At 49.2% G+C, this 120,110-nt stretch overlaps 1 long non-coding RNA gene across 3 annotated transcripts; it reads right to left on the bottom strand.

Annotated features, from left to right (window-relative positions):
* Positions 1–37,280: 37,280 nt before the first annotated feature.
* Positions 37,281–100,166, bottom strand: LOC140428151 (uncharacterized). 3 transcript variants are annotated; one of them, XR_011948718.1, is made up of 5 exons: positions 98,867–100,166; positions 91,803–94,453; positions 91,490–91,620; positions 59,976–60,160; positions 37,281–38,799 (listed from the first exon to the last, which is right to left on the bottom strand). It is a non-coding gene; the product is annotated as an uncharacterized lncRNA (long non-coding RNA). The 3 variants fall into 3 exon arrangements; XR_011948719.1 differs by having other exon boundaries at positions 99,225–100,166; XR_011948720.1 differs by lacking the exons at positions 37,281–38,799; positions 59,976–60,160 and adding an exon at positions 77,416–77,991.
* Positions 100,167–120,110: the final 19,944 nt, after the last annotated feature.

Here is a 120,110-nt window from a genome sequence, read left to right as displayed (position 1 = left end):
GATTGGGAGACACAAACACAAACAGCAATCTTGGGAGGACTGTCATCTTCACAGTGTGTACATTCCCCGCCAATGACAGCGGGAGCACGTCCCACCTACAGACGTCCCCTTTCATTTGCTCAATCACCCTGCCCAAATTTAGCTTATGAAGCTGACCCCAGTCCCTTGCCACTTGAATCCCCAGGTACATAAAACTCCTTCCCACCACTTTGAACGGCATCTCCCTCAGTCGCCTCTCCTGCCCCCTTGCCTGGATCACAAAAACATCACTCTTGCCCATATTCAGTTTGTAACCTGAGAACCGGCCAAATTACTCCTGTTTTTATTTTTAACCGCTCACCATTGCATATCGCCCTCCATTGTCCGCTACAATAGTCTTGGCCTCAAATGACACCCGCTTTCCCACCAATATTGCCACCCCTCTATTCTTCGCGTCTAGTCCCGAGTGGAATACCTGTCCTACCCATCCCTTTCTTCGCCTGACCTGGTCCGCCACCTTCAGGTGTGTCTCTTGGAGCATGGCCACATCCGCCTTCAGTCCCTTTAAGTGCGCGAACACTCGAGCCCTCTTCACCGGCCCATTCAGGCCCCTCACATTCCACGTTATCAGCCGGATTGGAGGGGCTCTCGCCTCCCCACGCCCCGCCGACTAGCCATCTCCTTTTCTGGGCCAGTCCCGTGTTCACGCCTCCCTCGCCCTCCATTCCCCCAGAGGGGGGACCCCCGTCCCGACCACCTCTTCTGTGTCACATTCCCTTTCGGCCAGTGCAGCAGCAAACCCCCCCCCCCCCCCCCCCCCCCCCCCAAGACCCCTGTCTAGCTTTTTTGCTCCCCCCCCCCATGTCACTCCCGTAAGTCAGCTGATGCCTGCTGACCCCGGCTTCCCCCGCCGTCCCATTGACCTCCCGTGTGGGAGTCTCCCAATCCATATGCATTCCTTCGTTCCCCTTCCCGCCTTTCCAAAGCCCGCTCCGCCCCCTCTGGCGCAGCTCCTGTCGCGGCCTTGTCTCTCTCCCCCAGCCCATGTAACATTTCCTGCGCGTGATTGACCCCCTATATACAACAACCATCACACATCAAACCCCAAAACATCCCCCCCACCCTCACAAACCCTCAGTTAGAGTCCAACTTTTCAGCTTGTACAAAGGTCGACGCCTCTTCAGGCGTTTCGAAGTAATAGTGTTGGCCCTTGTATGTGACCCCACAGTCGCGCTGGCTGCAGCATTCCGAATTTCACTTCTTTCCGGTACAACGCCGCTTTGGCCCGGTTGAAACCCGTTCTCAGCTTTGCAACCTCCGTGCTCCAGTCCGGGTATATTCGGATCTCTGCATTGTCCCACTTACTGCTCCGCTCCTTCTTGGCCCACCACAGGACACACTCTCTGTCCGTGAACCGGTGGAACCTCACCACCATCGCCCTTGGCGGCTCATTTGCCTGGGGCTTCTTGCCAGCATCCGATGTGCCCCGTCCAACTCCAGCGGCCTCGAAGGGGCCTTCGTGCCCATCATCGCCTCGAGCATCGTGCTCGCGTATGCCCCGGCATCAGCCCTCCACTCGCTCAGGGAGACCCAGGATTCGCAGATTCTTTCTCCTCGACCTGTTCTCCAGGTCTTCGAGTCTTCCCGCCCACCTCTTGTGTAGCGCCTCGTTCTGCTCCACTCTCACCGCCAGGCCCACGAGCTCGTCCTCGTTCTGACTGACTCTTTTCTGTACCTCCTGGATCTTAGCTTCGTGGGCCTTCTGCGTGATCCAGAGTCCTTCAATTGCCGAAAGCATAGGCGCCAACATCTCTTTGCGCATCTCCTCGCGCTGCTCCTCGAAGCAGCGCTTGATGAACTCCTGCAGCTCCCCTTTGTCCCTGGCCGCTGCCATTTTGATTTCTTTCCCTCGCTTCTCCCGTTGCTCCAGTGCCGCTCCTTTGGCTGTTACACTTCTGGTCCGTTTCATAGAAGTTGGAGGGGGATCTCTCTCTTCCCTTCCCCACGGGTTGCGTCAAAAAAAAAAAAAAAAAAAAGTTCCGTTGGGGCTCCTCTAACGAGCCCGAAAGTCCGTGGTAGCGGGAGCTGCCGAATCGTGCGGCTTAGCTCCGCATAGCTGCAACCGGAAGTCGAGAGGGAATCCTTTTGGCAGTGTTCGTTTCACCAGTCTGCCCCAAAAAGTCTATGGAAACTCCTGAAAAAGGTCTGAGAGTCCGTTCCAGACGGGAGCTGCCGAATGCGCGACCTACTCCTCCATGGCCGCCACCGGAAGCCTCGTCCCTGCTTCTTCAATGGCCTTGGTAGATCTTTTCACAGTTGTTCCCTCTGCTGCTGGAATTCACCTTTGATAGAGTCAAGTCAGATTGCAGCTTTAAGCTTGCCCTTCCCCCGCCTGCATGCTGGAAGAGGCCTTTGTCTATTGCTGCAGCTCAAGCCAAATCTTTTACTGTTTCTGCCGGGTCTGGTAGCCAAAAGACACAACATTCCTGGGGGACACTGTCAGGGGAATGCTGCAGTCTTCTTCCCACACCGGGAAATGTCAAACAAATGCCGTGGGGGCCCTGTAAAAGAGCCCAAAAGTCCGTTCCAAGCGGGAGCTACCGAATATGCGACCTAGCTCTGCATAGCCGCACCCGGAAGTCCCAAATTACTCCTGTAATCCCATAATTCCTGCGATTAAAAAAATTTTTATTTTTATTTTTAAATTTTTTATTCCCCCCCCCCAAACGGGTCTGTTATATAAAGGAGTAAATCATCCGTGTAAAGTGAGACCCTATGTTCCACCCCTCTCTCACTATCACCCGCCAAATGTTCGATGTCCTTAGTACCATTGCCAAAGGCTCTCTCGCCAGGGCCGACAGTAGTAGCACTCCCAGCTCCTTGGACTCATTAAAAGCCTTTACCAGAAGCGGCCCCAACAGCCCGGAAAACTTTTTATAAAACTGAACCGGGTATCCGTCAGGTCCCGGGGCCTTACCCAATTGCATCGCCCTGAATCCGTCTAATAACCTCCCCCAGCCCAATTGGGGCTCCGAAATCTTCCACCAACTCATCTATCCTTGGAAATTCCAGCTCTCTTCCCCCCCCCCCCCAAAGAAATCGCTTCATACCCTCTTCCCTTGCTGGGGGTTCTGATTTATACAATCCACTATAAAATTCCCTAAACACATCATTCACGCCCCCCCCCCCAGGTATCTCTTATTTTCCCAATCTCCCCCATACTCTTAGACCACCCTTTTACCTTCCTAAATTGTCCCTCCATCTCTAGGAGCCCAAATTCCAGCTGCAGTCTATGACGCTCCTTCAAAAGCCCGTCATCCGGAGACTCCGCATACCTCCTGTCCACCTGAAGATTTCACCCACCAGCCTGTCTAACTCCACCCACTCAGCCTTCTCCTTATGGGCCCGAAATGTGAGGAGAGTCTCCCCCCCCCCGTCCCCGTTCCCCCCCCCAACAACTGCCTTCAGTGCCTCCCACACCACCCCAGCCGAAACCTCACCTGATCATTATACATCCACGAATGGCCTCCCTCACTCGTTTGCGCACCTCCTCCGCTAACAGCCCCACATCTAACCTCCACTGCGGGTGCTGGCCCTGTCCCTGGTTAACTTGCAGGTCTATCCAGTGTGGGGTGTGGTCTGACCCCACAATTGCTGAATATTCAGCATCTACTACCTCCGGCAGCAGCGTTTTGTCCAACACAAAGAAGTCTATCTGGGAATACCTTGTGCACATGGGAGTAGAATGAAAACTCCTTACTCCTAGGCCTCCCAAATCTCCACAGATCAACCCCACCCCGCCCCCATGCGCTCCATAAGCTTCTTTGCCATAGCTGATACCTTCACAGACCTGGAACTCGACCGATCCAGGACTGTATTGAAATTTCCCCTCAATCAATCGATGCGAGCCCAGGTCCGGGATCTTCCCCAGCACCCGTCTAACAAATTCAATGTCATCCCAGTTTGGGGCATATATATTTACCAGTACCAAGGCCATTCCCTCCAATCTCCCACTGACCATAATATATCTACTCCCCGGGTCTGCCTCTATGTTCCCCCACCTCTAATGCCATCCGCTTATTGACCATGATTGCCACTCCCCTCGTTTTAAAGTCGAATCCCGAATGGAACACTTGCCTGACCCATCCCTTCCTTAACCTAATCTGATCCCCCACCTTCAGATGTATCTCCTGCAACTTAGCCACGTCCACCTTTAGTTGCCTCAAGTGCGCGAACACACTGGCCCTTTTCACTGGCCCATTCAGTCCCCAAACGTTTCACGTGACCAGCCTGGTTGGGGGACACCCCACCCCGCTCTCCTGCCGATCAACCATAACCTCTCCTGCGACCCATGCCCCGCATCTCCCCTGGCCCGCCCTCGGGCAACTACCGTCATCAACCTCCTCCACCTTGAAAGTCCCCTCCCCGTCGGTAGTGTAATCCCCCTGCTCCCACTCCCATCCCCTCCCTCAATCGGTCTTCAGCTCACTCACCACTTTGCTTCTGTGAACTAGCCGCCCAGCTAGCCTACAGACCCCGCCCATGGCGCCTAGCATCTTATCCCCCACTGGTTCCCCTCCCCACTTAGTGCAAACATTTGAAACAATCAAGACAAATGCAAGAAGCAAAAACAAACAAACCATCCCTCCCAAGGTCCAAACCAAAAGACCCACCCGCCCTCCCTTAACAAAGAACTACATATCAGCCTAACCCCAAACAGGACCGAAAAAAATATAAAGAAACAAGCAAAACCCCCAAAATAAATACGAACAACGCAAACCCAAAGTATTTACAGAACATAGTTCAGATCTCCTTAGTCGAAGTTCAAGGTCCTCCTTCTCCTGCCAGTCTATTCTTCACAAAGTCCGCTGTCGAGCCAAAATACCAATCCCGGACTCCATAGGTCACCCATAGGTGAGCTGGGTACAGTAGACCAATATTTATGCCCTTCTTGTACAGGGCCGACTTGACCTTATTAAAGCTCACCTTCCTCTTCGCAAGCTCTGCTCCCAGGTCCTGATACACCCGGATCTCAACAGCTTCCCAAGTGCATCGCCCCGTCTGCTTGGCCCACCTCGTCATGCGTTCCTTGTCTAGGAACCGATGTAATCGTAGCACCATCGTCCTTGGGGCTTACGCATCAGTGCCCTGTGGGCCCGATCCACTTCCAACGGTCGATCAAACGCACTTTCTCCAATATCTTCCCCACATACGCAACAGCATCCAATCCTTCGAGTCTATCTGCCAGATCCACGATCCGGATGTCCTGCCTCCGAGAACGATTTTCCAGGTCCTCCACTTTCTCTAGCCGTCTCTTATGCTGATCACGCAGCATCCCAATCTCTGCTGCCACCGAGGTGGACTGTTCCTCCTCCCCCGCCAGCTCCTCCAACCTCTGGATCACCTGTCCCTGGGCTGCCAGTCTCGTGTCCATGCGGTCAACCACCACCTTGATCGAGTCCACTGCCAGGGACAGGTCTTCCGCACTCTCCTTCCGCTGTTGGGTGAACTTCTCATTTAAGAAGCTCACCAAATGGTCTATCGACCACTGAGATGACGGGGTCCGATCCTGTTCGTCCGCCATCTCCACGCGCGTTGTCCGCTCCTCACTCACCACCGCCACCTAGTTCTTTTTTTTCCGATTGCTTCTTGGCTTCAGCTCCATAAACTAGGGGTCTCTTTCTTCTGTTCTCGCTTCTACACCTTTCCTCTACAAAATTCCTGCAACAATCCGGCGTAAAGGCCACAAAAAGACCACTGAGCGGGAGCTGCCAAATGTGCGACCGCTCACTCCATGGTCGCCACCAGAAGTCCTTGTCATGTAATCACTTTGAGTGCCTTTGTTGTTTTTCTGGTTTTTGCTTGCTGCTTGTCTCCCCCCCCCCCCCTTAGTTAAAAATATATTACATCACACGGTTGGCACAGTGGTTAGCACTGCTGCCTACTGCGCTGAGGACCCTGGTTCGATCCCGGCCCCGAGTCAGTCTGTGGAGTTTGAACATTCTCCCCCTGTCTGTGTGGGTTTCACCCCACAGCCCAAAGGTGTGCAGGTTAGGTGGATTGGCCATGCTAAATTGCCCCTTAATTGGAAAAAAATAATTGGTTACTCCAAATTAATAAACAAAAAAAGAATATATTGCATCACTAAAATTTCCCAGTTCCAATAAAATCATCAACTTTAAACATTGTTTCCTTCCTCAAATGCTGCATGACCTGAGCATTTTGTTTATTTCAAACATGTGCAGTATTTTTCTTTTATTCTGGTTGAGATCGTACCTGCACAATAATTTTGCAAAATCATCATGCTAATGCAATCCACTATTTAAAAAGGGAGTAGAAAAAAGACCAGGAAGCCTGACACAGTGGGGAAAATTCTAGAATCCATTATCAAAGATTTTATAGCTGAGCACTTGGAAAATAGCACAGGATAGAACGTAGAACATAGAATAGTACAGCACAGAACAGGCCCTTCGGCCCTCGATGTTGTGCCGTGCTTTGTCCGAAACCAAGATCAAGCTATCCCCTCCCTGTCATTCTGGTGTGCTCCATGTGCCTATCCAATAACCGCTTGAAAGTTCCTAAAGTGTCCGACTCCACTATCACAGCAGGCAGTCCATTCCACACCCTAACCACTCCCTGAGTAAAGAACTTACCTCGGACATCCCTCCTATATCTCCCACCCTGAATCTTATAGTTATGCCCCCTTGTAACAGCTACATCCACACGAGGAAATAGTCTCTGAACGTCCACTCTATCCCCCTCATTATCTTATAAACCTCTATTAAGTCGCCTCTCATCCTCCTCCGCTCCAAAGAGAAAAGCCCTAGCTCCCTCAACCTTTCCTCATAAGACCTATCCTGCAAACCAGTCATGTATAGTTGCAGCATAACCCCACGGCTCTTAAACTCAAGCCCCCTGTTAATAACCGCTAACACACTATAGGCCTTCTTCACGACTCTATCCACTTGAGTGGCAACCTACAGAGATCTGTGGACATGAACCCCAAGATCTCTCTGTTCCTCCACATTCCTCAGAACCCTGTGGTTGACCCTGTAATTCGCATTCAAATTTTTTCGACCAAAATGAATCACCTCGTACTTATCAGGGTTAAACTCCATCTGCCATTTTTCGGCCCAGCTCTGCATCCTATCAATGTCTCTTTGCAGCCTACAACAGCCCTCCACCTCATCTACTACTCCACCAATCTTGGTGTCATCAGCAAATTTACTGACACACCCTTCAGCCCCCTCCAAGTCATTCATAAAAATCACATAGCAGAGGACCCAGCACTGATCCCTGTGGTACACCGCTGGTAACTGGTCTCCAGTCTGAAAATTTTCCATCCACCACCACCCTCTGTGTTCTATGTGATAGCCAGTTACTTAACCAATTGGCCAAATTTCCTTCTATCTCACACATCCTTACTTTCTTCATAAGCCGACCATGGGGAACCTTATCAAACGCCTTACTAAAATCCATGTATCCGACATCAACTGCTCTACCTTCATCTACACACTTAGTTACCTCCTCAAAGAATTCAATCAAATTTGTGAGGCAAGACTTACCCTTCACGATGTATCCTACATCGACTAGTTACTTTTGTCTACCCTACTGGTTACAGCCTTTAAAAAAAAATTTAATAAATGTGTGAAACACAATTTCCCATTCATAAAACCATAGGGATCACAGCCTAAGAATAAGGGGGAAGCCATTCAGGACTGAGATGAAGAAGGACTACTCTCAGAAAGTTGTGAACTTGTGGAATTCTCTACCACAGAAAGCTGTTGGGGTCGGTTTGTTGGATATATTCAAGAAGGAGCTGGACGTGGCCCTTGCGGCTAAAGGGATCAAGGGGTATGGAGAGAAAGCAGGATACTGAATTTGCATGATCAGCCATGATCATACTGAATGGTGGTGCAGGCTGGAAGGGCCAAATGGCCTCCTGCACCTATTTTCTATGTTTCTATATTGATCCTGTCTGACCATATGATGATTTTCTAAGTGCATTTTTAAGACTTCAACTTTTCTGACGACCGATATCAGACTAACTGGCCTGCCTTTCCAGTGTTCTCTCTCCCTCCTTTTTTTGTATAATGACATTACATTTGCCAAGTGCCAATCCACTGGCACCATTCTAGATTCTGGGAAATTTTGCAAAGTTATAGCTGTCTCATCCAACATCTCTGCAGCCACCTCTTTTGGAGCTTGGTCACAAATCAGCCATGATCTCACCAAATGGCTGCACACGTGTAAGCAGCCAGTTGGCCTAATCCCATTCCCATGCACCTTCATTTGCGTCTACCTTGAACTAATTTCCCCTTTTGTTCATCTATCCTAGAGGCTTCCTAGCCTTTGTGTTCCTTTTCCCGGCTTTGTTTTTAGGCAAAATAAGAAAACAAAAAGAGATAAACAACACATGGGGACAACAGGTGAGGAAGGTGGGTATGTAGCAGGGGAGAAGAGAAAATAACAGTTAAGTATGGTAAAGAATAAGATCAAAGTGTTCTTCAATTTCCTATTCAGCTTGTAGTCACACACATTCCCTGCTTCAAGAAAGCTGGCTGTGTACAATTATATACAATTTGAACTTTCAGTTCCAGCCTGCAGTATTACAGTAATTGAGTTTGCTTTGCACATTTATTACTATAATGCAGCATGCAGATGATTGGTATCTAACACTCTGATCACGCTTCCACTTCTCATTACAAGGTATTTGAATTAAGTGCGCTTTCAGCCATGACATGACACATTTCAAGCCTACCTTCCTTCCTTGTGTGCAAAATGTTTTTGCATGGCCTTAAGAAAGTAATTTACTGAAAGGATATCAGCAACAGTGCATCAGCAATCTATTTAATTCACATTGTCATGGTTAATGCTTTGTCTTAAGTAGGTCAGAGTCAGCATGGATTTGTGAAGGGAAGTCATGTTTGACAAATCTACTTTAATTCTTCGAGGATGTAACAGTAGAGTTGATGAAGCCAGTGGATGTGTATTTGGACTTTCAGTATGCTTTTGACAAAGTCCCACATAAGAGATTGGTGTGTACAATTACAGCGTATGGGATCAGGGATAGTGAGATGGATAGAAAACTGGTTGGCAGACAGGAAACAGTCAGAATTAACAGGTCTTTTTATAAATGTCAGGCAGTGACTAGTGGGGTACCGCAGGGGTCCGTTGTCAGACCCCAGTTATTCACTATAAGTAATTTATGAGGGAACAAAATGTAATATCTCCAAGTTTACAGATGACACCCAAGTTGGGTGGGAGGGTGAGCTGTGAGGAGGATGCAGAGATCCTTCCGTGTGATTTGGACAAGTTGAGTCAGTGGGCAAATGAATAACAGATGCAGTATAATTTGAATAAATGCGAGGTTATCCATTTTGGTAGCAAAAATGAGAAGGCAGACCATTATCTGAAAGGTCATAAATTAGGGCAGGAGAATGTGCATTGAGACCTCAGAGTCCTCGTAAACAAGTCACTGAAGGTAAGCATGCAGGTACAGCAGGTGGTAAAGAAGGCAAATGGTATGCTAACCTTCATAGCGAGACGATTTGAGTACAGGAGCAGGGATGTCGTCCTGCAATTATACAGGGCCACACCTGTAATGTGTGCAGTTTTGGTCTCATCTGAGGAACGATGTTCTTGCTCTCGAGGGAGTGCAGCAAAGGTTTACCAGACTGATGTATGTGGTGGGGTTGAATCGGTTAGGATTGTATTCGCTGGAGTTCAGCAGAATGAAGGAGGATCTCATAGAAACCTATAAAATTCTAACAGCATTAGACAGGGTAGATGCAGGAAGGATGTTCCTGATGGTGGGTTTGTCCAAAACCAGGGGTCACAGTCTGAGAATATGGGGTAGACTGTTTAGGACAGATGATAAAATTTCTTCACCCGGATAGTGGTGAGCCAGTGGAATCCGTTACCCAAGAAGTAGTTGAGGCCAAAATATTGTATGTTTTTTAAGAAGCAGTTAAGACTCAGCACTTGGGACGAAGGGGATCAATGAATTTGGGGGGAAAGCGGGATTAGGCTATTGAGTTGGATGATCAGTGAATGGCGGAGCAGAATCAAGGATCAATGGCCACCTCTTATTTTCTATATTATCTAATATTTTATTTCAAATGTTAGTGCTCTAGATTTATCCAATATATGCCATGAATCTGTCTGTCTCCAACCTATCCTGCCTATACATCTTACTTCCTTGCAAATGATTTACAATTCAGTTGCATGAACATATGAATAAAAGGAGGAAATAATCTATGAAGTCTGAGTCATGATTCAGCATGTTGATTCCCAAAAGCAACTAGGTTTCATGACCTTGCTCTGATACCTGATACTAATAATTGCAGCCATTCCATGACTTGGCTCCATAATTAGATGTCTACAGGAACTCGTCCATCAACTCCAGCAACAAATCCATATTTGAGGCATATTTTGGCAGTCTGCTCCTGAGGTTGATGACTGTGAAAATAAATACTTCCTAGTATCCAAAAGAGTTTGTAATTTGTATATTCTCTATAGTTCTTATATCCGTATCTAGCTCAAATAACTATCCAAATAAACAGCATTTTGAACCACTGTTGGTCCAGAAAGCATATTACCACTTTTTATAACTGCAACTCACCTTCGGTAGGTTTCTTCGGTTTTACAGAATGATGTGTTGCTGTAAACAACATAACTTGACCTTGCAGGATGGAATGATTTCTGAAAATGCAAAGGAGATTGCATTGATTGAATTGCTTCCCATCTGCTGCTGAATTGAGTAGGTGGTAGTTGGACTTTTTCCACACACAAGTTCAGGGGTGCATTGTATCCAGAATGGAATTTTGTATCAAAGGACAAATAAATAAGGTTCACTTAAAACATACCAATCCTTTTTCAAACTAGTTGCAACCGTTATTATTTAATGCTTCCTATTTTGGTATGTGCAAACATTAGAAATATTAGTTACAAGACTGCAAGTAAATGCAACCTGCTCATGGAAAGCATAATTATCAGGATTCTAAAGCATGCTTTTACAATAGCAATTGTTCCAAGTGTCAGGAAAACTAAGGTAGTTTTAAGGGATTTATATTTGTTTCGATAAACATTAGAAATAAGTTTAGGTGAGATTAATGTTTCTATGCTTGGAAGGGACCTATAGGGGCTGGTTAGCACACTGGGCTAAATCGCTGGCTTTTAAAGCAGGCCAGCAGCACGGTTCGATTCCCGTATCAGCCTCCTCGAACAGGTGCCGGAATGTGGCGACTAGGGGCTTTTCACAGTAACTTCATTGAAGCCTACTTGTGACAATAAGCGATTTTCATTTCATTTCATGCTGGACAAAGCTGTGTGTGTGTGTGTCGCGCGGTGGGGGGGGGGGGGTAAATTGCAGCTGTGATTGAGGGGTGCTATGGTGTGAAGAGTAAATATAGTTTCTTGGTGACTAGAGGCCCTCCTAAGGTTTAAAAAAAACTTCATTCAGGGTGACACAGTGGTTAGCATTGCTGCCTCACGGTGCCGAGGTGTTCGATCCCGGTTCTGGGTCACTGTTCGTGTGGAGTTCGCACATTCTCCCCGTTTTTGCATGGATTTCACTCCCACAACCCAAAAATGTGCAGGGTAGGTGGATTGGCCACGCTAAATTGCTCCTTAATTGGAAAAAAATGAATTGGGTACTCTAAATTTATATTAAAAAAAAGCTTCATTTGTTCTTTAGTTTTAGCTGGAAGCGAACACTGTTGGTGACAGGCACTTAGAGAGGGAACAACTCAGCTTTGCTAGAAGAAAAGCAGTACATTGGAGTATCGGTTAAGAAAGCCTATTCCATGTTTTGGGTTTCTTTTTCTCTGTGTTTTGGGTTTCTGTTTCTGTTTCTTTTTCTCTGTGTTTTTCTCTTTCGGGTTGGGGAGGGTGGATGGGGCGGGTTGGGCACTGTTTTGGTTGGTGGCGGGGCCTGGTAGGTGGAGAGCGCGGGCTTTTTTCCCGCGCCGAAGACTGGGGGCATGGCCGGGGCGGGGAAGCGAGGATTGTTTCCCGCGCTTAGAACGGAGGGGGGAGTAAACCAGCTAGGATGGGTGGATAGGTCAGGTGTTTCACTCGGGGCTAGATGCCAAAAATCGAGGAGTGGGAAAGAAGGTGTCATTCGAGGCGTCGAGCATTGTGGCAGATAATGGCGGTAGGTACATAATGGTAAGTGGTAAGTTGCAGGGAGAGAGGGTGGTACTAGTCAATGTGTATGCTCCGAACTGGGACAATGCGGGTTTTATGCGGCGTATGTTGGGTCGGATAATGGGGGGGAGACTGTAACATGGTGTTGGATCCGGCACTGGATCGCTCCAGGTCTAGGACGGGTAGGAAGCTGGCGGCGGCTAGAGTGTTGAGGGGATTTATGGACAAAATGGGAGGGGTGGACCCTTGGAGATTTGCAAGGCCGGGGGCTAGGGAATTTTCATTCTTCTCACATGTCCATAAGGCTTATTCTCAAATCGACTTTTTCATTTTAAGTAGGGTGCTGATAGCGAGAGTGGAGGATACTGAGTATTCGGCAATAGCCATTTCGGACCATGCCCCGCATTGGGTGGACTTGGAGATGGGGGAGGAGAGGGACCAGCGCCCGCTGTGGCGCTTGGAGGTGGGGCTGTTGGCGGACGAGGAGATGAGCGAGCGGGTCCGAGGAAGTATAGAGAGGTACTTGGAGACCAACGACAACGGGGAGGTCCGAGTGGGGATGGTATGGGAGGCTCTGCAGGCGGTGGTGAGGGGAGAGCTGATCTCCATTAGGGCCCACGAGCGGGGGGGGAGAGGGAGAGGCTTGTGGGGGAGATGGTGAGGGTAGACAGGAGGTATGCGGAAGAGCCTGAGGAAGGATTGTTGAGGAAGAGGCGCAGCCTCCAGGCGGAATTCAACCTGGTGACCACAAGGAAGGCGGAGGTGCAGTGGAGGAAGGCCCAGGGGGCGGTTTACGAGTATAAGGAAAAGGCAAGCCGGATGCTGGCGCATCAGCTTCGGAAGTGGGACGCAGCTAGGGAGATCGGGGGAGTTAAGGACAGGGGAGGGAGCGTGGTGCGGAGTGGGGTTGGCATCAATGGGGTCTTCAGGGACTTCTACGAGGAATTGTACCGATCCGAGCCCCCACGGGAGGAGGGAGGGATGGGCCGTTTCCTGGACCAATTGAGGTTTCCAAAGGTGGAAGGGGGACTAGTGGCGGGACTGGGAGCCCCGATTGGGCTAGAGGAGCTGATCAAAGGGATAGGAAGCATGCAGGTGGGGACGGCACCAGGGCCGGATGGTTTCCCGGTCGAGTTCTATAAAAAATATATGGACCTGTTGGGCCTGCTGTTAGGACCTTAAATAAGGCAAGGGAGGGGAGCTTTACCCCCGACGATGTCCCGGGCACTGATCTCCTTGGTGCTGAAGCGGGAGAAGGATCCCCTGCAATGTGGGTCTTGCAGACCGATTTCCTTGCTAAATGTAGATGCCAAGGTGCTGGCGAAGGTCTTAGCCACGAGGATTGAGGATTGTGTGCCGCAGATCATCCATGAAGACCAGACGGGGTTTGTGAAGGGGAGACAGTTGAACGCGAATGTGCGGAGGCTTTTGAACGTTATCATGATGCCGGCGAGGGAGGGGGAGGCGGAGATAGTGGTGGCGATGGACGCTGAGAAAGCCTTCGATAGGGTAGAGTGGGGGTACCTGTGGGAGGTGCTGAAGAGGTTGGGGTTTGTCAGGTGGGTTAGGCTGTTGTATGAGGTCCCGATGGCGGGTGTGGCCACAAATAGGAGGAGGTCCGAGTACTTTCGGTTGCACCGAGGGACTAGACAGGGGTGTCCCCTGTCCCCCCTGCTTTTCGCACTGGCGATTGAACTCCTGGCTATGGCACTGAGAGAGTCGAGGAACTGGAGGGGGTTGGTGCAGGGTGGGGAGGAGCATAGGGTGTCGCTTTATGCGGACGACCTGCTGCTGTATGTGGCGGACCCGGTGGGAGGAATGCCAGAGGTAATGAGGATCCTTAGGGAATTCTGGGACTTTTCGGGGTACAAGCTCAATATGGGGAAGAGCGAGCTGTTCGTAGTTCAGCTAGGGGACCACGAGAGGGGGATTGGCGAGCTCCCACTAAAAAGGGCGGAGAGGAGCTTCAGATATTTGGGGGTCCAGGTGGCCAGGAGCTGGGGGGCCCTGCATAGGCTTAATTTTACAAGGCTGGTGGAGCAAATGGAGGAGGCGTTCAAGAGGTGGGACGCATTGCCGCTGTCCCTGGCGGGTAGGGTGCAGTCAATCAAAATGACGGTGCTCTCAAGGTTTTTGTTCCTGTTCCAGTGCCTCCCCGTGTTTATCCCGAAGGCTTTTTTCAGGCGGGTTAACAGGAGTATAATGGGGTTTGTGTGGGCGCGAGGGACTCCGAGGGTGAGAAGGGTGTTCCTGGAGCGGAGTAGAGATGGGGGGGACTGGCGCTGCCCAACTTCTGTGGGTACTACTGGGTCGCCAATGCGACGATGGTGCGCAAGTGGGTGATGGAGGGGGAGGGGGCTGCATGGAAGAGGCTGGAGACAGCGTCATGTGTGGGTACGAGTCTGGGGGCGCTGGCAACGGCGCCGCTGCTGCTCCCTCCAAGGAGGTATACCACGACCCCGGTGGTGGTGGCGGCCCTCAAAATCTGGGGGCAGTGGAGGCGGCATAGGGGGGAAGCTGGGGCCTCAGCGTGGACCCCATTACGGGGGAACCACCGGTTCGCCCCAGGAAGAACAGGTGGAGGGTTTTCGGGGTCGCACAGGGCAGGGATACGAAAGTTGGGGGACCCGTTTGTGGACGGGAAGTTCGTGAGCTGGAGGAGAAGTACGGGCTCCCCCCCGGGGAACACCTTCAGGTACTTGCAGGTAAGGGCGTTTGCTAGACGGCAGGTGGTGGAATTCCCGCGGCTACTGCCACACACAGTACAGGACAGGGTGCTCTCGGGGTGGGTGGGGGGGGGGGGGGGGGGAGAGAAGATCTCGGAAACTTACCAGGTGATGCAGGAGGAGGAGGCGGCCTCGGTGGTGGAGTTGAAAGGTAAGTGGGAGGAGGAGGAGATCGAGGAGGGGACGTGGATAGATTCCCTCAGGAGGGTGAACTCGTCCTCTTCGTGCGCGAGGCTCAGCCTCATACAGTTTAAGGTGCTGCACAGGGCACACATGACCGGGACAAGAATGAGCCGGTTCTTTGGGGGTGAGGACAGGTGTGTTTGGTGCTCAGGGAGCCCAGCAAATCACACTCATATGTTCTGGGCATGCCCAACGCTGGAGGAATTTTGGAAGGCCGTAGCGAGGACGGTGTCGGGGGTGGTAGGATCCAGGGTCAAACCGGGCTGGGGGCTCGCAATATTTGGGGTTGCAGGGGAGCCGGGAGTGCAGGAGGCGAAAGAAGCCGGAATTCTGGCCTTTGCGTTCCTGGTAGCCCGGCGTGGGATTCTCCTTCAGTGGAAAGATGTGAGGCCCCCAAGCGTGGAATCCTGGATCAGCGATACGGCGGGGTTCATTAAATTGGAGAGGGGGAAATTCGCCTTGAGAGGGTCGGTACAAGGGTTCTTTAGGCGGTGGCAACCGTTCTTAGACTTTCTGGCAGAACAATAGACATTGGTCAATGGCAGCAGCAGCTTGGGGGGGGGGGGGGGGTTACTTTATTTTTGTTTATGTTATTTACACTGGAAGGGTCTGAGGGGGTGTATACACCTGTTGTGTTAAGTCGGGGTGTTAATGTTAATTTATTATTTATGTACAGGGGGGAGGGGTTTGGGGGGTTGCTTTTTTTTAGATTGTGTTTTGTACTTAACCCTGTTGGGTTCTTTTTTCTTTCTCATTTTGTTATTGATATTTTATGAAAACCTTTAATAAAAATTATTTAAAAAAGAAAGCCTATTCCAGAAATCTGAAGGACCGGTACTTGAGGAAATGAGAGGAATTAAGAGTTTCCAGGGAGCATGAAGTTAAAGGAACAAAGAGGAACTGAGAGCAGAACAGGATTCTGTTCATTTCAAGTCACAGAACTGTAAAGGAGCTGGCTTGTGAGAAGTCAAAGATATCTTAAGTGGTCCTAAGGTTTGTGACATCTTACTACATTTTGTGAGATGTTAATTAAATCGGTGGCTGGATATTGCAATTTGTGTATGTCAAAACAATTCAGGCATATATCTTAAGGAGGCTTGTGTAAAGCTTGGAATAGTTCGATTCCCGGCTTGGGTCACTGTCTGTGTGGAGTCTGCACGTTCTCCACATGTCTGTGTGGGTTTCCTCCGGGTGCTCCGGTTTCCTCCCACAAGTCACGAAAGATGTGCTGTTTGTTAATTTGGACATTCTGAATTCTCCCTCAGTGTACCTGAACAGCCGCTGGAGGGTGACGACTAGGGGTCGCAGTAACCTCTTTGCAGTTTTAATGTAAGCCTACTTGTGACAATAATAAAGATTATTATTGTCACAGTATGGATGGAAAGTTGTTTAGCAATAGGAAACTGGTTGTAGCTTGGATTGGACAGGAGTTAAATGGGAGGTAACCCATAGAATTAATACTACACCCACATTTAATATAATATATAGTGTACTATATATACAAAATTTGCACTTGGGCATAACTAGTATTTTCACCCCACATGAGCCAAACAATTACTCGAATAGGGCAAGGCTTAGTCAAATTAGAAGTGATACATCTTTGAGTTTTATACTTTTCAGAGTCAGAGTCGTACTGTAAATAAGCCTGATCACAGAAGGAAGCCATTCGGCACACCGAGTCTCTGGAAGATCACCCTATCCAGGTCCACTCACCATCTCTGTAACCCCACCTAACCTAAGGGACAGTAAGTGGCAATTTAGCATAGCCAATCACCTAACCTGCACATCTTTGGACTGGGGAGGAAACCCATGCAGACATGGGAAGAACGTGCAAACTCCACACAGTCACCAAAGGCTGGAATTAGACCCGGATCCCTGGTGCTGTGAGGCAGCAGTGCTTGCCACCATGTCGCCCTTGTATTGCCTTTGGATCCAGTATGTGCCTTTACCTGCCCAATATATAAATCGATGTAAACATGTGGGTCAGAACAGAGAATTCTCTACCGAATTCTGATTTTATTGGTCACAATGCATACCCTTGTATGCTTTCCTTATCTTAAATTGATATAGCAGTCAAAATCTTTTTGCAAAGGTATTGATAAACTGTGATAATGGTTACGGCAGGGTGGGGCCTCAGTGGTTAGTACTGCTGCCTCATGGCACTGAGAACCTGGGTTCGGCCCCGGGTCGCTGGCCGTGTGGAGTTTAACATTCTGCCCTGTCTGTGTGGGTCTCACCCCCACAACCCAAAAAGATGTGCAGGTTAGGTAGATTGGGCATGCTAAATTGCCCTAAATTGGGAACTTTTTTTTCAAATTTTAATGTTTTGTAAAATGTTTACTTACAGCCAGCCAAATTGTGTAACAAATAGGATCAAACCAAGCATTTGATCATCAGCCATATTAGATGTCAAAGTAAAATAAATTTAGAGTACCCAATTCATTTTTTCCAACTAAGGGGCAATTTAGCGTGTTGAATCCACCTACCCTGCACATCTTTGGGTTGTGGGGGCGAAACCCACGCAAACACGGGGACAATGTGCAAACTCCACATGGACAGTGACCCAGAGCCGGGATTGAACCTGGGACCTCGGCGCCGTGAGACTGCAGTGCTACCACTGCGCCAACGTGCTGCCCTTAGATGTCAAAGTTCATCTGAATTTCTAACAAGTAGATTCTCTGGTATAAGCAGGTTAATTTGAAATCAGACAAATTATTCCATCTAGGGGCTGGTTTAGCACACTGGGCTAAATCGCTGGCTTTGAAAGCAGACCAAGGCAGGCCAGCAGCACGGTTCAATTCCCGTACCAGCCTCCCCGAACAGGCGCTGGAAGGAATGTGGCGACTAGGGGCTTTTCAGAGTAACTTCATTTGAAGCCGACTTGTGACAATAAGCGATTTTTATTTTTCATTTCATCTGACATAGATTCTTGGCCTTTTGGCTAAGATGAGTGTGAGGTCAGGTATAATGCCTGGATCTGGTCTGTCTCTCTTGTGGGGGACCATGAATTGGATTCAATTTGAATTGATTTTTGGAGCAGGCAAGGAGCTGGATTAGGGGTCCACACTCTGAGCTCTGGCTTTGTAACTCTGATAAAGGAATGTAAAAGAATTATTCCATGTGACAAAATCGAATTGCTGACACCTGGAATGTGATGTGTAGCTGAGGAATGATGGACATTGAAAATGTGTCGACATGGACTTCCGGCTGTGGTGATGCCTTGCTAGCCGCACGTTTCGGCGGCTCCAGCTCCGACGGACCTTCGGGCTCTTTTAAGAGCCCCAACGGGAAGTTTTTGGGCGACGCAACCCGGTGTGGGGTGAGTGAGAAGGGAGTCCCCCACCCCCCCAACGAAGGAGGAAAAAACCGGCGGCGGCGGCTGCAGCGCGAGGAATCGTCGACCAAAGAGACAGAAAGGGAGAAGCACAAGATGGCGGCGGAGAAAGCGCAGGCGACATGGGGGCCTGAGCAGGATGAATTTTTGAGACGGTGCGTGGAGCTGCTGAAGAGGGAGAAGCTGACCCCGATGCTACAGGCAATTGAGGGGCTCAAGGAGACACTAAAGACCCAGGAGACAGAGCTCCGCGTGGTGGAGCAGAAGGTGACGGATAATGAGGACGAGATCCTGGGCCTGGCGGTTAAGACACAGACGCACAAGGCACTTCATAAAAAGTGTACTGAAAGGATCGAGGCCCTAGAAAACGGAGCGCGAAGGAAGAACCTTCGGATACTGAGTCTCCCTGAGGGTGTGGAAGGAGTGGACTGTGGAGCTTATGCAAGTACATTGCTGAGCTCACTGATGGGTGCTGAGGCCCCTACGGGCCCCTTGGAGGTGGAGTGGGCACATCGGATCCCGGCGAGAAGACCAAAAGCGGGAGAACCACCCAGGGCGATAATCGTGCGATTTCACCGCCTTAAGGATAGAGAAGAGGTCCTGGGGTGGGCTAAAAAGGTGCGGAGTAGCAGATGGGAGAATGCAGTGGTACGGGTGTACCAGGATTGGAGTGCGGAGGTGGCGAGAAGGAGGGCGAGCTTTAACCGAGCCAAGGAGGTGTTGCATAAAAAGGTGACGTTCGGGATGCTGCAGCCGGCAAGACTATGGGTCACGTATCAGGAGAGACACCATTATTTCGAGACAGCGGAGGAAACATGGACCTTTATCAAAGAGGAGAAATTGGATCGGAACTGAGGGACTGATGCTGCAGGAAATGTTATTGTCAATGTTATGGTTGAAGTTAATTGAGAAGTAAATTGGGAAGGGGGGAGACATTGGGAAATGTGGGTGCCGGTGAGGGGGGAAAGACGGGACATAGATGGAGAATGAGGATGGGGAGGGGGAGGGGAAAGGGAGCTGCGCCGCAAGAGGCGGGTCAGGTAAAGGGATGTTCCCGCGCCAGAAAGAATAAGGTGGGAAGACAGGCGCAAGGCGGATGGGAGTTCCCCACACGGGGGGGTCGAGGATTGAGCAGGAGTAGCCGGGGTCAGTTGAAGTCAGCTGACTTACGGAAGTAATATGGGGGGAGCAATCACGCTAGAAAGAGATCTAGCGGGGGGGGAGGGGGGGGCGACAACTGGGTTGCTGCTGCGGAAATCCAAAAGGAAATGGCTAAAGAGTGGGTGGACAGGGATGGTGTGCGACGCTGGGGGAGCGAGTGGGAGCGCGGAGGCGGGATATGAGACTGGCCGAGAGAAGGTAATGGCTAGTCGACACGGGAGGGGGGCAGGTAGCCCCCTAGTGAGGCTGATCACGTGGAACGTGAGAGGCCTGAACGGACCGATAAAAAGGGCCCGAGAGCTCGCGCATTTGAAAGGACTAGGGGCAGACGTGGTTATGCTCCAAGAGACGCACCTAAAGGTGGCGGACCAAGTTAGGTTAAGGAAAGGATGGGTGGGACAGGTGTTCCACTCAGGACTGGACGCAAAGAACAGAGTGGTGGCCATTTTGGTGGGGAAACGGGTAGCATTTGAAGCAAAGAACATCGTAGCAGATAGCGGAGGTAGATATGTAATGGTGAGTGGCAGGCTGGAGGGAATGGAGGTCGTGTTGGTTAATGTATATGCCCCGAACTGGGACGATGCGGGATTTATGAGACGGATGCTGGGGCGTATACCGGACCTGGAGGTAGGAAACTTGATTTTAGGAGGGGACTTTAATACTGTGCTGGACCCGGGGCCAGATAGATCCAGCTCAAGGACCGGAAGAAGGCCGGCAGCGGCCAAGGTGCTTAAGGGGTTTATGGACCAAATGGGGGGAGTGGATCCATGGCGATTTCTTAGACCTAGGGCTAGGGAGTTCTCCTTCTTCTCCCATGTCCATAAAGTGTACTCCCGGATAGATTTTTTTGTTTTGGGAAGGTCGTTGATCTCTAGGGTGGAAGAAGCTGAGTATTCAGCCATAGCGGTTTCGGACCATGCCCCACATTGGGTGGACCTGGAATTAAGAGAGGAAAGGGAGCAGAGAGCACTCTGGCGATTAGATGTGGGATTGATGGCGGATGAGGGAGTGTGTGCAAGAGTGCAGGGGTGTATTGAGAGATACCTGGAGGTCAATGACGACGGCGAGGTCCCTGTGGGAGTGGTATGGGAAGCACTAAAAGCGGTGGTCAGAGGAGAGCTGATCTCCATTGGGGCCCACAAAAGGAAAACAGAGGCCAAGGAAAGGGAAAGATTACTGGGGGAGATTTTAAGGGTGGATAGGGAATTTGCAGAGACCCCGGAGGAGGGACTGTACAGGGAGAGGAGACGACTCCAGACGGAGTTTGACCTTCTGACCACCAGAAAGGCGGAGGTGCTGTGGAGGAAGGCACAGGGGAGGAGGTATGAATATGGGGAAAAGGCTAGTCGCCTGCTGGCTCATCAATTGCGAAAGAGGACAGCAGCAAGGGAGATAGGAGGAATTAGAGACGAAAAGGGAGACACGGTGCGAAGAGCAGGAAAGATAAATGAGGTGTTCAAGACCTTTTATGAGGGACTGTATAGGTCTCAACCCCCAGAGGGAGAGGAGGGGATGCGGCAGTTCCTGGATCAATTGAGGTTCCCAAAAGTGGAGGAGCAGGAGGTGCCCTTTTTATCGGCCCATTCAGGCCTCTCACGTTCCACGTGATCAGCCTCACTGGGGGGCTACCTGCCCCCCTCCCGTGTCGACTAGCCATTACCTCCCCTAGGCCAGTCCCATATCCCGCCTCCGTGCTCCCGCTCGATCCCCCAGCGTCGCATTCCGTCCCCGACCACCTTCTCTTTAGCCATTTCCTTTTGGATTTCCGCAGCAGCAACCCAGTTGTCCCCCACCTCCCCCCGCCCCGCTAGATCCCTATCTAGCTTGATTGCTCCCCCCATATCACTTCCGTAAGTCAGCTGACTTCAACTGACCCCGGCTACTCCTGGTCGCTCCTCGGCCCCCCCGGTGTGAGGGAACTCCCATCCGCCTTCCGCCTGTTTTCCCGCCTTATTCTTTCTGGCGCGGGAACATCCCTTTACCTGTCCCGCCTCTTATGGCGCAGCTCCCTTTTCCCTCCCCCTCTCCTTCCCCATTCTCTGACTATGTCCCGCCTCTCCCCCGTCACCGGCGCCCACATTTCCCCAGTGTCCCCGCCTTCCCTGTTTACTTCTCGCTTAACTTTCACCATCCCATTAACAAAAACAATAATAACAACAATAACAGTTCCCTGCAGCATCAGTCCCTCAGTTCCGGTCCAGTTTCTCTTCATTGATGAAGGACCATGCTTCCTCCGCCGTCTCGAAATAATAATGTCTCTCCTGATGCGTGACCCATAGTCTTGCCGGCTGCAGCATCCCAAACTTCACCTTCCTTTTGTGCAAAACCTCTTTGGCTCGGTTGAAGCTCGCCCTCCTTCTCGCCACCTCCGCACTCCAATCCTGGTAGATCCTTACCACCGCATTCTCCCATCTGCTGCTCCGCACCTTTTTGGCCCATCTCAGGACCTCTTCTCTGTCCTTACGACCGGAGAGCTGAAACGTGTTGGGGAAGGGGCAATTTAGCGATCGAGTCAATTCTTTTGTGCTCGATCTCGTGTTTGCCATGTGTGATAATAGTACCCAAATATACCACTTTCTCTTCCAATATCTGGGCCTTTTTGGGGTTGACTTTACAGCCAATGGAATATAGTAATTCCAGGAGTTCGGACAGAAGCTCAATGTGCTCTTCCTTCGTGTCTGTCTGGAGTAGTAGATCGTCTACATACTGTACCAGACATTCGGGGCGAGAAAATTTCGCTAGTCCATTTGCCAGCTGTCGGTGGAAAACGGAGGGGGTGTTGTCGAAGCCTTGTGGCAGCATCCCAAACTTCACCTTCCTTTTGTGCAAAACCTCTTTGGCTCGGTTGAAGCTCGCCCTCCTTCTCGCCACCTCCGCACTCCAATCCTGGTCGATCCTTACCACCGCATTCTCCCATCTGCTACTCCGCACCTTTTTAGCCCATCTCAGGACCTCTTCTCTGTCCTGAAGGCGGTAGAATCGCACGATTATCGCCCTCGGTGGTTCTCCCGCTTTTGGTCTTCTCGCCGGGATCCGATTTGCCCACTCCACCTCCATGGGGCCCGCAGGGGCCTCAGCACCCATCAGTGAGCTCAGCATCTTACTTGCGTAGCTCCACAGTCCACTCCTTCCACACCCTCCGGGAGACCTAATATCCTAAGGTTCTTCCTTCGCGCTCCATTTTCAAGGGCCTCAATCCTGTCAGCACACTTTTTATGAAGTGCCTCGTGCGTCTGAGTCTTGACCGCCAGGCCCAGGACCTCGTCCTCAATACCTGACACCTTCTGCTCCACCACGCGAAGTTCAGTCTCCTGGGTCTTTAAAGTCTCCTTAAGCCCCTCAATTGCCTGTAACAATGGGGTCATTACCTCCTTCTTCAGCAGGTCCACGCACCGTCTCACCACCTCGTCCTGCTCAGGCCCCCATGTCACCTGTGGTTTCTCCGCCGCCATTTTGTTTCACTCCCTCTCTCTCTCTCTCTGATCTTCTGGCTGCAGATTCTTCAGGCTGCAGCCGCCAGCGCCGGTTTTTCCCTCCGTCTTTCGGGGGGGACTCCCTTCCCTCGCGCCTCGCACCGGGTTTTACGGCCGTCCAAGTCCCCGTTGGGGCTCTTAAAAGAGCCCGAAGTTCCGTCGGAGCTGGAGCCGCCGAAACGTGCGGCTAGCTCATCCCTGCCGCAACCGGAAGTCGTGGACGAGGTTATTAAGGGACTGGGAAGTAGGCAAGGCTCCGGGACCAGACGGGTTCCCGGTGGAATTTTACAGAAAATATGTGGACTTGTTGGCCCCGTTGATGGCGAGGACGTTCAATGAGGCCAGGGAAGGAGGGAATTTACCCCCGACAATGTCGGAGGCGACGATATCGCTAATTTTGAAGAGGGATAAAGATCCGTTGCAGTGCGGGTCCTATAGACCTATTTCATTATTGAACGTGGATGCCAAATTGCTGGCAAAGGTACTGGCATTGAGGATAGAGGACTGTGTCCCGGGGGTGGTGCACGAAGACCAGACAGGGTTCGTAAAAGGGAGACAACTGAATGTGAACGTGCGACGACTATTAGGGGTGATAATGATGCCCCCAGTGGAGGGGGAGGCAGAGATAGTGGCGGCAATGGATGCAGAGAAGGCATTTGATAGGGTGGAGTGGGAGTATTTATGGGAAGTGTTAAGGAGGTTTGGGTTCGGGAACGGGTTTATTAGCTGGGTCAAACTTCTTTATGGGGCTCCAACGGCAAGTGTAGTCACGGGTCGGCAAAGATCGGAGTATTTCCGACTATATAGGGGAACAAGACAGGGATGCCCGCTGTCTCCATTGTTGTTCGCGTTGGCAATTGAACCTCTGGCCATGGCGTTGAGAGACTCCAGGAAATGGAGAGGGGTGACTAGAGGGGGAGAAGAACACTGAGTCTCGCTATACGCAGATGACCTATTGTTCTACGTGTCGGACCCAGCGGGGGGGATGATAGAGGTTATGCGAATGTTGAGGGAGTTCGGGGATTTCTCGGGGTATAGGCTAAACATGGGGAAGAGTGAATTATTTGTGATACATTCAGGGGACCAGAGTAGAGAGATAGAAGGCCTGCCTCTAAGGAAAGTGGAAAGAAACTTCCGATACCTGGGGATTCAGATCGCTAGGAGCTGGGGAACCTTGCACAGACATAATCTGACACGGCTGGTAGAACAAATGGAGGAGGACTTCAAGAGGTGGGACATGCAGCCTCTGTCGCTGGCGGGCAGGGTGCAGGCAATTAAGATGATGGTCCTCCCGAGGTCTTATTTGTATTTCAATGTCTCCCTATACTAATCACTAAGACCTTTTTCAATAAAATAGACAGGAGCATCACGAGCTTCGTGTGGGCAGGGAAAGTTCCGAGAGTAAGGAGGGGGTTCCTTCAGCGTAGCAGGGACAGAGGAGGATTGGCACTACCGAACTTGGGCGATTACTATTGGGCCGCCAATGTGGCAATGATACGTAAATGGATGATGGAGGGTGAGGGAGCGGCGTGGAAGAGGCTGAAGAGAAAATCCTGTAAAGGGACGAGTTTAGAGGCTCTGGTGACGGCGCTGCTACCGTTCTCGCCAAAAAAGTTTACCACGAACCCGGTGGTGGCGGCAACATTGAATATCTGGGGACAGTGGAGGCGACAGAGAGGGGTGCGGGGTGCCCTGGTGGGGTCCCCAATTAGGAACAACCATAGGTTCGCCCCAGGAAGAATGGATGGAGGATTTCAGAGCTGGCACCAGTTGGGAATTAGGAGGGTGGGAGATTTATTTATAGATGGGACTTTTGCGAGCTTGGGAGCATTGGAGGAAAAGTATAAATTGCCCCGGGGAAACTTCCTGAGATATATGCAGGTGAGGGCGTTTACTAGACAACAGGTGAGGGAATTTCCGCTGCTCCCGGCACAGGGGACTCAGGACAGAGTGCTTTCAGGGGTGTGGGTCGGAGAGGGCAAGGTGTCAGAGATATACCGAGAGATGAGGGAAGAGGGGGAGGAGTTGGTGGGCGAACTAAAAGGAAAGTGGGAAGAAGAATTAGGGGAGGAGATAGAGGAGGGTATGTGGGCTGATGCCCTAAGCAGGGTAAATTCCTCTTCCTCATGCGCCAGGCTTAGCCTGATTCAATTTAAGGTGCTACATAGAGCACACATAACGGGAGCAAGATTGAGCAGGTTCTTTGGAGTGGAGGACAAATGTAGGAGGTGCGGCGGGAGCCCGGCAAACCACGCACATATGTTTTGGGCGTGCCCGGCACTGGAGGGGTATTGGAAGGGAGTGACGGGAGTGATTTCGCAGGTGGTGAAGGCCCGGGTCAAACCAGGCTGGGGGCTAGCTCTATTTGGAGTTGCGGATGAGCCGGGAGTGCAGGAGGCGAAAGAGGCCGACGTTGTGGCCTTTGCGACCCTAGTAGCCCGGCGCAGGATCCTACTCATGTGGAAGGAGGCGAAACCCCCCGGACTGGAGGCCTGGGTAAACGATATGGCGGGGTTTATTAAACTGGAGCAGATAAAGTTTGCCCTGAGAGGATCGGCTCAAGGGTTCACCAGGCGGTGGCAGCCATTTCTCGACTACCTAAGGGAACGTTAGAGGGAAGACGGATGACCAGCAGCAGCAACCCGGGGGGGAGGGGGGGTTTAGTTTAGGTTATGTCAAAAGATTATGGGGTTTAGTTATTTGTGCATTGTTAAAAATTTCTTTACTGTTACGTTTGCTTTGTAAGAGGGAAAAAATTGTTGTCTGGAAAAGATTTTCAATAAAATATATTTTTTTTAAAAATAAAAAAAATGTGTCGACATATAAAAATGTTATAAGCAGATCTGTGTGGTGTTGCTCAGTGAATTCGACTGCGGGTATTCCGATTGATAAGAGGTGTTATGGCACAACGTATTATAGCTACTGATTTATGGTGACTGAATAAATAACACTTCATTGTATAGTATTGAGATTTTTACTGGTGTATTGAAGATTCTATAGTCAATTCTACAGTGCAAAAACTGAAACCTTTTTGGAATTTGATCTGTTTTTCTCCAGTAGAAAAATATGCAACAAAATAGGCACTATTAATTACGAATTAAATATGCTTGATGCCGAACAGCATTAGAAAGGTGTATTATTTGATGTTTAATAGGATGAGAGTAGGTGCATTTGCATTTACTACCATGATAGTAGTGGTCCTGCAGTGTGGGAGAACTGAAGGAGTAATTTAGGGCAGCACGGTAGCATTGTGGATAGCACAATTGCTTCACAGCTCCATGGTCCCAGGTTCGATTCCGGCTTGGGTCATTGTCTGTGCGGAGTCTGCACATCCTCCCCGTGTGTGGGTTTCCTCCGGGTGCTCCGGTTTCCTCCCACAGTCCAAAGTTGTGCAGGTTAGGTGGATTAGCCATGATAAATTGCCCTTAGTGTCCAAAATTGCCCTTAGTGTTGGGTGGGGTTACTGGGTTATGGGGATAGGATGGAGGTGTTGACCTTGGGTAGAGTGCTCTTTCCAAGAGCTGGTGCAGACTTGATGGGCCGAATGGCCTCCTTCTGCACTGTAAATTCTATGATAATTTGGGGTTTTGCCAAAGTGGGAGCGGTAATAAAATTGCTATAGAGCTGAGGAGATGGTAATGGCGCCAAACATTACTGAGTGAGAACGAAGCCACTGGGGAAAGTTGGGCTTTAGAATTTGGCGGGGGGCGGGGGGGGGATGTTGCAGAACTGGGAAGTGAAATAAGGAATGTTTCTTCCTGGGGAATTCTTGGTATTACTAAGTATTCCAGCAACAAAATCTCAAAGAAATGAGCATTGTTTGTTCCTCTTATGTCTGTGTCCCTGTGAAATTTAAACTTTACCTGCAGAATCTTTTATAATGTATCTTGTAACCCCTTTTCAAAATGTGGGGGGAAACAAAAATTGAGAAGTCATATGACAATCAATATTTTTATTCTTTGGAAGATAAATTTTGGAATTTTGTTTCTCCAAATGTTAATGCTCTTTATACAAATTGCTTTGTTTGTAATTAAATAGAGCACATTACTCATCATGCACCTCACTCTCACTCATTAAACTACAAAGAACAATACAGCACAGGAACAGGCCCTTTGGCCCTCCAAGCCTGCACCTGCCTAAACTAAACCGTATGCACTTATGGAGTCCGTATCCTTCCATTCCCACCTTATTCATAAATTTGTCGCGATGCCCCTTAAATGCCGCTATCGAGGGCAGCATGGTGGTTAGCATTGCTGCCTCACGGCGCCGAGGTCCCAGGTTCGATCCTGGCTCTGGGTTACTGTTCGTGTGGAGTTTGCACATTCTCCCAGTGTTTGCGTGGGTTTTGCAGGCTAGGTGGATTGGCCACGCTAAATTGCCCCTGAGTTGGAAAAAATGAATTGGGTACTCTAAATTTATAATAAAAAATGAAATGCCGCTATCGTACCTGCTCCCACCACCTTCCCAGCCAACGTGTTCCATATATTTACCACCCTCTGCGTAAAAAAAAACTTGCCTCGCATATCTGTTCTCAACTTTTCCCCATGCACTTTAAACCTATGTCCTCTAGTACTTGACTCTCCTACCCTAGGAAAGAGCACCTGACTATCCACTCTGTCCATGCCACTCATAATCTTGTAGACAGACCTCTCTCGCCTCTCAACCTCTGTCGTTCCAGTGAGAATAGACTAAGTTAATCTAACCTCTCCTCCTAGCTAATGCCCTCCATACCAGACAACATCCTAGTAAACCCTCTCCAAAGCATCCACATCCTTCTGGTAAACGGGACCCTCTCCTGTGCAAGGGTGAGTCTTATACAGTTTAAGGTGGTGCACAGGGCACATATGACTCAGGCGAGAATGAATGGGTTCTTCCAGGGGGTAGCAGATGCATGTGAGGGGTGTGGGCAGGGGTGTTCACGGTCCTAGCCAGGTTAGTGGGGGAGGAGATTGACCCGGACCATTTGGTTGCGATATTTGGGATTCAGAGAAGCCGGAGCTCCTGGAGAGGAGGAAGGCCGATGTCGTGGCCTTCGCCTCGCTGATTGGAGTGGCGGTCAGCATTGCATTGGCAGCGTAGTGGCTTGGTTGGGTGCCCTATACCACAGACCACATTTGGAGTATTGTGTGCAGTTCTGGTCACCTCACTATAGGAGGGATGTGGAAGCATTCGAAAGGGTGCAAAGGAGATTTACCAGGATGCTGCCTGGTTTGGAGGGTAGGTCTTATGAGGAAAGGTTGACGGAGCTAGGGCTTTTCTCTTTGGAGCAGAGGAGGATGAGAGGCGACTTAATAGAGGTTTATAAGATGATGAGGGGGATAGATAGAGTGGATGTTCAGAAACTATTTCCTCGGGTGGATGTAGCTGTTACAAGGGGGCATAACTATAAGGTTCAGATATTTGGGGTGGCAGAGGAGCCGGGAGTGCAGGAGGCGAAAGAGGCCGGAATTGTGGCCTTTGCGTCCCTGGTAGCCCGGCGAAGGATTCTCCTTCAGTGGAAAGATACGAGGCCCCCAAGCATGGAATCCTGGATCAGCGATATGGCAGGGTTCATTAAATTAGAGAGGGTGAAATTCGCCTTGAGAGGGTCGGTACAAGGGTTCTTTAGGCGGTGGCAACCGTTCTTAGACTTTCTGGCAGAACGATAGACATTGGTCAATGGCAGCAGCAGCTTGGGGGGTGGGGGATTACTTTATTTACACTGGAAGGGTCTGAGGGGGTGTATACACCTGTTGTCTTAAGTCGGGGTGTTAATGTTAATTTATTATTTAGGTACGGGGGGGAGGGGTTTGGAGGGTTGCTTTTTTAGATTGTGTTTTGTACTTAACCCTATTGGGTTCTTTTTTCTTTCTCATTTTGTTATTGATATTTTATGAAAACCTTTAATAAAATTTTTTTTTTTTTTTATAAACTATAAGGTTCGGGTGGGAGATATAGGAGGGATGTCCGAGGTAGGTTCTTTACTCAGGGAGTGGTTATGGTGTGGAATAGACTGCCTGCTGTGATAGTGGAGTCGGACACTTTGGGAACTTTCAAGCGGTTATTGGAGAGGCACATGGAGCACACCAGAATGACAGGGAGTGGGATAGATTGATCTTGGTTTCGGACAAAGCTCGGCACAACATAGAGGGCCGAAGGGCCTATTCTGTGCTGTACTGTTCTATGTTCCTGTGGTTGGAGAAGACAAAGTATGAGTTAAAGGACTGTAGAGGGGTTTGAGAAAAGGTGGGGGATGTTTGTGACTGGGTGTTGAGGAGCTGTTCGTCGCAAGGTGGTGGGGGAGGGGGGGGGGGGGGGGGGGGGAGTAAAAAAAGGGGGAAAGCATTTGTACAGACTGTATAGTTGATTGCTGAGAAGTATTGTAATAAGATACATTAAAAAACAAACAAATGTAAGCAAAAAAAACCCATTCAAGAGACAGAAAAATAAAAACCCAATCAAATAGAAAACCCTCCATAAGAAAAACGCCACCCCGGCCCCACCAACCAAGTCCACACTCTCAGCTCAGTCCCAGTCCTTCAGCCTTAATGAATGCGCACAGGGCTAAATCGCTGGCTTTGAAAGCAGACCGAGGCAGGCCAGCAGCACAGTTCAATTCCCGTACCAGCCTCCCCAAACAGGCGCCGGAATGTGGCGACTTGGGGCTTTTCACAGTAACTTCACTTGAAGCCTACTTGTGACAATAAGCGGTTTTCATTTCATTTCATCCGCCGCCTCAAAATAATAATCCCTCGCATTGTGTCTCACTCACAACTCCGCACGGTGGACCACTCCAAATCTCACTCCGCTGCTATACAATGCTGCCTTCACCCATCCAAAGGCCGCCTGCCTTCTCGCGAGCTACGCCATCAGGTCTTGGTATATTCGTATATCAATGCCTTTCCATTTCACATCTCGTCTCTGCTTCACTCAGTTCAAGACCTTCTCCTTCATGTGGAACCTGTGAAGGCAGACTATAACTGCCCTTAGTGACTCATTCACTTTAGGCTTCGGCCTGAGCAACCAATGTGCCCTGTCCAACCCATAGCGGGAGATTTCTCCCCTGTCCCCCATCAACTTGCAAAAATCTTTTCAAAGAACTCGGTTGGCCCCGGCACCCCCCCCCCCCCCCCCCCTCGGGCAGGTCCACGATTCTCAGATTTTGCCTCCTTGACCTGTTCTCCAGGTTCTCCACCTTTGCTCGGCCTTTGTTGGCCTCCAACACCCTCTGCATCGCCTCACCTATCGAGGTGAACTGGTCGCTCTGATGAGAAATGCCTCCTCCATCCCCTTCAACTTCTCTCCTTGCTCCTGCACCTCGACCGACATCGTCATCACTGCAGCCTTTACTGGGATAATCGCCTCCTCCATCCAGTCTTTCAGTGCAGTCATCAGCTCCCTCCATTTGCTTGGTAAACAGCCTCTCGAACTCCACCGACATTACCTCGGTCAGAGTTTCCACCGTGAGTGGAGCGACCCAACCTCCGCTATTTTTCTTCCTGCAGGACTCAAGCTCGCTCGGTGGCAGACTTTCACTCGCCCCCTTCTTTCCAGCACCCTTCTTCTGGGTCTTCGATAGTTTATGTCTCCCTTATAACTTCCCACGCCAACTCATTCACAAACTGCCCTTGAAATGGGCAGCACAGTAGCACACGTGGCTAGCACTGTGGCTTCACAGCACCAGGGTCCTAGGTTCGATTCCCCGCTGGGTCATTGTCTGTGCGGAGTCTGCATGTTCTCCCCGTGTTTTGCATGGGTTTCCTCCGGGTGCTCCGGTTTCCTCCCAGTCCAAAGAAGTGCAGGTTAGGTGGATTGGCCATGCTAAATTGCCTTTAGTGTCCAAAAAGGTTAGGAGGGGTTATTGGGTTGTGGGGATGGGGTGGAAGTGGGGCTTAAGTGGGTCGGTGCAGATTCGATGGGCCGAATGGCCTCTTTCTGCACTGTATGTTCTATGTATGTATCTATGAAACCAGGCATAAAATGGGCACCTAATGTGGGCTGCACATTTTCCTTGCAAAATCTCAAACCTGCAAGTGTTTAAACCCTTCCCCCTGTACCAACCCACACTTCTCTCCCAGCTCGCGAATCGTCCCCCAAGAAACAGATCCTTCATTTCCTTAATCCTCCTTTCGTTCCATCTCAGAAACCTCGCATCCATTCTCCCCGGCCCGAACCCGTGATTCCCCCTAATCGGCATCATCCTGGCGCAGCCCCCATCTTAAAATATTGCCTAAATTGCCTCCAGATCTTCAAAATGGCCACCACCACCAGACTCACCGGGTATTTAGCCAGTGCCATTGAGAAATGCTCTGTTGGCAGCGCCCACATCTCCCACCCCCTACACGAGCCCTCTTCCATCTTAACCCATCGGGTCCCACCCTCCTTAGTCCAGCCCGCACCTTCTCCACATTCGCCGCCCAATAATACTATTGTAAGTTTGGGAGGCCAGGCGCCCCCCCCCTCGCTGCACTCTCTGCAACACCACCCTACTAATCCTGGCCACCCCCCCCCCCCTCCCCCCCACAATAAACAAGATCATCAGTTTGTCCACCCCTTGAAGAAGGATTTCGGCAGAAAGACCAGCATGCACTGAAATAAAAACAAAAATCATGGTGACGCATTTATTTTAACAGCCTGCACCCACCCTGCCAATGACAAAGGGAGGTTGTCCCACCTTGCCAAATTGGTCTTCATCTTTCCCAACCAACTAGTAAAATTATACCTTCGGAGTCTACCCCAGTCGCTTGCTGCCTGCATCCCAAGTACCTAAAGTGGGTTGCCGCCAAACGAAATGTCAGAACCTTTGCCAATATCTTGGCATCTACATTCAATAGGGATATGAGCCTAATGACCCACACCCCACCAGGCCCTTATCCTTCTTTAACAGCAGGGAAATTGAAGCCTGCCCCAATGTCTGTGGCAAGACCCCCTTACCTATTGCATTCCTACCATCAGCGGTGCCAACTTAGCCTTAAATTTCTTATAGTATTCCACTGGGAACCCGTCCGGTCCCGCTGCCTTCCCTGGCTGCATCCTCCAAGCCTGCTCTATCCTCTTCACCCATCCTCTTTAACTCATGGGTATCCAAATCCAGAATGATACCCAGCACCCTCTTCACAAACCCTGCATCGTCCCGTTGGGCCATATATGCTCGCCAGAACCACGAACCTCCCCTCTAGCAGCCCCATCACAATCATGTACCTGCCTCCCTGGTCTGCCACCACCGTCTCCATCTGAAACCTCACCCTCTTGCCCACCAATACCGCTACTCCCTGAGCCCTGCTATTGAACCCCAAATGGAAAACCTGACTCACCCAACCCTTCCCAAGCCTACCTGATCTTTCACCCTCAGACTGGTCTCCTGCAGCATCACCAGATCAGCCTTCACATCCGTCCCTTCAGTCCAAAGCCAAACTCCAGTCCCATCTCTCATTTCAACCCCAGTCCTTTGGCTTTCACAAACGCCTCCACCACCTCCACTGTCTCGAAGTAGAAGTCCCTCGAATTATAGGTCACCCTCAACTTCGCCGGGTAGACCACACTGAGCCTCACACCGATGCTGAAGAGTGCCGCCTACACCCGACCAAAGGCTGCCCGCCTTCTCGCCAGCTCCACAGTTAAATCCTGGTATACATGAATACCAGGTCCTTTCCACTTCATCTCATGCCTTTGCTTTGCCCAACTTAAGACCTTCTCCTTGAAATGGAATTTGTGGAAACAAATTATGACCGTCCTTGGTGGCTCATTTGCCTTCCGCTTGGGCTTGAGTGACCGATGAGCCCTGTCCAGTTCATGCCTCCCCCAACAACTCCGTCAACATCTTTACAAAGTACTCAGTTGGCCTCGGGCTCTCCCTCAAGCAAGCCCACAATTTTCAAATTCTGCCACCTGACCTATTCTCCAGGTCCTCTACCGTGGCTCCGAGTCCTTTGTTGGCCTCCACCACCCTCTGCAGTACCTCACCCATCGAGGTGAACTGATCACTATGTTACGACAGAGCTTCCCCCATCTCCTTCAACTTCTCTTCTTGCTCCCGTACCTTGGCTGATGTCTTCAACACCGCCACCTTCACCGGGGCCATCGCTGCCTCCATCAGCTCCTTTATTGCAGCTGTCATCTCCTTACGCATCACCTCCATGTGTTTGGCAAACTGCCTCCCAAACTCTCCAGAGTCTCTACTGTGAAGGGCGTGGCCCCACCCAACGACTCAGCCTCCGCCATTTTTCCTGCTGCTGGGCTAACCCGTTCACTTAAAGGCGAATGTTAGCTCGCCCCGTTCTTCCCAGCTGCTTTTTTCTGTGTCTTTGACATTCCCCACCTTCCTTATGTCTTCTACACCAGCTTATTCAAAAACTGCCCTGAAACTGAGCATTAAACTCCAAAAACCAGAGCCTCGAGCAGGAGCCACTCAACGTCTGACTTCCACCTACATGCCGGCACCGGAAGACCTCTCTCGCCAATCATGTAGAGAGATTTGAGTCTCTCCTCAAAACTCGAGTTTTGCATTACTTTTTCCTCTTTTGTCAGCTCAAGTGTTCTCATTTCCTTTTTCAAGTTCAAGCTTCTGCTTTTCTCTTTCTTTCATTCTTAACTGAATTTCAGTCTATGGCTTTTTACTGCCTGTTCTAGATCGGGCTAATTGTGCAGATAAATGTAGTGCTCTAATGCTGTGCTAACATTTCTGGCTTTCAGAGAGTCCTACAAGGTTTGCTACTTGCCATAAAATAATCCTATTTTTTACGATGTCAAGTAATCTATACCAGAAAACATTACCACTTTTTTTCTGGCTGCGACTCACACCTTCTGGTTGAAACTCAAAGAAACCAGCCAGTAGTTTACAGTTCTGTAAAGCTGCAGACAACATGTTGCTGCAGACAACATAACTTGACCTTGAAAGATGAAATGACTTCCAGGAATACAAAAATTTTATTGAACAGAGTAGCTGCCTATCTGCGACTGAATTGAGTTGGTGGCAGTCACGACTTTTCCCCACCCACTGGCGACTGCAGGGGTGCATTGAATCCAGGATGAATGTTTTTTATCCAGGGACAAAGAAATAAGGTTGTGAAAATATTCTTTCACACCTGGTTTACGTAGAAAATAATTAGTTGCCAAAAGGAGTGGCAGGGAGGAAGATCAACAGTGTGCAAATGACAATGGGAGTAATTCTAAAATGGTTAGATGTAATAATAATCTTTATTAGTGTCACAAGTAGGCTTACATTACCATTGCAATGAAGTTACTGTAAAAAGTCCGGTCGTCGCCACAGTACGGCGCCTGTTTGGGTACATGGAGGGAGACTTCACGTCTTTTGGGACTTGTGGGGGGGAAACAGGAGAAAGCCCACATAGACGCGGGGAGAACGTGCATACTCCACACAGAAAGTGACCCAAGCCGGGAATCGAACCCGGGTCCCGGGCGCAGTGAAGCAACAATGCTACCGTGCCTCCCAACGTTTTTAAATGCACACAAAATCTAATCCAGAAAACGTGTTCAAGAAGTCTTGAGAGACAGGACTTAGCTTTGAAAACAAACGGAGGAATTGCTAAGAAATGGTAAGCAACTGGCACGAGTCAAGAAATGCTTGGAAACTATAGACCTCCAACTTTAGCATTGATATGAAGTTTTGAATGCGATCTTGTTGGGGGGCGGGGGGAAGAGGAGAGAAGGGAGATATTAATGCCCATTCCTAATTTACCAGAGCAGTAAGAGTCAACCACATGTAGTGTAGGGCTGGAGTCATGTGCAGACCAATCCAGATAGTGGAAGCAGGTTCCCTTTCCCGTGGTGGTTTACAGCAACCTGGCAGCTTTCATTCCAGCCCACAAATTATCCAGATTGAATTCAATTTCCACAATTTTCCATGGCGTAATTGTAACTCAACTTTGTGTTGCCAGTTCAGTGCAATAACCATTAAGGATATCTCTTACATAGTTGAAGCATGCAGAAAAGCTTTTGCTTTTGAACACTTTTCTCTCTACTTTTATTTTCTCTTCCAAGCAACTGTGCCACTACTGAGGGCATGGAAAAGGTATTAATGGTGCACATTGGCTCACCAGGACAAGCTTTCCCAATCCAAGGCTTCTTCCTGTCTTTGATTTTTAAATCTTCAAACTTGTTCAAGTCAACATGAATTTAGAAAATGGAGTCAAATATAATTAACCAGCTCCAATCCCAAAAAATGTTGAGATGGTGGATGCAGAAATTGCATGCATTGTACCCAAGAGCTCTTGACAATTCTTAAGTGATTTATGATGAAGGAGTCAGCAAATAAAGCACTGTACTCAAAAAAAATAATGAAAACAGAGGTGCAATTCTGCAGGGACCAACTGCAAAACTATGGAAGAGAAACAAACTCCATTAGTTTATAAGATATAGGAGCAGAATTAGGTCATTTGGCCCATTGAGTCTCTTCTGCCTTTTGATCATGGCTGATCTCATCCTGGCCTTAACTCCATTGTCCTGCCCATTCTCCATAACCTTTCAACCCATTACCAATTAAAAATCTGTCTAACTCCTCCTTAAACTTACTCACTGCATTCACCACACTCTGTGGGAGCGAATTCCAGATTCACCAATGCCTTCTATAGTTGCAACAGCACTTCCTTACCTTTATACTCTAATCCTTTAGCTATAAATGCCTACATTCCATTTGATTTCTTTATTATCTGCCATACCTGCAAGCTAGTTTTCTGTGACTCATGAACAAGTACCTCTCAGGTCCCTCTGTAACAGAGCACCCCAAAGTCTCTCCCCATTGGTCTTGCACGGACCAACTGACAAGTGGGTTCACGGACATCTTCAACCTCTCCCTACTCCATTCCAAGGTTCCCACCTGCTTCAAGAAGACCACCATCATACCGGTACCAAAGAAGAACCAGCCAACGTGCCTCAACGACTACCGCTTGGTGGCCTTGACATCTATCATTATGAAGTGCTTTGAGAGGTTGATCACGAGGCACATCAACTCCAAACTCCCAGAACGATTTGTCCACTGCAATTTGCATACCACCATAATTGGTCCACAGCAGACGCTGTCTCCCTGGCCCTACACTCAGCCCTGGAGCATCTTGACAACAAGGACTCCTACGTTAGACTCCTATTCATTGATTGCAGCTCCGCCCTCAACACCATAATCCCAGCCGAGCTCATATCAAAACCCAGGACTTGGCTCCTCCCTCTACAACTGGATCCTCAACTACCTGAACCATAGACCACAATCAGTAAGGATAAACAACACCACCTCCTCTACAATAGTCCTCAATACCAGGCATGCAAGGCTGCGTACTTAGCCACCTAATATACTCCCTTTACACACATGACTGTATGGCAAAATTTGGCTCCAACTCCTTCCAGAAGTTTGCTGATGACACGACCGTCGTGGGTCGGACCTCGAACAACGATGAATCAGAGTACAGGAGGGAGATAGAGAACCTAGTGCTGTGGTGTAATAACAACAATTTCTCCTTCAATATCAGCAAAACCAAGGAGCTGGTCATTGACTTCAGGAAGCAAAGTATACACCCCTGTCTGCATCAGTGATGCCGAGGTGTTGGTGTGTGGTTGTTTATTCTGTTAACATTTATAATACAAATGTCTCAATAAAAATTTTTTTTTTTTTTTAAATGATGCCAAGGTGGAGCTGGTTGATAGCTTCAAATTCCTAGGTGTGAACATCACCAACAATCTGTCCTGGTCCACCCACGCCGAAGCTACAACCAAGAAAGCACAACAATGCCTATACTTCCTCAGGAAACTCGGCATATCCACATTGACTCTTACCAACGTTTACAGGTGCACCATAGAAAGCATCCTATCAGGCTGCATCACAGCCTGGTATGGCAACTGCTCAGTCCAAGATCGCAAGAAACTTCAGAGAGTCGTGAACACCGCCCAGTCCATCACGCAAAACCGCCTCCCATCCATTGACTCTTGTTTACACCTCCCGCTGCCTTGGGAAAGCAGGCAGCATAATCAAAGACCCCTCCTACCCGGGTTATTTTCTCTTCCAACCTCTTCCATTGGGCAGGAGGCACAAAAGTCTGAGAACATGCATTACCAGATTGAAAAACAGCTTCTTCCCGCTGTTACCAGACTCCTCAATGACCCTCTTATGGACTGAACTGATCTTTCCGCACATCTTCTGTACTGAGTAGTACTACACTCTGTTGCTCTTTTTAGCCTTAGTTTATTACCTCTGATGATGTCACCTTTGCTCACGAGTCGGCAGGTATCTTTCTGATACCGTCACGTGGTTCAAGCTCGAGTTATGATTAATAAGTCAGCACACCGCTTAGTAAGATTGAAATCAACGGTCATTTATTATATACAACAATTAATGCTTACACAATAATCCTACTATCTATATCGAAACCTACCACTACTGGCCAATACTTAACTTTAGGAAGGGCCCACCAGGTCAGGGAAACAAATGGCTTATCGAATCGGATCTGGCCCGCGGGATTCAATAGGCTGATACGGGTCGATGGCTAGGAGTCTTAATCGGGTAGCGATCGCTGGAGTCAAACTTACAGTTTCTGGTCGATGTTCTTGCGAAGGTCACGAGCAGGAGAAGAAGGGAGAGAGAGCGAGATCTGAACTTGGCCCCTCACTTTATAGGGCCCAGCGGCTTCCTGCCTCTCGGGGCGGCCCTTGACCCTGAGTCCCAAGTGATTGGACTTGTTCCCAATCACTGGGCTCGATCGGGGGGTGGTTGATCACCTGTCTTTGTTTCGGCCACTGCAGGCGCCGACAGGTCTGGCCCGGCATTCAATTGCTAATGTGTTGCAATTGTTCCCGGGGATAGCCGATTAAACTGCAGATGTCTGGGTTGATGTGCTGCTAATAGTCTTGAGTATCGATCTGGGCCGACTTCCCCAGAGCCGAATACGCTATTCTGTCTGCAGCTGTCCGTTTGTGTCCTGTTGGCTGCTTATCCCATCAGCCTTTTCGGTTAGCCATTTTAAATTGGGTTTTGGCCAAATTAATAGGGAATCAGCCATCTTAGGTGGCTACAGTCCCTCCTTGTGATCCTAACGCGAAGCGTGAAGGATCACATAAATTTTGTCCTTTCTGTCCCCTGACCGGGGGGATACCTCCTATATGGCAACTATTCTGACCCTAGCTATGCACAAAAATTTACCTAAACAATTCTTGAGGGTGCTATGTCAGGCAGGGGCATGTATCTAAAAAATTGGAACCTCTAATTTTACCTAAATACACTCATTACGCATTGCATCATCCTATCTCTCTAAAACATACAACAACAATCATAACATTCCATATATTCCATCCTGGCTTGGCAGTCAAGCTCAGGATCATACATTTTTTCTTGTTGTAGGTAGTTTTGTACATCTTTTATTTACAGGAAAACGCAAGTGCTTGTTCTTTTTTTTTGTATTATAGGTCGCGGGGGTCTGGTCATACCCGAACATAGGGGATTGGATCTGATATACCGGGGTTCGAGCGCGGTACGCTCTCCTTCTCCATTTGCGGAGGCACATAGTCTGTACTGCCAGCAGAGTATTGCCAACGCTAATAATAGTGCTTCAATAACGTACGACAGGGAGTACCAAGTTATGAACTTGGCACACCAGGATAGTGCAGCGTGGCTGGTGACTGGGCCCTCGGTACTGCGAGGGTACTGTGAAACATTGACGCCAGGGGGGTTTGGGGTAATGGGGTCCGCGTTCCCGCGCAACCAAATGTTCAGTATAAAAATCTTGATCACGATGAAAGAAGTCCTCATGGCTGTCCTCTTTCTTTTTCTGTCTTTGTGTTCTCTGTTTTCTCCGGTTCTGGAGCTTCTGGAGTTCTGTAAAACAAGCATAGTATCTGTAACTACCTTGGTATAATATCCGGTATCTTAGTGTGTCTGTCCTTCGGGGCCAATTATTCCCTTATAATTGGTCACTCTATGTGACTCCCTCATTTTCTTTTTTTTTCTCAAAACAAATGTTAGGACACGGCACACTTCCCAATGGTGGACCAGTGCTAAGTTTATCATCCAAATGTTCTAGGATGTAAATAGCATTTGGCAGAAACCCAAAGGTTGCCTAAATAAATAAAACTGTTTTTGAAAGGAAAAGGTCGAATGAGGTGCGTATGGGCCGCGACGGGTAAGATTTGGATGGAGTCCCCGGGTAGGACGACTACCAATACCGTATCTCCCCTACCCAAGCGTTTTTGACCAACTGGGGTCTCAGGGTGGGTCTCACGCCGTTTCTCCACTGCCTGAGCAACCGCCAAGAACGGGCAAAAATGTAGTCATCATGGTGGGGTTGCTGCTGTGATTCTCCCGTCAAATCTGATTGGGCATCTGGCCTTGAACCAGTACCAGCTGAAAAGCTAGTTCCTCTGAACGAGCGTGTGGTGCTGACCAGGTATCTGTGGACAAGTTGGTACCATTGTGGTATCTGTGGACAAGTTGGTACCATTGTGGTATCTGTGGACAAGTTGGTACCATTGTGGTATCTGTGGACAAGTTGGTACTGCTGAAGAAGCGTCTGGCCGCGGTGGGTCTCTGAGGCAAGGCCTAAGAGGTTTCGGCAGAACGGGTGTGTGAGAAAATTCTCCTGTCGGACTAACAACACTTAAACAAACATACAAACAACGTAAAACATCCTGCAGGTTCCATCAGGAAGGACAACACTTTTCACCAAGTGTCTCCTTTAAATCATCATGTGGACACCTCAGTTCTCTGTTGCGAACAGGGTCGCAAAGGGGTTGGCGGATTGGGGGTCTGACTCGGGGTCGTCCCCTTCTGCCGGGTGCCAAATTCTGGAGTGAATTAATGTTGAGAGGGCTGCGTGGTATGAGTTGGGGTTGCTCTCGTCGTTGCGGACGAGTCTGTAGGAGTTGTCGTGGTGCCAATGGCGTTCGTCAAGTTGTGTGGGGATAAAGTCGGGGTCGTCCGTGTGGTTCGGTGGTCGGTGGTGTGGTTTGTTTAAGAAAGTGATGATGAAGGGGTCACTGGAGTCGAACTCGGAGTCGCTGGGTGTGGGACCAGGATAGTAGGGAGGCGTGCTGTGGCTGTCGTCGGAGTCACAGTCGCTGTCTCTGCTGCTGCAGTCTGTGGGTGTTCCGGGGCGGAGTGTAAAGTTTGTGGGTGGAGTCGGGGGCGAGTCCGTGTCTGGGCTGGACGTGGAGGGGGTGGGTGAGGTCACGTTGGCTGTGGGCGGGGTTTGGTCTGCTGCGTCAAGCATGACGTGGTGGGCGTGGTTTGACTGTGCTCCATAAGCCTTTAACTGGTTTATGTGAAACCACGCAGTCTTACCATTTGGGTATTTGATTTTATATACCGATGGGCTTACTTTATCCGTAATGGAGTACGGACCCGAGTATTTCAGAGACAGAAATGTGCTGGAGTTATACACAGACAACATCACTTGTTGTCCTATATTATACTCCGTTGCATCTACTGCCTTATCAAAACAGGCCTTGCTCTGTTTCTTTTTAAAAAAATATATTTTATTGAAATGTTTTTCCCTGAGCAACATTTTTCCCGCTTACAAAACACGCGAAACGATAACAGTAACAAAACAGAAATTTTAAAACTTTTTAACAATAATAATAATAATAATATACAAGTAACAAAACCTCATACTCTATTGACCTATACTCAACTGAGCCTCCTCCCCCCCTCCCCCCTGGGTTGCTGCTGCTGGTCATCCGTCTTCCCTCTAACGTTCCCCTAGGTAGTCGAGAAATGGCTGCCACCGCCTGGTGAACCCTTGAGCCGATCCTCTCAGGGCAAACTTTATCTGCTCCAGTTTAATAAACCCCGCCATATCGTTTACCCAGGCCTCCAGTCCGGGGGGTTTCGCCTCCTTCCACATGAGTAGGATCCTGCGCCGGGCTACGAGGGATGCAAAGGCCACGACATCGGCCTCTTTCGCCTCCTGCACTCCCGGCTCTTCCGCAACTCCAAATAGAGCTAACCCCCAGCCTGGTTTGACCCGGGCCTTCACCACCTGCGAAATCACTCCCGTCACTCCCTTCCAATACCCTTCCAGTGCCGGGCACGCCCAAAACATATGTGCGTGGTTTGCCGGGCTCCCGCCACACCTCCCACATTTGTCCTCCACTCCAAAGAACCTGCTCAATCTTGCCCCCGTTATGTGTACTCTATGTAGCACCTTAAATTGAATCAGGCTAAGCCTGGCGCATGAGGAAGAAGAATTTACCCTGCTTAGGGCATCAACCCACATACCCTCCTCTATCTCCTCCCCTAATACTTCTTCCCACTTTCTTTTTAGTTCGCCCACCGACTCCTCCCCCTCTTCCCTCATCTCACTATAAATCTCTGACACCTTGCCCTCTCCGACCCACACCCCTGAAAGCACCCTGTCCTGTATCCCCTGTGTCGGGAGCCGCGGAAATTCCCTCACCTGTTGTCTAGTAAATGCCCTCACCTGCATATATCTCAAGAAATTCCCCCGGGGTAACTTATACTTTTCCTCCAGTGCTCCCAAGCTCGCAAAAGTCCCATCTATGAATAAATCTCCCACCTTCCTAATTCCTAACTGGTACCAGCTTTGAAACCCTCCATCCATTCTTCCTGGGGCGAACCTATGGTTGTTCCTGATAGGGGACCCCACCAGGGCTCCCCGCACCCCTCTCTGTCACCTCCACTGTCCCCATATGTTCAGTGTTGCCGCCACCACCGGGTTCGTGGTGTACCTTTTCGGTGAGAACGGTAGCGGCGCCGTCACCAGCGCCTCTAGACTGGTCCCTTTACAGGACCTTCTCTCCAGCCTTTTCCACGCCGCACCCTCACCCTCCATCATCCATCTACGTATCATTGCCACATTGGCGGCCCAATAATAATCTCCCAAGTTCGGTAGTGCCAGTCCTCCTCTGTCCCTAACTGCGCTGAAGGAACCCCCTCCTTACTCTCGGAACTTTCCCTGCCCACACAAAGCTCGAAATGCTCCTATCTATTTTATTAAAAAAGGTCCTGGTGATTAAAATAGGGAGACATTGAAATACAAATAAGAACCTCGGGAGGACCATCATCTTAATTGCTTGCACCCTGCACGCCAGCGATAAAGGCTGCATGTCCCACCTCTTAAAGTCCTCCTCCATTTGTTCTACCAGCCATGTCAGATTAAGTCTGTGCAAGGTTCCCCAGCTCCTAGCGATCGGAATCCCCAAGTATCGGAAGTTTCTTTCCACTTTCCTTAGCGGTAAGCCTTCTATCTCTCTACTCTGGTCCCCTGGATGTATCACATATAATTCACTCTTCCCCATGTTTAATCTATACCCCGAAAATCCACCGAACCTCCTCAAGATTCGCATAACCTCTGTCATCCCCCCCCGCTGGGTCCGACACGTATAGCAATAGGTCATCCGCGTATAACGAGACTCGGTGTTCTTCTCCCCCTCTAGTCACCCCTCTCCATTTCCTGGAGTCTCTCAGCGCCATGGCCAGAGGTTCAATTGCCAGCGCAAACAACAATGGAGACAGCGGGCATCCCTGTCTTGTTCCCCTATATAATCGGAAATACTCCGATCTATGTCGACCTGTAACTACGCTTGCCGTCGGTGCCCCATAAAGTAGTCTAACCCAGCGAATAAATCCGTTCCCAAACCTCCTTAACACTTCCCATAAATACTCCCACTCCACCCTATCAAATGCCTTCTCTGCGTCCATTGCCGCCACTATCTCTGCCTCCCCCTCCACTGAGGGCATCATTATCACCCCTAATAGCCGTCGCACGTTAACATTCAATTGTCTCCCTTTTACGAACCCTGTCTGGTCTTCGTGCACCACCCTAGGGACACAGTCCTCTATCCTCGATGCCAGCACCTTTGCTAGCAGTTTGGCGTCCACGTTCAATAGTGAAATAGGTCTATAGGACCCACACTGCATCGGATCTTTGTCCCTCTTCAAAATTAGCGATATCGTCGCCTCCGACATTGTCGGGGGTAGTGTCCCCCCTTCCCTGGCCTCATTGAACGTCCTCGCCAACAACGGGGCCAACAAGTCCGCATATTTTCTGTAGAATTCCACCGGGAACCCGTCCGGCCCCGGGGCCTTCCCTGCTTGCATGCTTCCCAGTCCCTTAATAACCTCGTCCACCTCAATCGGCGCCCCCAGGCCTGCCACCGCCTGCTCCTCCACTTTCGGGAACCTCAACTGGTCCAGGAACTGCCGCATCCCCTCCTCTCCCTCTGGGGGCTGAGACCGATACAGTTCTTCATAAAAGGTCTTAAACACCTCATTTATCTTTCCTGCCCTTCGCACAGTGTCTCCCCTTTCATCCCTAATTCCTCCTATCTCCCTCGCTGCTGCCCTCTTTCGCAGTTGGTGCGCCAACAGGCGACTAGCCTTTTCCCCATATTCATACCTCCTCCCCTGTGCCTTCCTCCACAGTACCTCCGCCTTTCTGGTGGTCAGAAGGTCAAACTCAGTCTGGAGTCGTCTCCTCTCCCTGTACAGCTCCTCCTCCGGGGTCTCTGCAAATTCCCTGTCCACCCTTAAAATCTCCCCCAGTAATCTATCCCTTTCCTTGGCCTCTGTTTTCCTTTTGTGTGCCCCAATGGAGATCAGCTCTCCTCTGACCACCGCTTTTAGTGCTTCCCATACCACTCCCACAGGGACCTCGCCGTCGTCATTGACCTCCAGGTATCTCTCAATACACCCCCGCACTCTTGCACACACTCCCTCATCCGCCATCAGTCCCACATCTAATCGCCAGAGTGTTCTCTGCTCCCTGTCCTCTCCTACTTCCAGGTCCACCCAATGTGGGGCATGATCCGAAACCGCTATGGCTGAGTATTCAGCTTCTTCCACCCTAGAGATCAACGACCTACCTAAAACAAAAAAATCTATCCGGGAGTACACTTTATGGACGTGGGAGAAGAAGGAATACTCCCTAGCCCTGGGTCTAAGAAATCGCCATGGATCCACTCCCCCCATTTGGTCCATAAACCCCTTAAGTACCTTGGCCGCTGCCGGCCTTCTTCCAGTCCTTGAGCTGGATCTATCTAGCCCCGGGTCCAGCACCGTATTGAAGTCCCCTCCTAAAATCAAATTTCCTGCCTCCAGGTCCGGAATACGCCCCAGCATCCGTCTCATGAACCCCGCATCGTCCCAATTTGGGGCATACACATTAACCAACACGACCTCCATTCCCTCCAGCTTACCACTCACCATTGCATATCTACCTCCACTATCTGCTACGATGTTCTTTGCTTCAAATGCTACCCGTTTCCCCACCAAAATGGCCACCCCTCTGTTCTTTGCGTCCAGTCCTGAGTGGAACACCTGTCCCACCCATCCTTTCCTTAGCCTAACTTGGTCCGCCACCTTTAGGTGCGTCTCTTGGAGCATAACCACGTCTGCCCTTAGTCCTTTCAAATGCGTGAGCGCTCGGGCCCTTTTTATCGGTCCATTCACGCCTCTCACGTTCCACGTGATCAGCCTCACTGGGGGGCTACCTGCCCCCCTCCCGTGTCGACTAGCCATTACCTTCTCTAGGCCAGTCCCATATCCCGCCTCCGCGCTCCCGCTCGCTCCCCCAGCGTCGCACACCATCCCCGCCCACCCACTCTTTAGCCATTTCCTTTTGGATTTCCGCAGCAGCAACCCAGTTGTCCCCCTCCACCCCCCCCCCCCCCCCGCCCCGCTAGATCCCTATCTAGCATGATTGCTCCCCCCATATCACTTCCGTAAGTCAGCTGACTTCAACTGACCCCGGCTACTCCTGCTCACTCCTCGACCCCCCCCCCCCCCCCCGTATGGGGGAACTCCCATCCGCCTTGCGCCTGTTTTCCCGCCTTATTCTTTCTGGCGCGGGAACATCCCTTTACCTGATCCGCCTCTTATGGCGCAGCTCCCTTTCCCCTCCCCCTCTCCTTCCCCATTCTCTGACTATGTCCCGCCTCTTCCCCCCTCACCGGCGCCCACATGTCCCGTGTCCCCCCCCTTTCCTGTTTACTTCTCGATTAACTTTCATCATCCCATTAACAAAAACAATAATAACAACAATAACAGTTCCCTGCAGCATCAGTCCCTCAGTTCCGGTCCAGTTTCTCTTCATTGATGAAGGACCATGCTTCCTCCGCCGTCTCGAAATAATAGTGTCTCTCCTGATGCGTGACCCATAGTCTTGCCGGCTGCAGCATCCCAAACTTCACCTTCCTTTTGTGCAAAACCTCTTTGGCTCGGTTGAAGCTCGCCCTCCTTCTCGCCACCTCCGCACTCCAATCCTGGTAGATCCTTACCACCGCATTCTCCCATCTACTACTCTGCACCTTTTTAGCCCATCTCAGGACCTCTTCTCTGTCCTTAAGGCGGTAGAATCGCATGATTATCGCCCTCGGTGGTTCTCCCGCTTTTGGTCTTCTCGCCGGGATCCGATTTGCCCACTCCACCTCCATGGGGCCCGCAGGGGCCTCAGCACCCATCAGTGAGCTCAGCATCTTACTTGCGTACGCTCCACAGTCCACTCCTTCCACACCCTCCGGGAGACCTAATATCCTAAGGTTCTTCCTTTGCGCTCCATTTTCAAGGGCCTCAATCCTATCAGCACACTTTTTATGAAGTGCCTCGTGCGTCTGAGTCTTGACCGCCAGGCCCAGGACCTCGTCCTCAATACCTGATACCTTCTGCTCCACCACGCGAAGTTCAGTCTCCTGGGTCTTTAAAGTCTCCTTAAGCCCCTCAATTGCCTGTAACAACGGGGTCATTACCTCCTTCTTCAGCAGGTCCACGCACCGTCTCACCACCTCGTCCTGCTCAGGCCCCCATGTCACCTGTGGTTTCTCCGCCGCCATTTTGTTCCACTCCCTCTGACCTTCTGGCTGCAGATCCTTCGGGCTGCAGCCGCCGCCGCCGATTTTTCCCTCCGTCGTTCGGGGGGGGGGACTCCCTTCCCTCGCGCCTCGCACCGGGTTTTACGGCCGTCCAAGTCCCCGTTGGGGCTCTTAAAAGAGCCCGAAGTTCCGTCGGAGATGGAGCCGCCGAAACGTGCGGCTAGCTCATCCCTGCCACAACCGGAAGTCCGCTCTGTTTCTTTTTAATGCCCAATTTAACAGCGGCTGCTAACTGAGCCGTAATAACATTTACAAGTAATTGTTCAACGGCTTTCTCATGGCTAAGGGCCTAACTTCAGGGCTGGTCAGGTCTAAACCCAACAAGTACTCTGTCCCTTTCATGGGGCGCCCGGTCATGAGGGTGTGTGGGGTGAAACCTGTGGAGGTGGAAACAGTGTTACGCAAAAACATCAGCGCAAAGGGGAGGACCAAATCCCAAGTGGTGTTGCTCTGCTGGACCATTTTTCTAAGTGTGGTTTTTAGGGTCCGATTCATGCGCTCCACTATACCACTCGATTGAGGGTGGTACACAATGTGAAATTTTTGGGTTATGCCAAATATCGTGAGGACGTTCTGCATGACCCGTCCTGTAAAGTGAGAACCTTGGACCGACTCAATACTGCGGGGGTGTCCCCATCTTGTGAAGATGTGGTGGGTTAGGATTTTGGCGGTGGTTTTCGCGGTGTTGGTGCGGGCTAGAAATGCTTCCACCCACTTTGTAAAAGTGTCTATGACCACCAGAACATATTTACAGCCATTCCTGCAAGGGGGCAATGGACCTATAAAATCGATCTGGAGGTTAGTCCAGGGGCCGTTAACGGGTCGGGTGTGGCTGAGATGTGCCTTTTTGGCATATCTATCTGGGTTGTTCTGAGCGCAGATGAGGCAATTCTCAATGTAATGGGATACATCCTCTTTGAGATTTGGCCACCAACAAATCTGTTTGAGGTGGGCTGCGGTGGGTTCGATTCCCTGGTGTCCATGACCATCATGGAATAAACAGATTATTTGGTTCCTATCCTGCTCAGGAACTACATAAAGGGTGTCCTTTAGCACCACACCATCATGTGTGGTTATTGCATTTCTGTACCTCTCGTATGAGGCTGGAAAATTCCCTTTCACGATTTCAGTGAGAGCGCTATCCTGCTTCTGGGCCTCTACTGGATCTTCGATCCTTGTCTGCGCGACCTGAACTGCACTCACTGGCGCACTCACTGGGGCGCTCTCGGGGGACTTCCAAAAGTACCCATGCCTGGATCCTGCCTTTGCCAGCGCATCGGCTTTTACATTTCCAGGGGGGGAGGAACGATGGTGGCTGCGGACTTTTATAATGCCAAAGGTCCGGTTCTTGGCTTTTTCCAAAATATGGCGGAGTAATGGGGCTGAGGGGAGGGGTTTCCCATCCGCGGAAACAAATCCTCTTGTTTCCCAGAGGGGAAGAAATTCAGTGAGGCTGTTGCACACGTATAGACTGTCTGAATATCTGTCTGCTGGGCTGGGGAAGGAATCTGGGTGCTCTATAATGTAGGCGATGGCCACAAGCTCTGCTGCCTGCGCGCCTAAGTGTCCGGGTAATTTTAATGCGATTTCCTCGAGGGCGCGTCCCTGCGCGTCCTCCACAGAAATCCCACAACCTGTTATGCGTTGCCCATCCAGGACTGTGGAAGATCCATCCACATAAATCCTAATGGGATCACACGTGTCCGGGTGAGGGGGGTTCTGAGATGGAGTGGCTAGTTTTCTGGGGGGTGTTTTAGCTATAAAGGGGCCTGTATTATGGTGGGGCGAGATGATTTCACACTCATGGGGGGTTCCGGGGTAATGTAGATTGTCCGCTAAGTATGTGTGTGTTTTGGTCCTTTTGACTGTGATGTCCCGTCCTTGTAAGAGAAGGGTCCACCTAGCAGCGCGGATTTGGCTGACGGTACCGTCTTTAAGTCGTCCGTCTTGTAAAAGTTGGGTGGGGGTGTGCTCGGTCAAAATGGTGATGGGGTTCAGTCCGGTAATGTATGAGAAGTACTGGACTGCCCAGAAAACTGCGAGCAGGTGCCTCTCACAGGCTGAGAATCCCTGCTCCACAGCATCTAAAATTCGAGAGGCATAAGCCACGGGTCTTAGCTGGTCGTGCCGTTCCTGCAGGAGCACAGCTGAAAGGGTGCGGTCTGTGGTCGCTACCTCTATTGCGTAAGGGGAAAGCGAGTCGGGAACTTGTAGCGCGGGGGCGGCTATGAGCGCCTGTTTTAGTGATTCCACAGCATCCGTATGCTGCGGAAGCCATTCCCAGGGGGCTCCTTTCTTTAGGAGGTCTGAGAGGGGCGTTGTCTTGCTGGTGAAACCGTCAATGTGGTTTCGGCAGTAGCCAACCAGTCCTAAAAACGACCGGAGAGCTGAAACGTGTTGGGGAAGGGGCAATTCTTTTGTGCTCGATCTCGTGTTTGCCATGTGTGATAATAGTACCCAAATATACCACTTTCTCTTCCAATATCTGGGCCTTTTTGGGGTTTACTTTACAGCCAATGGAATATAGTAATTCCAGGAGTTCGGACAGAAGCTCAATGTGCTCTTCCTTCGTGTCTGTCTGGAGTAGTAGATCGTCTACATACTGTACCAGACATTCGGGGCGAGAAAATTTTGCTAGTCCATTTGCCAGCTGTCGGTGGAAAACGGAGGGGGAGTTGTGGAAGCCTTGTGGCAGGCATGTCCACGTGTATTGCTGCGCTCTGAAAGTGAAGGCAAATTTGTACTGGCACGCCTTTGCCAATGGAATGGACCAGTACCCATTACTGACGTCCAAAACCGTGAAATATCGGGCATGGAGTCCCTGTTTGAGCATGGTCTCGGGACTTGTTGCAACGGTGGGGGCTTCTACGGGGGTGACCTTTTTGAGTTCCCGATAATCTATGGTCAACGCCATGATCCGTCGGGCTTCCTTACTGGCCAAATCGGGGCATTATTAGTTAAGGCTACCGATCTTAGGACGCCCTGCTCTAATAAACTTTCTATAACCTTTAGGATTTCTCCCTCTGCTTCTAGGGGGAATCCGTACTGCTTTTAGGGTCTAGGGTCCGGTCCTGTTATTTGTACGGAACCAGTTGTCCGTCCAGTTGTGCTTGTGGGTCGCGAATGCTGCCCTGTTCTTTTGCAGGACTGCCCTAACCTGCCGGTCCGTGCTGAGTTTGGTGGGGTTGAACCAAAACTCGCCTACTGCGCCAATTTTGTTCATATAGTCCCCAATGTTGAGTGTTACGGAGGCTCTAGCGGATTTCGCCATCTTCCAGACACACTGTTTGACTGGATCAAAAGAGAGGTGGTGGGAATTCATGAAGTCGATTCCCAAAATGTGTTCTGCTGTTTGGGGCAGGTCGACTAAGACTACAGGGTGTTTTGTGTTAATGGTTCCGATTTGGATGGGTACAGGGGCTGTGATGTGTCCCTGCTGTGAGTGGCCTGTGAAGCCGCTGAGTGTGATAGTGGCTGTGGTGGGCCACGTGTCCTTACCAAGGGTGGAGGAATTTAAGGTGGTGCGGGACCCTCCTGTGTCCCAAAGAAACTCGATCGGATGTCCCCAAATTTTTGCTGCGACTACGGGTCGTCCTGACCTATCCCAAAGGGTATCGCAGACCCAACTGGGGGCGCCTGTACACCGTCAGTCCGTTCCGGTCAAGTCCGTCTGATCCGAACGGGCGCTAACGCTATGTATGGGCTCTGCCTTTTTCTTATTGATAGTGCCTGTCTGTTGGGCTCTCTGTGGCTTTTTAGGGGCATTGCATTCTTTGGCAAAATGTCCCAACTGTCCGCAGTTGTAGCATTCTTGCTGTTTTGCTGGGGGGCTGCTCTTTCCCTCGTTTACCCAGGCGGGGTTGTGAAGAGTGGTTCTTACTGCCTGCACGTCGGCTTGTTTTTCCTCGAGGATTCTAGCTGCGGGTTTACTGTGAGCCGCTTGTTCCCAAACGCGGGACAATCTTTTGACCACCCACTTCTCATTATGAGCCTCCTCCGAGGGGTCATAATTATTACAGGCATTCTGTCCTGCTTCCGTGGCATGGGAGATAAGGGTGCGGGTCCATTTGGCCATATTGTCTGCGGACAAATGGGCACAGTCTACATTTCCGAAAACTGTGGGGTGTTCAGACTTTTTCTGTCTGCACTTATTTAGACCGTCTACGGGGTCGCCCCGGTTATACCCGATCGCATCCAGGATCGCGGTATGCATTTCTGCAAGGGTGCCTCCTCCTACATTCTGTGGGTCAGGGAGGGCTGCTGCGACCGATGGGTCTAAGCTGAGGACCGTGAGCTTTACCTGCTCTTTCTCATCCAGGCCGTACATGGTCGCCTGGTGTTTGACGGTGGCAAAGAAATGGTGTCGGTCTGAAGCGGGGAGGAACGGTGTGATTTTAGCACAGGCGTCCCGTAATTGGGTCACTGTGAGGGGTTGGAATATAAGACTTCCGCCTCGTCTGCTGTGGCGGTGCGATGGGTTGTTACAGGGTTCATGGGAGCCTGTATAACCTGCTGTGTGGGGGGTGGGGGTGTTCTCCTCCTTTGGGGCTTTCCCTGCGCACATGTTCCCTGAACATATCTCTGCGCTGTCTCTTGCAGTTCTTCCCAATCAGGGCCGTCTTCCTGTTCTAAACTTTCCCCAAAGGTGTCTTGGAATCCCTTTTGGACAGAAAGCATTGATTGCAAGTCTGCAATTTGCTTTCGGCACTTTGCATGGTCTAAGGTACTCTGCCTTTGTTCCGTGGTTGCAGCGTGGAGCGCTCTCAAGGCTGCCTTGAGATCACTACATTGCTTCTGTAGCGTCTCCACTTGCTTCTCTGTCTCTTTCTTAACCAGGACGGTTAAATGCGTAGACAAGACTGGTGACCTCGTTTGGCATCAGCCACCTCTTCGTTCTTTGCTGCTAATTTCCTTGTTAATTCCAGGTTCTCTTTTTCCATCTCGCATACATCGATTTTACTCATACGATGTATGCCTTCTATTTCTTTTCGGAGCGTCCTGACGACCTCCTCTGTGCCTCGCAATTGTGCCATGCAGGACACGATTGCCATCGGCTTGCGCGCTTTTGCTAAGCTTTTCTTATGAATTTCACTCATGTTCTCCCACCAAGTATGCCCTATACTTCCGGGACCTGAGTCGTCATTATTACAGAAACCGCTCCACACGGGCCATCCTTTGCCCTGTAGAAATTTCCGAATTTCTGCTTCCCAAAGGGGACACTGTCCCACTTTAATGCTGCTGATCGGTGCGACCGCAAATTCTTCGGGGTTCATGAGGTGTTGCATTGCCTGCATGGCCATCTCTCTTATCTGCTCGCTACGTTCAAATTTGGAACAGGGGGCTAAGGTGGTGTCGTAGATGCGGGTACGGCTTGCGCTAATTTCCGAAAATACAGACTTCCGACAGTTTTGACGCAACAAAAATCTATCAGTTTTACCTTATAACCCTGTTAGTTACGCATGTATACACACACTTCCGAATTGTGAATTATTAACCAGAACCGCTTGAACACTTGTGGGTTTGTTTTGTTTCCGATTGGGTTCTATTCAAACTTCTGGGGTTCTCCCGGAGTGGTTTTCCACTTGTTTGTCGGGTCCCGGCGGAGTCGCCAATTATGTTGCTCTTTTTAGCCTTAGTTTATTACCTCTGATTATGTCACCTTTACTCACGAGTCGCCAGGTATCTTTCTGATACCGCCACGTGGTTCAAGCTCGAGTTATGATTAATAAGTCAGCACACTGGATGGGTACAGCTGCTATATAGGGCCCCAATGGCAAGTGTGATAACGAACAGGCAGAGGTCTGACTACTTCCGTCTTTATTGAGGGACGAGGCAGGGGTGTCCCCTGTCTCCGTTACTGTTTGCATTGGTAATTGAGCCCCTGGCCATAGCACTGAGGGGTTCCAGGAAGTGGAGGGGAGTACTCAGGGGAGGAGAAGAACACCGGGTATCATTGTATGCAGATGATTTACTGTTGTATGTTGCGGACCCGGTGGAGGGGATGCCTGAGATAATGCAGACGCTCGGGGAGTTTGGGGAATTCTCGGGGTACAAATTGAACATGGGGAAGAGTGAGTTGTTTGTGGTACATCCGGGGGAGCAGAGTAGGGGAATAGAGGATTTACCGCTGAGGAGGGTAACAAGGGATTTCCGGTACCTGGGGATCCAGATAGCCAGGAGTTGGGGAACCTTACATCGGCTTAATTTAACACGATTGGTGGAACAGATGGAGGAGGATTTTAAGAGATGGGACATGGTGCCCCTGTCACTGGTGGGGAGGGTGCAGGCGGTCAAAATGGTAGTCCTCCCGAGATTCCTTTTTGTGTTTCAATGCCTCCCGGTGATGGTCACGAAGGCTTTTTTCAAGAAGATCAAGAAAAGCGTCATGAGTTTTGTGTGGGCTGGGAAGACCCCGAGAGTGAGGAGGGGGTTCTTGCAGCGTAGCAGGGAGAGGGGGGACTGGCACTACCGAGCTTAAGTGAGTACTATTGGGCCGCCAATATTTCAATGGTGTGTAAGTGGATGGGAGAAGGGGAGGGAGTGGCGGGGAAGAGATTGGAGATGGCGTCCTGCAAAGGAACCAGCCTACAAGCACTGGTGACGGCACTGCTGCCGTTCTCCCCGAAGAAATACACCACAAGTCCAGTGGTGGTGGCAACACTGAAAATTTGGGGGCAGTGGAGATGGCATAGGGGAATGACGGGAGCCTCGGTGCGGTCCCCGATAAGAAATAATCATAGGTTTGTCCCGGGGAGAATAGATGGGGGATTTGGAGCATGGCAGAGAGCTGGGATTGTGCAACTGAGGGATCTGTTCCTGGACGGGACGTTTGCGAGTCTGGGAGCGCTGACGGAAAAATATGGGTTGCCCCAAGGGAATGAACTTCGATACATGCAACTGAGGGCTTTTGCGAGGCAACAGGTGAGGGAATTCCCGCAGCTCCCGACGCAGGAGATTCAGGATAGAGTGATCTCAGGGACATGGGAGGGGGATGGTAGGGTGTCAGATATATACAGGGAAATGAGAGATGAGGGGGAGAACATGGTGGATGAGCTGAAGGGAAAATGGGAGGAAGAGCTGGGGGAAGAGATTGAAGAGGGGCTGTGGGCAGATGCCCTACGTAGGGTAAACTCTTCATCCTTGTGCGCCAGGCTTAGCCTGATACAATTTAAGGTTTTGCACAGGGCACATATGACCGGAGCAAGGCTCAGTAAATTTTTCGGGGTAGAGGATAGGTGTGGGAGATGCTCGAGAAGCCCAGCAAACCACACCCACATGTTTTGGTCATGCCCGGCACTGGAGGGGTTCTGGGTGGGGGTGGCGAAGGTGCTTTCAAAGGTGGTGGGGGCCCAGGTCGAGCCAGGCTGGTGGCTGGCTATATTCGGGGTTGCAGAAGAGCCGGGAGTGCAGGAGGCGGGAGAGGCTGATGTTTTGGCCTTTGCGTCCCTAGTAGCCCGGCGAAGGATACTGCTTATGTGGAAGGAAGCCAAGCCTCCGGGCGTGGAGACCTGGATAAACGACATGGCAGGGTTTATAAAACTGGAACGGATAAAGTTTGCACTAAGGGGTTCGACTCAGGGGTTCACCAGGCGGTGGCAACCGTTCATCAACTACCTCGCAGAACGATAAAGGAAATGGGAAGGTAACAGCAGCAACCCGGGGGGGGGGGGGGGGCAGGTGGGTCCTCAGGGGTGTTTTTGTAAAGATATTGGTACTTGGTTATGTATATTGAATTGATGATTTTATTATTTGGGAGAGTTATTATTTTTGTTATGGCAGTTGCCATTTAGTTTATATATGGTATGGAGGGAAAATCTTATGAGGAAAGGCTGATGGACTTGAGGTTGTTTTCGTTGGAGAGAAGAAGGTTAAGAGGAGACTTAATAGAGGCATACAAAATGATCAGGGGGTTGGATAGGGTGGACAGTGAGAGCCTTCTCCCGCGGATGGAAATGGCTGGCACGAGGGGACATAGCTTTAAACTGAGGGGTAATAGATATAGGACAGAGGTAGGTTCTTTACGCAAAGAGTAGTGAGGCCGTGGAATGCCCTACCTGCTACAGTAGTGAATTCGCCAACATTGAGGGCATTTAAAAGTTTATTGGATAAACATATGGATGATAATGGCATAGTGTAGGTTAGATGGCTTTTGTTTCGGTGCAACATCGTGGGCCGAAGGGCCTGTACTGCACTGTATTGTTCTATGTTCTATGTTCTATTATTTATTTATTTGTTAAAATACGGCCACGGTTATTTATATTGTTTTGCTGTTGTAAAAAGGGGAAAAACCTTTGTACTGTTTTGTTTGGCCGAAAAAGTTGAATAAAATATATTATTAAAAAAAATAAGTCAGCACACCGCTTGGTAAGATTGAAATCAACGGTCATTTATTATATACAACAATTAATGCTTACACAATAATCCTACTATCTATATCGAAACCTACCACTACTGGCCAATACTTAACTTTAGGAAGGGCCCACCAGGTCAGGGAAACGAATGGCTTATCGAATCGGATCTGGCCCGCGGGATTCAATAGGCTGATACGGGTCGATGGCTAGGAGTCTTTATCGGGAAGCGATCGCTGGAGTCAAACTTACAGTTTCTGGTCGATGTTCTTGCGAAGGTCGCGAGCAGGAGAAGAGAGAGAGAGCGAGATTTGAACTTGGCCCCTCACTTTATAGGGCCCAGCGGCTTCCCGCCTCTCGGGGCGGCCCTTGACCCTGAGTCCCAAGTGATTGGGCTTGTTCCCAATCACTGGGCTCGATATGCTCCAATAATGGGGCGATTCCTCGATCGGGGGGTGGTCGTTCACCTGTCTTTGTTTCGGCTACTGCAGGCGCCGACAGGTCTGGCCCGGCATTCAATTGCTAATGTGTTGCAATTGTTCCCGGGGATAGCCGATTAAACTGCAGATGTCTGGGTTGATGTGCTGCTAATAGTCTTGAGTATCGATCTGGGCCGACTTCCCCAGAGCCGAATACGCTATTCTGTCTGCAGCTGTCCGTTTGTGTCCTGTTGGCTGCTTTTCCCACCACCCTTTTCGGTTAGCCATTTTAAATCGGGTTTTGGCCAAATTAATAGGGAATCAGCCATTTTGGGTGGCTACAACTCTTTTTGCTTCACCTGATGTTTATGTATTTACATCGTGCATCTTATGTTTTTTTCATGTATGGAATGATTTGTCTGGACTATATGCAGAACAATACTTTTCACTGTACCTTGGTACACGTGACAATAAATCCAAATTCAATCTAGATAATAAGTTGCCTTCCCATCTTTCCGACCAAAATGCACAACCTCACACTTATCCACATTAAACTCCTGCCACATTTTGGCCCACTCTCCTAACTAACCATATCCATTTTAAGGTTCTTATTTCCTCATTGCAACTTACTGTCCCACCTATTTTTGCGTCATGTGTAAATTTGGTTCTAGAATCTTCGATCCCTGTATCCAAGTTGTTTATTGATTGTAAATAGCTGGGCCCCAAGGACCGAACCCTGTGGCAGTCCTCCAGTTACATCTTGCCATCCAGAAAAAGATTCATTTATCCTGACTCTCTGTCTTCTATCCGTCAACCAGTCTTCTATCCAAGCTAATAAATTTCAACAATTTGTCTTGTGTTCCAATTCCAGTTGATGTTATAACTGGATGGAAAGATCCCAGAATGAAAGTCTGGCTCAAAAGACCGCAGCAATATTTACATTTAAAAAAAATCAAACATGGAGGAACAGTCACAGGATCACGAATTAGTTTTAACCATAAAAATTAAAACATGGAAAAATTGGTTAATTCAATAATCCTTTACTCCCCCTTAGCTTAACAAATACACAGATTTTTAAAGTAACAAAGATGACAAAGTACATTTGAAGCGACAATGGTCTCATTGACACACACAGTCCCTTTAAGACGCACCGATTGGCTGTGGAAAATATGGTTGTGATCAAATACTGACTCTAGCTGTGACACACCAATTTCAGGCTTCTGTCTTTTTAATTCTAAATAGAGAACAAAGAACAAAGAAAAGTACAGCACAGGAACAGGCCCTTCGGCCCTCCAGGCCTGCGCCGACCATACTGCCCGTCTAAACTAAAATCTTCTACACTTCCGGGGTCTGTATCCCTCTATTCCCATCCTATTCATGTATTTGTCAAGATGCCCCTTAAATGTCACTATCGTCCCTGCTTCCACCACCTCCTCCGGCAGCGAGTTCCAGGCACCCACTACCCTCTGTGTAAAAAACTTGCCTCGTACATCTACTCTAAACCTTGCCCCTCTCACCTTAAACCTATGCCCCCTAGTAATTGACCCCTCTACCCTGGGGAAAAGTCTCTGACTATCCACTCTATCTATGCCCCTCATAATTTTGTAGCCCTCTATCAGGTCGTCCCTCAACCTCCGTCGTTCCAGTGAGAACAAACTGAGTATATTCAGCCTCTCCTCATAGCTAATGCCCTCCATACCAGGCAACATCCTGGTAAATCTCTTCTGCACCCTCTCTAAAGCCTCCACATCCTTCTGGTAGTGTGGCGACCAGAATTGAACACTATACTCCAAGTGTGGCCTAACTAAGGATCTATACAGCTGCAACATGACTTGCCAATTTTTATACTCAATGCCCCGGCCAATGAAGGCAAACATGCCGTATGCCTTCTTTTTTTTGTTAATAAACATTTAATTGACGTATTTTTGGTATAGTGACAAAATAAGCAATATACATGAAACCATAAACATAGTGCAAAAGCCATTTACCTCTCGTACAGGTCCCACCCTTATTGACCCCCTACTCTAATGTAAACTACTCCCCCCCCCCCCCCCCCCCCCACAGTCTGCTGACGATTAATTTCCCGCAAAGAAGTCGACGAACCGTTGCCACCTCCAGGTGAACCCTAACAGTGGCCCTCTCAAGGCGAACTTGATTTTCTCCAAACAGAGAAAGCTAGCCATGTCCGATAGCCAGGTCTCCGACTTTGGGGGCTTTGAGTCCCTCCATGCTAATAGTATCCGTCTCCGGGCTACCAGGAGAACAAAGGCCAGAACATCTGCCACTTTCTATTCCTGGATTCCCGGGTTTTCTGACACCCCGAAAATTGCCATCTCTGACTGAGCGCCACGCTTGTCTTTAACACCGCCGACATGACGTCCGCAAGTCCCTGCCAAAATCCCCTAAGCTTTGGACATGTCCAAAACATGTGGACATGGTTCGCTGGTCCTCCCGCACATTTTGCGCACCTGTCCTCCACCCCAATGAATCTGCTCATCCGGGCCACTGTCATGTGAGTCTGGTGAACAACCTTAAATTGTATCAGGCTGAGCCTGGCACATGTTGCTGACATGTTGACTCTACTCAACGCGTCTGCTCATAGACCATCCTCTATCTCACCTCCCAGCTCCTCCTCACTTGCGCTTCAGCTCCTTGGTCTGCATCGCCTCCGACCCCACAAGCTCCTTATAAATGTCCAAGAAGCTCCCTTCTCCTACCCATCCTCTGGAAACGACCCTGTCCTGAATCCCCCTTAGCGGTAGGAGCGGGAAGGTTGACACCTGTTTACGAAGGAAGTCTCGCACATGCAGATACCTGAATTTGTTTCCCCTCGCCAACCCAAACTTCTCCTCCAGCGCCCTCATACTCGGAAAGCTCCCCTCTATGAACATATCCTCCATTCTCTCAATCCCCGCTCCCCGCTATAACCGGAACTCCCCGTCCATACTCCCCGGGGCAAACCGGTGATTATCACAGATTGGGGCCCAGACCGGCCGTATGCCTTCTTGACTACCTTCTCCACCTGTGTTGTGCCTTTCAGTGACCTGTGGACTTGTACACCTAGATCTCTCTGACTGTCAATACACTTGAGGGTTCGACCATTCACTGTATATTCCCTACCTGTATTAGACCTTCCAAAATGCAGTATCTCACATTTGTCCGGATTAAACTCCATCTGCCATCTCTCCGCCCAAGTCTCCAAACGATCAAAATCCTGCTGTATCCTCTGACAGTCCTCATCGCTATCCGCAATTCCACCAATCTTTGTGTCGTCTGCAAACTTACTAATCAGACCCGCTACATTTTCTTCCAAATCATTTATATATACTACGAACAGCAAAGATCCCAGCACTGCGGAACACAACTAGTCACAGCCCTCCAATCAGACAAGCACCCTTCCATTGCTACTCTCTGCCTTCTATGACTTAGCCAGTGCTCTATCCATCTTGCCAGCTCACCTCTGATCCCGTGTGACGTCACCTTTTGTACCAGTCTGCCAAGAGGGACCTTGTCAAAGGCCTTACTGAAGTCCATTTGGAAAACATCCACTGCCCTACCTGCATCAATCATGATGTGGAGATGCCGGCATTGGACTGGGGTGAGCACAGTAAGAAGTCTTGCAATACCAGGTTGAAGTCCAACAGATTTGTTTCGATGTCAATAGCTTTCGGGGCGCTGCTCCTTCCTCAGATAACTCTTCATTCACCTGAGGAAGGAGCAGCGCTCCGAAAGCTAGTGACATCGAAACAAACCGGTTGGACTTTAACCTGGTGTTGCAAGACTTCTTACTGTGCATTAATCATCTTTGTGACCTCCTCGAAAAACTCTATCAAGTTAGTGAGACACGACCTCCCCTTCACAAAACCGTGCTGCCTCACGCTAATACGTCCACCTGCTTCCAAATGGGAGTAGATCCCCTCTCGAAGAATTCTCTCCAGTAATTTCTCTACCACTGACGTAAGGCTCACCAGCCTGTAGTTCCCTGGATTATCCTTGCTACCCTTCTTAAACAAAGGAACAACATTGGCTATTCTCCAGTTCTCCGGGACATCACCTGAAGACAGTGAGGATCCAAAGATTTCTGTCAAGGCCTCAGAAATTTCCTCTTTGCCTCCTTCAGTATTCTGGGGTAGATCCCATCAGGCCCTGGGGACTTATCCACCTTAATATTTTTCAAAACACCCAACGCCTCTTCTTTTGGGATCTCAATGTGACCCAGGCTATCTACACACCCTTCTCCAGACTCAACATCCACCAATTCCTTCTCTTTGGTGAATACTGATGCAAAGTATTCATTTAGTACCTCACCCATTTCCTCTGGCTCCACACATAGAGTCCCTCCGGCTCCACACATAGATTCCCTCCCCGTCTTTCAGTGGGCCAACCCGTTCCCTGGCTACCCTCTCGCTTTTTATGTACGTGTAAAAAGCCTTGGTATTTTCCTTGACCCTATTTGCCAATGACTTTTCGTGACCCCTTTTAGCCCTCCTGACTCCTTGCTTAAGTTCCTTCCTACTTTCCTAATATTCCACACAGGCTTCGTCTGTTCCCAGCCTTCTAGCCTCCTTTTTCTTTTTGACGAGGTCTACAATGTCTCTCGTTATCCAAGGTTCCCAAAATTTGCCATATTTATCCTTCTTCCTCACAGGAGCATGCCGGTCCTGAATTCCTTTCAACTGACATTTGAAAGCCTCCCACATGTTAGACGTTGATTTACCCTCAAACATCTGCCCCAAAATAGTTTCTTCAGTTCCCGCCTAATATTGTTATAATTAGCCTTCCCCCAATTTAGCACATTCACCCTAGAATTTTGCATCTTCCATACGAGATCCTGCTTTTATTTCTGCCTTCAGTTTATCTGCCAAGTCTCTGTTTAGCTTTGGTCAAGGTTTTAAATAATCTACTGTTACATCTTCTACTCCCAGAAGTCTTGGCAACAGTCAAAGCCATTTTTGAATTCCAACCCGAATAAAACACTTCACAACAAATCCTGTTCCTATGTCTTGTACCTCCACGTACTTGTTTCTTTTAAGGATTCACAGATCACACCGAAATTCAATGACTTTTTTTTCCGGACAAACCCCCACTTTGTTACGATCTCAGCTGATGTTAAAACTGGACAAGTCAGATCCCAGAGGAAAACCTGGTTTGATAGATACTAACATTTTTTAAAGAAAATGTGGGTAAGTTACCGAACAAATTCACAGGAGTCTTCTGATAAATGTTTAACAAAAATTCAAATATTCTTATATTTAATATAAAATAATAATAAAAAATTATTACTCCAGACAAAAAGGTTGAAAAGGTCTCAATAAAAACAAAGAAAATGATTCAAATATTCATTATTTTTCACTCCAGTTATGTATTTACAAACACACATTTGGAAAGATGAAACAACTTACCATGTCTATCTTATAGCAGCAGTGGCATGGTGGTTACCACTGTTGCCTCACAGTGCCGAGGATCCAGGCTCAATCCACCCTGGGTCACTGTCTGTGTGGAGTTTGCATATTCTCCCTGGGTCTCACTCCCACAACCAAAAGATGTGCAAGGTAGGCGGATTGGTCCTGCTAAATTGCCCCTTAAACTGGAAAGAAAAAGAATTGAGCACTTTAAATTATTTTTTTAAAAATGTGCATCAGAAAGTCAGGTTAAGTATTGCTACGATACTCTGGGCAAGTGCATGGTCAATTCCAGCCCCAAAGACTCCAGAGTCTCAACACAAGTGAATTAACCAATAGTTTGTATAACATTTCTGAGATCTTTGGTCCTTGACTTACAGGCACCAGATTTGCAAGTGAAACACAACTGTTAATTTATAACAAAGAAATAAGGAGAAGACATGCAATAATTATAATAGAATAACTGCCAGCTAATCTACTACTCCCCCTTTTACCATCCCACCCTCTACCCAAACACATGCACAGAGGAAGGAGGAGGGGTAAAATAATAGGAATGAAAATATGAAATGAAAGAGGAGTGTCCTTGCTTCCAATGCCAACGTTGTTTTGCAGCAGGCTGTTCTTCCAGGATGCGGAGTAATTGAAACCATCGGTTGGATTGTTAATGAAGATCTTCTGGCGTTAGCATTCAGTCAGAACTCCCAGATGCAGATTTCCATCTGGGGAAGTCACTTTAACTTTTATTAATCTGGGCCATCACTCCAAAAGAAAAGCGTCAGGCCTGGGTAATTCTTATTTGTTTTGAACTCCACCAGAATAACCAACAGCCTTTCTGAGATAAGAACAGAGTTCCCCACACAGGATTTTAAAAAGGATTTTTGAACAACTGAGCCTGCCTTCAGCTGCTGGACTGGATTTTCCTGCAGTTCAATCTGGCTGTGTAGAGAGAAAGGCCTTTACTTTGGATCATTAGACACAGTCCATCAGATGAGAGAGAAATCAGAGCTATGACCCTCAAGTTTCTGATCAAATTGAAACCAATCACTGCCTGTCCTCGAGAAGGACCCGGCTTATGGGATATATCATTGGCCACCAGCCAAGTCCATCACGGTGTGTCATCGCTGATGTTAAACCAAACAGTACATCTTGCTTGAGTTTTCTTGTATTAAAATTAAGTTAATCTTAAAGGCATAGGTACCATTAATTGTCCAGGTACAAGAATTGAAATAGCAGAATAACAGAAATTAAAAGGAAAAAAAACCACACAGGACAGACAGGGATTTACAGGAGGATATTTACAATATTAATACTGTGGCTACCAGAGCAGGTCGCAGGCTAGAAATCCTACAGCAAGTAACTCACCTCCTGACCCCTCAATCCCTGTCCATCATGAGTGCAGCTCCAACAACACTCAAGAGGCTCGATACCATTCAGGACAAAGCAGCCTGCTTGAATGCTACTCCTTCCACAAACATTCAATCTCTCCACCACCAACGAACAGTGACAGCCGTACATACCATCTAAAAGATGCAGTGCAGGAAGTCGCCAAGGTTCCTTAGGCAGCACCTTCCAAACCACGACCGCTACCATCTAGAAGGACAAGAGCAGCAGATACCTGGGAACACCACCTTGACGTTCCCCTCCAAGTCACTCACCACCCCGACTTGATTATATATCGCTGTTCCTTTACTGTTGCTGGGACAAAATCTTGGAACTCCCTCCCTAATAATAATATAATAATCTTTATTATTGTCACATTATTAACACTGCAATGAAGTTACTGTGAAAATCCTTTAGTTGCCACAATCCGGCTCCTGTTTGTGTACAGTGAGGGAGAATTCAGAATGTACGATTCACCTAACAGCATGTCTTTCGGGACTTGTGGGAGGAAACCGGAGCACCCAGAGGAAACTCACGCAGGCACAGGGAGAATGTGCAGACTCCGCACAGACAGTGACCCAAGCTGGTAATCGAATCTGCGACTCTGGCACTGTGAATGAACAGTGCTACCCACTGTGCTACCGTGCTAGCACTGTGGGTGTACCTACACCTCATGGGCTGCAGTGGTTCAAGAAAGCAGTACACCACCATCTTCTCAAGGGCAACTAGGGATGGTGTAGCCACTTAAAATGGCCAAATCCCGATTCAAAATGGCGAACGGCAAAGGCTGATGGGAAAGTCAGCCAACAAGACACAAACGAGCAGCTGCAGGTTGACTGTGTGTTTACCTCTGGAAAGGCCAGACACTATCGATACCAGCAACCATCAGCATAACAAAACAGCCATCTGCATACTAATGAGCAATCCCCGGGAACAATAAGCAACATTTAGACACACAAAGCAAAACCAGACTCTTCGGCGCCGGCAGAAGCCTACACAACAGGAGGTGAGCGACCACCTCAAAACCGCCCATCGATCAGGGAACCGCTCCAGCATTGGAGAAAATCGAACCAAGCGATTGGGACAAAGTCCAATCACTTGGGTTGAGTCCCAAGTTCAAATCGCTCTCTTCTTCTCTTCTTCACCTCTTTTCACTCTTCAGCAGCTCCTCTTCCTGTCCGGGTCACCCAGCAACAACGAACCAACATTGACCGTGACCGGAGCAGTGAAGATCGAATCGTAAGTTTAATTCAACGCTCGCTACGAGATAGGCACTCCTAGCTACCAATTTGTACCAACTTCGAATCCCGCAGGCTCAGAACCCGAACGAAAGGCCATTTGTTTCCCTGACCTGGTGGGCCAGTTCCAAGTTAAGTATAGGCCTGTTAGTTGTAGAAGTAGCATAAACGTAGAATTTGTGCATGAGTAGCGATTACTGTGTATAATAAATGTGCTTTGATTTAAACCTTACTAATCGGTGTATTGGATTATTGATCATTACTCGGACTTGAACCACGTGGCAGTATCATAAAGATACCTGGCAACTCAAGAGCAAAGGTAATAAAACAGAGCAATTGAACTAAGGCAAAAGCAACATTATTTGGCGACATCCTGACGGGACCCGATCTAGAAGTGGAAAACCACTCCGGGAGAACCCAGACTTTGAATTAGAGATCCAATTGGAAACAGAAAACCACAAGTGTTCCAGCAGTTCTGATCAATACTCATAATTCGGAAGCATGTCTATGCATGCGTAACGAACAGGGCGATAAGGTAAAACTGATAGATTTTTTGTTGCGACAAAACTGTCGGAAGTTTGTGTATCGGAAAGTAGCGAAAGCCGTACCCATATTTACAGCACTGCCTTAATACCCCTGTCCCAAATTTGAAGAGCAGCATTCGGATTAATACGCCGTCCCAGAATTTGAAGAGCAGCATTCGGATAGGAAAGATGGCAATGCAGCGCCTAATGAATCCCGAGGAATTTGCGGTCGCAGCGACCAGCAGCAGTAGAGTGGGACAATGTCATTTGGGAGGAAGAGATCAGGAAATATCTCAAAAGGAAAGGATACCGCACCCTTATCTCCCATGCCACAGAAACATTCATTCCCCTTTGGAATGAATTCTGTGATAACGAGGAATCAGGCCCCTGGAGTATAGGACATACTTGGTGGGAGAACCTGAGCGAGATCCACAAAAAGAGCTTAGGGAAAGCTCGCAAGCTGATGGCAATCGTGTCCTGCTTGGCACAATTGCGAGGCACAGAGGAGGTCGTTAGGACGCTCCGGAAAGAAGTTGAGGGCATACATCGAATGAGTAAGGTCGATGTAAGCGAGGTAGAAAAGGAGAATTTGGAATTGAGAAGGAAGTTGGCAGCAAAAGATGGAGAGGTGGAGGATGCCAAAAGGGCACACCAGTCTTGTCTGGCGCACTTAAGCAGCTTCCAGTGTCAATATGAAAAGGCCTATCAGGACACGCAACGTCCTGGTACGTGAAGAAACGGAAAAGCAGGTAGAGGCATTACAGAGACAGTGTAGTGACCTCAAGGCAGCATTAAGAGCACTCCATGCTGCCACCACAGAACAAAGACAAAGCACGCTAGATCACGCAAAGTGCCGGAAGCAGATTGCAGAGCTGCAATCGCTGCTTTCAGTTCAGAAAGGTTTCCAGGAAACTTTTGGAGAAAAATTAGATCAGGAAGACGGCCCTGATTGGGAAGAATTGAACGAAACAGCACAGAGATATGTTCAGGGAATATGTGCGCAGGGAAAACCACAAAACAGGAAAGCGCCCCAACCCCCCACACAGCAGATAGTTCAAGCTCCAATGAACCCAGTAACCACCCACCGCTCAGCCACATCGGACGATGCAGAATTTCTATACTCCACCCCCTTAACAGTGACCCAATTACGGGACTCGTGCGATAAGATCACACCATTCCTCCCCACCTCAGACCCCCACCATTTCTTTGCCACAGCTAAGCATCAGGCGACCATGTACGGCCTGGATGAGCGAGAGCATGTAAAGCTCACGGTTTTAAGTTTAGACCCTTCAGTAGCAGCAGCCCTTCCCGACCCACACAATGTAGGAGGAGGCACCCTTGCAGAAATGCATACCGCGATCCTGGATTAGATCGGGTATAACCGGGGTGACCCCGTACATGGCCTCAACAAATGTAGGCAAAAGAAATCCGAGCACCCCACAGCGTTTGCTGGACGCCACTTTGCAGCAGTCTTTGGAGACTTAGACCGTGCCCATTTGTCCCCAGACAACATGGCCAAATGGACCCGCACCCTTATCTCCCATGCCACAGAAACAGGACAGACAGCCTGCACGAGTTATGATCCCTCAGAGGAGGCCCATAACGAGAAGTGGGAGTGAAAAGATTGTCCCGCGCTTGGGAGCAAGCTATACAAAGTAAACCCGCAGTCAAGAATACCGAGGAAAAGCAGGCCGGCGCAGGTATGCAGGCAGTAAAAACAACACACCACAACCCTGCATGGGTGAACAAAGGAAAAAACAGCCCCCCACCCAAGTCGCAGGACTGTTACAACTGCGGACAGTTGGGACACTTCGCAAGAGTGCAATGCCCCTAAAAAGCCACAGAGAGCCCAGCAGACGGGCACTCTGAGTAAGAAAAAGACAGAGCCCATTCATAGCGTTAGCGCCCGTTCAGATCAGACGGATTTGACCGGAACGGACTGACGGTGTACGGGCTCCCCCAGTTGGGTCTGCGACACCCTTTGGGATAGGTCCGGACGACCGGTAGTTGCAGTGAAAATTCGGGGACAGCCCATCGAATTTCTCTAGGACACAGGAGGGTCCCGCACCACAATAAATTCCTCCACCCTGTTTCAAAAAGACACGTGGCCCACTACAGCCACTATCACCCTCAGCGGCTTTACAGGCCACTCACAGCAGGAACACATCACAGCCCCTGTACCCATTCAGATCGGTAACATCACCACAAAGCACCCCGTGGTTTTAGTTGACCTGCCAAACACAGCAGAACACATTCTGGGAATTGATTTCATGAATTCCCATAATCTTTCATTTGATCCAGTCAACCAGTGTGTCTGGAAGATGGCAAAATCCGCAAGAGCCCCCGCAACGCTCAACATAGGAGAGTATGCGAACAAAATTAGTGCAGTAGGCGAATTTTGGTTCAACCCGACCACGCTTAGTACGGACAAGCAGGTTAGGGCAGTTCTGCAAAAGAACAGGGCAACATTCGCGACCCACAAGCACGACTGTGGACGGATGACTGGCTCCGTACAAATAACAGGACCTGACTCTAGACCCCCAAAACAGTATGGATTTCCCCAAGAGGCAGAGGGAGAAATCTCCAAGGTAATAGAAAGCTTATTAGAGCAGGGCGTACTTAGATCAGTAGCCTCCACTGAGACTTCCGGGTGCGGCGATGACCAGCTAAGTCGCACGTTTCGGCAGCTCCCGGTGGAACGGACTTTTGGGCTCTTAATAGGAGCCCCATCGGCAATTTTAACGGCAAATAACACTGTGCGGTAATCCAGAAGGGAATCCCCCCTGGACACGGATGGAAAAAAGAGAGGAAAGTAGCCGGATTACGGTGGATCCTCAAGAGCAGCGGCCAGGAAGGCAGGCACAAAGCAAGATGGCATCGGAAGGGGGCAGTTTAATATGGGGCCCTGACCAACAAGAGTTCCTGCGGCGTTGCGTAGATGAACTCAAAAAGGAGATGAAGAAGGAGCTGTTGGCCCCGATATTACAAGCGATTGAGGGGCTAAAGGAGGAGCAAAAGACCCAGGAACAGGAGCTTCGGGTCGTGAAAGCAAAGGCTGCTGAAAATGAGGACGACATACAGGGCCTGGTGGTGAAAACGGAGATCCACGAGGCACAACATAAAAGATGTGTGGAAAGGCTGGAGGTGCTGGAGAACAATGCGAGGAGGAAGAACTTAAGGATTCTTGGTCTTCCCGAAGGTGCAGAAGGGGCGGACGTCGGGGCATATGTGAGCACGATGCTGCATTCGTTGATGGGATCGGAGGCCCCGACGGGTCCGCTGGAGGTGGAGGGTGCCTATCGGGTTATGGCGCGAAGAACGAGGGCTGGAGAAATTCCTCAAGCAATAGTTGTGAGATTTTTCCGATACAAGGACAGAGAGATGGTCCTCAGATGGGCCAAGAAAACTCGGAACAGTAGGTGGGAGAATGCGGTGATCCGCGTGTATCAAGATTGGAGTGCGGAGGTGGCGAGAAGGAGGGCAAGCTTTAATCGGGCCAAGGCGGTGTTGCATAAAAGGAAGGTCAAATTCGGAATGTTGCAACCGGCAAGACTGTGGGTCACACATCTAGGGAAACACCACTATTTTGAAACGGCAGACGAGGCGTGGACATTTATTGTCGAGGAGAAGCTGGAGTGAGCGGGCCAGAAAAAGAACGTTTGGGACAAAAGTGGGGGGGTGAATTTGTGGGATGAAGGGGGGAACAGAGGACTTCCCAGATTGTTAAACCTGCGACCCTGTAACTTCTCTCTCTTCCCCATGTCGTGGGGGAGGGAGTGAGGGAGGATGAGGAGCTGTGGGCGCCGGCCATTGGGGGCAGAGCCAAAAGGGGAAGCGCGGGCTTTGTTCCCGCGCTATGGTAATCATGGCGGGAACAGAGAAGCAGGAAGGAGGGGCCCTCGCACAGTGTGAGCCGAGGTCACGGGGGGAAGCCGAGGTCGGCCAGAGTTTGCTGACTTCTGGGAGCAACATGGGGGGTGCAATTACGCTAGCTTGGGATCTAGCGGGGGGGGGTTAACTGGGTTGCTGTTGCTGGGGAGAAGGGGGAGCTGGTATGGGAGGGGCGGGGGGAGGGGCGCCGCCTGGGGGGGATACAGCTACGTGGGAACCGGGTGAGGAGCTGGATTGAAATAGGAAATGGCTAGTCGTCAAGGGGGGGGGGGGGTAAAGAGCCCCCCAACCCGGTTGATCACGTGGAATGTGAGAGGGCTGAACGGGCCAATTAAGAGGGCACGGGTACTCGCACACCTAAAGAAACTTAAGGCAGATGTGGTTATGCTTCAGGAGACGCATCTGAAGCTGACAGACCAGGTTAGACTTCGCAAAGGATGGGTAGGGCAGGTGTTTCATTCAGGGCTAGATGCAAAAAACAGGGGGGTGGCCATACTAGCGGGGAAGCGGGTAATGTTTGAGGCAAAGACTATAGTGGCGGATAGTGGGGGCAGATATGTGATGGTGAGTGGCAAACTGCAAGGGGAGGCGGTGGTATTAGTGAACGTGTATGCCCCGAACTGGGATGATGCCAATTTTATGAGGCGTAAGTTAGGACGAATCCCGGACCTAGAAGTGGGGAAGTTGGTAATGGGTGGAGACTTTAATACGGTGCTGGACCCAGGGCTGGACAGATCGAGGTCCAGGACGGGAAGGAGGCTGGCTGCAGCTAGGGTGCTTAAGGATTTTATGGTGCAGATGGGAGGAGTAGATCCCTGGAGATTTAGTAGACCTAGGAGTAAGGAGTTTTCGTTTTTCTCCTATGTACATAAAGTATTTTCACGAATAGATTTTTTTGTTTTGGGAAAGACACTGATCCCAAAGGTGACGGGGACGGAGTACACGGATATAGCCATCTCGGATCATGCTCCACACTGGGTGGACCTGGAGATAGGGGAAGAAAAACAACAGCTTCCACCCTGGAGAATGGACATGGGATTATTGGCAGATGAGGGGGTGTGTTTAAGGGTGAGGGGGTGTATTGAAAGGTACTTGGAAATTAATGATAATAGGGAGGTACAGGTGGGAGTGGTCTGGGAGGCACTGAAGGCAGTGGTTAGAGGGGAGCTGATATCTATTAGGGCACATAAAGGAAAGCAGGAGGGTAGGGAAAGGGAGCGGTTGTTGAAAGAACTGCTGAGGGTGGACAGACAATACGCGGAGGCACAGGAGGAGGGACTATACAGGGAAAGGCAAAGGCTACATGTAGAATTTGACTTGTTGACTACGGGCAAGGCAGAGGCACAATGGAGGAAGGCACAGGGTGTACAATACGAATATGGGGAGAAGGCGAGTAGGTTGTTGGCCCACCAACTGAGGAAAAGGGGAGCAGCGAGGGAGATAGGGGGGGTGAGAGATGAGGAGGGAGAGATGGAGCGGGGAGCGGAGAGCGTGAATGGAGTGTTCAAGGCATTTTATGAAAGATTATATGAAGCGCAGCCCCCGGACGGGAAGGAGAGAATGATGTGCTTTCTGGATCAGCTGGAATTTCCTAAGGTGGAGGAACAGGAGAGAATGGGGCTGGGAGCACAGATTGAGACGGAGGAAGTAGTGAAAGGGATTGGAAGCATGCAGGCGGGGAAGACCCCGGGACCAGACGGATTCCCAGTTGAATTCTATAAGAAATATTTGGACTTGCTGGCCCCGCTACTGATGAGAACCTTTAATGAGGCGAGGGAAAGGGGGCAGCTGCCCCCGACTATGTCAGAGGCAACGATATCGCTCCTCCTAAAGAAGGAAAAAGACCCGCTGCAATGCGGGTCATACAGGCCCATTTCCCTCCTGAATGTGGATGCTAAGATTCTGGCCAAGGTAATGGCAATGAGGATAGAGGATTGTGTCCCGGGGGTGGTCCATGAGGACCAAACTGGGTTTGTGAAGGGGAGACAGCTAAATACAAATATACGGAGGCTGCTAGGGGTAAAGATGGTGCCCCCACCAGAGGGGGAAGCGGAGGTAGTGGTGGCGATGGATGCCGAGAAAGCATTTGATAGAGTGGAGTGGGATTATTTGTGTGAGGTGTTGAGGAGATTTGGCTTTGGGGACGGGTATATCAGGTGGGTACAGCTGCTGTATAGGGCCCTGATGGTGAGCGTGGTCACGAATGGACGGGGGTCTGACTATTTTCTGCTCCATAGAGAGACGAGGCTGGGATGCCCTCTGTCCCCGTTATTGTTTGCATTGGCGATTGAACCCCTGGCCATGGCACTGAGGGGTTCCAGGAAGTGGAGGGGAGTACTTAGGGGGGGAGAAGAACACCGGGTATCTCTGTATGCGGATGATTTGTTGCTATATGTGGCGGACCCGGCGGAGGGGATGCCAGAGATAATGCGGATACTTGGGGAGTTTGGGGATTTTTCAGGGTATAAACTGAACATGGGGAAAAGTGAGCTATTTGTGGTGCATCTGGGGGAGCAGAGCAGAGAGATAGAGGATTTACCGTTGAGGAAGGTAACAAGGGACTTCCGGTACCCGGGGATCCAGATAGCCAAGAATTGGGGTACATTACATAGGCTTAATTTAACACGGTTGGTGGAACAGATAGGCTTAATTTAACACGGTTGGTGGAACAGATAGGCTTAATTTAACATGGTTGGTGGAACAGATGGAGGAGGATTTCAAGAGATGGGACATGGTGTCCCTGTCATTGGCAGGTAGGGTGCAGGCGGTTAAAATGGTGGTCCTCCCGAGATTCCTTTTTGTGTTCCAGTGCTTCCTGGTGGTGGTCACGAAGGCTTCCCTCTAACGTTCCCCTAGGTAGTCGAGAAATGTCTGCCACCGCCTGGTGAACCCTTGAGCCGATCCTCTCAGGGCAAACTTTATCTGCTCCAGTTTAATGAACCCCGCCATATCATTTACCCAGGCCTCCAGTCCGGGGGGTTTCGCCTCCTTCCACATGAGTAGGATCCTGCGCCGGGCTACTAGGGACGCAAAGGCCACAACGTCGGCCTCTTTCGCCTCCTGCACTCCCGCAACTCCAAATAGAGCTAACCCCCAGCCTGGTTTGACCCGGGCCTTCACCACCCGCGAAATCACTCCCGTCACTCCCTTCCAATACCCTTCCATTTCCGGGCACGACCAAAACATATGTGCGTGTTTTGCCGGGCTCCCGCCACACCTCCCACATTTGTCCTCCACTCCAAAGAACCTGCTCAATCTTGCTGCCGTTATGTGTGCTCTATGTAGCACCTTAAATTGAATCAGGCTAAGCCTGGCGCATGAGGAAGAGGAATTTACCCTGCTTAGGGCATCAGCCCATATACCCTCCTCTATCTCCTCCCCTAGTTCTTCTTCCCACTTTCCTTTTAGTTTGCCCACCGACTCCTCCCCCTCTTCCCTCATCTCTCGGTAAATCTCTGACACCTTGCCCTCTCCGACCCACACCCCTGAAAGCACCCTGTCCTGTATCCCCTGTGTCGGGAGCAACGGAAATTCCCTCACCTGTTGTCTAGTAAACGCCCTCACCTGCATATATCTCAAGAAATTTCCCCGGGGCAACTTATACTTTTCCTCCAATGCTCCCAAAAGTCCCATCTATAAATAAATCTCCCACCCTCCTAATTCCCAACTGGTAATAGCTCTGAAATCCTCCATCCATTCTTCCTGGGGCGAATCTATGGTTGTTCCTGATTGGGGACCCCACCAGGGCTCCCCGTACCCCTCTCTGTCGCCTCCACTGTCCCCAGATATTCAATGTTGCCGCCACCACCGGGTTCGTGGTAAACTTTATAGGTGAGATCGGTAGCGGCGCCGTCACCAGCGCCTCTAAACTCGTCCCTTTACAGGACTTTCTCTCCAGTCTTTTCCACGCCGCTCCCTCACCCTCCATCATCCATTTACGTATCATTGCCACATTGGCGGCCCAATAGTAATCGCCCAAGTTCGGTAGTGCCAATCCTCCTCTGTCCCTACTACGCTGAAGGAACCCCCTCCTTACTCTCGGAACTTTCCCTGCCCACACGAAGCTCGTGATGCTCCTGTCTATTTTATTAAAAAAGGTCTTGGTGATTAGTATAGGGAGACATTGAAATACAAATAAGAACCTCGGGAGGACCATCATCTTAATTGCTTGCACCCTGCCCGCCAGCGATAGAGGCTGCATGTCCCACCTCTTGAAGTCCTCCTCCATTTGTTCTACCAACCGTGTCAGATTAAGTCTGTGCAAGGTTCCCCAGCTCCTAGCGATCTGAATCCCCAGGTATCGGAAGTTTCTTTCCACTTTCCTTCGAGGCAAGCCTTCTATCTCTCTACTCTGGTCCCCTGGATGTATCACAAATAATTCACTCTTCCCCATGTTTAGCCTATACCCCGAGAAATCCCCGAACCCCCTCAAAATTCGCATAACCTCTATCATCCCCCCCGCTGGGTCCGACACGTATAATAGGTCATCCGCGTATAACGAGACTCGGTGTTCTTCTCCCCCTCTAATCACCCCTCTCCATTTCCTGGAGTCTGTCAACGCCATGGCCAGAGGTTCAATTGCCAACGCGAACAACAATGGAGACAGCGGGCATCCGTGTCTTGTTCCCCTATATAGTCGGAAATACTCCGATCTATGTCGACCTGTAACTACGCTTGCCGTTGGAGCCCCATAAAGAAGTCTAACCCAGCTAATAAACCCGTTCCCAAACCCAAACCTCCTTAACACTTCCCATAAATACTCCCACTCCACCCTATCAAATGCCTTCTCTGCGTCCATCGCCACTATCTCTGCCTCCCCCTCCACTGGGGGCATCATTATCACCCCTAATAGTCGTCACACGTTAACATTCAGTTGTCTCCCTTTTACGAACCCTGTCTGGTCTTCGTGCACCACCCCCGGGACACAGTCCTCTATCCTCGATGCCAGTACCTTTGCCAACAATTTGGCGTCCACGTTCAATAATGAAATGGGTCTATAGGACCCGCACTGCAACGGATCTTTATCCCTCTTCAAAATTAACGATATCGTCGCCTCCGACATCGTCGGGGGTAGAGTCCCCCCTTTCCTGGCCTCATTGAACGTCCTCACCATCAACGGGGCCAACAAGTCCACATATTTTCTGTAATACTCCACCGGGAACCCGTCTGGTCCTGGGGCCTTCCCTGCTTCCCAGTCCCTTAATAACCTCGTCCACCCCAATCGGTGCCCCCAGGCCTACCACCCCCCGCTCCTCCACTTTCGGGAACCTCAATTGGTCCAGGAACTGCCGCATCCCCTCCTCTCCCTCTGGGGGTTGAGACCTATACAGTTCCTCATAGAAGGTCTTGAACACCTCATTTATCTTTCCTGCCCTTCGCACCGTGTCTCCCCTTTGTCTCGAATTCCTCCTATCTCCCTCGCTGCTGCCCTCTTTCGCAATTGATGAGCCAACAGGCGACTAGCCTTTTCCCCATGTTCATACCTCCTCCCCTGTGCCTTCCTCCACAGTACCTCCGCCTTTCTGGTGGTCAGAAGGTCAAACTCAGTCTGGAGTCGTCTCCTCTCCCTGTACAGCTCCTCCTCCGGGGTCTCTGCAAATTCCCTGTCCACCCTTAAAATCTCCCCCAGTAATCTATCCCTTTCCTTGGCCTCTGTTTTCCTTTTGCGTGCCCCAATGGAGATCAGCTCTCCTCTGACCACCGCTTTTAGTGCTTCCCATACCACTCCCACAGGGACCTCGCCGTCGTCATTGACCTCCAGGTATCTCTCAATACACCCCCGCACTCTTGCACACACTCCCTCATCCGCCATCAGTCCCACAACTAATCGCCAGAGTGTTCTCTGCTCCCTTTCCTCTCCTAATTCCAGGTCCACCCAATGTGGGGCATGATCCGAAACCGCTATGGCTGAGTACTCAGCTTCTTCCACCCTAGAGATCAACGACCTTCCCAAAACAAAAAAATCTATCCGGGAGTACACTTTATGGACATGGGAGAAGAAGGAAAACTCCCTAGCCCTAGGTCTAAGAAATCGCCATGGATCCACTCCCCCCATTTGGTCCATAAACCCCTTAAGTACCTTGGCCGCTGCCGGCCTTCTTCCAGTCCTTGAGCTGGATCTATCTAGCCCCGGGTCCAGCACCGTATTAAAGTCCCCTCCTAAAATCAAGTTTCCTACCTCCAGGTCCGGTATACGCCCCAGCATCCGTCTCATAAATCCCGCATCGTCCCAGTTTGGGGCATACACATTAACCAACACGACCTCCATTCCCTCCAGCCTGCCACTCACCATTACATATCTACCTCCGCTATCTGCTACGATGTTCTTTGCTTCAAATGCTACCCGTTTCCCCACCAAAATGGCCACCCCTCTATTCTTTGCGTCCAGTCCTGAGTGGAACACCTGTCCCACCCATCCTTTCCTTAGCCTAACTTGGTCCGCCACCTTTAGGTGCGTCTCTTGGAGCATAACCACGTCTGCCCTTAGTCCTTTCAAATGCGCGAGCACTCGGGCCCTTTTTATCGGTCCATTCAGGCCTCTCACGTTCCACGTGATCAGCCTCACCAGGGGGCTACCTGCCCCCCTCCCCTGTCGACTAGCCATTACCTTCTCTAGGCCAGTCCCATATCCCACCTCCGCGCTCCCGCTCGCTCCCCCAGCGTCGCACACATCCCCGCCCACCCACTCTTTAGCCATTTCCTTTTGGATTTCCGCAGCAGCAACCCAGTTGTCCCCCCCCCCCGCTAGATCTCGTTCTAGCATGATTGCTCCCCCCATATTACTTCCGTAAGTCAGCTGACTTCAACTGACCCCGGCTACTCCTGCTCACTCCTCGACCCCCCCGTGTGGGGAACTCCCATCCGCCTTGCGCCTGTCTTCCCGCCTTATTCTTTCTGGCGCGGGAACATCCCTTTACCTGACCCGCCTCTTATGGCGCAGCTCCCTTTCCCCTCCCCCTCCCCTTCCCCATTCTCCAACTATGTCCCGTCTTTCCCCCTTCACCAGCGCCCACATTTCCCCAATGTCTCCCCCCTTCCCAATTTACTTCTCAATTAACTTCAACCATAACATTAACAATAACATTTCCTGCAGCATCAGTCCCTCAGTTCCGATCCAATTTCTCTTCTTTGATGAAGGTCCATGCTTCCTCCGCCGTCTCGAAATAATGGTGTCTCTCCTGATACGTGACCCATAGTCTTGCCGGCTGCAGCATCCCGAACTTCACCTTCCTTTTATGCAACACCTCTTTGGCTCGGTTGAAGCTCGCCCTCCTTCTCGCCACCTCCGCACTCCAATCCTGGTATACCCGTACCACTGCATTCTCCCATCTGCTACTCCGCACCTTTTTAGCCCATCTCAGGACCTCTTCTCTATCCTTAAGGCGGGAAAATCGCACGATTATCGCCCTGGGTGGTTCTCCTGCTTTTGGTCTTCTCGCCAGAATCCGATTTGCCCACTCCACCTCCAAGGGGCCCGTAGGGGCCTCAGCACCCATCAGTGAGCTCAGCATTGTACTTGCGTACGAGCCACAGTCCACTCCTTCCACACCCTCAGGGAGACCCAGTATCCAAAGGTTCTTCCTTCGCGCTCCATTTTCTAGGGCTTCGATCCTTTCAGTACACTTTTTATGAAGTGCCTCGTGCATCTGTGTCTTAACCGCCAGGCCCAGGATCTCGTCCTCAATATCTGTCACCTTCTGCTCCACCACGCGGAGCTCTGTCTCCTGGGTCTTTAATGTCTCCTTGAGCCCCTCAATTGCCTGTAGCAACGGGGTCAGCACCTCCCTCTTCAGCAGCTCCACGCACCGTCTCACAATTTCATCCTGCTCAGGCCCCCATGTCACCTGCGCTTTCTCCGCCGCCATCTTGTACTTCTCTCTTTCTGACCCTTTGGTCGACGATTCCTCGCGCTGCAGCCGCCGCCGCCGGTTTTTCCTCCTTCGTTTGGGGGGACTCCCTTCTCACACACCCCACACCGGGTTGCGTCATCGAAAAATTCCCAGTTGGGGCTCTTAAAAGAGCCCGAAGGTCCGTCGGAGCTGGAGCCGCCGAAGCGTGCGGCTAGCTAGGCATCACCGCAACCGGAAGTCCCTTCAGTGGCCTTGATGAGGTCTTTTCACAGTTGTTCCCTCTGCTGCTAGAATTCACCTTTGATACAGGCCCTCAGGTCAGCTTGCAGCTTTAAGCTTGCCCTTCCCCCACCTGCATGCTGGAAGAGGCCCTGTTTATCCTGCAGTTGCAGCCAAATCTTTTACTGTTTCTGCCGTGTCTGGCAACCCAGAGACATACCCTTCCTGGGGGACACAGTCGGGAGAATATTGCAGCCTTCTTCCCACACCGGGAAATGTCAAACAAATGCCGTGGGGGCCCTGTAAAAGAGCCCAAAAGTCCGTTCCAAGCAGGAGCTGCCGAATATGCTACCTAGCTCTGCATAGCTGCACCCGGAAGTCCACCACCCGGGCCCTCTTAATCGGCCCATTTAGGCCTCCCACATTCCACGTGATCAGCCGGGTTATCATCCAACGTTACTATTTAATAAACCTCCCATTTCCCACTTTACATTTCTGTACCACCACCTCGTTGCTTCCCCTCCAACATCAAACTATCAGTTCTAGTCCAGTTTCTCTTCTTGAATGAAGGTCCATGCCTCATCCGCCGTTTCAAAGTAGTAGTGCTTGCCCTGATGCGTGACCCACAATCGCGCCGGCTGCAGCATCCCGAATTTTATTTTCTTCCTGTGAAGCACCGCCTTGGCCCGATTAAAGCTCGCCCTCCTGCTCGCCACCTCCGCACTCCAGTCCTGATACACTCGTATTGCATTCTCCCGCTTGCTACTCCGTACCTTCTTGGCCCAGCTCAGGACCGCCTCTCTGTCCATGAAGCGGTGAAATCTCACCACTATCACCCTTGGTATTTCACCTGCCTTTGGTCTTCTCACAAGGACCCGGTACGCTCCTTCCACCTCCAGGGGGCCCGTTAGGGCCTCAGCTCCCATTAGCGTATGGAGCATCGTGCTCACATAAGCCCCAACATCAGCTCCCTCTGTTCCTTCGGGGAGACCTAGAATCCGTAGGTTCTTCTTCCTCGAGCTATTCTCCAGGGCTTCCAGCCTTTCGATGCACCTCTTATGTAGCGCCTCATGCGTCTCCGTTTTTACCACCAGGCCCTGTATCTCATCCTCATTTTCGGCTGCCTTTGCCTTCACTCCACGGAGCTCTATCGCCTGGACCTTTTGTGTTTCCTTCAGTCCCTCGATTACCAATAACATCGGCGCCAGCACCTCCATCTTTAGTTCCTTCACACATCGTCGGAGGAATTCCTGCTGGTCCGGGCCCCATGTCGTCTGGGCTCCATTCGCCGCCATCTTGCTTCTCCCTTCTCTTCTCTGCCGCTGCTCCAAAGGATCCTTCGCAATCCGGCCACTACAGCCGGTCCTTTCCACACACACACACGGAGGGGGGGGACCCTCCTTCGTCACCCCACACTAAGTTTGGTCCGAAAAAATTTCCGTTGGAGCTCCCGGAAAGAGCCCAAAAGTCCGTTAGAATGGGAGCTGCCGAAACGTACGGCTTAGCAGTGCATCGCCGCAACCGGAAGCCCTAGGAGCGCCTATCTTGTAGCGAGCGTTGAATTAAACTTACGATTCGATCTTTACTGCTCCGGTCATGGTCAATGTTGGTTCGTTGTTGCTGGGTGACCCGGGCAGGAAGAGGAGCTGCTGAAGAGTGAAGAGAAGAAGAGACCGATTTGAACTTGGCGCTCAATTCTTATAGTCCCCAGGGGCTTCCCGCCTTTCGGGGCGGACCCTGTACCTGGTCCCAAGTGATTGGACTTTGTCCCAATCGCTTGGTTCGATTTTCTCCGATGCTGGAGCGGTTCCCTGATCGATGGACGTTCTTGAGGTGGTCGTTCACCTCCTTTTGTGTAGGCTTCTGCTGGCGCCGAAGAGTCTGGTTTTGCTTTGTGTGTCTAAATGTTGCTTATTGTTCCCGGGGATTGCTCATTAGTTTGCAGATGGCTGTTGTTTTGTTATGCTGATGGTTGCTGGTATCGATAGTGTCTGGCCTTTCCAGAGGTAAATACACAGCCAACCTGCAGCTGCTCGTTTGTGTCTTGTTGGCTGACTTTCCCATCAGCCTTTGCCGTTCGCCATTTTGAATCGGGAGTTGGCCATTTTAAGTGGCTACATTCCCTCCTTGTGATCCTAACGCGAAGCGTGAAGGATCACATAACTATGTTGCTTTCCATTCCCTGACCTGGGGGGGCACTTACTTCATGGCCTCTGCACTGACCATAGCTATGCAAAAATTTTAACTAACAATTCTAAGGGCGCTATGTCAAACAGGGACATGCATTACAAAACAATAAACTGGGAACCTCTAACTATTCTCAGTACACTACACTCACTTAAACATTTCATTATCCTAACTTCCTCAACCATACAAAAAAAATCATAGCAGTTTATACACAGCTTTCCTGGCTTGGCAGTCAAGCTCAGGATCGTACAATTTGCTCATGAACAGTTCTTTACATTTCTCTATTTACAATAAAACGCAAGTGAATGCTCTTTATTATAGATCGCGGGGGTCGGGGGTCTGGTCGTATCCGAAAATAGGGGATCTGATCCCATATACCGGGGTTCGAGCGCGGTAGGCTCTCCTTCTCCATTTCCTTAGACGCATAGTCTGCATGATGCAGCAGAGTATCGCTAATACTAGTTAGGTTTCTATTACATATGACAGAGAGTACCAGGTTATAAACCTGGCACACCAAGATGGTGTGGTGTCGCTGGTGTCTGGGCTCTGGGTACTGCGGGGAAGTGAAACATTAACGGTTGGGGGGGGGGCTTGAAGTCATGGGGTTCGCGTTCACACGCAACCAAATGTCCATTAGTATGATGCTGATCCATGTGGAGGAAGTCCTCATGGCTCTTCTCTTTCCTTTTCTTTTCTTTTCTTCTCCGGTCCTGGAGCTTCTGGAGTTCTGTGGAAACAAGCATAGTGTCTGTAACTATCTTTGTTTAACATCTCGTACGATAGTGTGTCTGTCCTTTTGTGCCAATTACTCCCTTTATAATTGGTCACTATGTGTGACTCCCTCATTTCTTTTTTCAAAAACTGAATTTTAGGACAAGACAAACTTCCAAATAATGAACCAGTGTGAGCCGTCTCGCAGACTGTGCAATTTACCATCCAAATGTTTCAGGATGTAAATAGCATGTGGTTGGCAACCTAAGGGTTACCTGAAAGAAAACAAAACTTTTTGAACTGAAAGTGCCAAAATGAGGTGCGTATGGGCCGCGACGGGTAAGAGTTGGATGGAGTCCCCAGGTCAGACGGCTACCAATGCCGTGTCTCTCCTACCCGAGCGTAGTTGACCAGAGGGGGGGTTCCCAGGCAGGGTGGGTCCCAAGACGTTTCTCCACTGCCTGAGCAACCGACAAGAATGGGCAAGAAATGTAGTCATCGTGGTGGGGCTGCCGTAGTGGTTCTACCTTCGAACCAGAAGGGCAGTTATGAACGGGCGTGTGGTATCTGTCGACAGACGAGTTCCGCTGAACTGGCGTCTGGGACCTTAACAAGTCTCTGCAGACAGACTAGTTCCTCTGAACTAGTGTCTGGCAATAGTGAGTCTCTGTGGGCAAGTCCTCAGAGGTTTCTGCTGATGAGCGTGGGGCCCTGAACAAAAAAAATTCCTGTTGTTGGACATACAACTTTTAACAAACTTACAAACAACATAAAACATTCTGCAGTTTCCATCAGAAAGGACACCACCTCTCCCAAGCGGGTCCTTTTTTAAAAAAATATATATTTTATTAAAGTTTTCAAACACAACTTTTCCCCCTTACAAATCAACAAAAACGGTAACATGATAACTGATAGATAACATGGTTTAAATAAAATAGTGAACTAACAACATAACACGAAATAGGGCTCCCCCCCCCCTTCACCCCCTCTAGAACAAAAACAATTTACCCCCCCCAACCACCCCCGGGCTGCTGCTGCTGGCTATCTATTTTCCCCCTAACGTTCCGCTAGATAGTCGAGGAACGGTTGCCACCGCCTGGAGAACCCCTGAGCCGATCCTCTCAGCGCAAACTTCATGCGCTCCAGTTTTATGAACCCTGCCATGTCGTTTATCCAGGCCTCCACGCCGGGGGGTTTCGCTTCCTTCCACATGAGTAAAATCCTTCGCCGGGCTACTCGGGACGCAAAGGCCACAATATCGGCCTCTTTCGCCTCCTGCACTCCCGGCTCATCCGCTACCCCAAATATAGCTAACCCCCAGCTTGGCTTGACCCGGACCTTCACCACCTTCGAGATCACTCCCGCCACTCCCCTCCAATACCCCTCCAGTGCCGGACACGACCAGAACATATGTGTGTGGTTCGCCGGGCTTCCCCCGCACCTCCCGCACTTGTCCTCCACTCCGAAGAACCTGCTCAACCTCGCTCCCGTTATGTGTGCTCTATGTAGCACCTTAAATTGGACCAGGCTAAGCCTGGCACACGAGGAAGAGGAATTTACCCTACTTAGGGCATCAGCCCACAAACCCTCCTCAATCTCCTCCCCGAGCTCTTCCCATTTTCCTTTCAGTTCTTCTACCAGCTCATCCCCCTCTTCTCTCATCTCCCGGTATATTTCGGACACTTTGCCCTCCCCGACCCACTCCCCCGAAAGCACTCTATCCTGGATCCCCTGTGTCGGGAGCAGCGGAAATTCCCTCACCTGTTGTCTCGTGAAGGCCCTCACCTGCATATACCTAAAGATATTCCCCGGAGGCAGCTCATACTTTTCCTCTAGCGCTCCCAAGCTCGCAAACGTCCCATCTATAAATAAGTCTCCCACTCTCCTAATTCCTGCCCGGTGCCAGCTCTGGAACCCTCCGTCCAACCTCCCTGCCAAGCGGTTCCTTTTAAAACATCATCTGGACACCTCAGTTCTCGGTTGCGAACAGGGTCGCAAAGGGGTTCTCGGTTTGGGAGTCAGACCCAAGGTCGGCATCTTCTCCCGGGTGCCAAACTCTGGAGTGGATCAGGGCTGAAAGGGCTGCATGGTGTGAGTTGGGGTTGCTCTCGTCATTGCGGACGAGTCGGTATGAGTTGTCACGGTGCCAATAATTGGTGTCTAGTTGTGTGGGTACAAAATCGGGGTCGTCAGTGTGGTTCGGTGGTCGGTGGTGGGGTTTATTTAGGAAAGTGATCATGAAGAGATCACTTGGATCGTAGTCGGAATTGCTCGGTGTGGGTCCTGTTGCATGGGGGTAGTAGGGGGGGCGTGCTGTGGCTATCGTCCGAGTCACAGTCGCTGTCTCTGCTGCTGCAGTCGGTGGGCGTTCCGGGGCGGAGTGTATATTTCAGGGGTGGAGTCGAGGTTGAGTCCGTGGCTGGGCTGGACGTGTTGGGGGATGGTAGGGTTACGTTGGCTGTGGGCGGGGTGTGGTGTGCTGCGTTGAGCATGACGTGGTGTGAGTGGTTAGACTGTGTTCCATATGCCTTCAGCTGGTTGATATGGAACCACGCAGTCTTACCGTTGGGGTATTTTATTTTATATATGGAAGGGCTTACTGTATCCGCAATGGAGTATGGATCCGAGTATTTTGGTGACAGGAATGTGCTAGGGTTATATACAGAGAGCATAACTTGCTGTCCTATACTGTACTCAGTCGCATGCACTGTCTTGTCGAAACAAGTCTTGCTCTGTTTCTTTCTGGTGCCCAATTTTACTGCGGCTGCTAGCTGAGCCGTTTTAACATTTTCAACTAATTGCGCCACGGCTTTCCCGTGTGTGAGGGCCGTCACTTCGGGGCTGGTCAAGTCTAAACCTAACAAATATTCTGTGCCTTTCATGGGGCGTCTGGTCATGAGGGTGTGTGGGGTGTAACCTGTGGAAGTAGAAATTGTATTACGCAGAAACATCAGCGCAAAAGGGAGGACTGAGTCCCAAGTGGTGTTCTGCTGGACCATTTTTCTGAGGGTGGATTTTAGGGTCCGATTCATGCGCTCCACGATACCACTCGACTGTGGGTGGTATGCTATGTGGAATTTTTGGGTGATGCCAAATATCGTGAGGACGTTCTGCATGACACGTCCCGTAAAATGGGAACCTTGGTCGGATTCAATGCTGCGGGGGAGTCCCCATCTTGTAAAGATGTGGTGGGACAAAATCTTGGCTGTGGTTTTTGCAGTGTTTGTGCGGGCTGGGAATGCTTCCACCCATTTCGTAAATGTGTCAATTACCACAAGTACATATTTATAGCCATTCCTGCAAGGGGGCTATAAAATCAATCTGGAGGTTAGTCCAGGGGCCGTTAACGGGTTGGGTGTGGCTGAGTTGAGCCTTTTTGGCATATCTGTCCGGATTATTCTGGGCACAGATAAGACAATTCTCGATGTAATGGTTTACATCGTCCTTTAAATTCGGCCCCCAACAAAGCTGCTTGAGGTGGGCTGTAGTGGGATCGATTCCCTGATGTCCATGACCGTCATGGAACAAATAAATCAGTTGATCCTTGTCCTGTTCAGGAACCACATAAAGGGTGTCTTTTAACACCACACCGTCATGTGTGGTCAATGCATTTTTGAACCTCTCATAGGGTGCTGGATATTTTCCTTTTACAATCTCCCTGAGATTGCTGTCCTGCTTCTGGGCCGCCACTAGATCCTCGATCTTTGTCTGTGAGACCTGAACTGCATTCACTGGTGCGCCTTCGGGGGGTGTCCAAAAGTATCCATGTCTGGAACCTGCTTTAGCCAGTGCATCGGCTTTCACATTTCCAGGGGGGGAGGAACGATGGTGACTGCGGACTTGGATTATCCCAAAAGTCCTGTTCTGGGCTCTCTTTAAAATATGAAGGAGCAATGGGGCTGAGGGGAGGGGTTTCCCGTCTGCGGAAACAAATCCTCTTGCTTTCCACAGGGGCAGGAATTCCGTGAGGCTGTTGCAGACATAGAGGCTGTCCGAGTATATGTCTGCTGGGCTGGGGAAGGAATCTGGTTGTTCCACTATATACGCGATGGCCGCGAGCTCTGCTGCCAGCGCACCTAAGTGGCCTGGAAGTTTTCACGATATTTCCTCAAGGGCCGTCCCTGCGCGTCCTTGACATAGATACCGCAACCTGTTATGCGCTTCCCTTCCAAGACTGTGGAAGATCCATCCACATAGATCTTTATGGGCTCACACGTGTCTGTGTGCTGGGGCCTCTGGGTTGAACTACCTATCTGTCTGGGGGGGGTTTTAGCGATAAAGGGGCCTGTGTCATGGTGTGGAGAGATAATTTCGCATTCATGGGGGGTTCCGGGGTACTGTAAGTTGTCGGCTAAATAGGTGTGCGTCTTTGTCCTTTTAACAGTGATGTCCCGTCCCTGCAAGAGAAGGGTCCATCTCGCTGCTCTAATCTGGCTTACTGTACCGTCCTTGAGTCGTCCGTCCAGTAAAAGTTGGGTGGGGGTGTGTTCGGTGAGAATTGTAATGGGGTTCAGTCCGGTAATACATGAAAAATACTGCACTGCCCAAAATACTGCGAGCAGGTGCCTCTTACAGGCTGAAAATCCCTGCTCTACAGCATCTGAAAGTCTGGAGGCGTAAGCTACGGGCCTTAACTGGTCGTTCCGTTCCTAGAGCAGCACGGCTGAAAGGGTGCGGTCTGCGGTTGCTACATCTATGGCGTAAGGGGAAAGCGGGTCTGGAACTTGTAGTGCGGGGGCTGCTATGAGTGCCTGTTTCAATGTATCCACAGCATCCGTAGGCTGTGGAAGCCATTCCCAGGGGGCTCCTTTCTTTAGGAGGTCTGAGAGGGGTGCTACCTTGCTGGCGAAATCGTCAATGTGGTTTCGGCAGTGGCCAACCAGTCCTAAAAACGACCGGAGGGCTGAAACGCTCTGGGGAAGGGGCAATTTGGCAATCGAGTCAATCCTTTTATGCTCGATCTCGCGTTTACCATGTGTGATAATTGTTCCCAAATATATCACCTTATCTTCCAAAATCTGGGCCTTTTTGGGATTGACTTTATAACCGATTGAGTGTAAGAGTTCCAGGACAGAAGCTCAATGTGCTCTTCCTTGGTGTCTGTCTGCAGTAGTAGGTCGTCTACGTACTGAACCAGACATTCGGGGTGAGAGAATTTGGCTAAACCATTTGCCAGCTGTCGGTGGAAAATGGAGGGGGAGTTGTGGAAGCCTTGTGGCAGGCATGTCCACGTGTACTGCTGTGCTTTAAAGGTGAAGGCAAATTTGTACTGGCATGCCTTTGCCAATGGAATGGACCAGAATCCATTACTGACGTCCAAAACCGTAAAGAATCGGGAATTGAGTCCCTGCTTGAGCATGGTCTCGGGACTTGTTGCTACTGTCGGGGCTGCTGCGGGGGTGATTTTGTTGAGTTCCCGGTAATCGATGGTCAGTCGCCATGATCCATTGGGCTTTCTCACTGGCCAAATCGGGGCATTATTAGTGGAGGCTACTGATCTTTTTTAAAAAAATATATTTTATTCAAGTTTTTTGGCCAAACATAACAATACGTAGTGTTTCTTTTACACAGCAATAAAACAATATAAATAACCGTGGCCAGTTTTAAACAAATAAATAAGTAATAGATAAACAAAAACAAAAAACAGATCTAAATGGCAACTGCCTTGTCAAAAATAAATACTCTCCAAGAATACAATCCAATATACAATTACATATACCAAATACCTATACATATACAATAACATCCCTGAGAGTCCGTCCGATTCCTCCCCCCCACCCCCTCCCCCCTGGGTTGCTGCTGTTATCTACTTCTTTTCCATTCCCTCTATCTTTCTGTGAGGTAGTCGACGAACGGTTGCCACCGCCTGGTGAACCCCTGAGCCGAACCCCTTAACACGAACTTAATCCGTTCTAACTTTATGAACCCTGCCATATCGTTTATCCAGGTCTCCACCCCCGGGGGTTTGGCTTCCTTCCACATTAACAATATCCTGCGCCGGGCTACAAGGGACGCAAAGGCCAACACGTCAGCCTCTCTCGCCTCCAGCACTCCCGGCTCTTCTGCAACCCGAAATATAGCCAACCCCCAGCTTGGTTCGACCCGGACCCCCACCACCTTCAAAAGCACCTTTGCCACCCCCACCCAGAACCCCTGTAGTGCCGGGCATGACCAAAACATGTGGGTGTGATTCGCTGGGCCTCTCGAGCATCTCGCACACCTATCCTCTACCCAAAAAAATTTACTAAGCCGTGCTCCAGTCATATGCGCCCTGTGTAGCACCTTAAATTGTATCAGGTGGACGATGAGTTTACCTACGTAGGACATCAGCCCACAGCCCCTCCTCAATCTCCTCCCCCAGTTCTTCTTCCCATTTCCCTTTCAGCTCATCTACCATGATCTCCCCCTCGTCCCTCATCTCCCTGTATATGTCCGCCACCTTACCGTCCCCCACCCATGTCTCTGAGATCACTCTATCCTGCACTTCCTGCGTCGGGAGCTGCGGGAATTCCCTCACCTGTTGCCTCGCAAAAGCCCTCAATTGCATATACCGAAATGCATTCCCTTGGGGCAACCCATATTTCTCCGTCAGCGCTCCCAGACTCGCAAACGTCCCATCTACAAATAGATCTCTTAATTGTACTACCCCAGCTCTTTGCCATGCTCCAAATCCCCCATCCATTCTTCCCGGAACGAACCTATGATTGTTTCTTATCGGGGACCGCACCGAAGCTCCCGTCCCTCCCCTATGCCGTCTCCACTGCCCCCAAATTCTCAATGTAGCCACCACCACCGGGCTTGTGGTGTATTTCTTTGGTGAGAACGGCAACGGCGCCGTCACCATTGCTTGCAGGCTAGTCCCCCTGCAGGACGCCCTCTCCAATCTCTTCCACGCCGCTCCCTCCCCTTCTCCCATCCACTTACACACCATTGAAACATTGGCGGCCCAGTAGTACTCACTTAGGCTCGGTAGTGCCAGCCCCCCCCTGTCCCTACTACGCTGCAAGAATCCCCGCCTCACTCTCGGGGTCTTCCCCGCCCACACAAAACTCATAATGCTCTTCTCAATTCTTTTGAAAAAAGCCTTCGTGATCACCACCGGGAGGCACTGGAACACAAAAAGGAATCTTGGGAGGACCACCATTTTAACCGCCTGCACCCTACCTGCCAATGACAGGGACACCATGTCCCATCTCTTGAAATCCTCCTCCATCTGTTCCACCAACCGTGTTAAATTAAGCCTATGTAATGTACCCCAATTCTTGGCTATCTGGATCCCCAGGTACCGGAAGTCCCTTGTTACCTTCCTCAACGGTAAATCCTCTATCTCTCTGCTCTGCTCCCCCGGATGCACCACAAATAGCTCACTTTTCCCCATGTTCAGTTTATACCCTGAAAAATCCCCGAACTCCCCAAGTATCCGCATTATCTCTGGCATCCCCTCCGCCGGGTCCGCCACATATAGCAACAAATCATCCGCATACAGAGATACCCGGTGTTCTTCTCCCCCCCTAAGTACTCCCCTCCACTTCCTGGAACCCCTCAGTGCCATGGCCAGGGGTTCAATCGCCAATGCAAACAATAACGGGGACAGAGGGCATCCCAGCCTCGTCTCTCTATGGAGCCGAAAATAGTCAGACCCCCGTCCATTCGTGACCACGCTCGCCATCGGGGCCCTATACAGCAACTGTACCCACCTGATATACCCGTCCCCAAAGCCAAATCTCCTCAACACCTCCCACAAATAATCCCACTCCACTCTATCAAATGCTTTCTCGGCATCCATCGCCACCACTATCTCCGCTTCCCCCTCTGGTGGGGGCATCATCTTTACCCCTAGCAGCCTCCGTATATTTGTATTTAGCTGTCTCCCCTTCACAAACCCAGTTTGGTCCTCATGGACCACCCCGGGACACAATCCTCTATCCTCATTGCCATTACCTTGGCCAGAATCTTAGCATCCACATTCAGGAGGGAAATGGGCCTGTATGACCCACATTGCAGCGGGTCTTTTTCCTTCTTTAGGAGGAGCGATATCGTTGCCTCTGACATAGTCGGGGGCAGCTGCCCCCTTTCCCTCGCCTCATTAAAGGTTCTCATCAGTAGCGGGGCCAGCAAGTCCAAATATTTCTTATAGAATTCAACTGGGAATCCGTCTGGTCCCGGGGCCTTCCCCGCCTGCATGCTTCCAATCCCTTTCACTACTTCCTCCGTCTCAATCTGTGCTCCCAGCCCCACTCTCTCCTGTTCCTCCACCTCAGGAAATTCCAGCTGATCCAGAAAGCACATCATTCTCTCCTTCCCGTCCGGGGGCTGCGCTTCATATAATCTTTCATAAAATGCCGATGCAACCCAGGGGGAAGGGGGGGGGGGGTGGTTTAGTTTAGTTTAGGTCAAAGATAAAGGAGTTTTGTTACTTGTGTATTGTTAAAAATTTCTGTATTGTTATTGTTGCGTTTGCTTTGTAAGAGGGGAAAAATTGTTGTTTGGGAAAAAAATTTCAATAAAACATATTTAAAAAAAAAAGAGGGCCCGGGTGTTCGCGCACTTAAAGAGACTGAAGGCGGACGTAGTCATGCTCCAGGAGACGCATCTGAAGGTGGCGGATCAGGTTAGGTTAAGAAAAGGATGGGTGGGACAGGTATTCCACTCAGGGTTGGACGCGAAAAACAGGGGGGTGGCGATACTGATGGGGAAACGGGTGTCGTTCGAGGCTAAGAATATAGTGGTGGATAACGGGGGCAGATATGTGATGGTGAGTGGTAGATCGCAGGGAGAGGCGGTCGTGCTGGTAAATGTATATGACCCGAACTGGGATGACGCGGGATTTATGAAGCGGATGCTGGGACGTATCCCGGACCTGGAGGTGGGAAGCTTGGTAATGGGGGGGGGACTTCAACACTGTGCTGGATCCAGGGCTAGACCGGTCTAGATCCAGGACCGGGAGTAGGCCGGCAGCGGCCAAGGTGCTTAGGGGATTTATGGAACAAATGGGGGGAGTGGATCCGTGGAGGTTTGCTAGGCCGTTGGCCAAAGAGTTTTCCTTTTTCTCCCACGTCCACAAGGTATATTCCCGAATAGACTTCTTTGTTATGAGTAGGGCACTGATCTCGAAGGTGGCAAGAACGGAGTATTCGGATATGGCCGTTTCAGACCATGCCCCGCACTGGGTGGATCTGGAACTAGGAGAGGAGAGGGAGCAGCGCCCACTCTGGCGACTGGAGGTGGGACTATGGCGGATGAGGGGGTCTGTGGAAGGGTGCGGGGGTGTATTGAGAGATACCTGGAGGTCAATGACGATGGTGAGGTTCAGGTGGGGGTAGTATGGGAAGCGCTGAAGGCGGTGGTTAGAGGAGAGCTGATCTCCATTAGAGCCCACAAGGAGAAACAAGAGGGCAAAGGGAGAGATTAGTGGGGGAGATTTTGAGGGTGGATAAAAGATATGTGGAGGCCCCGGACGAAGGACTATATAGAGAGAGGCGAAGACTTCAGACGGAGTTTGTCCTGCTGACCACAGGAAAGACAGAGGCACAGTGGAGGAAGGCACAGGGGATGCGATATGAGTCTGGGGAAAAGGCGAGCCGGCTGCTGGCCCACCAACTTCGTAAGAGGATAGCGGCAAGAGAGATTGGGGGAGTTAGGGATGAAACGGGAACTATGGAGCAGAGAGCAGGGAAGGTAAATGAGGTGTTTAAGACGTTTTATGAGAGGCTATATAAGTCCCAACCCCCGGGGGGAAAAGAGGGAATGCTACATTTTCTGGACCAACTAAGGTTCCCGAGGGTGGAGGAGCAGGAGGTGGCAGGTCTGGGGGCGCCAATCGAGGTGGATGAGGTGGCTAAGGGACTGGGAAACATGCAGGCAGGGAAAGCCCCGGGACCAGACGGGTTTCCGGTGGAATTCTACAGGAAATATGTGGACCTGTTGGCCCCGCTGCTGGCGAGAACCTTTAACGAGGCCAGGGAAGGGGGGATACTACCCCCGACAATGTCGGAGGCGACAATATCATTAATTCTGAAGCGGGATAAAGATCCGCTGCAATGCGGGTCATACAGGCCTATCTCACTCCTAAATGTAGACGCCAAACTGCTGGCAAAAGTGCTGGCGACAAGGATAGAGGATTGCGTCCTGGGGGTGGTGCATGAAGACCAGACAGGGTTTGTAAAGGGGAGACAACTGAATGTTAACGTTTGACGGCTGCTGGGGGTGATGATGACGCCCCCAGCGGAGGGGGAGGCAGAGATAGTGGCGGCGATGGATGTGGAGAAGGCATTTGATAGGGTGGAGTGGGACTATTTGTGGGAGGTGCTGAGGAGGTTTGGGTTCGGGGAGGGGTTTGTTAGATGGGTCAGACTCCTATATGGGGCCCCAGTGGCAAGTGTAGTCACAAACCGGCAAAGATCGGGGTATTTTCGGCTACACAGGGGAACAAGACAAGGGTGTCCCCTGTCCCTATTACTGTTCGCGTTGGCAATTGAACCACTGGCCATAGCGTTGAGGGACTCTAAGAAATGGAGGGGGGTGGTTAGAGGGGGAGAGGAGCATCGAATGTCACTCTATGCTGACGACTTACTGCTATATGTTGCGGACCCTGTAGAGGGGATGCCAGAGTTTATGCAGATACTGAGGGAGTTTGGAGATTTCTCGGGATACAGGCTAAATATGGGGAAGAGCGAGCTTTTTGTAATACACCCCGGGGACCAGGGAAGAGGAATAGACGCTCTGCCATTAAGGAGAGTGGAAAGGAGCTTCCGATATCTGGGGATCCAGGTCGCCAGGAACTGGGGAACTCTACACAGACTTAATCTGACGCGACTGGTGGAGCAGATGGAGGAGGACTTCAAGAGGTGGGATATGTTGCCACTCTCATTGGCGGGCATAGTGCAGGCGGTAAAAATTATGGTCCTCCCGAGGTTTCTTTTCGTGTTTCAGCGTCTCCCCATTCTGATCACAAAGGCCTTTTTCAAAAAAATAGACAGGAGCATTATGAGCTTTGTGTGGGCAGGGAAGACCCCGAGGGTAAAGAGGGGGTTCCTGCAGCGCAGTAGGGATAGAGGGGGACTGGCGCTGCTGAGCCTGAACGACTACTACTGGGCCGCCAATGTGGCGATGGTTTGTAAGTGGATGAGGGAGGGAGAGGGGGCAGCGTGGAAGAGGCTGGAGATGGCGTCCTGCAAAGGAACGAGCCTAAAGGCGCTGGTGACGGCGCCGTTGCCGTTCTCCCCGAAAAGGTATACCACAAACCCAGTGGTGGTGGCAATCTTGAGGATCTGGGGGCAGTGGAGGCGACACAGGGGGGTGACGGGTGCCTCGGTGTGGTCCCCGATTAGGAATAACCACAGGTTTGTCCCAGGAAGGATGGATGGGGGGTTCCAGAGTTGGCAACGAGTAGGAATTAGGAAACTGAGGGACCTGTTTTTGACGGGACGTTTGCAAGTCTAGGAGCGCTGGAGGAAAAATATGAGTTGCCCCCGGGGAATATCTTCAGATATATGCAAGTGAGGGCGTTTACGAGGCAACAGGTGAGGGAATTTCCGCTGCTCCCGACACAGGGGAGCCAAGATAGAGTGATTTCCGGGGTATGGGTCGGGGAGGGCAAAGTGTCCGAAATATATCAGGAGATGAGAGACGAGGGGGAGGCGATGATAGAGGAGCTGAAGGGAAAATGGGAAGAAGAGCTGGGAGAGGAGATTGAGGAATGGCTGTGGGCTGATGCCCTAAGCAGGGTAAATTCCTCGTCTTCGTGCGCCAGGCTTAGCCTGATTCAATTTAAGGTTCTACACAGAGCACATATGACGGGAGCAAGACTGAGCAGGTTCTTCGGAATGGAGGACAAGTGTGGGAGGTGCTCAGGAAGCCCGGCGAACCACACACACATGTTCTGGTCGTGTCCGGCATTGGATGAACTGGAGGGGCGTGGCAAGGGTGATTTCAAAGGTGGTGAAGGTCCGGGTCAAGCCAGGCTGGGGGTTAGCGATATTTGGGGTAGCGGAAGAGCCGGGAGTGCAGGAGGTGAAAGAGGCCGATATTCTGGCCTTTGCGTCCCTGATAGCCCGGCGAAGGATCCTACTTATGTGGAAGGAAGCGAAACCCCCCGGCGTGGAGGCCTGGATAAACGACATGGCAGGGTTCATAAAGCTGGAACGAATAAAATTTGCGCTGAGAGGATCGGCTCAGGGGTTCTCCAGGCGGTGGCAACCGTTCCTCGACTATCTAGCGGCACTATTTTTTGTCACTTTGTTAGTTCACTATATTATTTAAATAATGTTATTTACCAGTTATTATATTATTTTTATGTTGATTTGTAAAAACGGAAAAGGTTTGTTTGAAAAATTTAATAAAATATATATTTTTTAAAAAGATAGGCACTCCTAGCTACCAATCTGTACCAACTTCGAATATCGCAGGCTCAGAACCCGAACAAAAGGCCATGTGTTCCCCTGACCTGGTGTGCCAGTTCCAAGTTAAGTATATGCCTTTTAGTTGTAGAAGTAGCTTAAACGTAGAATTTGTGCATGAGTAGCGATTACTGTGTATAATAAATGTGCTTTGATTTAAACCATACTAATCGGTGTGTTGGATTATTGAACATTACACGGACTTGAACCACGTGGCGGTATCATAAAGATACCTGGCGACTCAAGAGCAAAGGTAATAAAACAGAGCAATTGAACTAAGGCAAAGTTAGCAACATTATGGGCAATTAAATACTGACTTAACCAGCAACGCCCACATCCCATAAATTAATTTTTAAAAAAAAGTATGCAGTACATGTAAACAAACTGGTGAACTCCAGACCCTCACCACACTCCAAAGTAAATAACAGATGCGACCAAAGCAGATCCTACGGTTTTCTCAGTGTTGTATCTGCGTTGGCTGTCTGAAGGGGGAATTTACCTCATGCCAGTCCCGCATCTCCTCCCTGTTGCACTTCACCCTCTTCCTTTATAGATAGTAATCCAATTCCCTCTTAAAACTGTCGGCACTACACTCTCAGGCAGTGTATTCCAGATCCTAACCACTTGCTGTGTGAAAAGAAAACAATTCCGAGGTCTCCATTGCTTCTTTTGCCAATTACCTTGAATCTTGTGCCCTCGGGTTCTCCATCCTTGTACAACAATTTTGTATACCACTATCTGGCCTATGGTTTCTTCACTGGATCAAACTCCTGGCCCTTCCTCCCTAACAGCACTGCGAGCATATCTTACACCAGTCATTTTCAAACCCAGGGTCGTGAATGTGGGTGGGTCACGGGGCTATGTGACGTTGCATTCCCAATTGCAGGGCCATGTGCCACGGTATTCCCGATTGCAGAAAGCAGTGCCCAATGGCATGACCGGCTTTTAAAAATGCCGGCCGAAACCGGCTTTCAGAATACCGGCCGTTCTGTGCATGTGTGTCCCCTCAGTCGTGCACAGGCCAGGATCCCAGCGGGGCAGAACACCTCCTGACATCAGCACTTACCCAGGAGCAGATTGTTTTTGGTGTTTTTTAAATCGCTGGAGTCTTCCTACCTGGAGCAGTGGGAGAGAGCAGGTCACACTGACGTCACGCGTTCTGGGCAGAAGAGGGATTACTCCATTTTACAGCTGCCAGCGGTGCTGGTGTGAACTCCAGGGCCTCTGGTGAACAACCCATAAAGAAGCTGAAAACAGGAACAAAACAGCATTAAGATTACTTGAGGTATGTATTATTAATTGTGACATTGCAAATCAGGATTCATAGCTCATGTGTGTTATTTGCAGGGCAGCACTGGCAAATGAAAGTTTAAAACCTTCAAAACTTCAGATATTTGAAGACTAAGCATGGCAAGTTCGGCAGACAAACCTCTTAATTTTTTTCAATGGATGCAATGATGTGAGATGTGGATGTGCTCACAATCACTGACACCAAGGACAAAGTCGTAGAAGCAAGTTCCTTTATTAGTTTCGAGTCTGCAGAGTCGGGTGCCTCCACTAGAGAAGCACACTCTACGGCAATTGTTCTATCCCTTTTATCCTAATCCCATCGCCCCAGTCCCCTCCACTCTTGCCTGATCGGTTCAGGTTGTCGAGGTTCACATTCTTTCCGGTACGCCTACCATCTGTTACATTGCATGTTCACGTTAACGTCAGTTGCTCGCCACAACCTGTTATCTCCACATCCTATGGCCCATTATAATGATTTAATCAAACCGTATCCCTCACAATGGCCCATTATAATGATTTAATCAAACCGTATCTCTCATAATGTTATCTCCACATCCTATGGCCCATTCTAATGATTTAATCAAACCTCATTCCTCACAATGGCCCCTTCTAATGATTTAATCAAACCTTATCCTCACAATGGCCCATTCTAATGATTTAATTAAACCTTATCCCTCACAATCCACCCTTTTTCTTTCTATAAGTATTTGAATAAATCACTTGGCGTACTTAGTCTCCAGTTTACTCAGCATCAACTTAATTTCCTCCCATTGCAACTGCTGAACCTCACCTGGTTTGAGTATCATAATTTTCTGTAAGCCGGGTGTGCCTTCCGCTTGGCCAGTTCGTCCAACAGGGACCGTCACCGCCTGCATCCGTCCCACCACACTCATAATGAGTCTCTGGAAGCATGGTATGAGACAGGGCAGGAATAGTAAGCCAGCTAAGGCACATAGGAGTATGAACCCCATTGTCTTCCACCAGGTTCCATCAAAGACACTAGGCCACCACCCTCCAACCCCAAATGACTTCCATTTTTGGACAGGGACATGTGCAATCTTTCGAATCCCCTCTGATATCTCCATAACGGCTTCCCCATTGTTATCGATATTGAGGCAGCAATTTGATAAATTAAACTTCCCACATACTCCCCCCTCAGCTAAAAGGTAGTCCAATGCCAATCTGTTTTGGTAAATTGCCACCCTCATCTGAGTCTGCTGCTTAGCCAATAGCCCCAAGGCCTCGGCTGTCCTGTTCGTTATGATCTCCAGGACATCCTGCAACCTGATAACGCGGTTCAGTATATAAATTGGTGTGCGGTAACCCCATGAGCCATCCTCCGCCCAAGTCGCCGGCCCATAATAGGAGATTACTCTCTCAGGGGGCCATTCCTCGTCCTTCCATGTACCGATTTCCACACTCCTCCTGGGACGTCTTAGATCGTCAAAGACCCTCACTCCCAGGGCGTTACCTCTGCGTTTGGGAAGCAGGAAGAAACCGGGTTGTATCAACCCTAGGGAACAAGTCCCTTTCCAATTCGGGGGTAAAATCGAGTACCCTCTTTTTCCGCAAATCCAAAATAATCCTTCCGGGGCCGGGCCTCCTTTGTTCGTATCATGAGCTCATGTTTTCATGCCGGGAATCCCTAAATAGGGATTATCAGTTTCGGCTTTGCATTTCCACAGACCTTCAGTGGTGTTGTCACACGTCCCTTGGATGGGAGCATCGGTAGCCCGCCAGTACCATGTAGGCCTTTCGGGCCACCAGGAGGTGCTACCATTTTTGTGGAATGTCTTGATCCGTTTACACGGACTCACCCCCACGTGTTTCACAGGCGACCCTGATGGGTCATTAGCAATACACTCAGTTGCCAGGGGAGTATCGGTTAGTACCCACTCCTGGGGTCTACGGTGGGTGCTGGTAGTTATGTTCCACTTAAATAGGTCTGCTGCTTCCATGGTAGAACCTCTCCAGGGCCATCTTTCATTCATAAGGGGCCCCCCACAGACCCAACAGTTAGTAACCTTCAGTGTCTGAGTAATCCTCAGGGCCAGGTCGACAAATAAATTTCCCCCAGCCTTGGGTAGCTGGATCTCATGTTGGATCTCCTCATAAAGGGAGGGGTATACCTGGGGAGCAGTTGGTTTAGGGGTAGCCTTGACCTTCTTCTTTTCCTTCACCATTATTTCCCTTTCTCTATCCTGTAATACTCGTTCACCCGTCCCCCATTGCCCCCTTGGCCATAAACATAGCCATTGTCCTTGGGGGCCCTTGGTAACCAACTGAATTCTGTAGCATATAATATCGCTTCCCCCCTTCCTCGCATTCTATAAGCTTCTTATAACAGGATGAGGAGATGGAGGTGTGATATGTAAATGCCGTATGTGTGCCAGTTCTGGTCCTTACCTTAGTATAACATTTATCACATTTCTGTAAGCCTTCAATTAAAACGACTAGACATGTCACCATGACAATTTTAAACAGCATTCTTATCTGAGTCCTTTGAGAATATTAAAGTCAATGGTTGTTCGCCCTCTTTCACCGTCCACTGATCAGTGTTGTCTTCCGGAGGCGCAATTGGCCCTTTTGTTCTAGCGGCGTGTGTCCACCCTCTTTCTTTTGTTCGGACTGAAGTTTCAGTGGTGAGGAGGATCTGGAAAGGTCCTTCCCAAACGGGCCGTAGTTTTTCTGCTCTCCACGATTTTATCAACACCCACTCGCCTGGGTGTAACTTATGTATATAAAAGTCCAATGGGGGTGTTTGAGACAGGAGTCCCTTTGCTTTCAGTTCTGTAAGCGAACAAGATACTGCCAGTAAATAGTTCCTCATAAACACATCGTTACTTTCTACCATTGGGACTCCCTCACTCCTTCCCAAGTAAAGTAGTCCGAACAACATTTCATAGGGTGATACCCCTATATCTTTTCGGGGCGCGGTTCAAATTCTTAATAGTGCCAGAGGTAGGCATTTGGTCCATGGGAGGTGTGTTTCCAACATTAACTTGGTTAGCTGCGTCTTTAGGGTGCTATTCATTCTTTCCACCATCCTTGAGCTCTGGGGGTGCCACGGTGTATGGAGATCCCATTGTATTCCCATGGTTTCACAAATTAATTGATGCACCTTGGATGTAAAATGAGTCCCTCGGTCGGAGTCAATGGACTCAATAACCCCATATCGTGGGATAATTTGTTCTAGCAGTATCTTTCCCACTGCCTGGGCCGTGGCGGTGGGGAAGGCCTCCACCCATCGGGTGTAGTAGTCCACTATTACCAAGACGTATCTCCATTTCTGGACCAAAGGAAGTTCTGTAACATCTATCTGTATTCTTTGGAAGGGGCGGATGGCCAATTTCCGACCCCCTTTTTGTCTTTCGCATATTCTTTTTGTTTATCGTCTGGCATATTATGCATCGATCGCCTACCTGCTTAGCTAGTGTGTGGATTCCAGTACAAGCATATACCCGCAGAAAGGCATCACAGAGAGCCTGGGTGCCCCAATGTGACTGGGAGTGTATCTGTCCCAAGAGTTCCCTGGATATTTTCTTGTTTAATACTTGTCGCCCATCTGTTAGTCTCCACTCCCCTTTTTCATTTTTAGTTGCTCCTAACTCCTTCATTTGTTGTTGCTCCACAAGTGTGAAGACAGGTTCTTTGGTAATCTCTAATGACGTGGGGATGAGACTCATTATTTTAATGGTGTCTCCCATGGCAGCCTGCCTGGCCGCTTCATCAGCCAGTCTATTTCCTCGGGCCTCCAGGGAGTTCCCTCCCTGGTGTCCGGGAACATGGACCACTGCTATTTCCTCCGATAACTGGAGCGCGCTTAACATTTGCTCTATCAATTTTTCGTGGGCCAATCCTTTCCCTCTGGTGGTTATCATTCCCCTTTCCTTCCATATTTTTCCAAACGTATGTACTATCCCAAAGGCATATGTGGAGTCGGTATGTACCGTTCCATGCTCTCCCTTCAGTAACTCCAAAGCCCTTAATAATGCATATAACTCACAAGTCTGTGCTGACCAATCGTTAGGCAATCTCCCTGTCTCAACTCTGTTCAGTGCTTTCCCATCCACTATTGCGTATCCACTGTGTCTCTTCCCGTTTATGCATCGAGATGATTCGTCAATAAACCATCTATTCCCCTCGGGCAGTGGTTCCTCTCCCAAGTCCTCCCTACTTTTTGCTTGGTATTCAATTAAATCTAGGCAGTGATGTTCTGGGTCTCCTTCCTCCTCCGGCCCACTAAATAGGAATTGTGAGGGGTTTACACCCCTATCTGTTATCATTTTTAAATCATCCCTTTCCATTAAGATTGCCTCGTATTTTAGAATTCGGGAGTCAGTGAGCCATCTGTGGGATCTCTGTGTCAGGATTGTATGTACCGTATGCGGGGTTGCTACGATTAATTCGCCGCCGAAAGTGAGTTTACGGGTTTCTTCCACAAGAGCCGCTGTAGCGGTCACTGCTTGGACGCACAGTGGCCATCCGCGGGACACAGGATCCAATACTTTCGACAAGAATGCTACTGGCCTTTTGTTTCCTCCCCACTTTTGGGTCAGAACCCCCATTGCCGTTCCACCTTCCACATTAACATAGAGGTAAAAGGGCTTCTCCAAACATGGGAGAGAGAGCACTGGTGCCCTTATCAGGCTTTGTTTTAGTTCATCATATCTATCTTTTTCCTCCTGTTTCCATTTCAATTCCTTTACTTTCTCTGCCATTTTGTCATATAGGAACTTAGTTTTTGATGCAAAATTCTCGATCCAAATTAAACCTCTTTCTCCTAGGAAAGAGGAGGTTTTGTCCAAGCCGGACAGTAGCAGGTCATCCATATATTGCAATAATTGGGTCTCCTGCTTGCTACTATATTCCTCTAGTACTTGTTCTAGCACTTGCCCGAACAAGTTAGGTGACTCGGTGAATCCCTGGAGTAGAACCTTCCACCTATATTGTTGCTTCCGTCGGGTGTATGGATTCTCCCATTCAAAGGCAAAAATATCTCGGCTTTTCTCATCAAGTGGGCAGCTCCAGAATGCATCTTTTAGATCCACCACACTGAACCATTTATGGGCATGGGGAATCTGTCCCATAATGGTATATGGGTTTGGCACTACAGGATGGCGCTTTTCCACTATTTTGTTCAGCTTTCTCAGATCTTGCACCATCCGATACGTTCCGTCAGACTTTTTGACTGGTAATATGGGGGTATTATATGGGGACATGCAGGGCTCCACCACTCCTTCTACCTCCAATATTTCTATCACTGGTTGGAGTCCCTTCCGCCCTTCCATTGAGATGGGGTACTGTCTTACACGGACTGGTTCACATCCGGCTTTCAGGCTGATCTTTAGCGGGGGTATATGTAACCCTCCCCGGCCCAGATCATGGGGTTTATTTATTTTTCGTCTTGGTCCGTCAGAACGTACATTTTCACTACTACGTTTCCATTTTCCGGGGCCGTCCCTAATTTTAATTGCATTTGCAGATCTCGTCCCATTAAATTCATCCCTGCTTGTAGAATTAATATTAAGGTTTCAATTGCTTCTCTCATTTGGTATTTAACGAGTACGTCCTCTATTTCTGGGGCTATTAATGCTTTTCCCCCTACTCCCGCAATTTTAATTTTTCCCTTTCCTGTGTTCATTCCTTTTGGTATATGGATAATACTTGATCTTTCTGCCCCTGAATCTACCATAAATACCACTTCCTCTCCCCAGGGTCCCACTTTCAAATTAACCAAGGGCTCCCTTCTGTATCCTTTAAACCCCAGGGAGTGGAGCCCCTGACCCCCCTATTCATCCTCTTCCATCATGGCGTATACTTTCGCCTCCTTCTTTCTCTTTGGGCAATCTCTTTTAAAGTGTCCTTCCTCATCACAATAATATTTCATGGGTCCTGTCTCCCAATTTCCTGGTCCTTGTCCTCCTCTTCCTCTACCTCTGCCTCTTCCCCTCCCCCGTTGTCCTTGTCGACCCCCCCTGCCTCTACCTGGGGTCTCTCTCGTCCACTTCTTTTCCACAACCTGCTCTACCGCCTGCATCATTATCTTCGCCTTACCCTTCGCTTTCTCGTCTTCCCTTCTCACATATACTTTTTGTGCTTCCTTTAGTAACTCGTTCATTGATTTGTCATTCCAGTCTTCCAACTTTTCTAATTTCTTTTTAACATCTGGCCACGATTTAGTGACAAAGTTAGCTCGCAAGACTTGCTGCCCAGCGTCTGATTCTGGGTCAATGCCTGAGTATTGTTGTATATTCCGCCTTAATCTTTGGAGGAATATTGCCAGAGCCTCATCTTTTTCCTGTCTATTCTCAAATGCTTTCTCGAAATTCTGTCCCTTTGGGACCGATTCTCTTATCCCTTTTACAATTAACTTTCTGTAATCTATCATATCTTGTCTCCCCGCTTGTGTTTGTTGGTCCCATGCGGGTCGGGCAATTGGAAATTTTGTGTTCTCTGGTATTGCCGGGACATTCCCTACAGCAGGGTTTTCTCTTTCCCAAATCCTCATTCCTGCTTCTTACCATTTGCCTCTTGTCTGGGGTTAAGAGATTCCCCAGAATGGCCTGCATTTCGTCCCAGGAATATATATTGGGTCCAAGGAATTGATCTAATTGTTCAGCCACTGTCAGGGGGTCCTCCAGCAGGTTTTTCATTTCTTTCTTGAAACTTCTTACTTCAGTACTTGTTAGGGGCACGTTCACAAATCCCAAGTTACCGTCACCCATGGGTACCTCCCTCAAGGGGAACAGCACCGTTGGACGGGTGCTTGGTAGAGGGAAATTTTTGACATCGTCCTTTAACTGCTGGACTTCTGTTTTTCTTGACCTCGGGATCGTCCCCATTCCCCCTGGTTGATCATTATGGGCCCCTGTTTCTGTTGAAGGAGTGTGGGGCCCTTGTATTATGTCCGGAGGATTTAGAGGCTGAGGATGGTTTATGGGCACTGGTTGGTCTTCCCGTTGCGGTGGGGGAAGCGAGGAGGATTTATGGGCGCCTGTTGGTCTGCCAGTTGTGGCTGATTATTCTGAGGGGGCGCATTGGGCTGCAGATAGGGCGGTGGCAGACTGTCTAAACAGTCCCACTGAGGGGGAGGGAGAGGTTCTTGGTCTTTCTTCCCTTTAACGTTCAAGTTAAACATATTGGTGACCATCATCCAACAAGCGGCATAACTACTTTCTTCGGGTTTAACGGGTGACTTACTGTTAACGTAAATGTTTAACTGTTGGCACGCCCAATCCTCGTCTGATCCATATTTTGGCCATAAAATTGAGGGTGGTGCTATTGGTTCTTCTGGCCATCTGTAGTAACAATACCGGATCATCTTTTCCTTTGACTTCCCCTTAGTACAAGAGGTGGCTTTGTAACATTCGCCCCAACGGACTATCGGGCGGGATTTCTGGATTCGTTTTTCCATCCTTTTCCTTTTTACTGGGTTTACTACCCATGTCTAATCCTTAATCCTGCGTTACTTAATTAACCTGGACCTTGTTTCCTTAAGACAATAAATTCCGTCGTCTTCCCACCGTCGCCCGAGTAATACTTAAGTCAATTTTCTTACCCGGGTCTTGTACACAAGAATTGCTCGACAGTCTACTTTTTCCTGGTTCGTCTCCCTCTTGCTTCTAGAGTCCTCTGGTCCGGGCCGCGTCACTGCGTCAGCCCGAGAGCGGTGATTTCAGAGACTACCGAAATTGGTAGGACGTGTCGTCTCGTCACTCCTCGCTCCCGGCTACTGGCAGAGCGCCGTTGGGATCCCGGACGAGCCCCCAAGTTTGTGAGATGTGGATGTGCTCACAATCACTGACACCAAGGACAAAGTCGTATAAGCAAGTTCCTTTATTAGTTTTGAGTCTGCAGAGTCGGGTGCCTTCACTAGAGAAGCACACTCTACGGCAATTGTTCTATCCCTTTTATCCTAATCCCGTCGCCCCAGTCCCCTCCCCTCTTGCGTGATCGGTTCAGGTTGTCGAGGTTCACATTCTTTCCGGTATGCCTACCATCTGTTACATTGTATGTTCACGTTAACGTCAGTTGCTCGCCACATCCTGTTATCTCCACATCCTATGGCCCATTCTAATGATTTAATCAAACCGTATCCCTCACAATGGCCCCTTCTAATGATTTAATCAAACCTTATCCCTCACAAATGAGATTTTAACTCATCAGCTGAAGTTATTATCAGAAATATAGAGATTGTGAGAGGCGAGCAGGCTCACCTGTCACATTAAAGGTAAGTGAAAATAGTGGGATGAGAAGTTCGGCCCCGCGGATTGCCAAATCTGCTGGCGTGGGTCTCGAAGGATGGCTGGTTGATAAAAATGGGTCCCGGGCAAAAAAAGTTTGAAAAACACAAAGTTACACCACATGGACAGCTGTGGTTCCAGAAGGCAGCTCATCACCACCTCCTCCAGGGCAACGAGGGATGGCACGAGGCGGAGGCGATCTACCTTCTCCCTAACCTGGGGGAGGGGAGCAGGCACTTTCTCCCTGACCACTTCCTTGGCTGGCGGCGGTGCTAAGGAAGTGACGCACAAGCCGGAAGCGGCGAGTGTTTGGCGCGGTGTTGGGGTTATCGTCTGTTCGTTTGGAAGCTAGCAACCTTTTAAACCTTTGAAGGCGGCGGTATCCCGCTCGAGCCAAACAGCTGCTGCTCGCTCTGTCTCCGCGCGCCATGCCCCCCAAGCCACCGAGGAGAGCGGCCGCCGGTGTCCCTGAGGAGAGCGTCTCTCCGGGCAGGTAAGGGCGGGCAAGGCAGCGGGCAGCTTGCTTGGTGCTGTCGGCGGCCTGACTCTCAGCACACCGCGATCACGAAGGAGGAGGGATAAATAATCGGTGTTTACCGACCAGCGGCTGCCACAATGAATACACAAACCAGGCTTCTCTCTCCCTCCCTTTCAGCACTAATTCTGTTGGAGCGACTACATATCTCAAACCCGATTGTTCTTGCTGTGATGGTTAAAAAAAGGGTGCCGTCCTCCACAAATTGTAACAGGCTGCTCCTTCATGCTTTTACTTACATTAATATTGACCAATGAACTGGTAGGACAACTTTTTAAACGAAGGGTAACCAATAATACTAGGGACGCAGCATAATACATCACTGATTAACACGAACCTTTTCACTCAGAATTTACTTGGAAAAAGCAAGACAAAACCAGATTGATTTTCACAACCTCTGACGTCCTGATGAAGCTCTACTGAAAGGGAAGGTAGTTACTGTGACAGCAGTCAGGAAGCTCCCACAACAGCAATGTGACAATCGCAATTGTGATCATCTGTTGATTGAGGAATAAATATTGGCCAGGCCACGAGCTGCTCTTGAAAGTGGTGCCATGGGATAATTTTTTGTCCACCTCAGAAGGTAGATGGGGCTTGGTAATAATGACTGATCCAAAATATGGCACCTCTGACAGTGCAGCACTCAGTAGTGCACAAGGAGTGTGCACATAGATTTTTGTGCAGAAGGTTTGGAGGGGGGATTTGAATTGGGAGGCAAGAGTAGAATTACAGAACCGTTAGAGCACAGAAGAATGCTATTTGGCTTCTTAGTCCACACCCGCTCGCTTGCACAAGCAAGCGAGCTGGTCCCATTCCCCAGCCCTTTTCCCATAGACCTAAACATGTTTTCATTTTGAACGCTTATTTAAGTCCTTTTTGTAGGCCATGACTGAATCTGCCTGAACCAACCCCTCTGGCGGTGCATTTCATAATCAGAACCATTTGCTAAGTAAAATTTGTCCTCGTGACCCCTTTGTTTCTTTTGCAAATTAGCTTAAATCTCTGTCCTCTGGTTCTCAACCCTTCCACCAATGGGGACTGTTGCTATCAACTCTGCCCAGATACCTCATAAGTTTGAACACGTCTAAGAAATCTCTTGACCTCCAAGGAGAGCAGCTCCAATTTCTCCAATCCGTCCTCGTAACTGAAGTCCCTCACCTGGAATCATTTTCATAAATCTGTATTCTGCACTCCCTAAAGCCTTTAAGTGTGGTGCCCAAAATTGGGGACATTACTTAATTTGAGATCACCAGTATTTTATAAAGGCTCATGATAACTTCCTTGGTTTTGTACTGTATGCCTCTACTTATAAAGACGAGAATACCTAACCACTTTCTCCACCTGCCCATCCAGCTTCAATGATTTGTGAACATGCATTTCCAGCTCATTCCATTTGTGCACTTTAGAATTGTAGTATTAAGTTTGTATTGCCTCACACTTCTGTGGTAACTTTCATGTGCCATGTGTTCACTCATTTTAACAGCCTATCTTCCCTTGAAGCCTATCATTATCCTAGTTCAAATTCATAAAACTTTGAAATTTTGTTATCTGCATATTTTAAAATTGTTTCCTGCAGATCCAAGTTGAAATGAATATAGATCAAGAAAAACAGTGGTCCTAATATTTATGCAAGCAAAATTCTGCAGATGCTGGAAATCTGAAATAAAAACAGAATTTCCTGAAAAACAGCAGCAGGTCTGGCAGCATCTGTGGAGAGAGAAGCAATTAATGTTTCAAGTCGGATTGACTCTTCTTCAGAGACCTAGTATTGTCCTATTATTGACCCATGCAGAATCTCACTGTACACCTTCCTTCAATCCAAAAAAACATCACCACTAATACAAAAGCAAAATACTGTGGGAGCTGGAAATCTGAAATAAATGTAGAAAATGCTGGAAATACTCAGCACGTCAGGCAGCATCTGCGGAGAGAAAAACTGAGTTAATGTACTTAGCCATTCATGTGCAACCCAATGTGCTTTATGACCAGAGAATGTTAATTTAGATTGCATTGTCCAGGACTACTGATTTAACTGGGAAGAACGTCTGCAGCCTAAGCTAGAGGCTCTGTTCTCTTGGCACCAGTTCTACTCCCCTAATTGGTCGCTGTCTCAGGCTGAACTAAAGTGTTCACTACTCTGGTGGTCTATTTAAGCCTCAACAGAACTTCTGGCCCCATATACTTGCCATTATTAAGACCGCCAACTTTCACCTCCTCTCTCTCTCTCTCTCCAACCCCCTCCCCCCCCCACTCAACTCACCTGTTGCTGAAAGCCTCATCTAATGCTCTCCTGACTGAACTCTCACATTCCACCCACCCTAAACTTAAGTTATTCCAAAACTCTGCTGTCCATATCTGCTACTTATATCAAAACCTGTTCATCTATCACTCTTGTGCTCACTGCCCAATGTTGGCCTCCAGTCCAGCAACGCCTCAAATTTCAGCTTCCATCCTCATGTTTAAATCCATCCATGACCATGTCTCTCCCTATCTCTAGCCTCCAGTAGCTCGACATTCCACAAAAAACTCTAGTCTCTTGTGCATCCCTCTGGATGATGAAAGAAGTAGAATGATGAAGAAAAAAAAGGATGCATTATGACAGATGTCAGGTGGATAATATAATTGAAATATATAAGGTTCAGAGTGGAAGTAAAAAATCAAATAGAAACAAAGTGCATGAGAAGTGACTGGCAACTAACATAAAAGGGAATCCAAGTCATCCAAAGGCATATAAATAATATAAGGAGTGGGTCCAATCATGGACCTAAAAGAGGGTTTACACATGGAGGTGGGGCATGGCTGAGTTGCAAAATGAGTACTTTTGAAACTGCCCAAGCCATAGTAAAAGAAGAGGTAATTTGAAACCCTTGATGAACTAAAAATTTGTAGGAGAAGTTATTAGATAGGCTGACTGTTATGTTGATAAAGCACCAGGACTGGTTGAGATGCTTCCAAGAATACCAAAGATAGTAAGAGTGGAAATTGTGGAGACCAGAATTTTCCAATCCTCCTTAGATAAGGAGTTCCACTGGGGAACTGCAAATGTTATATAAACATAAGCCCAGTAACTGCAAGGCAGTCAGGTGGTGGGAAAGCTTATATAAATTATAATTTGGGACAAAATTAACAGTCACTTTGGCAAATGTGGGTTTGTTATGGACAAATTGTGTTCAACTAACGTGGTTGGGTTTTTTGATGTGGTGAGTTGTCCTTGCAGAGAGCTGATGCACGCACAATGGACCGAATGGCTTCTGCCTTTGCTGTAGCCATTCTATGGACAATCTTAAGCTAGTTTCCAGTGGCCACATTTTTTACCAAATTATTAATCTTGTCCTGAATTGTCATTCTCAGTCTAAGAAATCCTGTGTTGAAAATGAAAAAAGCACACTGGCCCAGTGAAACTACTGTCAGGATAGCGCAGAGCTTATTTTGCACCTGTGCAGTACCTGACCAGCAAGTTTTTGATGACACCAAAGCTGAGAATTTTTATTTTTTAAATTAAAAAAAAAATATATATATTTTTATTCTCCTTTTTCACATTTTCTCCCAAATTTGCACCCACCAACAATAAACAATAAGCAGTAACGAATATAATATCAATCCCCATAATCAACAACAACAATCCCATCCTCCCACCAATCCTCAAACAACTGCCCGCATGTTAACATAAATAAATAACAAAAAGGAATCAGGAATCACCCATAGCCACCATTAACACATACAGTCCCCCTCCCTCCCAACCCCTCCCACCCCCCCCCCCCACTAATGTTCAATGTTATCCAGTTCTTGAAAGTTCATAATGAATAACGCCCATGAATTATAGAACCCCTCCATCCTTCCCCTCAGTTCAAACTTAACCTTCTCAAGAGTCAAGAATCTAACAGGTCCCCACGCCAGGGCACAGGATGGAGAGGTTGCTCTCCATCCCAACAGGATCCGCCTTCAGACGATCAACGAGGCGAAGGCTACAACAACTGCCTCCGCACCCAGTTCCAACCCCGGCTGGTCCGAAGCTTCAAATATGGTCTCCCGAGGGCCTGGGTCTAGTTTCACATGTACCACTTTAGAGATTACCCTAAAAACCTCCTTCCAGTCATCCTCCAACCAAATCTGAGAATTGAAGGTCCCTTTCAGGACTGAATTATTTCAGTCTTTTTATGCCAATAACTCCAGAAATAGGAGGTAATTGTATCACTTGACATTACCTAATGTACTGTGTGACCACTTTTATCAACAGTATGTCTGTCTAACTTTTTATAAAGTGATTTCATTATTTTTACCATTGTTTCATTGATTAGAATTTGGTTTAAAGCATTGATTTTTTAAAATTTAGAGAATTCAATTCCCCCCCCCCCCCCCCCCCCCCCCAATTAAGGGGCATTTTAGCATGGCCAGTCCACCTACCCTGCACATCTTTGGGTTGTGGGGGTGAAACCCACGCAGACACAGGGAGAATGTGCAAACTCCACACAGACAGTGACCCAGGGCCGGGATTGATCCCGGGTCTTCAGTGCCGTGAGGTAGCAGTGCTAACCACTGTGCCACCGTGCCACCCCCATCCCCCAATCTGACTTCTACAAACCGAAGCCCTGAGGCATTTCCCCTTCACTCTATATGCTCCTACCACAATGGGATAATTCCAAACCTGTGCCGACCCAAAATAAATACGGCTGAGATTGACACTGGACAAACAGCAGTACATACGTGGAATTAGTTGTCCGTAATCCAACCTATTCAGTAAAGATAACTTAACATTACAATATGCTGTATTTTGAACACCATGGTCTGTACTCAATGTACTGTGAATTTAATAGATGAAGAACTTTACAATAAAAAAATTCATTGTTTTGGATTGATTACAGCATTACACCATTTGTTGTGTTGAAGGAAAACTCTGTAGCTATAATCATAAAAATAATTTGTTATTCATGGCTGAGTGCCACAGATAATTGGAGGACTCATTTGTGAAATGTGAATTGACCTTTGTTTTTTGTATTCTCGCGTTCTCATATTTTTAGACATGACAACAAAGATGCAGACTTTGTCTTACTATGTCAAAGCCTCAAAGTAGGAGAGAATGTGAACGAAAGAGCTTGGAAGATCTGGGAGTCAGTATCAGAGGTTTACAATGATGGCACTATATTAGTAAGTATTACAATTTGTTTGACATTTTGGACTCTAGTTTTACAGATTTATGGAAATCTACATCTGTTCTTTAAATGGCTGCAGTTTGTGTGTCTGTTAATTTTGGTACAGGCGGAAACTGATCTTTTACTGAAGGTGAAGTTCCATTTCTGATTAACTGTCAATTTATTTTTGAAATTCATGGCCTCTTCCCACCTTATCTCCAGCCTTGCGTTCCATCCCATGTCCTTCTGTCCTCTAATTGTATCTCCAGTGCACCCCGTTAAGATAATCCTTAACTTTTTGAATAACAGATTCCAAAAGCTAGATACGTTAATATGCTGACAATTAATTACATGTATTATTTTAAGTCTACATTTAAAGCAGTACATGCATGCATATGCCTAGAAACTTGTGGGCAACAAACATCTCGGGAATAGTGAGTGATGCCAATCCAGACTTGTTTTCCATACCTGATATTAAGTAGCTCATGGAAATCCCAGCAGGAGTAAGTCAACTAAGGTTGAGCCTTTGAATTTAAGATAAAGGTCCCATACTTTATGGAATACATCAGAATTAGAGCTGATCAAAGAGGTCAGGAATTCCATAATTATCCCATGCCAGTTTCGAAGTGAAGGATATTTGTCATAAATCCAGGCGCATAGGGCACAGTGGGCTAAATAGCTGGCTTGTAAAGCAGAACAATGTCAGCAGCATGGGTTCAATTCTCGTACCGGCTTCCCCGAACAGGCGCCGGACTGTGGCGACAAGGGTCTTTTCACAGTAACTTCATTGAAGCCTACTTGTGATAAGTGATTTTAATTTCATTTCACATTCTTATGAGCTGTAAAGGTCAGGATATTATACAACCATTTTCGTTAAGAATCAGTAATCTGGAAGACCCAGAACCAGGAACACAGGATTAGACCCTTAGGCTTTATCAAAAATTGTCCCCCAGCTCTCTGACTAAACCAGACCAATAGGATTGAATCTTAACACAGGTCCATAAATAATTAACTGTCAATTTATTTTTGAAATTCATGGCCTCGTCTCACCTTATCTCCAGCCTTGCATTCTATCCCATGTCCTTCTATCCTCTAATCGTATCTCCAGTGCACCCCGTTAAGATAATCCTTAACCTTTTTAATAACAGATTCCAAAAGCTAGAGACTTTAATATGCCTGACAATTCATTACATGTATTATTTTAAGTCTACATTTAAAGCAGTACATGCATGTATACGCCTAGAAACTTGTGTGCAATATACCCTCGACTGCCAGGCACTTTAGGCACATGGGGGATATAGCTGTATCTAAGACTGGGCGTTGTATGCAGATGGTGCAGTGTATTGAACTGGGTTCTCCTTCATTTTATTGCAAACCGAACATTTACCGACACAGTCCCATTATTACCCCAGTCTCTTTGTTAATATTGATTGGCAAGTCTTGTTCCCAAGACTGCAAAGCACCCAATGTGCTAGCGAAGGATCTAGAATTTAAAGTATCAAGAACTTGCTAATTAATTGTTTAGACTCCACAGAATTCAGGACGCTTTCCACCGGGGAAATTAAGGAGTCAAATCGCAAAGTTGTCTTGTTAAGGATAATGTTTCTAAGTTGTGAATACTTTTAAAAAAAGGAATGTCTCAGGATGTCAAATTGTTGACACAGCTGCTCAAAGGATGACAAGGAAGTATCTCTGAACAAGTCTCCCAGCCTACAAAACTGCCTCTATCTCTCCCAAGTGTCAAATCCATGGTTGATTAGACCGGGTGGAAAGTCTTCACATCCCTGGATAGGAAAGAGAGCAGAAGTAAGTTTAGATCTCCTTTCTAGTTGACGGACCAATCTCCACGCTCTAAGAGTATTAATAATAATAGGATTATTGCACTTAGAAGAACCTGCCTTAAGAGTCACCATAAAACACCAAGACCTGTAGAGGATTAACTTACTGGTCTGCTTCAATATCGAGCCAAATAGATGAAGGGTCCTTCTTAACCCAATCTCTTAACCTTAAATGAGAGGCCAACTGATATTGTCTAATATTCGGGACACCTAAACCTCCTTTAGCTCCTGGGAACTGGAGCTTAATAAACTTAAGGCAAGGCTTTTTCTTCCAGATAAATGAACTAATCAATCTGTTGATTTCCTTAACAACTCTAGTTGACAGTGGTAGAGGCAGCATCTTCAGGGGATACAACAATCTAGGCAACTTGTTCATTTTTATCCCAGCCAAGAAACTGATGGAGCTGACCAACGAGCTAAATCCCACCTAATAGATGCAACCAACTGAATTAAATTGGCACCATATAACTGCCTGAAGGAAGGGGTAACTGAAACACACAGATATTTAAACCCTGAGGGGGACCATTTAAAGGGGAAATTAGCGAGAGGAGGAGGTTTGCCCCTCAGCTCACCCACCGGAATAGCCTCAGACTTAGTAAAGTTGATCTTATAGCCTGAGAAGGCGCAAAATCTATCCACTACATCAATAATGGTGGGAACCGAGACACCTTGGTTCACCACAAACAGCAGCATGTTATCCGCATAAAGCATGATCCCGTGCTGCCCCCCCCCCCCCGCACTCTAGCCCTGATATTAGGGGATCTTTTCTAATGGCCTCCACCAGTGGCTCAATAACCACTTTAAACAACAAGGGGGATAGAGGACACCCCTCTCTAGTCCCATTCTGGAACCCCAAAATCTTCGACTTTAAACCATTCGTGACCACAGGCCTGTGATACAGTACTTGAATCCACTTAATGTAATCCTCTCCCAACCCAAATCTCCACAACGTATACCAAATAATTCCATTCAACCTGATCAAAGACCTTTTCCATATCCAGGGAGATCACCAGCCCATCCAGTGCCCATTTCTTAAAAGCCTGAATCACATTCTTCTAAAATTATTACTGGAGAGCGTGCCCTTAATAAATCCAATCTAGTCCTCCCGATCAATCGTCAGAAGGACATCCTCCAATCTTCTAGCCAAAACGTTAGACAACAGTTTCAAGTCAATATTCAGAAGAGAAATAGGCCTGGTAGAGGTACATTCCTACGGATCTTTAGCTGCTTTCACAATCCTGGAAAGACCCAAAACCAACCGCTCCTGGGACCTTGCCTGGCTGAAGCTCCTTAATGGCTGCAGCTACCTCATCTTCAGAGGTAGGAGCATTGAGAACCAGGTGTCGGCTCTCCGAAGCCTCCGGAAGCCCAAAGGAAGAGAAAAAAAGTTTAATTCCTGCCTTCGCATCACCAGACTGATCTGACTTGCATAATTTTGCATAGAAATCCTTAAAAGCCCCTTAAATCTCCTCTGTCCTCATAACCCTCCCTTCCCCGATCAACGCACGGCGGTTACAGCCCTAGAATTTGCCTTCTTCTTTGTTAAGCAGGCAAAATACTTGGCTTATTCGCAAACTCATACAACTTCTGCCTTGCAAACTTTAGACTGCTGAGTCAATAATGAATCGGGAGCTACCTGTGCTCCGTTAACCTTCTTCAATAATTGCCTGTTCGTAGCACTGCTGCCTCACAGTGTCGAGGACCCGGGTTCGATCCTGACCCCGGGTCATTGTCCGTGCGGAGTTTGCACATTCTCCCTGTGTCTGCGTGAGTCCCACCTCCACAACCCATAAAAAGGTGTGCAGGCTAGGTGGATTGAAAACGATAAATAGCCGCTTAATTGGAAAAAAAAGAATTGGATCATCTAAATTTATTTTTAAAAAAATAAAAATAATTGCCTGTTGGGAAACCTCTTGTACTTCTCCTCTGCTTCCGTGTGCTGGTTTAGCACACTGGGCTAAATCGCTGGCTTTTAAAGCAGACCAAGGCAGGTCAGCAGCACGGTTCAATTCCCGTACCAGCCTCCCCGAACAGGCGCCGGAGTGTGGCGACTAGGGGCTTTTCACAGTAACGTCATTTGAAGCCTACTTGTGACAATAAGTGATTTTCATTTTCATTTCATTTCAAAGAGACTTCCAGCCAGCGCTGGTTCTCCTACATCTTATATCTTTTGTTGGCCGTATAAGAAATTATTAGTCCTCTGGCATATTGACCGTGCACGTCCCCCATAAAATATTATAATAATAATCTTTATTGTCACAAGTAGGCTTACATTAACACTGCAATGAAGTTACTGTGAAAAGCCCCTAGTCGCCACATTCCGGCGCCTGTTCGGGTTCACAGAGGGAGAATTCAGAATGTCCAAATTACCTAACAGCACGTCTTTCGGGACTTGTGGGAGGAAACCAGAGCACCCGGAGGAAACTCACGCAAACACAGGGAGAACGTGCAGACTCCGCACAGGCAGTAACCCAAGCTGGGAATCGAACCTGGGACCCTGGCGCTGTGAAGCAGTAGTGCTAACCACTGTGCTACCGTGCCGCCTATAAATGGAAGGGAAAATGTCGGGAGTCAGTTGACCGAAAGAAAAAACTCGAACTCTTTCTTGAAATAGTTAGTAAATGGAATATCTCTTAGCAGGGAGGCATCAAACTGCCACGTTCTAGACCGGGAGAGGAGGTGAGTCCTCAAACAAAATTGCTGGAAGGTGGGAGCATGGTCCGAGATTATAATGTTACCAATAGAACAGGAAGATACCAGGTATAGGATCACACTTGGCATTAAAAAGTAATCAATTCTGACTTCCGCTGGCTGCCTTGGAGTGAGTGGTCGCACATTAGGTGGCGCCTGCCTGAGGTTGGATTCTTTGGTCCTTTTCGCCTGTTGCGGTGTGTTACGCAGGTGGAAAACGTAGGAACATTGAGAACTAGTGATTCTCCTTTGGTAGGGAATGTCTAAGGCCTACCAAACTAGGAGTGCAATAAACAAAGGGCAACAGTCAGACCAGGAGGGCTCCCAAGATGTGACCGGGGAAAAGAGGGCAGACCGCTCTGTGGCGTCGTTGCCCACACAATGGTCAACGGAGCAACTAGTGGAGTTTTTTTGGGCTGAATTCCAGCAGCAGAGGAAGGTGGCCTCAGAAGACTTGGTTAGCGTGGCAGAGCCCTAGAGTGAGTGGAGCAGAGGCTGGAGATGTAGAATGCGTCACTCCAGAAGATGGAGGAGTCGTGGCCAATCACAAGGATTGTTTGGCCTCATTGGAGGCAGAAATGTTGTTGCTGGCGGAGGGGCAGAAGAAGTCGAGGGCGAAGTGGATGACTTGGAGAATCGCTCAAGGAGGCAGAATCTCAGGATCGTGGGGCTGCCAGAAGGGATCATAGAATTTCATAGAATTTACAGTGCAGAAGGAGGCCATTCGGCCCATCGAGTCTGCACCGGCTCTTGGAAAGAGCACCCTACCCAAGGTCAACACCTCCCCCCTATCCCCATAACCCAGTACCCCCACCCAACACGAAGGGCAATTTTGGACACTAAGGGCAATTTATCACGGCCAATCCACCTAACCTGCACATCTTTGGACTGTGGGAGGAAACCGGAGCACCCGGAGGAAACCCACGCTCACACAGGGAGGATGTGCAGACTCCGCACAGACAGTGACCCAAGCCGGAATCGAACCTGGGACCCTGGAGCTGTGAAGCAATTGTGCTATCCACAATGCTACCGTGCTGCCCCGATCGAGGGAACGCAAGCCACAAATTATGTAGCTAGGATTTTGAGAAGCTGGGGGAGGGGGACTTCAACCAACCTGAAGTGGACCGGCGCACAGGTTGCTGAGGAGGAAGCTGAAAATGGAAGAGATGCCGAGGGCGATCACTATGCGGCTGCATCAATACCTGGATAAGTGGAAGATCCTACGCTGGGCAAAGGAGACGAGAGAGTGTACCTGGGAAGGGCATGCGTTTCGCATCTATCAGGACCTGAGAGCGGAGATGGCCAAGCGGCAGGCCAGGTTCAATAGGGTCAAGGCGGCCCTATTCAGGAATAAGGTTCGGTTTGTGGTGCTGTACCCTGTTCGTTTGTGGGTCACGTATAAGGTACAAGAACACTATTTTGATAGGCCGGGGGAGGTGAGTAAATTCCTGAGACCATGGACTGGGGGACTTTTGAGAATAATGGAACTTGGGTGAATTCACCTTTGAAACGGACGGGAGTTGCTGTACTCGGAGGAAGGGGAACTGTTTTTGTTCGTGCTGGGTTATTATGTTTGGCCTTGTTTATTTTGCCTGCTGGGTTTACATAGAACAGGAACATAGAACAGTACAGCACAGTACAGGCCCTTCAGTCCACGATGTTGTGCCGACCATTTATCCTAATCTAATTAGTTATCTGTGTTAAGGCAGAATTGTTGTACCTTCTTACCATCTCAGCTATGGGAGCAGTGTTGGATGTATATTAAAATATGTTTTTTTTGGTGGAAAGTGTGGAGGAGGGAGCGGGCTGGCGATGAAGGAGTTTGAGAGGGCACGGCGGTGGGGTGGGGCAGAGGAGACACTGCAAGGTAAGATTTTGTTAGTGGACGAGATAGGGGAGGGGAGGATCTTGAACATATATGGGAAATTGATGGAGGCAGAGGTTTTCGATGGAGGAAATAATACGAAAATCAGAAGAGGAGCTGGGGGGGCCTTCGAAGCTGGGCTATGGAGTGAGGCCCTGTGAAGCATAAACTCGTCCTCCCCATTTGCGAGACTGAGTCTCATCCAGTTCAGAGTGGTGCATAGGGCGCACAGGCCAGTGTCGGGGATAAGTCGATTCTTTCCAGAAGTAGAGGATGGCTGTGGGCACTGCGCGAGGAGACTGGCGAATTACGTTCATATGTTTTGGGCATGCTCGAAGTTGGGGGAGTTTTGGGAGGCTTTTGTGGTAACTATATCAAAGGTTCTGGAGGTAAAGGTGGCTCCAAGCCCATGGGTGGCAATATTTGGGAGTGTCGGAAGAACCAGGAGTTCAGGTGGAGAGAGAGGCTGACATGTTGGCCATTGCCTCCCTGGTAGCCGGTGCAGATATTGTTATAGTGGCGGGGTTTGGAGCCACCTAAAGTGTTGTTGTGGCTGAGCAACTTGGCAGAGTTTCTGCATCTGGAGCATAGGAAGTTTGCTATTAGAGGCACAGATATGGGGTTCGTCAAGGTGGAGGCTGTTATTGACTTCTTTAAAGAGTGGTGAAATGTCAGCGGGGTTGGGGGAGGGTTTCTTGTGGGGGCAGGTTTCTTTTGTTACTATAGTTGGAAAACTGGGCAGAGGGGGTGGACTTGGATGGACGGGCTTGGGTATCTGGATGATGGTTTGTGAAGGATGTTCATGGATGCTGTTTTTCTCTTTTTCTGTATACAATTGAAAATGCCACGAAAAAAAATATTTTTAAATACTAATCAATTCTAATGTGAAGATGCCGGCGTTGGACTGGGGTGAGAACAGGAAGAAGTTTTACAACACCAGGTTATAGTCCAACAGGTTTGTTTCGATGTCACTAGCTTTCGGAGCGCTGCTCCTTCCTCAGGTGAATGAAGAGGTATGTTCCAGAAACACAAAAATAGACAAATTCAAAGATGCCAAACAATGCTTGGAATGCGACCATTAGCAGGTGATTAAATCTTTACAGATCCAGAGGTGGGGAAACCCCAGGTTAAAGAGGTGTGAATTGTACCAAGCCAGGACAGTTGGTAGGATTTCGCAGGCCAGATGGTGGGGGATGAATGTAATGCGACATGAATCCCAGGTCCCGGTTGAGGCCGCACTCGTGTGCGGAACTTGGCTATAAGCTTCTGCTCGCCAATTCTGCGTTGTCGCGCGTCCTGAAGGCCGCCTTGGAGAACGCTTACCCGGAGATCAGAGGCTGAATGCCCTTGACTGCTGAAGTGTTCCCCGACTGGAAGGGAACATTCCTGCCTGGTGATTGTCGCACGATGTCCGTTCATTCGTTGTCGCAGCGTCTGCATGGTCTCGCCAATGTACCACGCTTCGGGACATCCTTTCCTGCAGCGTATGAGGTAGACAACGTTGGCTGAGTCGCACGAGTATGTACCGCGTACCTGGTGGGTGGTGTTCTCACGTGTAATGGCGGTATCCATGTCGATGATCTGGCACGTCTTGCAGAGATTGCCATGGCAGGGTTGTGTGGTGTCGTGGTCACTGTTCTGAAGGCTGGGTAGTTTGCTGCAAACAATGGTTTGTTTGAGGTTGCGCGGTTGTTTGAAGGCAAGTAGAGTAGTGGGGGGGTGACACTGATGAGGATCTGAGAAGAACTTAAAGTCGCGATCCCTCGGGTGTAGGGTTCTCCTAGCATTCACATACCCCACTGCCTCCCACGTCGAGGCCTATAACTTAGCTTGCAGTGTGGGAGGGTACCTAGTAACTGGGAGCTTGTCTCCCAAAGGGTTCTGGTGGCAGTTATAGTCACCAGCCATAGGGATGGCAAGGTGATTAGCCCTGCTGCCTCACAGAGCCGAGGACTTGGGTTGGATCCTGGCCCTGGGTCACTGTCCATGTGGATTTTGCACATTTTCCCCACATCTGTGTGGATCTCACCCTCACAACCCAAAGATGTGCAGGGTAGGTGGATTGGCCGCACTAAATTTCCCCTTCATTGGAAAAAAAAGTCACCAGCCATGAAGGAGTTAGCTAAAGTCAACTCGGCAAAGTCCAAAAAGGCCTCAGTGGTTAACTGTGGAGACTAATTTGGAGGCCTGTGCACATTCATTATTGAGACAAGGGGCAGAATTTTCCCATTCGGCGGCAGAGTGTCCACGCCGTCGGAAAGGCCATCACGTTTCACGACGGCATGACCGGGCCGCTGGGAGAACCGATTCTGGCCCCTACAGGGGGCCAGCACGGCGCTGGAGCGGTTCATGCCGCTCCAGCCTCCCACCCCGGCGCAAACTGCGCCGCGCCAACTCGCGCATGCGCGGTGGCCTCCCTCAATGTGCCGTCCCCGACGCAACATGGCGTGGGAGTTCAGGGGCCGGCGCGTAAGAAAATAGGCCCGTGCAGCGAGAGGCCGGCCTGCCGATCGGTGGGCCCCGATCGCGGGCCGGGCCCCATCGGAGCCCCCCCACCCCCGGAGGTCGGAGTCCCCCCTCCCCCCCACAGGCCGCCCTCCGACCCTGTGCGCAGAGTTCCTGCCGGCTGCGACCAGGTGTGGATGGCGCCGGCGGGACTCTGCCTTTTTAGAGTGGCTGCTTGGCCCATCCAGGCCGGAGAATCGGCGGCCCGGCTGCGTAGAGCGGCCCGTGCCAAACGCACCGGCGCCAATAGCGCCAATTCTCCGCTCGAATCACGTGCTGGCGTCGGGACGGCGTTGCGCGGTTGCAGGGATTCTCCGGCGCGAGACTGGGAGAATCACTCCCAAGGTCTCCATGCACCAAACCTCTAATGATCACATATCAACCACCCTTGTCCCTAATACATGTCTCTACCCTGAAGGGGATGTTCTTTTTTAAAAGTTTAGAGGATCCAATTATTTTTATTTTATTCCTTTTCCAATTAAGGGGCAATTTAGCATGGCCAATTTACCTACCCTGGGTTGTGGGGTGAGACCCACGCAGACATCAGGAGAATGTGCAAACTCCACACGGACAGTGACAGGAGCTGGGATTGAACCTGTGTCTTCGGCGCCATAGGGCAACAGTGCTAACCACCGCACCACCGTGCTGCCCTTGAAGGGGATGTTCTTACTGATCAAGATTGCCATACCCCTGCTACTCGATGAAAAAGAGATTCCCATCCATTCCCATTTCTATTTTTAAAAAAATATACATTTTATTGAAATTTTTTTCCCTGAGCAACATTTTTCCCGCTTACAAAACAAACGAAACGATAACAATAACAAAACAGACATTTTTAACTTTTTAACAATAATAATAATAATAATACACAAGTAACAAAACCTCATACTCTATTGACCTATACTCAACTAAACCCCCCCCCCCCCCACCCCCCACTCAACGAAACCTCCCTCCCCCCCCCCCCCCTCCCCCTGGGTTGCTGCTGCTGGTCATCTGTCTTCCCTCTAACGTTCCCCTAGGTAGTCGAGAAATGGCTGCCACCGCCTGGTGAACCCTTGAGCCGATCCTCTCAGGGCAAACTTTATCTGCTCCAGTTTAATAAACCCCGCCATATCGTTTACCCAGGCCTCCAGTCCGGGGGGTTTCGCCTCCTTCCACATGAGTAGGATCCTGCGCCGGGCTACGAGGGACGCAAAGGCCACGACATCGGCCTCTTTCGCCTCCTGCACTCCCGGCTCTTCCGCAACTCCAAATAGAGCTAACCCCCAGCTTGGTTTGACCCGGGCATTCACCACCTTCGAAATCACTCCCGTCACTCCCTTCCAATATCCTACCAGTGCCGGGCACGCCCAAAACATATGTGCGTGGCTTGCCGGGCTCCCGCCACACCTCCCACATCTGTTCTCCACTCCAAAGAACCTGCTCCATCTTGCCCCCGTTATGTGTGCTCTATGTAGCACCTTAAATTGAATCAGGCTAAGCCTGGCGCATGAGGAAGAGGCGTTTACCCTGCTTAGGGCATCAGCCCACATACCCTCCTCTGTCCCCTCCCCTAGTTCTTCTTCCCACTTTCCTTTTAGTTCGCCCACCGACTCCTCCCCCTCTTCCCTCATCTCTCTGTAAATCTCTGACACCTTGCCCTCTCCGACCCACACCCCTGAAAGCACCCTGTCCTGTATCCCCTGTGTCGGGAGCCGCTGAAATTCCCTCACCTGTTGTCTAGTAAACGCCCTCACCTGCATATATCTCAAGAAATTTCCCCGGGGTAACTTATACTTTTCCTCCAGTGCTCCCAAGCTCGCAAAAGTCCCATCTATGAATAAATCTCCCACCTTCCTAATTCCCAACTGGTACAAGCTCTGAAATCCTCCATCCATTCTTCCTGGGGCGAACCTATGGTTGTTCCTGATAGGGGACCCCACCAGGGCTCCCCGCACCCCTCTCTGTCGCCTCCACTGTCCCCATATGTTCTGTGTTGCCGCCACCACTGGGTTCGTGGTGTACTTTTTAGGTGAGAGCGGTAGCGGTGCCGTCACCAGCGCCTCTAGACTCGTCCCTTTGTCTCCAGGACCTTCTCTCCAGCCTTTTCCACGCCGCTCCCTCACCCTCCATCATCCATCTACGTATCATTGCCACATTGGCGGCCCAATAATAATCTCCCAAGTTCGGTAGTGCCAGTCCTCCTCTGTCCCTACTGCGCTGAAGGAACCCCCTCCTTACTCTCGGAACTTTCCCTGCCCACACAAAGCTCGTAATGCTCCTATCTATTTTATTAAAAAAGGTCCTGGTGATTAAAATAGGGAGACATTGAAATACAAATAAGAACCTCGGGAGGACCATCATCTTAATTGCTTGCACCCTGCCCGCCAGCGATAAAGGCTGCATGTCCCACCTCTTAAAGTCCTCCTCCATTTGTTCTACCAGCCGTGTCAGATTAAGTCTGTGCAAGGTTCCCCAGCTCCTAGCGATCTGAATCCCCAAGTATCGGAAGTTTCTTTCCACTTTCCTTAGCGGTAAGCCTTCTATCTCTCTACTCTGGTCCCCTGGATGTATCACCCCATTTCTATTTTAAGTGCTCCTTATCATCCAAATGGGTTTCTTGTAACAAAGCTATATCCACTTTCTCCTTAAGAAAGGAGAGAATCTTTTTACTTTTGATAGGATGATGAATACCCTGTACACTCTGAGAAAATGTAAACATTAACTGCTGCCATTACATAGGCCACAGAAGAAGAATAGAACCGGATTATCACGCCACAATTGGGCGTGCGCCATGACACTCCTCCCCCAACTCATTTTACACCAGAGGCACTAACGTATCCTCAATGTTCCTTTCATAGCTAAAAAACATGTCTGTGCTAATTCATGACAAAGTCAACAACACAGAGACCCCATAATAATAAAAATGTAAAAGAATCACTACCGTTCAATCCTGGCCCTGGGTCACTGTCAGTGTGGAGTTTGTACATTCTCCCTGTCTGCGTGGGTCTCACCCCCCACAACCCAAAGATGTTCAGAGAAGGCAGATTAGCCACACTAAATTGCCCCTTGGGAAAAAAAGGATTGGGCACTCTAAATTTAAAAAATATATTTTAAAAAAAATTTTAAATCACGACCGCAATAGTTCTGAGGGAACATACCTCAATAGGACTGAGAACCTGATTACTCCCACACCATACTGTCATTACTACCAGGATAAAATCTCCCCAACATGGAGGGGAATCAATTGGCACTCCTACATTTCAAGCCCACTTATGAAAACCTGCATCCATCACCCACCCTTCGGCAATGACGCCACTTGTTTCTGCCATGATTAAGACACTGATAATAAGAAAAAACAATGGATAGTAAACACATGGCACATCTACCATGATTAAGCTAATGACATGCGCTGAAACACTTGAGGAGAAGAAGACATTCTGCACAGTGTACAATTACTAGCATCTCCCCTTAAATAGGATAAAAGGCAATAAATTCAGACAAACAACACTATAATAGGGAAAAAGTTAAGAGTTCTGAGTTTATCCAAGTTGCAGACCATCAGTCCAAAACCTTGCCCTTCATGGTCTTGGTGAAGGCCAAGACAGCAGTCGGATTATTGAAAGATTTTATGGAGTCATTGGATATAACTTTAAAGGTCAGAGGATAAAGCATAACATAAGCTGCCTTGAGTTGCCATTGAATCTCATCAAAGCTTCAAGGCTTTATCTGCTTCGCTGCTAAAAAGTGCTGGAAGAAGTAAATCCTCACTCCCTTGCGGAGCCAGGTCCCACCATGTCTTCTTGTCTCCAGGACCTGTTGGCAATCTTTGAAGTTGTGGAAGCGAATGAATGGCAATTTTTAAAATTGTGGAATATTGTCCTTTGGCCTTAACAACTGGATAAGGTGCACCCTTTCCAATTTGAAATGCACAGCCTTTACATCCAGCTGAAGAAAACATGGTAGCCAGTTCTCAAAGAACTTAATAAGAGCCTTACCCCCTACTCCTTCAGTCAGAGATGTTCTTTCTCTGACCTTGGTTCTCCAAATCTTTCAGGATTTCTGTCATACCACATGGCTGGTTTTCCAAGGATTGAATTCAAGCTTCCACTGAGGAAGCAACATGTTTGATGTTCCGTATTCTCTCCTCCAATTATCAAATCTTTTGTTAATATTCTGCAATTCGGTCTCATGAGCACATAGGTTTTGAGTCAGCATGTATAACCTTCACCCTGGAAACATGTTTTCAGTGCTGCTTTTAAAGCTTATGGCCATTCTACAGTGATTAATAATTCCATACCTGGACAAAGAGATTTTCTATGTTTCGTTGATGTACATATTCCAGTGATGTCAGTGATTTATGAAAATGATACTACAACCACTCAAGTGCAAGCGTGACATAGTGAAATGTGTTGGGTGTGTGCTCAAAATTAATACCATGGCATAGCTTGTAGTTTGTCAGATGATGTGCTGATTTACAAGGGCAGTGTCCAATGTATTTGTTATGGTGTGGTGAAAGTGTGTCCCTTTTTAAAAATAAATTTAGAGTCCCCAATTCATTTTTTCCAATTAAGGGGCAATTTAGCGTGACCAAAATACCTACCCTGCACATCTTTGGGTTGTGGGAGTGAAACCCACGCAAACACGGGGAGACTGTGCAAACTCCACAAGAACAGTGACCCAGAACTGGGATCGAACCTGGGACCTTGGTGCCATGAGACAGCACTGCTAACCACTGTGCCACCATGTTGCTTGTGTGTCGATTTTTAAGCTTGATTGGAACATTGTTCATTTTTATATGTTGTGGCCACAGCTTTGCATCCTCTTTATTTTATTGATTGCTGTTTTGTTGTCAGATATCACAGTGTTAAGGACACCATTGTCTTAAGAAATAATTTCTCTTCCTGGACTATTTTAAGATATAAGAGAGAGAGGTAGTAAACACACATTGTGAGAAAATCTGAACCAAGTACTCTTCAGCCCGACAGTCTAAAAAAAAAAGTATGGAAGATGGGCAAAGACAGAATGATGCAGGAATATCTTTTGTTAAATTTTTCCAATTAAGGGGTAATTTAGCGTGGCCAATCCACCTACCCTGCACATCTTTGGGTTGTGGGGGTGAGACCTTTGAGACTCGGGAAAATGTGCAAACTCCACACCGACAGTTACCCGGGGCCGGGATCGAACCCGGGTCCTCGGCGCCATGAGGCAGCAGTGTTAACCACGGTGCCACCGTGCCGCCCTTTAATGCAAGAATACTTTTTTAAAACTCCAAAAATGATCACTGAAGGAAAAGTTACAGTTATTCAATGCGTGGATGTGGGTTCAAGTTTCCAATTTGACCATGGTGAAATGTCCATGTTTTTTTTTGTCTCTGCAAATTGGAGCAGAGTTTGAGCTCCTTAACACTCACTTGGTGGCTGTCTGCATTGACAGCAATCCATCAGCATGCTGTTCTCTTCCCTCCAGATTACATCACCCAGGCAGACAGAAGAAATGTTGCTGTTTTTATTTAAAAAAATTTTTTTTAGAGTACCCAATTAATTTTTTCCATTTAAGCGGCAATTTAGCGTGGCCAATCCACCTACCCTGCATATCTTTGGGTTGTGGGGGTGAAACCCAGGCAAACACGCGAAGAATGTGCAAACTCCACACGGACA

This window comes from Scyliorhinus torazame, chromosome 8 (genome assembly GCF_047496885.1).
Source record: "Scyliorhinus torazame isolate Kashiwa2021f chromosome 8, sScyTor2.1, whole genome shotgun sequence".
In the NCBI taxonomy this organism is placed as follows: Eukaryota; Metazoa; Chordata; class Chondrichthyes; order Carcharhiniformes; family Scyliorhinidae; genus Scyliorhinus; species Scyliorhinus torazame.
This window is presented reverse-complemented; position numbering and strand designations above follow the sequence as displayed.